The sequence below is a fragment of the Ochlerotatus camptorhynchus genome, unplaced genomic scaffold, assembly GCF_037179485.1.
Source record: "Ochlerotatus camptorhynchus isolate MF236.1 unplaced genomic scaffold, CSIRO-AGI_Acam_v1.1 ptg000574l, whole genome shotgun sequence".
Lineage (NCBI taxonomy): Eukaryota > Metazoa > Arthropoda > Insecta > Diptera > Culicidae > Ochlerotatus > Ochlerotatus camptorhynchus.
In genome coordinates, this window is record NW_027041055.1 from 1,366,827 (window position 1) to 1,511,005 (window position 144,179).

At 39.8% G+C, this 144,179-nt stretch overlaps 5 protein-coding genes across 5 annotated transcripts in view; 2 read left to right on the plus strand and 3 right to left on the minus strand.

The window, feature by feature from the left end:
- Nucleotides 1–2,928: 2,928 nt before the first annotated feature.
- LOC135713611 (atrial natriuretic peptide receptor 1) lies at nucleotides 2,929–70,321 on the minus strand. Its single transcript, XM_065236743.1, has 16 exons — nucleotides 70,278–70,321; nucleotides 60,695–61,141; nucleotides 60,440–60,551; nucleotides 25,406–25,571; nucleotides 19,074–19,151; nucleotides 18,645–18,921; nucleotides 17,640–18,074; nucleotides 6,083–6,203; nucleotides 5,900–6,015; nucleotides 5,732–5,810; nucleotides 5,414–5,534; nucleotides 4,509–5,031; nucleotides 4,125–4,452; nucleotides 3,449–4,062; nucleotides 3,243–3,390; nucleotides 2,929–3,180 (listed from the first exon to the last, which is right to left on the minus strand). The coding sequence occupies exons 2-16, from the start codon at nucleotides 61,047–61,049 to the stop codon at nucleotides 3,105–3,107; spliced, it is 3,549 nt and encodes a 1,182-aa protein (XP_065092815.1). The 5' UTR covers nucleotides 61,050–61,141; nucleotides 70,278–70,321; the 3' UTR covers nucleotides 2,929–3,104.
- Nucleotides 29,000–30,210, plus strand: LOC135713636 (putative nuclease HARBI1). Its single transcript, XM_065236778.1, has 4 exons — nucleotides 29,000–29,112; nucleotides 29,240–29,675; nucleotides 29,733–29,877; nucleotides 29,945–30,210. The coding sequence occupies exons 1-4, from the start codon at nucleotides 29,000–29,002 to the stop codon at nucleotides 30,208–30,210; spliced, it is 960 nt and encodes a 319-aa protein (XP_065092850.1).
- On the minus strand, nucleotides 34,918–36,200 carry LOC135713637 (uncharacterized). The gene is made up of 2 exons (XM_065236779.1): nucleotides 35,560–36,200; nucleotides 34,918–35,499 (listed from the first exon to the last, which is right to left on the minus strand). Exons 1-2 carry the CDS (start codon nucleotides 35,695–35,697, stop codon nucleotides 34,918–34,920), a joined length of 720 nt encoding a protein of 239 aa, XP_065092851.1. The 5' UTR covers nucleotides 35,698–36,200.
- Nucleotides 70,322–99,468: 29,147 nt separating the features above from the next.
- Nucleotides 99,469–100,279, minus strand: LOC135713631 (leptin receptor gene-related protein). The gene is made up of 3 exons (XM_065236773.1): nucleotides 100,186–100,279; nucleotides 99,937–100,114; nucleotides 99,469–99,875 (listed from the first exon to the last, which is right to left on the minus strand). The coding sequence occupies exons 1-3, from the start codon at nucleotides 100,251–100,253 to the stop codon at nucleotides 99,774–99,776; spliced, it is 348 nt and encodes a 115-aa protein (XP_065092845.1). The 5' UTR covers nucleotides 100,254–100,279; the 3' UTR covers nucleotides 99,469–99,773.
- An 8,266-nt stretch (nucleotides 100,280–108,545) lies between these two features.
- Nucleotides 108,546–144,179, plus strand: part of dgt3 (dim gamma-tubulin 3) — a 37,525-nt gene continuing 1,891 nt past the window's right edge. Inside the window, exons 1-6 of the mRNA XM_065236751.1 lie at nucleotides 108,546–108,629; nucleotides 108,692–108,834; nucleotides 108,901–109,267; nucleotides 109,330–109,634; nucleotides 109,698–110,264; nucleotides 110,330–110,507. Coding sequence (XP_065092823.1) covers nucleotides 108,612–108,629; nucleotides 108,692–108,834; nucleotides 108,901–109,267; nucleotides 109,330–109,634; nucleotides 109,698–110,264; nucleotides 110,330–110,507 — 1,578 coding nt within the window. The 5' untranslated portion in view covers nucleotides 108,546–108,611. The remainder of the gene's footprint in view (nucleotides 108,630–108,691; nucleotides 108,835–108,900; nucleotides 109,268–109,329; nucleotides 109,635–109,697; nucleotides 110,265–110,329; nucleotides 110,508–144,179) is intronic.

Below are 144,179 nucleotides of genomic sequence, written 5' to 3' on the forward strand. Positions count from 1 at the left end.
ACATGGATAATGACCAGCCATCTGCAGGTAAAATTCATCTTGAATTATTCATTTCAATCCCAGCCGTACGAAAGCACGTCTATATTGTAGCGAAACAATCCGAGTTTTTCAAATTCACTTGTCATAGCTTACGTGAAGGTGAAGTCGTTGTAGTGGCAGATTTCTCTGAAAACTATTCTTTTGTTTTTTAAAGTGTACAGGGAATTCATTGTAATAATTTGCTGGCAACCGTTCACACTTTTGATGCCTACACTGTACACCAGAATAAAGTTGTACCATTGAACTGCGTCATAATGTCCGATACTCTAGACCACAGCACAACAACATTTCATGCTTTCCAGCGCCATTTCAAATAGTATCTCAAATCCTAGGTATCACAGTTGTCCAAAATCTCGTACTTCTCCGATGGTGCGGTACCCTGGTTTTCCACGAAAGCAAATTTGGGGTGCCCACTCAGTGGCACTACTTTGTTACGGCACATGGCAAAGGACCAAGCGACGGATTGGGATGAAGTTTGAAGAGATTGGAAACGCGAGCTAGTTTACAAGGAGCCACTATTCACACGCCAAAGGAGCTCTATGACTGGGCAATGAAGAATTGCAATACAAACGTTAGATTTGTGTCATCTGAGATCTGTTCCGAAGAAAAACAAATACTGTTCCACCGTTTTGCATCAGCTGCATCTATTCCCAGTATTCGTTAAATAAATGCAGCAGCTCCTTCTGGTATTGATACCATTATTATGAAAACTGTTTCAGGTGCCACAACTGGTTCAGCTTTTAGAGTTGTGGCAACGAAACGTGCAAAGCAAGTGGATTCGAATAATAATGGGAAGAAATCATCACGAAGTGCTAACCTTGAGAAAAAAAAAATAAGTAAATTGTAATTTATGTTTTACATTGTTATAATAAAATGTAAGAAACAAATCGATCAGTGTTCGATACAACATTTTATTGGAATGTCTTAATTTATAATGCAATTCGTTTAGATTATTACTAGTGTAAAGTTTTCAGCCACTAAATAATATTTAAATTTGTCAACACTGCATAAAAACTATTGTTGGTTTTATCATACCTATTTTGTTTCCATCAAGTATTATTTAACAAAGTAAGTCATGAGAATGAATCTTATTACGAGGAAACGTTATAAAAATAACCCTCATAATTTATGACTTTCGTTCATTCAAAATGCAATATCTCAGGAACTACGCAAATTACTTTTTGTCGTTAAGTGTTTCTTATGTAAAAAAGGACGAAGAACACGATGGTGTCCTTAAAATGAAAATTAAACGACATGTATTATGAGAAAAATGCATTTAAAGTTTTCAAACAAAAATAAAAAATATTTGGCAACACTGTACAGAAACAAAAGTTACAGATTTACATTATTTGTCTAATTTCCTTATTAAAACAATACCTAATGCAATTTGTAGCTTTATTTGTTCCGGAGATATGAACAAAAGAAAGTAGTGGTTTCTAAAAAATAATGAAAAATGAAAAATGTGCCCCTTGATCGAGGGGTGCTACGATCAGCATACAACTTTGGAATTTTAGAATTCGAACTTAAATGAACATTCCCTCCAAATTTGGTCAAAATCGGAAAAGGTCAATTTCACTTTTGCAATTTTTTGTGACCACTTGGCGCGGAATGACCCATTTATTACCCTATTCTGTGGCGTGTGGGTGTGGGTTTTCACATATATGTGGCGGCTGACCGTGGCATGGCCTCCTTGGTCGAGCCGAGACGGGACCCTCTATGGTAATTAAGGCCACCGGCCTGAGGGAATCGTCCCTGACGGACGATCGAGGATCATTTACTATTAGGCTTGGAAGCCATATTGACTTCCGAGCCGAGCCGTGTGAGACCGTTTTATTTACGGTACGAGGTCCTGATTGTAGAATAATATTTCCGTCAGGTTGGCTGATAACAATAATTTAAGCCTATTTACCTGAACGGAGGCAGTCCAACAGTTCAGAAACCCCACAAGAGTTTACACTAAATGGCACTGCACTTAAAAATACCAGCCTTTTGCACACGGACGCCTGTTTGTTTGTGGTCAATCTTCCACTGAAAGATGGCCTCTCCAATATATCCAATAATTATCATTCTCCCCCTTTTCGCACAACCATTTTTGTGTGAGAAGCGAGATGTTGTAGAATAGTTTTTTCCCTTCAGTAGCGTTCTTGTTCTTTGCAGCGGCACAAACCCTCTCGCTATTGTGTGTGTCTACTGTTTTAGGTTTAACAAAACGTGAATTTTCCAAACAACAACAACTCATACAAACGAAAATCCACGGACTGTAACCAACTATTTACAATACTTAAATGTGTAAAATTGTATACTTAGGAATTCTGTGCAACTAAATAAATAAATGGAAAAGCGTACTTGTTACAAAGTTTTAGTATGTCATTGTTCAGAATCATCAAACATGTTTATTATGTTGCAAAGTAATGGTGTGCTCCGAGACTGAAAAGTTCGAAAGTACGTTTGATTGAGCTGAATTTCTTCTGAACGTCTATTATGACTCAATTTTATGTCAGAATTGACGCTCGTATATGTCACTCTCAGAGCACCTAAATTTACATCAATTTTTCTAAATGTGTAGTTCTCGCCGAATAAATGCTCAAAATTGCAGTGATGAACTGAAACATAGGGTCATGAGAATCATTTCATGTAAGTCGAGTTGAGCGTCACTTCTGATCACTAGTGTATTGTGGTATTACAGAAGTATGATGATTGACTCGATTTAAATAATGGGCACGTGGTTGCTTAAAAAATAGCACTTTCGCAAAAAATAACAGGTGAATGGATTTCTCAGTATATTATAAATCATCATTCTACATTCAGTCCATTTATTTGTTATCACTTCAGTTTTCGATAGTCGACTACACAAAAATACCGTTCCCTTGATTTGTATGGAATGTAATCATCCATTAGACCTACCAGTTTGAATTAAGAATTGACATTAAATGCGGTAGCTGTCGAGAAGCCTCATAATGTGACATTGAAATGTGAATATGAATATGAATATATGTGTTTCTGTTTGATCATATAAGACACCATGACTAGGTTTTTGTTCTATCATAATAGTTAATTTTCTGCACCTATTTCCCAACCGCTGGAAACAGTATCGGAAATGGAACATCATTGTCGATGTAGTTTTTCATCGGTGTTGGTGGTCTAAAAATAAATCCATCAATAGCCATTATTGCTTCGTCAATAGAAGGTTTTCTCTAGCTTACCTTGGATCAGGTTCCGAGCACTCCAACAACCAGTAGGTCGTAACGATTCCTTTACCCTTCAGTTCAACCTCACCTCGCAGCTCCAGACGAAATGTTCCAAATTTGTCCAGAATTTGTTTGGCTGCCTCTGACACGTGAATCTTTAAAGCTGCAATCAAACAAAGCTTTAGTGAAATCACTACCTTTTACCCTCCTAAGACCCTTACGATGTCCGGTGGATTCCATCCTCGAAGCCGTATTGACCGTATCGCCAAACAAGCAGTAGTGTGGCATTTTCTGTCCAACCACACCGGCACAAACCGGCCCCGAGTGGATTCCAATTCGAATCTTTAGTTGCTGTTCCGGTTTGTGCTTGATAGTGAAGGATTTCACAGCATCCAAAACGGCCAATGACATCAGACCAATTTCCCGGGCGTGATCGTGGCCATTTCGTTCCGGCAGCCCAGAAACCACCATATAGGCATCTCCGATGGTTTCCACCTTGTACACGTCATAAAATTCAATTATCCTATCAAAAGTGCTATAAAGATCGTTCAGGAAATCGACCACTTCCATTGGACGACTTTGCGCACAGAGCGCCGTGAAGCCCACAATGTCACTGAAGTAGATTGTGACACATTCGAACTGCTCCGGTTGAACCATTTCCCCGGCTAGAAGCTGCTGAGCTACCGGTCGTGGCAGTACCTGATACAAAAGTTCTTCAGTGCGTCGTTTTTCCATGCTCAGCTGTTCGGTTTTCTCTTCGACTAAACTCTCCAAGTTGTTGGCATATTGTTCCATACGACGCAGCAGGTCGTCCATCAGGTTCTCGCAGAATCCCCTAGAATGAGGTGAATATTAATACGTACATGCAGTATAAACCGAGACAATGCTGTAATGTACTTCATGATTAGTTTAACAGTGCTCTTGATTTGAATGAAACTGGGCCGATCGTCAGGGCTGTCCGACCAGCACTTTTCCATCAAATCCAACAAGTCCGGAGGACAATCCCGTTGGCCCACAAACGGTCTGAAAGGGGGACTTTCGTGTGCTGCTACCCGATCTGCGATCTGTTGTGGATCCATAAACTGTCTAGCCGTTTCGTAGGGCCCGCCTCGAACCACGATCTCCTCGAGGATTATGGCAAACGAGTAAACGTCTCCCTTCTGCGAAGCCGGAGTTCCAGGAATCACGGTAGTCGGAAGCAATTCAGGTGCCACCCAGAGCAATTCTAAAAGGATCGATTCTTATCAATTGATTAGATTATATCTAGTGAAATTAAATTACTGTTAAAATAGTTCTGATCTCGCACAAATTCCGACGGAGTAGTCAGCGTACGCAATCCAAAATCAGAGATCTTCAGCACAAATCTGCCATCGATCAGACAATTGCATGACCGAAGCTTCCCATGAACCCCAACGTCACTGTTGTGAAGATAGGCCATTCCCTTAACGACATCGTGAATCAGTGACATCCGAAAGTTCCAGTCCAGCTGAATGGCTTCATTTTCCAGCACATCTTTGAGACTACCCTTGGGGCAGTATTCGGTTAGTATTAGGATCGTTGGCCGCGGCAGATCGATGCATGCTCCCACGAAGCGGACTGTGTTTTCATGGCTTACGTCCCGCGCTTGTTTGATTTCCCACAGCAGAGTGGAAGTGATGTAAACTTTCTTCTTGGTGACCTTTTTGATGGCAACTCGCTCTCCTTTGTAGATTCCGATGGTGGTAAACAGTTGCGCCGGGAGCTGGGAGTGACCGCTGGCGATGGAAGCCCGTCCCGAACTGCCGAATTGTTGGAGGGAGAAGTTCTGGAAAATTCAATCAATTGCTGTTTGTTAGGTATTGGACGTTATGGTTTATTGGAATGTTAAGCATGGTAAGTGGTTCATGGTGAAAATCTTTGATGTGATGACAACTTTATCTAACATTGAATGTTAATACAATGGATTCAATATTCCTATCTTGCTGACTGACAGGATACAACAAATTCTATGGGCCTAAACTTGGGTTCCAAATACAGATGATGATTACCTTAAGTTTTCATGACTTTGATGGTATTTTCTATTTGTTTCTTACTCGAAGACTTTAATATCCACACTACTTTCATCACACATCTCATTCGAGATGCAATAAGCCCAAAAGCAACCAACAAACTTTACCCTCAACTCCAACCTTGCCATCTTGACATACTTCATAGTTCAGCTTCTGCAGTCCCATCTTGCTGCCGAAAAGACGTCCAATTTCCAGCAGTACCTCGTCCGGCCGCACCCGCCAGGACATGTTGTTCAGTTCATTATTCAACTTCATCTGCCTGTCACCGTCCGGTTTTGCATGAGTACGGAAGAAAGTGAAAGGGTGAAAGTCATTGAGCAGACGAACGACGATAACGACAACGACGACGACGACGACGACGACTATGGCACGTGCTAGGAACGTGAGGAATTTGCGGCTTACACGGAAACCCCTCCACCCCAAAAACTTTCAGGCATCTTTATTATCATTTCTTACTTGCAAAGAATGTACGTGACGGCGGCACCGAACGCGGAAATGATTCCGAATCCGATCAACCCGTAAATGAGAATCATTTCTGCGAATAGAATCAAATAGAAGTGTATGTAACCTCGATGATGTTTGCTTCTGATAGGGCAAATAAGTCAATGGAATTAGTTTCATTACCGTTTCCCTGGCACGATGGTGAAGTTCCCAGAAAACCACACTTGGGAACATCCGGTGGGGGACCTTCCCGTCCTCCCGGCCAGTGGATCCGCTTGCCTTTGACGGGAGAGTAGGCCCTGTTGGTGATAATGAAAGCAGCGATAATGATGGGTAGTTGGTAGGAGTCCTTTAAAAGCTTTTTACCTATTGCGGCCGTAATAATGGGCTACCACCTCGAAACGACCGGTAATGGGGTCCAAGTCAAGAATAGAATAATCGGCATCACGATCTCCGTTGTCATCGATACGCACGTTTCCGGTGATACCTTTTCAGGATGAACAAAAAACCGTGGATATAATCATTGAAAAAAAGGGTTCACACAATTAAAAAAAAAATATAAAATATCATGTCCGAACACAGATAGGGGAAATGGATGTAATCGGTCTAAATGCCCCTAATTTGGGCCCATACATAAATTCAACAATCGACTAAATTATCAATTGCGACCAAAAATATCCATTAGTATCGTCCCAATGACGCGTTCATCTAGATAAAATTTATAAAAAGCAGATTTTTAGCGATGGGCCCAATCGTAGATCCATAGACCAACATTAGAGCCATTTACCCTATGTAGTTGCAAAACTGTTTGAGAAAATTTACAAAAAGTGGAAGCTTTGAAGAAATGGAAATACCTTTGTAAAATAAATATAGTAATGACCGGTCGATCGACAACACAGGGATTTTTGAACATAGAGAATAACTTTCGAAATGTCACTTTTAACCACGAGTTAAATTTATCTTGGCAAATTGTTCACAGCCTAAGTGGGCCATGGTGGTTTATATTGAGCACAAGCTCATATCTTTTTAATATTGAAAATGTTGCTAAATGTTTGGTTTGATTATTTTGTTTAATATAGGGTAAACGCTCCCATCAACAGCTATAGGAACCTAACGCTTTCAACGTACCACAACTATGGGTTTTAACCCTAGGAGTTAATCAAACTTCATGACGGAGATGTTGAGCAGTTTGGGTATTTTCAAACTGAGATGATTTTCGAACTGATAACACTAGTTTACAAAACAACATAAAAAGTGTGAACTTTAGTGGTTGACCAACGTTTCTAATGCAAAATCCTACGCTAAATTCAATGCCGTGGTCAGAAAAAATTAAAGTAGAGCCATTTTTGAGATATACAAAAATTTTGATTTTTTTGAATTTTGGACAAAAGTACGATTACTAAAATGTCAATATCTTTGGAACTAGTGCACCAATTTCAAATCTTTTTTTTGAAAGTGAAGCTAAATAAATTTTCTATCGTTCACTAGAATATTATGTCTTAATTAAAAAATTTGAAGTCATTTAAAAATTTACAGCATTTTTTTTTATTTTTCCTGCAAATTTTCCATAAAAATCTTGTTTTAATCAACATTTTTAATGGGATAAAAAGATTCAAAAAATCATTCCATAATTTATTCTTAAAGTCCATTAAAAACTGGAGAAAATGAGCCTTTAATGGATGAAATCGGTTGGAAATTGTCGAAGTTATGAAATTTTTTGTAAAATCATGGAAATTGAATGTTCCAAGATTGGCCGTTGTCCCGCTCCTAGGTTTATGCACCACTTCCAGTAAGCCTTTCTGCGGACGTGTACGCATACGGTGCATTTCACTAACACTACCAGCTGCCACGCAAAATTAAATGGGATATTTTTAACAATATAATTTACGCTAGTGTTTGTGAGACCGCTCGGCAACCAACTCAATTTGACAGCTTTCTTTCTTTAACATTGCTTAATACATCATACGACAAAACGTGAATTCAAGTGTACAAATGATCCTCAAAAGTTTTGTTACGCGTGTGGCAACTATATATTTACAAAATCGGTCAATTTCACTGCTTCGTTGCAAACTGCATACAGGCTTTATTTTAAAATTGATCCTGGAGACTTTGACGAACCGTGGATTCCAAAAGTATTATGTAGTTCGTGCAAAACGTGCTTGGCTAGGTGGATGTCAGGCGCAAGGTAAATTGATTTTTTGAATAACTTTCATATAAACAATTTATGTACAGCATGGTAGTGCTTTGTTCTTTCCTGATCGAAATTATCTTACTTCATCTATTTTTGATAAGTGTTAATGTCTTACTTACTAACTCACTTATTTGTTATCTGTCAGTCGCTATTTGTCCTTTGACATGCCCACCATATGGCGTCGACCGTTTTGTCATGCAACGGATTGTTATTTCTGCTTGACAAAAGTTAAGCAACAAGGACGTCACAAAACAGTTGAGTATCCACAAGTGGCTTCTATGACAAAACCTGTTCCACATTCAAGTTCGGTCCCATATCCTGTTTATCCAAAGCGGAAACGAGCGCCCTCTGTTGAATCGACCGTTACAAAAAGTGAGGAGGAATTCAAGGAGGAATGCGAGGAAGACTTCGAGGAGGAATTGGAAAGAAACCCAAAACTGTTTACACAATCCGAATTTAATGATTTGGTGCGAGATCTCGACTTATCGAAGGAGAAATCCGAATTGCTGGCATCACGCTTGAAAGAACACAATATGCTGAGCAAGGAGGTCAAAATTTCTTGTCACAGGAATCGTCACAAGAAATTTGACAAATATTATTCTACAAAGGACAAGGTATGTTTTTGCCATGACGTAAACGGCTTGTTTGAAGAGTTTGGTGAGCCATATGATCCAGCTGAATGGCGTTTATTCATCGATAGCAGCAAGTTGAGCTTGAAAGCCGTTTTACTGCATCAAGGGAATGAGAAACCTTCTATTCCATTAGCTCATGCCGTTAATATGAAGGAAACGTATGAATCAATGGCTCTATTGCTCAATTTGATAAATTACAATCAACACAATTGGAAAATTTGTTCCGATCTTAAAGTGGTTGCCATGTTGACTGGATTGCAACAGGGATACACAAAATATATGTGTTTTTTGTGTAATTGGGACAGTCGAGCTCGTAAGGAACACTACGTCCGAAAAGATTGGCCAAAACGGGATAATTTCACAATTGGTAAAGACAACGTTAAAAATGATCCTCTTGTGGTAAAAGAACGCATAATACTTCCACCACTACATATAAAACTTGGGCTATTCAAAATTTTTGTCAAAGCGTTGCAAAAAGAAGGGCCGGCATTCCAGTACTTGAAATCAGTATTTCCAAATTTATCTGACGCAAAGATAAAGGAAGGTGTATTTGTTGGCCCACAGATCAAAAAACTGCTCAATGATTCCGCATTCAATACAGTTTTGACACCAGATGAGGAAGAAGCGTGGAAATCGTTCCAGCGTGTTGTCACAACCTTTTAAGGAAATTTCAGAAGCCCAAATTATGAGGAAGCCGTCGATGAATTGCTCAAAAATTATGAGAAAATAGGTATAAATCAAAAATATTGTGTTTGTTACATATAATTAATTTCAAATCCTTTTATTTCACTGAACACAGGTGTGAATATGTCTTTGAAGATACATTTCCTACATTCTCACATGGATTTTTCCCGGAAAATCTTGGTGACGAGAGTTATGAGCACGGCGAACGTTTTCACCAACAAATGAAGATGATGGAACGTCGTTACCAAGGGTTTTGGGATGAAGCAATGATGGGTGACTATTGTTGGTTTCTGATTCGAGAAACAAGTTCAAAACATCGAAGACAAAGTCATTCGATTCTCAATCATTTTTAATAAAACCTAAATAAATTTCTTTTGTATCAACTCGGTTTTAAATCCTGATATGCCTTAATCAAATTGATATGTAGAGAAAATAATCTCCCATGAAAACTTTACATGCGATTTGGATGCTTACAACGACACCTAGAAAAGGAACTCTAAAGCTGTTGTATTTCAGCAACATTTTTAAGTGTTTTACAAAAATGCTCATAACTTCGACAATTTCCAACCGATTTCATCCATTAAAGGCTCATTTTCTCCGGTTTTCAATGGACTTTAAGAATAAATTATGGAATGATTTTTTGAATCTTCTTATCCCATTAAAAATGTTGATTAAAACAAGATTTTTATGGAAAATTCGCAGGAAAAATAAAAAAAATGCTGTAAATTTTTAAATCACTTCAAAATTAAATTTTAATTAAGACATAATATTCTAGTGAACGATAGCAAATTTATTTAGCTTCATTTTCATAAAAAAAAGATTCAAAATTGGTGCACTAGTTCCAAAGATATTGACATTTTAGTAATCGTACTTTTGTCCAAAATTCAAAAAATCAAAATTTTTGTATATCTCAAAAATGGCTCTACTTTCATTTTTTTCTGAACACGGCATTGAATTCAGCGTAGGATTTTGCATTGGAAATGATCATCACCTTACCGAGTTCAAAAATGCTGTAAACTAGTGTAATAGAAGATTGGTTTACATGATTGTGATTTATGGCAAATAGCATCCTAACAAATAATTGATATTCTCACGGCGTCTCTAATAGAACATCCCTAATAAGAATTCCATAAGCAAACGATAACCTAAACGATTGAACTATTCCACCAATGGTTTGGATGATACCCTGAACACGTCGTTAAGCAAAATAATCATGATTCACGTTATTCACGTAGGACTACGAGATTATTTTTATACTCAATTTAATAATAATTACAAAATTATTGATTTAAAAATTTGATTCTAAAATAAACAAGCATTCAATTTAATTTATAGTTAGATGAAGATGCCAATTTTTTATGCTTTGAAATAAGGTGATATTCAATATCCTTAATTGAATTCCATTTTCATATTTCGAAATCCAGTTCCTATCCCATTCAAACTTAGGGTCCAAACATGTACAACCAATTTTCTAGCACCTGCTGAATAATGTTTATTTACAGTAACCGAAGTCAAAGTTTGCCAATTAAAATGCGTTTCGTAATACGAACCGGTTTAAAATACTTCAAAGTACGTCATACCATATTATTGTTTTTAGATGTTGCAGAATTATGACAGATACACCCCTCACCATCCCTCTCCAAAGGGGGAGTTTGGTAAAGAGAGATGAAAAAACCGATTTGCACCTTCCTTAAAAGTTGTCCTAGCTCGCTTGTCTAATATCTATATACAATCTTCACACTGCCGTACTCTAACGGAACTATCAACTCTATGCTTTCATCTACTCCATCTATCGTATAAAAATTACCACTACAGTCTGTTATTTGAAATTAGCATCTTCAACTATGTAAATCGTTGACTTCACGTAGAAGTAATACTAAAAACATATAGTCAAAGTATTATGGTACCATTATGATAAGTCTTTGTCCGGCTTTCTTTCGTTGATGTGTGCCATGAAAGCTTCAAAACGTATAACTGATAAATCCATACGTTTCATTAGTATTAACGTATTAGTATTAGTTTCGCAAGTAACGACGGCAGATGAAATAAAAGTTGAAGACAAAAGCAAAGTTCCCGTTACGACGTAATAACTATGAAGAATAAGATGAACTTATCAAAATTTCGATCTAAAGAACCATCATTTCAAAGGCACACTTACTTTCCTGGTAACAGAAGTTTGAACTAAACTGTGCGTGCACCATCCAATAGGTCTTGTACATCTGAACAACTCGGCCAAAGGCAGCAAGTCACTTCATACACTACGTACCACCGGATGAAGAAATTTTCATCTGACCTGACCACCATACAATGGGTCTGTCAACTTTTCCAAAAACAGCAACCATCTATCTAGTTGAGCATTCAAGTTAATGCAAGTAATTATAAGTCAAACTGTATACTCGCACCGCCTGGTTCAGAATTCAGAATTGAGCTTTCCAGTATACAATAGGTTGTGTTTTTTTTTTATATTTTTTTTTGTCAAGGCTCAATTGCTTTAGCTTTGCGGAGCCGTAATTCAATATGTATTAACAATATTTCTTATGACTAAAGCAAGTAGAACGGAGGCCGATCACTCGCGGCCTACTCGAGGTTAAGGGGTTACGCCTACCTGTAAGACCGAAAAAAGCAAAAGCTTGGATTTTTTTTTCTCGAAAACGACGCAACATATTGAAAATCTGTTTTCTGCCGTTTATTGAACACACATTAAATGGTACATTTATCAGTCGATGCTGTAAAAACGAGGTCCTGGTGCCCCGCACGGCTGCTCCCCTTGGACGATGTTCAAAAAAACGCTTTTTGCGGTGCCAACTGCGGTTTGTGATGTAATCATCTGAAAAAAAAAAAAAAAACCATGCCAAATCGTTAAGCATGTGTTAAACTAGTCCTTGATCGTTCGTTTTTTTTTTAATTTTTTTTTGACAAAATGGCGGCCTTGCAAAGTTGAAGTGCCGATTTTTGATCCTTAAAATTTGTCTTTGATCGGCTGTAAAACATCGACATTAAATGATAGACGAAATCCGAACGATCGTGGACAACACAAAAATGTACTGAACAGAAATCAAAACGAATCCAACGAATCGAATGTATACATTTCGAGAAATTTTTGGCACCGGTTTTGAAAATATGATTCCGAGATAATCGCGTTTAAAGTTTCAAGTTGGGCTTAGTCCACTATAAGTGAATATTTTTGTACGTCGCATAACTTTCACAATTTTCATCGGATCAACTTGATTTTTTGAGGAAATATTCTTGACTTTATATACTTTCGATTAGGACAATAAAAAAATCGATTTTTTGAAAGTTTGCAGGTAGGCGTAACCCCTTAAGGACTACAATTTTTAAACAGGTTGGACGTGGACTTGAGAGGAGGTACATGAGGGTGAATTGTCGTTTTAATCTCCGTTATCGTTGCATCGGTGAATAAACGTAGAGGAAGCACTGCGGTGGCGTGAAGTGCTCTGAATCTCGAAAGGTGAAAAGGTGTCAGTTGATCAACATCTTCATCAGCAACATGGGGCACAAAATTTTGCAACCACCAGGAGCACCAGGAGCGCAAAATTGACCCACCAGGAGCTGAGTTCGGACCACTATCCGGTGGTGGCCGAAGTGGGCTCATCCGTCAACCGATTCCAAGCTTCCCGACGCAACTAACATAGTGTCAGCTGGGATCAGTTTCAACACTGTGTCGACTCCACTGTCGACTGCGGAGTCCTTTCGGAGACGCCCGAAGACGTTGACCGGTGTCTGCATTCCATCGAGGAGGAGATATCCCGGGCCAAGGAACAACACGTGCCAGTATCCAGACAGGTGAGCAATACTCTGAACCTTGACAGATCTACCAAAGATCTTAACACCATCCGAAGGCAGTACCAACGCTCTGGTCTGCCTGTCCTTAAGACCAACTGTAATCGCCTTACAAAAACCATCCAAGCCAGGATGGTGGACCTCAGAAACCAGGACTTTGCTAACAGGATCCGCTCTCTCCCAGATTATTCTTAAAAATAAGCCAAGACCTATTCCACCACTGACCCCACTGGATTGTTACGGCAACCCAGTGGTTCATCTGATAACCCCTGAAGAGAAGGCTGGTCAACACTTCGTCAGCTCCCATAATCTCGGACAAAACATCGTCAGCCCTCATGAATCTGAGGTTGCTGAAAATGCAACCAATCTTCATCAGATTCCTAACATTTTTCCAGAGGAATCCGAGATTACGGCTGAAGGCCCCAGGTTTCGACAACATCCTGAATCTGGAACTCAAACACTTGAGTACCAGATTCTACAACCATCTGGCACTGATTTTTAATCAGTGCCTCAGACTTGGCTACTTCCCCTCGTGTTGGAAGTCAGCTAAAGGCATACCCATCCGGAAACCTGGGAAGGATCCGTCCTCTCCTTCAAGTTATCGACCAATCAGCCTTCTCTCAGGGTTATCAAAACTGTTCGAAAAAGCAGTCTACCACCGGCTCCTAACATCTGCTGAACAAAACAACATCTTACTCGTTTGGTTTTCGGAAAGGTCGTTCGACCGTCCACCAGCTGACTCGAGTGACAAACATTCTCAGATGGAACAAATCTGTTTCGAAAACATCTGCCATGGCGTTGTTGGACGTTGAAAAAGCGTTCGACAATGCCTGGCATGATGGCCTGGCGTTCAAAATGCAGCAGTATGGTCTTCCAATCTTCCTAGTGAAGATAATAAACAACTACCTATCGGACAGGACATTCCGAGTCTCTCTGAATAGCATCACATCGGATGCTTTCAACATCAGTGCCGGGGTTCCACAAGCAAGCATCCTTGGCCCCATTCTATTCAACCTGTTCACCTCCGATATACCGGCTCTCCTTGATGGTGGATCGTTGTCTCTGTTCGCAGATGACACATCCATCGTCTACAAGGGTAGGGTCATCGGAGCTCTGACTGCCAAACTTCAGAGAGGCTTGGACGTCCTGTCTGAATATTTCAACAGCTGGAAGATCCGTAAAAAAAATCCCTCCCCTTGGCTAGTTTTTGCACCTTGCTGTTGATGGGCGGGCTTAATTTCATGCTTTATAGTGGAGTGTTGGAGACGGTAGGTTTATGGTCGGCGTTGCTGGCTCATGCCGCGATAGAATGGCGCCATGGGCAGGCAATGGGGATTACTAAGCTTCCCCTCTCTGATAAACCACTGCATGAGAGAACTAAAGATCTAGTCTAGCAGTGATAGTATCACACTTGTTACTCCTTTAATTGAGAGCCGCGTCGTAAAACGCTTACGTATAGGCACTGACGTTGGGTGTGATACTGGCGGGTTTTGCCGCAAATCACTCTTATTTTATTTATTTTTACGCAGATAGATTTATTTGGGTTTGCAAGGGAATTATACCATTGAAATATTTCAGAAAGTGCCCAACGGTGCTCCTTCTATTTGCGTGACAAGCTTTCATTGTTGTTTTCATTGAAGTATTACTCAGGAAACAATGTTAAACATCATTTTTGTACATGGTATTGTAACTAATCTTATATGTGCTTCATTTTGATTTGGGATAAGTGTTTGAACTATGGCTCGGGATTTCCACTGTGGCGTGCTTCTATTGTTATATACCCATACGTATTTTTGTAGTGCGACATAGTGGAAGCGTGTGAGTATAGTTGGAGCATATACCCTATATAATTTAAAAATCAGCTAGGAAACTAACTTCAAAATGAAGCATTTTAGTCACATGAAGGTGTTACCTGGGTCGAACTAAGATATAATAAATAGGTTTAGACTTAAATCAAAAGTACTTGAAACAAGTTTAATTTTAGATTACAAGCACAAGTGCAGGTACTTAATAGAGCATGGGTTATGATTGATTAGGTGAATTAGAGCTTTTAATAATTTATTAAATTAGACTAATGATATATCATAATCATCAAATGAACTTAAATAAGAAACTTCAGAAAGTCTAATGACATTAAGTAGATTAACAAAAGAATAAGGATGCGGGGGGTCCGCTTAGGGAGACAACTAACCTTTAAAGTTGTAGAATAAATCTTCTTATTTAGTCTTGAACTTTAAAAAGAAAACGCAGGCAGACCAATAGCATTAAGCAGATTAACAAGGAGAGGAATAGTTTAGGAAATAAGTAAAAGTAGAGGTATGTGACAATTAATAGCTTTTAAACTTTTGGAGGTATTGTATTCCCCTGAGTTGTTGTACTCGATTACTATATTATTCTCTCAATACGCAAAATCTCTTTTATATGCGGTTGAAGCATTTGAGTTAACTTATTTTTTAGTGTTCAAGTACTTACATTTTTAAACAGCAGTCAATGTTAATCTATGAACTAAACCGTACGTAAAATCGATCTTTCCTTATGTGGTATTGATGCATGTTTAACTTTTCGCAGCTGTCGGAATCAACGCGCCTACGTCTACGGAGCTTACGCAGAAGTGATTCGCAATGCGGTAGAGCTTTTGTAGTATAGAATTTTTTCGGTACGGTCGCGAAATCTTGAAATGATTGCGGTAAAATAACTAAATTGAAACAAAGCTCAACAGTAAAATAAGTAGAATATTTAGGGAGGAAACCAAAATTAATCAACTTGCCAACATAGGCTATCACATTTATTTTGGTGGCACTCTTTAAGTGATAATAAGCTATTTTTTTTTCTACGGTTGTTTCGCGTGGCGTTCACAATTTGCGCGATTTTCGTATCTTACGTAATTTAGATATTTAGCTCTAAACGGTTTTACTGACTCGAGGTCGTTCCTTAAGCGGTGTTGGTACAGGTTAAACCTTTGCCGACTGTCGGATTCAACGCGCCTTCGTCTACGGAGCTTACGCAGAAGTGATACGCAATTCGGTAGAGCTTGTCAAACGCTTTTGAGCTTATGTAGTATAGAATTTGTTCGGTGCGGTCGCGAAATTTTGAAATGATTGATACATGCGGTAAAATGACTTAATTGAAAAACAGCTCAATAGTAAAATAAGTAGATCTAGGGAGGAAATCAAAATTAATCAACTTGCCAACATAGGCTATCACATTTATTTTGGTGGCACTCTTTAAATGATAATAAGCCTTTCACTCGCTTCGGTTGTCTCGCACGGCTTTCGGAATTCGCGCGGTTTTCGTAACTTACATAATTTAGCTATTTCGTTCGAAACGGATTTACTTATTCAATCGGTTTACTACGCGGATGTATCTACGCGCACACGTCACAGCATTTTTTCTATAACTATCTTGAAACAATACATAATAATTCCAGTTTAGACATGAAAAAGTTTATGTTCGAAAAACTTTTTTTCCTTAAAAGTATCCATCTCGCGATTGGTAGTAAACATAATTACCAATTTTGAGACAAAATTTCATTCAAATCAAACATGGTCAGTTTTTTAAATCGGCATTAAATTTTTAAATCAATTTTTTTCAGTGTAGGTCTTGAACAAGTGATAGTTTTTGGAAAAAGTAACTATTTGCACATGGTGGCTTATTTAGTGAATGTTTATAAATCCAGAAAGTTTAATTGAAATCTGAGAGAGAGCTGCCAGCACCGATACGATTTGGCTCGAAATGCGTCATTAGTATCAAATTGCACTAGTGGTGAGTGATTTTTTTCGAATGAGATACAATAGGTCTTGTCATTCAGAACATCTTTACTCAAGACTGCAAACTTCTATCTACTCGTGCTGAAAACGGGTTGAAAATTTCTCAGTAACATTGAATGCTGAGTAAGAGCTTATCCAGTAAAAAATTTGCTTCTTCAGCTAAAAAATTGCTTATTGAGCTTTTAATCAACTCAAATTGTTTGTTGGGAATCCCTCCGAAAGCTTTGAGCCAGAGGTACTCGTGCTCTCATGGACACTAACAAAGTTTGTTTCCATTTTTATTTTCCCAAAAATCATCAAAACTGTGCTGGATTAATGCTTTCTTCCCTGAGTTTACTCTCAACAGTGTTTGAACCCATCCTTCTTCTTCTTTTTGGATTTTTTATATCCCCACTAGACTTTACGCTACCTCTCAACTTAGTATTCTTTGAGCACTTTCACAATTGTTTACTGAGAGCTTCCTAAAGCCTGCGCCAAATTTTTTAATTAGTGTTATTGTTTTCCATCCCGAAAAAATGTTACACCAGACCGGAAATAGAACCCAGCCGTCTCTAGCATAGTCTTGCTTTATAGCTGCGCCTTTACCGACTAAGGTAAGGGAGGACCATTATTTCAAAGACTATTTTTAAGCATTCGTTCCTAGCAAGTATATTGATTCTCTATGCCCAACAATCCATTAACCCCTATAAATAGCTCCGTCTCGTCCTTTGTGAACGAAATAATATCTCTTAACCACCTTGTTTACGCCAGTAAGGTTTCGTTACATCAATAGCATGTTCCCAATATTACTCCATTATTCAGAACTGTCATAAAAATCAACTGCTATTCAGGGAGAGGAAAATACTCACCATCAAAACTTCGGTTCCACATCTTCCGAGTGATTGCCGTCCCGTCTCGAATGTCACCGCCTTCGTTGAGCGTTTCGTTCAGTGCCATACCCAGCAGGTAAACACCATCGAAAAATGCTCCAATGAAAAAGTTTACCTCCTCGTCCTCCACAAAGGTGTAATTGTAATCACGTTTGGCACGAAGTCTCACCTGGTCGGCAAAGTACTGGTACGAGGGGCTGGTCGGTTGCAGCAGCGACACTCTCAGCAGGGCTTCGTACGCTTTCCGTGCAGTGGTATCGTCCTCGTCGCCCAGTTCCCAGTAGTGATCGCCCCAGTAGGAGCTTTGGAAGATTTCCACGTCCAAAAATGTGAACTCGCCCCTCGTCATACCGAGCCGGTGTGCCGATAGCATAAACTTGCGAACCAAACTGCCCCGCACGGATAAGATAATCACTGCCAGAAAGGGAATAAAAATAACGAAAAACAACAACAAACGTTGAACAAGGACCGGAATGAAGCAGACTTTTGCCAAATGAATTAGGGATTTTTCTCTGGTGCCACACAACAAGCCAATCAATTAACCAAGACGAGACAATTAATTATCGTCAATGTGGTGTGGTGCGGCCAACATGTGCTTTTGTCAATTACAGGAAATTGACTGAGATTGATGCAGTGATTTTAGCTGTACATAGCGACAGAATTAATGCATAATGCGTTTGAGTGGACTGTTAATGATGTTATAATATATAAATCAAATTATCTATTTGAATGTTCAGTCATAAATTCTAATATGCAAGGCAGCTGAAAGGCAGATTGATACAGGTATACCCTAAGGGGAAAACTAAATTTCGGTTACAAGCTTATTTTTTTAATTAATCCTCAAAATTAATTAGTATACCGGTCATGGCCACAGCCACAATAAATATTGCTAAAGTTTCGTTCATATCGTAGATAAGTGTCAGGTTGTTGCAGACTGCTACAGTTTCCAGCAGATTGCAGCGCACCTAGCAACGGAACACTCACCTCTGGCGTACATGCTCGCATCACGTAAGTAGTTATCCAGGTCCTCTTCGTCGTTGCCATCCAGATCCCGCACACAGGTCAGCAGGTCCTCTTCCTTGAGTCCGTACTCGAGATTCTTGCCCACCGTCAGTGAAAACAAATCCGATCGATCCAATATCAGAGCAATGTGCCTCCAGCCGAACTGGCGAAAGATGCTGGAAAATACCAGCTTCAGCCGACACTGGCAGTAGGACATCCGAGTCAGCGTTTGATATTTAGACTTGTCCTTGAAAATCCCCTGCGGAAGGAAACGGAAGAGCACAAGTCGAAGAAGGAAAGTTATTTCTCCCCAGACAAGTTGGGCATGCGTCACGTTCTAGATGAATTTTACGTACTCCGGGCATGAGAGGTGAGCTTTAGTTTGCAAATGTTTCATTCAGTCAGACCTACCGTGCTTTCGTTTTTCCATTTATTACTCAGTCGTCCCAGGATTCCGGATGTAACCGAGAGCTCACCTTCCGTCGGGGGCTGAATGCGGTGTTGAATGTTTGTTGAAATAACACGCGGCACATGGGAATTGTAAATGTTTTCGGTTAGTGGTTTTGGCGTGAAATAAGATTTGAAATTGTGTATATAATGATGACCCGGAATTTTATTTTGATTTAAATTTAGAAAGGCATTGGGGATCATACATAGTCAGGGTTCAGCATATATTTGATCAGTTTTTTTTATAACATATAAGCAGTTCTCATTGATGGATGATGCTCCGGGACAGCAGTACAGGAATCTTCTGAATACCGCAGTGTGTGATGCAGTCCACCCACCACTATTTCTTGGTTTCTCCAACCAAATGAGCTGATTTTAGTAAGTAAGTAAGTAAGTAAGTAAGTAAGTAAGTAAGAGTCCAAATAACAAACCGTCCCATCTCCAGCAGTTGCAAGGACGTGGTCAGGACAGTTCTCGATTGTTGTAGATAGTGCTACTTCCATCTAAGAGGTCGAGATCAATCCCAAATCTCGGTCAATACGGTTACGGACGGAGGTGGCAACACTCTCAAAACAATGGTCTAGTACTTGGATCCCTTACGAATTAGTGAAACTTGCTTAATGCGAATGCAAAATGCGCGATTATAAAGATCAACCATATAGGGTTAATGTCCCTCATATCTGCATAAATGATCCTAATATTGAGCCCATACATACATTTTGTAGCGAAGCATTTTTTGAAAATGTTTGACTAGTAGCCAAAAATATCCATTTGTATTGTCCAGCTGGTTCAAATAAAAATTTAAGAACAAGCGATTTTTATCGATGGGCCCAATCTTAAGATCTATAGGCCAACATTAGAGCCATTTCCTCTACTAGTCACCCACAGAAAAGCAGCTCAATTGGTTGGAGGACTGCCGACTAGTGCCGACAAATAACGGTGGGTGGACGCTCGCTATTCGGGGGATTCCTATATTTATATTTTTTATTTCTTTATTAAGGAGACTTTCAGCCCTGGGCTGGTTCGTCTCAGACAGGATTCCTATAATTTTTTTCCTTGATTTGTTTTCCGTCGATCTTGTTTTCCGTGCTGAGCACCAATGCTACCGACGCCAGGGAGGCAGCTCCCACACCTGGACCCTACCTATCAACCCATCATCAACTCATGAACCGGGGACCAACGGCTTTACTTACCCCGAATTACCCATTACCCGAATACCCCATTCCTGCCATAAAACTATTACCCCGAACGGCCCGTTACCCAGAATGACATTACACCAAATGTATTATTACCCCGTATTTCAAAAACATACTCCCAGATGGAGTTTTTTCCTTCTTTATGAATATCTTTATTTAATTTGAATTGTATCTGCTTATTTTCAGTAATGTCTTGTTACTTTCCTTTCAAAATGGCATAGAGTTGAGATGGGTTGTAAGACAATTGCTGAAAGTACAAAAAGTCGGAAAGACATTAAAATGTCGATACAATATTTGATGTACTGAGTGAAGCAATCACATTTAACTTAAATGCAATTTGAGAAATCAAGCTTCAATGCTAAAAGAGAATGTTTCTCTCTTTTAGATCAGGGTTGTTAATCAATAATCGTCGATTACTTCAGCGTTAACGTCTGTATTGGTCAACGGTATAGACGGTTATTGATTAACAACCCTGTTGGAGATGAAACCTTCTTTGATACATGAACAGTTCATTGCTGCATGCTATTGAGCAATTTTACTTTAATACTCGTACGCCATTTCTTTCACCACAATAGATCAAAGTAATGGTCACGGTGGTATTTTGTCCTCAACACAGAAAAAAAGCTTTTTTCTCTCTTGATTTTGCGAAGTAATATATTCACTTCCTCAACTTTGATGCTGGACACTTTACAATGGTTGTCAGTGGAGCAAGGAATAATATATTTGACTCAAGTGTTCATTTTTAATGTAGTTAACGGTTTGCTGTCTCGATATTTGTATGATCGAATTCAAAGAGGAAGTGATTTTTATAGATATAATACTAGAAACGATGAATGAGATGATGAAATAAGAACTAACTAACAAAAACTATTTTATTCGCCACGATGGTAAATTCGTGATTCAATAAGTCTAAAGTCCATTAATGGTTGCTTTACAGTACTTTTATTGAAACTTCAAAGCTACAGCATTAGATGGTAACATTTCTCCAGTTCGAACGAAACTTCCAACCTTCCTCTTGATGAAGCCCATCAGCGCCCGCACAGTGAAAACGAACACGGAATCAGCGAATTTCTTCCATTTTGCCCGCATTTGCTGGATGTCCTTGACTGCCCCGCCACTTCTTCGAAGTCGCTGCTTTAAAATTGACCAGTATTTTGGGGACAAAATCGATCTTGTTGCATACCACTCTAGAACCATATTGGAGTAGTGGCAGCTGGCCAAATCGGGCCAAAAGATGACTTTGCCCCTATGCTTGCGGATGAACGGCAATACACGATTTTTCAGGCATTCTTCGAAGTATACTTGGGATGTCATCGTCAAGGATGTGACGAATGGTGCCGACCACAACTGCAAATCGTTTGCCAAATCATGGCTTTCTTCGCGAACTTGTCGGTAAACACGAACTTGAATCTTCCCGGCACATCCATATGTCCAGTCGTGATGTAAAACTTTTGACCGGGAAGCTGCTTAAAATCGAGTTTGACGTATGTATCGTCATCGATCAAAGTGCAGCCCTTGTGTTTCGTCAAAACACAATCGTACAAGAGCCTGGGCCACGGAATTCTGCTTCATGTGCCGGTTCGGATTTTCACTGACTTTGTACGACTTGTATCCTTCCCTGGTAAGGATGTTCCGCACCGTTTGAAAGTTGGCGTTGTATCTTCTGGCCACATCTCGGATCGAAAGTGTTGTGCAGCTGACAATCCCTGGTTCCAGTTTTTTCGTAGGTTCGCTTCTTCCTTCCCACACTCAGGGTTTCTTTGTTCAAAACCTACAACTCGACAAACTGTTGTTTTCGGCATCTTCAGCACTTTAGTCAGTTTGGAACGGGACCACTCCGGTGTTTGTGCACAATATTTTGTCTTCTTTCGAGTTCCATTTGACGTTATTTCTGAACGTGATCGACTACTTTGTCAAACTTGCACCAGTTGTTCTCAATAGAATTATGAACACTGGCACTTATGACTTATGTCATACTGCTGATGATAGAAAAAAGTGTTGACAAGAGCCAGATCAAGCATAAAATACTCGGCATCTCAGAACACACCCATCAACTAAACCTTACAAGCATTCAAGTTGCCCAATTTTGGCATAACCTAAAAAAACGAGCGCAATCGGATACCAGAGGAGTTTCTAAAGCCATTCAGAAAACACTATCGGAATATTCCTCGAAGGTTCAGAGCCAGGTGTCCGAATCGACCCGCCGGAAAGTTGTTAAACGAGTTAGCTCTAAAGCTAAACCAGCATTGGACCCTATTTGCCTAGATGAATTTGTTATAACCGATGAATTCCAGAATGATGATATTGGGGACCGTCTATTGGCGTTGACGGTGACTCTGTACTCCTATGGTAAAATCCATATGCAAACGTCAGGCGGTGCATGAAACACAGCGGACTTCGTACTTTTCTTTCACTCCATCGAAAATTTCCATAAGAAACTGTCAATCTTTGCTAGAAGAGATGACTTTTCGACGAGATGAATGAGCCTTAATTTTTGAGACTCATGAAAACTTACTTTACTTGGACAGACAAAGTATTGGGTTGCAGATGGTACGTTTGCCACAGTTCCTTGTTTGTTTCGGCAACTCGTCACTGTTCATGGAAGTATCACTCCCTCACATCAGCAGACGGTTCCTCGAGATATTCGCGATCAATTATAAAATTCCGTTAAAAATAGGTGCAGAATTTTTCACCCCATGTTATACTTGCTTTTTAAAGCGGTCAGTACAAAGCTCCACCTTGAAAACCTTATTCATTTATTAAGCGCTTTGAGTGTGTTGGTTTATTTCCTTTAAAATCCGTTATAATTGCTTATCTTTTGACAGATACGCGTATTTCGTCTACTACTTGCAGACTTCATAAGTGCCAAGTACTCAACACCACTGAAGAATCCATCTTTTATCTACGAGTTAAATACTTATCAATAGGTACTAAAAGTCAGCAGGTATCCACTGCCATGTCACAATTTACCTAACCAGGTACCTAAATTTAGTCTCCAACAGAGGCATGCTACAATGTGTGATTTAAGTTAGCATGCTAAAGAGTCTCGAGTATCCGTTTCCTTGATCTCTATTAAGCAATGTTGATGGATTAAGTTTAAATGTTTCTAAACTTTCGGCTACGCCTAGTTTCCAAGAAGATACACTCTACAAGATATTAATGTTATTCTATGTCAAATTTTGTCCCTTTGAAAGATATGTTATGTAACCTTGGATTTAAATTCATAATGAAGTCCATCTCTTTGTTAGCCTTTTTTACTTCTGCGATGTGTTCCTTAAACCTTGTTTCCAAAGTCCTCTTCGTCTCACCAATGTAGATTTTATTGCAATCTGGACATGAGATTTTGCAGACTGCGGCTTTCCCTAAGACTTTTGTTGATCCTAACCGTGACTTCAGCTGATTTGTCCTGCTGCTGAATACTAAATCTAGGCCAAATTTTCTAAACTTCGAAACCAATGGTTTGGAAATGTTTTTTGTCGAAATTCACCGCTACCGGTTTTAAACCCTCAGTTACTGGTGTAAGAGTTGTCGAAATACGCCTGAAATGATCCCTTGTTCTTTTATCCATTACTGCTTGAATTGTTTTTTTCTTGATACCCATTAAGTCTAGCGATTTCAAAAATGTGAGCTATTTCCTTTGATTTGCCTGTATCACTAAGAGGAAGAGTTTGCATCCTGTGAACCATGTGGTGAAAAGCGGCCATTTTGTGTTGATGGGAATGGTTTGAAGTGCTTGGTATTACTCTCTTTGTGTTTGTTGGTTTCCTATAGATTTCGAAATTGAACGAAGACGTTTCCCTGATGATGAGAAGATCTAAGAAGGGGAGTTTACCGTCTCTCTCTTCTTCGTGAGTAAATTTGATGTCCTTGTGAACGTTGCTTATGGCCTCCTTATTCATTTATTTTTTGTTGAAAAATTTGGTTGCTTATTTTAAGATTGGGTTGGTAAAACACAAACATAATACAAAGTTTATGCAACAATGTTTGTTCAATTTTCAATGGAAATAGATTGTATGTATTGAAATTTAATCAAAACATCAAAGGATGAATTACTGGGCCTTAAATATTGTATACTCTGCATACTTTAAGAAATAAGATAGTTATTTTAGAAATTCGGGATAATAATACATTCAGGGTACCGGTTCATTTGGGGTAGTATCATAGAGTCGTATTTTATTGTATTATCACGGGATTTTTTATGAACATCAGAGCACGATGAGCATTTTAACTAATTTTGAAAAAAAAGCTGAATCATCCCTATCAAATTTGTAGCAAGGTTGGACCGGTAATCCGATCAAATGTCAAATACAACAAACGCCAGGATAATGCATTATCGAGATGTCCCAAGTCTCCACCCTCATTGTACCACGTTACTCAACACCATTGTGAGCTGAAAGGAAACCGATTTAGCCCGAAGTCAATCACACTTCACTGCGAGAAAGGACTTTTTAGTCCTCGCAGTCTGTAAATAACACTGACCGTGCTTAACGGACTGAAAAACGTCTCTGTTATCGGTTCATCTATCTTGCTCTTTCCGTGATTGAATCAAGCTTGATTGAGTCCACAAAGTCTGATCCAACAGATGGAATCATTTATTTAAACTTTAGGGTAAGAAAAGAAAATGCTACTGCAGTCGATTTGAGTTGTCCTTCGTCGCTCTTGAAATGCGCACTGATAGTGATGGCATACTGCAGAAATGATAGACCAATAACACGCTCCAGTAATGCGCACGTCGCGTGCTAAACGGTGCGAAATGACAATACCAGCAGAGGCACATTAAAATAACGACAACGATTGCTTTAGCACGCGGCAGAATCACAGCATCCGCCTCTCGCTCTCAACTCAGTGCCATCATCATTGGATGGAATTACGCGCTGAAAGTGCGCTGATCCGTGCTGTTGGTACATTAAATAAATTTGTTTTTATATTGCTCCCATCAGGTTTTGTGTCGTATGAGACTGGCGGATCCTGCCGTTCCTAGCAGGGATAGAGACGCTTTTTATAATGTGCCTTCTTTCGGCCTTCCCATGTATAGAAGCGACTGTTGAATGCCACATTTGCCGTGAGCAAATGTAATCAAGTGTGGTCACCGGTCCTTACCTGATCACCCATTCCGGTGATGATGGGTGTATTCCAGTAGTCGGCCAGTCGTGCCACCGGTTCCAACGCAAAGGCACAGGCAGGTCCGATGAAGGCCACCACGTTGTTCTTGAAGTGCATATCAGCTGCAAGGCCCGGCGATTTGGCTCCCGAGCAGGAAGCGTAACTGTGGAATGGAGAGTCGATTGAATAAAGCAATTATCACACTGGCAGAAATAGGCGGGGCACATTGCATTCGGGGCGTAATCAGGGGCGTAATATGTAAAATTACATGATATTCATTATTATTATTATTATCTCTATTTAGGAGATTTTCAGCCGCAGGCTGGTTAATCTCCGGGCTACATGATATTCAGTAAAAGCTGATCTACTATTACGGGAGGAAACAAAAGTGGGATTATATCAACAGAAGTATTCTCCATTTGGAGACAAACGTTGAGGTGGCTCAAATGAGGTCAATCCTGTAGTTTCAAACGGTTCACCCTAGAATGGTTGTTTGGGGGGTCAAAAAAATCCCCTCAAGATTTGAAGCCATTCGTCCACGGGAGGGTTCCCACAAAGGGCTTGAAGTTTGTATAAGAAAAATCGTAAAACATGTATAAAGGAATGAGACACTTTTACATTTTTGCCTTCAAGTGGTTTTCTACTTGTGAAAAATGAAGAACCTTTGGTGTTTGGAGAACAACTTTGTTCAAGACCGGAAGCAAATCCAAGATAACCCTAAAAAGCTATTAATGTTTGAACTCAACAACACCCGCCTTACTTATGGCGTTTTCTTGGGGCCTCTTCCTGTTGGATGACTCGTTTTCTGACCAATTGACTGATCAAATTGTTGGAAGGAGATTCTTAACTGTCCCAAAGAGATGAATATGCGAATTGCCTATCTATCCATCCATCGTTTTTGGCCCTTCATACAGCGATTCGTTGATGTCAATCAGAGGTTATTAAGCTTGATCAAGTTCAATAATGAGGAGAGCCCACAGCTATCGGAGTAGTTTCCGTGCTACCACTCAGTGTAGACCACTATCATCAACATCATCAACAACAACACCCGCCTTACTTATGGCGAGGGCCTAACGCGATATGCACGGTTTCCTTTTCGACCAGGCATAGGAAACCAGAATAAGATTCGCCCAGCGGTTCCAGTTTTATTCCGAGTTTGGAGACGGCATTCGGTGGGGGCAGAGGTACCAGTCGTCTAGAACAATTTGCTGCTGCAAAACCACAACAACAGGCTTCTATGAATAGTGCTGATTATTAATTTAACAACAGCCACCTACATACAACCTGGTTTTAAATTCTGAGTGTCCATGAGATGGCCTACCGGATGATCCGGTGTAACGGGAGATAGGAGGGTGGCAAAAGAAAGGAACAAAAAAGCCTCCTCTTTTGCGCCAGACAAGTCGAAACCTGCCGCGAAGGAGCGTGCTAAATCTCAAAATCCCGTACCCGGACGAGACCTCTGGGCTAGTCCTTGTCTTTGACCTCCAACCCAAAACCAAACTTCTGAACACCGCGGTACTAAGCAACATCTTATAAAAACAAAATCGGAACAACTTCAGAGTGGATTGGTGTTCTTTGCGAGTTTGCCAATCCAGAGCCTATACTACTGCGACCCGAACCGAATGTACCCTGTAAAACTACCTCTTTGAAGACCACGCTTTCAGCTTTCTAGAAAAGAATCTACAATCTGGTCATGCTACTTCCATTTTATTCTGTTTTTATTTTTTTTTTATGTTGTTATTAACGAAACCCAACTTCCTCTCCTAGCTTTTCTATCTATTCATTGCTGTAGCTTATCGACTAGGGTTAGTAAGTTTTAACAAGTTTCCATTTGCTCAGAATTACTTGCCAATTCTCTTCGCGTGCGCGCATCTCGATACTCCCACGTGGTCCCACGACGCATAACGACAAGTGCACTTGCTGGGTAGTTCAGCTCCTCGCCACTCACCCGCCCTCCGGCGGTAGCGTACATACGTGACGGGTCATGTCCTCGACAACCGTGCGACGTAACGGTAAGGATGTTGGTGAACTTGCTGTCGAGAACACCGGGGACGAATGGTGGTGAGTTTACGCTGACAGGGGAAAAAGCTTCCAAACGTTTGCTGTCACGTCAGCTAATTAGGTTTCGCACCGTCGGGGTTAACCTCAATCTGATGACAGCTTAGTGGTACTGTTTACGTGGACTTAGTTGATTTTTTCTTGGGTAGATTTTCTCGATAATTTTTTAGACTGCAGTGAGATGTAAACCACATGTCTGCATTGTCCACGACCATCATCATTTCACCGCGCTGTTCCTCGACAATGTGCAAGTTAAAATTCGGAAATTTTAGAATTTTTTTTTTTCGAAAATACGACTAAGTGCTTGTAAACAGTACCACTGAACTGTCAAAAAGGTTCAGCCGATTAACACTGAGTTAATTCGTGACGTCACGCTGCAGAACATAATTAGGTACTGCAGCGTGACGTCACGAATGAACTCAGTGTTAATCGGCTGAACCTTTTTGACAGTTCAGTGGTACTGTTTACAAGCACTTAGTCGTTTTTTCGAAAAAACAAATTCTAAAATTTCTGAATTTTAACTTGCACATTGTCGAGGAACAGCGCGGTGAAAGGATGTTGCTCGTGGACAATGCAGAAGTGTGGTTTACATCTCACTGCAGTCTGAAAAATTATCGAGAAAATCTACCCAAGAAAAAAACGACTAAGTCCACGTAAACAGTACCACTGAACTGTCATCAGATTGAGGTTAACCCCGACGGTGCAAAACCTAATACCGTTCCACGTGTCAGTCACGAATTTCACCACGCCGTATGCCTTATCGGCCCAAAAGAACTGACGAACAGTGAAGGTTTCCACGGGGTGTCACTGTGCACGGTTCCGTTAGACTGGTCCTGGGGGTTGCACCTTCGTTTGAAGGGAAATCTGTCGCTACAAATTCGTAGGTTTAACGTGCTGGTGGTCCCATGCGTTTTGGATTTCGTGCAAGTGGTTCCACGTTCAATCGGGCAGGCACGCTGCATCCTATGGGACAGTCAATCCTTTGACAGCAGCTTCTACGACCACTTATTTCCGTAAATATCTTCTCTAGCTTTCACTAAAGTTCGTTGCAAGCTTTACGAACTTACGCACTTACATTTTTTAAATTTTACGCGTGTTATAATTCTCCGCACAATGTTATAGTTTACGTCTACTTTCAGATGAGCACTATCGAACTTGTCTCTATCGTGGTCAAACTCTAAGAGGCAACCTTACAAAAGATTGGGATCTATTCACCTCTATTCTTGTTTACGGCCGTATCCGACATTCGTACGAGCGAACCGATTCGAACGAATTCGAAAAGGGTATTCTTGTTTTCGTTCGAATGTATTCGAATGCGATTCGTATGCGAAAAAGTGTTGCCACATCAACACAAGTGTTCGAAGCAATTCGGAACAGCCAAAACTGTCAAAACAACTAATAATAAACAGCGTTCGATGTGTACAAGATGAATTGTTGTTGAAAAAGTTGAGAAAACAAATTAGATTATCAGGTAAATATGCGTTTAAATCGAAGGGTTCGATGATTTTTAACATCATTTTCTTGTTTTTAGCAATGGATACTGTAATGTTGGCTGTCTTTGCAGAGCAGGAAGAGCTGCGCTCTTTGAGAAGGCATCGGTCTAATTTGCGTAATACTACCGATATTATGGAGCTACCGGATGCAGAGTAAGTAATAAAATAACACTTGTGTACTTATATAACTGCTTACATCTTCTCACTGTGCTACAACAGATTACAACATAGCCACTTACACAACAACAACTGTGTCCTAATGCTTGTAATTTTGTTTTAGATTCATCAAAAACTTCCGGTTGAACAAGGAAGCATTTCTGTACATCCTTGGCGAAATTACTGACGAATTTCCCCCTCAAAGGCAAGGAGCCCTTTCCGTGAAGGAGAAACTCGCAGCTTGTCTTCGTTTCTTTGCCGAAGGCAGCTATCAGCATGGAACCGGAAAAGACTTTGATGTCGCAGTAGCTCAGCCAACTTTTTCAAAGATCCTTTCAGAAATTCTTACTGTTTTCGAGAGGAAAATGTGTCCTCAGTGGATAAACATACGCATGTCAAATGAAGAAATGCGTCGAGCAAAACGATTTTTCTATGAGAAATCTGGTATCCCTGGCGTGATCATGTGTGTTGATGGAACACATATAAAAATTATTCCTCCGAATGTAAACCGCAACCTTTTTTACAACCGGAAAGGATTTTATAGCTTGAATGTTATGATCGTAAGTAACCTTTGTAATATTTATGTTCCTGTATGCTTACAATATGTATTTTTATAGATGTGTGACGACACACAACGAATTCGTTTCGTAGATGCCGGATATCAAGGATCCAATCATGATTCGCATGTGTGGGGGTTAAGCTCGGCTCGAAGATACATGCAGCAGCTGCATAGAAATGGCGACACAAACATTAAAATCTTAGGTAATGCTTGGTCGTTAAAATAAATGGGATACTTAGGGATCGGATTATGTTCTAAATCTTATTTTAGGCGATGCAGGTTACCCATCTGAGCCATGGTTGATAACTCCACACCGAGCACCGGAGGATGGAAGTCCTGAAAGCAACTTCAATAGGTTGCATAGTGTAGGGAGGGGCATAATTGAACGGACCATCGGAGTACTGAAAAATCGTTTCCGATGCATACTAGGTGCCCGGCAATTGCACTATTCGCCATCGAAATCATCGAAGATTATAAATGTGTGTTGTGCATTGCACAATCTTTGTTTGACATATTTGAATGATGATTTGCAATAAAGTTTTCTTCTTTTGAAATTTTGCTCTAATCGAAATACTTCTAAAATTGTGACAGATTTTAAAACAACAGAAATATACCAAATTAGATTCATAGAATCTTTAGCTACGATCTATTTTTGAACCAACATCATCAAAGAAGTTTATAGAAAGATCTTAAATTAATTATAAGAACTTCACAGAAGTTTATAGAAGTTTTTGGAATTTCAGAGAAGTTCAAAGATCATCAGAATTTGAAAATCATTTCCCAAAATTTCAGAGCAGTTCTCAAAACTTAGTTTATTTTTAATTCTCAGAACTTTACAGAAGTTAAAATTTTTTTGTGAAGTTTCACAGCATTTCTGAGAAGTTTAGAGAAGAGAATTGTATAGATTTTCAAATAATATATTACTTTACAAAGGTTCAGGTAAAATCCGAATATTTTATGATTATTTAGATGGGTGATATCTTCAGAAAAGTTTGTCAGGTGGTCAAGCCTCGGGTCAAGCACTATTGATTGATGGAAATAACAATTCGGAATTCTCCTGCCAGGCGGCGCTAGTGAGCAATCAAAGTCAGTATGCTTTGTACAGCTGTATCTGATAATTTAGACGAATGATTTCTTTGGCAAACTTGAACAAGAGGTCAAGGACCATTTGATGGTAGACAGAACAATTCAGATTTCTTAGGCTAGGCGACGCTAGTGAGCATTCATTCAAAGTCAATATGTTTTGTGCTGCTGTATCTCAAGATCGTGATGATATAGGCGAATTATTTCTTCAGCAAAGTTGAACAGGAGGTCGGCGCTAGCACAGAGAACAGACGTCCAAGCTCCGTCAGAAACTTGTGTAAAGATAAGTGGGAACATCGCAGCTACGTGGCGCTAGCATCTCCTGATTTCGTCCATAAATTTTCCACTTTCGGCCAATTTGGCGCTACTGTCGATAAATTTTCTGTTGAAAATTGCCACTCGGCGCTACAAGCACTTAGTGTCTAGTGTAATTTGTGCAACGTCAGTGCCATCATGCTGTCAAAGAAGGGTTTTAAGTGGGGAAGTCGGCGTTGGTGGCGCTTAAGTCGAATAGGAATCTTTACACTAGTTTTTACATAAATTTTGTTCGAGCCTCAATGTCTGTTCTCTGTGGCGCTAGTGAGCATTCAAAGTCAGTATAGTTTTTACTGCTGTATCTCAAGATCCAGATTATTTAGACAGATGATGTCTTCAACAAAGTTTATCAAGTGGCCAAGGACACTTAAATGGTGGAAAGGGCGAATCAGAATTCTCCCGCTAGATGGCGCTAGTGAGCATTCATTCAAAGTCAGTATGTTTCGTGCTGCTATAACTCATGATTCTGATAATATAGACGAATGGTTTATTCAGTACAGTTGATCCCCCAAGGTATGTTGCATTTTTTTTTGATAGTATAGACGAGTGATGCCTGCGGCAAAGTTGATCAGATGGCCAAGGACAGTTGGATGATGGATAGTACATTTCGGAATCCTTCCACTAGGCGGTGCTAGTGAGCATTCAAAGTAAATATGTTTTGTACTAATGTTTATCGAGATTCTGATTAATTAGATGAGTTATGCCTTCCGCAAAGTTGATCAGGAGATCAGGGACTGATGTATGGTGGACAGAACAATTCATAATTCTCCCACTAGGCAGCGCTAGTGAGCATGTGAACCAAAAATGTTTTGTAGTGCTGTATCTAAACATCCTGATTATTTAGACGGATGATGTCTTTGGCAAACTTGATCTGGAGGTCAAGGCTGGTGGGATTTTTAACATAACATTTTGAAATTTTCCAGATAGAGGAAGAGCAGACAAATAAAATATTGTTAGAGTTGGGAGGAAATGCTATGCTGCTACGTGAGGCTATAGTGCGACAATTTATTAGGTAGACAAAGTAATGAAGAGGATGATTGATAGTTCCGTTAGAGTACGGCAGTGTGAAAATTGAACAGAAGTTGAAAATTGAGTGAAGGGCCATTAATGCGACAGTATTCATCAAACGCACACTTTTTACCTAACTCCACACTAGGAAGAGGAGCCTTGCGGTATTTCTGCAATTCCGAATTGTACTGTAAACCATTCAAGAGCCCTTGGCTACCTGATAAACTTTGCCAAAGATATCATTCATCTAAATACTCTGAATCTTGAGAAACAGCAGTACAAAACATGTAAGCTTTAAATGGTTACTAGCTCCACCTAGCGGAAGAATACCGAATTGTTCTGTCCACCATCTTACAGCCCTTGTCATTCTTCTTTATCATCAGGATCTTGACATAAAACTATTGGAATGCTCACTAGCGCCACCTAGCGAGAGAATTCCACCATCCAACAGTCCTTGTCCTCCTGATCAAATTTGCCAAAGAAACTATTCGTCTCAATAATCAGAATATTGAGATACAGTAGCACAAAACATATTGGCTTTCAATGCTCACTAGCACCACCTAGCGGGAGAATTCCGAACCGTCCGCCAATAAATAGTCCTTGAACTGCTGATAAACTTTTCCCAAGAAATCATTCGTCTAAATCAGCAGGATCTTGAGATATTGCAGTACAAAACTCATCGAATTAGAATTCCCACTAGCGCCACCTGGTGAGAGAATTCCGAATTTTTTATTCCACCATCCAGCAGTCCTTGAGTATCTGATCAACTTTGCTCAAGTCATCACCTGTCTAAGTGACCAGGATCTTAGGTGTTATTGAACTAGAATTATTTTTTGCGTCCCAAAATTTCAGAGAAGTTTCGAAAACATTAAGACGATACACTGTGGTTCATTTTTTAAGCAGACGATTTTCTTTAATAATAAAATAAACCGCAGGAATTTAAAATCCGAGCATAGAAAATTGCGAAAAATAAAACAGCGAAAAAAAAGACCCCAGTGTACTTCAATGACGAAGAACTTGGGGGGACGAGGGTTTGTCAACATGACATTCCATGTATTAAGTATGGGGTAATGCGCTACAAAGCGGGTCTTAAAATAATAAAAAAATGCTACGCCATTGAAGAATGCTCCTGTAAAGAACATGAGCATTCAAAAGCAGGAGTAGAGAGTTTCCCAGAAAATCAAAAAGTTTTCAGATTGAAATTCTAGTCAATTATTCCAAATACTTCAGAGCAGTTCACAAACTTCTCCAAAGTTACCAAAAATTAAAATAAGTTCCTAGAACTACATATAACCACAGACAAATAGACATAACACTCGCAAGTTGTTCATCGAACAAGCATTTATCGGTCAATTTGAAAGTATCTTAGTTGGTAGTACCGCCACCTGTGGTGCGCATAGTTAATTTCCTTGCGTTTGACGTTTTCACACTACCGCCATCTGTTCAGCGTACTACCCACCACAGTGTACTCAACAGATGGCGGTTATGTTTTAGCGACGATGTTTTTCAGTGAGAAATATTCAATGTGTTATGTCTGTATGTCCGTGATATAACTTTCGGCAATCCCAGAATTTCCGATATGTTTACCGAAATTTTGACACGTCTACAATAAAGAGGCTGAATTTATAAAGAGACGACATGTCAAAATTGGAACAATCGATTTTCTGTCAGTCATAGGAAAAGTTATTCCAATCGAGCAGAAGACCTGTCAAATGGATAAGATGTCGCCTCTTTACCAAATTCAGTCTCTTTAGTCTACAAATTTTAACTGTCAAACTTCCGACAAGCGAAACTTCAGAAAGAAAACGACAAGTTAACAGAACTTTTGAAAAATCAAAATAGCTTCCGACAGTCTTACAAAACTTTCGATAAATTCACAGATCTTTTGATAAAGCTGCTACAAACTAGATTACGGTTAAAAATCACGATAATACAGACCGAAAAATATTTCGATAAATTCATGAGTAAAACTTACTCCAAGCTTTAAGTGTATAACCTCCATAAATTTGATGAATCTTCCAACAGCTTATAGAACATCCAACAAATTTACAATAATTCCGACAAGTTCATAGATCCTTCGTTAGGTCCACCGAGTTTCCAAGACAAATCTACAGAACTTTCGACAAGTTCAATAACTATTGAAGGATCACTGAGCCGTAGAACTTCATACATCTTCAGTTCTATTTCACTAAAGTATTCCACAGTTTTCTTAAAACAGCGTATTGTTGAAGAGATTAATTTATATATAAAGCGGAAAATAGACCACCTCTCCCAGGGATTTCAGAACCTGTTCCGGGGCCACTATGTGATCCAAGAAATATTCTGATTCCCATATATTTCTAAAAACAACGATATGCAGCTCGATGATTTTCTTTTGAAGTGAAAATTGACCACCTCTCCCAGGGCTTACGGAATCTGTTCCGGGGCCATCACATGACCCTAGTAAGAAACGAAATGAATAAGGTCACGTATCTTGGCAGTCACTGACTGGAATTGGACACGAACTAAACGAAGATGTGGTCTTATTGAGCGCAATTGCAGGGTTTTGGGATCGTTCAAATTACTTTAATATTCGAGAACAAGACCAATGTTGGCAATATTGAGTGCTTTAGACCTGATTGGTGACTTCCAAGTATGGGGCTCTTCAATTATTACGTAAACATTTAAGGGGAGGAAGGTTTGAATTTAAAGCAGTTCGAAATAGTTATAAAATTAGCGGCAATTTGGTTAAGACTTGACGCAATCCAAAATTCCTGAAATGCTTTCTATCATTTTGTATTTCATTGATAGGAAATACATTTATATCATTCTGACATCTTACAAAAGATTAATTGATATTAAATTTGCATGTGCTGAAGTTTCAATGCAAGAATTTTTTTTTTGGTTTTCAATTTTTCTAGATGGATTTTTTCCATTTCCAGGTTGTGTCGCCGTTGTTCCTGAAGTTGTTGGGCTTGAGCTGCTTGGATTTCCGTCATCCGCTTAGAAATTTGCTTGTTGTAGTGAGCCATATCGTCGAGCTTTTTCGCTTGAATTTTCAAAACTCCCAACAAATCTTGGTGGAAATTTTGCTGCTGTTCAACTTGCGTTTCCAGCAATCTCAAACTCCGCTGACCAGGTTGTCTTCGGCGGATGGGCTCTTGTTGAAGTTCAACTTCTGATAATTCGTCGACGGGATCATGGCCCACAAATGAACCATTGGCTACGCCACTGTTATTTTCGTCCGCCGCAGCAGGAGCCCCAAACGCAATAGAATCCTCTATGCCATCTACGGCTGCAGTGAGCCCAGTCAGAGCGACAACCCTTTCTTCAAGCCAGGTCAATTCTACTATCTTGTTGGGGCCGCCCCCTGTAGCTTGCTGCTCTCTTCGATTGTGAGCCAACTTCCGCTTCAAGTTTGACTTCCAGTCAAACCAGACCTAAAATGTTAACATGAAAATTAAGATATGATTGATATTTTTTTTAATTATTTCCTTTACCTTCTTCCATGCAGCAGGATCTTTTTCAGGACCCCCAAGGCTGTTTAAATCTTCAGCTAGATTTTTCCAGAATGCTCCTGTATCAGATCTACTGAAGCCTCTGGCTATATCCGGATGGTCTTCCAGAAGATCCACCATAGTGGAATACTGATTTTTGATGGTGCTTTTGCTTTTCGGTCTTTTCGCCCTAAAAGAAAAACAAATCTATAGTTGATATCACAGTTATCAAGCATCACTTTGTAACTATGTAATCACACAATTCGTTGCAAAACGCAAAAAGGGTGTACTAACATGATATGCAACTACCGTAAAACGGGATATCTTTGATAATAATTTGTAAACATGTTAAAAACTTTTCTTGTTTTTTGCCTGATTGAAAAAGTTCACTCAAGCAATCACTTATGAAATGTATTTCCAATATAGCTATCACAAATCAATGTTATCTTCTTATTGCTTTTAATGTTTTCTGATTACATACTCGTTCAATGTTTTATATTTCTTGAACTAAATTGTTTGAGATTCCCGCATATTTTTCTATATTCATCGAGCATTATCAACGTAACCCCATATCAAAATACTGATATTCGGCCACAACACTAAAAAAAATAGAGCAAATGTAATAATTTTTGTTAAACACATTACTAACGAATGGACTCCAGGAACCTCAGTACTTGTTTAAAAAAGTAAAATTTGAAAAACATTCTTGCATATACTTTCAAAAACTATCAATGTTACCCCGTTTTACGGTACTTTAAATTGGCTTGTAATCCACGCATAGCTAAATGAACGAATTAATCCAAAAAGGCCCCACACTCTGACCCGACTCCGATACACTTTGCTATGGAAAAAAAAAACAGAATACGGAATTTCCAACTAATTAAACACAAATTTCATACTTACATCGTTCCGAAATTGAAAATCGCTGGGAAATTGCGACTTGCGTTGGTTCACAGAACTAAACAATGGATTCGTGCGCGATCCGCAAGTATCGAGTGACGAATGGAAAATCAACAAAACAAACTCATTCGAACGAAAATGGGAATCCCACAATTTGATCGAACGAACGATGTTCGAAACTTCGAATGGTTAGAAATGGTTCGAACGAAAACAGGAATACGAATGGGGGAAACTTTCGAACGTTTCTTATTCGACGAAAACAAGAATAGAGGTGATTATCCCCCTTATGCACGAACGTTTCCTGAAGTCGCTGTGCTAGTGAACGTGGCCTACATCCGTTCTGTCATAGTTCGAAAACCGCCAACTTAGACCCATCTGGTGTTTCATTCCGAATAGGATCAGAGATAGAGAACGTTTTTTGATAAATAGCGAAGGCTAGTTTTATTAACTGTTTAAATAAAAAAAAATATTAATTTTTTTTTTGGAATAGGATTGGAAGAGTGTCTATTTCAACAGCTTAAGGAATCTTGTTTTATTTTTTTATAGAAGTATGTAACCTCGTTACACCTCGTTATGCTTTGAATTTTATCTGAAACTACATGGAATGCAGTAAAATTGTGGTTTTTGATATATCAACTGGTCAACTGGGCTTTGAGTGGTTACCAGATGGCCCACCGAAAAATCCATCGAATTTGGATCAAAGCATGCCTTGATTTTAATCTGAAAGTTTAGAGCATTTCCAGGCCAAATAGCAAAGTAAAAAAATCAGACTCGACCTTCTCCGACTTTCATGAAACTTTGCATAATTACTTTAACTATTCATGTGTTTATTACTTCATGCGTGAAGTTAACGATTTTCATAGTTGGAGATGATTAACGTCAAATATCAGTCTTAAAGTGGACCTTTTATACGATGGATAAGGAGATGAAAGTATAGAATTACTAATTCCGTTATTGTTCGGTAGTGTTAAAATTGTGTATAGAAATTAGAAAGCTAGCAAAGTTTTTTTTTATTCCTTAATTCAAAATATTAGGGAGATTTTTAGCCACGGGCTAGTTCGAGTTGTTCGGAAAGTGTTTGGTAAAGCATCGCACGCGGCTGCAATTTCGACCGGGAAACGAACCCGATCAGACGCCGCCGATGCTCAGTTGGCATCGAAGAAGCTTCTGACGAACAACCGTTACGCCACATTGGAAAATGGCGATGAACCGAAGGTGGAAAGGAAAGAGAAACTTCTGCCGTTCTTCGTGATGGGATTCCCGGACGGCTCGCGGTATACTATAGACTTTTACATTGTTAAGGCCTCCAAATTACCATTCGCTTGTGCACGGAGGGCTAGAAGTTGATGATCGCGGCGATGAAACACTACAAGGCAGTTCAAGCCATGCAGGACAAACTGAAGGTGGAATATTTATCCCACGCCGCTCAAGGTGTTGCAGCGTGGCCTCCCGGACATGGATACCGACACACTGACGATGACTCGTCATGACGGCACTCATAAGTATCGTGATCAGCTGAATCTGGTCCACCTCGAGAAGGATTCAACGTGCATGAAGGATCTACTTAATGTTCGAGCCCTGCAGCACTGCAACAAATATGGCAAAAAACACAACCCCGTCGCTTGCGAGATGATGCAGAAAGCTGATCCCATTTGTGCTAACTGTGGGGCAGCACACCGGGCCATAAACAAGAGCTGCCCGAAACGAGCGGAATTCGTCTCAATCCGCAAAAAGACTTCCATAAGCAACCAACCAGGCCACAGAAGGGTACGGGAAAACAATAGGCAGAACTTCCTTGCTATTGGCAACGGCGTCAGATCCCGGTACTCCCACCACTCCCACTCAACAACCGAATGGCTGCTGCTGCTGCTGCATCAGTTTCGTTAACCGCTGGGGTGCCCAAACTCGTGTTGTCAAACGTATGCGGCATCCACTGCATCCCGCAGTACCTACCCCCTCCGGGACTATCAAGGCGTCACGATGATGCACCACCACCGAACGAAAACACAGAAGCTCTGTTCACTGCGGAGCAACTGATCCCCGTATTCACAAAGCTTGCCAAACGCTTGCGCAGTTGCAAAACCCGTTACGACCATATTTACACTCTAGGCCTTTTTGTCATCGAGTATGGCCTCTGAAGTGTTGAAGCTAGTCAACTGGAACGCTTGCTCGCTCAAGAGCAAGAACATCGAGTTCGTTGAGTTTCTCAATGAACGAAACATCGACATTGCCATCGTTGCGGCTTACTGCCCCAAACAACATCAACATCAGGGACGGGTCGACAGTAAACCTAAGAAGAGATATTATCAAGCAAACACGACTGCGGGATAACTTCATCATCGCTGGCGACCTGAACGCCAAACATCAAGTCTGGGGCTAAAGTCGGTGCAATCAAAATGGCACCATCCTGTACAATAACCTGCAGGAAGCGCAGTACAATATCTTGAGTCCGGACACTCCCACCCGGTTGTGTAGGTCCGGTGCTCACGCCACCATCGATATCTACATCAGTAACATGCGCAACAACATCTCGCAACCTGTCGTCTATCAGAAACTCAGCTCAGACCACTATCCGGTGGTGACTGAAGTGGGTTTCTCAGTCAACAAGTTCCAAGCATCCAATAGGCGGAACAACCAAACGTAAACAATGGCTTTAAACGCAAATTCTTCGAGAATCAAAACACATCCCAGCAATCTAACACCGTCATCTGATAGAGCAAACTTCCTTTATTGAATGGCAATGTTAGTTTGCGTGGGAGTGTTTTAATTCTCAAAAAATTTGGGTTTAAAGCCATTGATTACGTTTGGTTGTTCCGCCTATTTCAATTGTTGGTTTAGATATCATCTGTCTCAAAGAGCAACTCTACCACCCAACTACTCGCCCGGGTTACTAACATCATCAAGCGGAACAAGCAACAATCAATTCGAAACTACCGATTTTAAATTGGCTCACTACTTGACTAGCCTATTGGTCCCAAGCAAACGATTAGCGTATCCCATTCTAGTCGAAATTCTAGTACTACGCATTGTTTGTTTTGATTCGCTATGAAAGTTTGACAGATAAAATGAGGGGTTATTTGATTTTCCTATGTTTCGAGGGGTAAATCGATTTGCTTGGGACCGAAGAGAGTACCAGAGCTGAGCCAAAAAGTTGAGCACGTTATTTCGGGACCTTCTGGTCTTAGACAGAGTTACCTCTATGGAACAAGTCCGTTTCCATTACATCTGCTATGGCGTTGTTGAACGTTGAGAAGGCGTTCGACAATGTCTGGTATGCACTAGTGTACAAGCTGCATCGATACAACTTCTCGATCTTCCTTGTTAAGGTCATCAAAAACTACTTGTCAGGCAGATTATTCCAGGTCTTCTTGAACAATTAACCTTGATACTGGGGTTCCCCAGGGTAGACTCCTTGGTCGTATTCTCTTCAACATCTTCACGTCAGACGTTCCTCCCCTTCCGGGGGTGGTATTTTGTTAATGTTTGCGGATAACACTGCCATCATCTATAAGGGTCGAGTGATCCGTGCTCTGACGAGAAAACTCCAATCACAGACCATACTATAGTTTTCCCGCCCTCCAATTTACCTCGGCTTGTCCCGCCTGGTAACTTAAAAGTCCACCTTGATAATACTCCCATTGAATGGTCAAGTGAAGTCGTCTACCTTGGTTTCACCCTTGATAGCAAGTTTCTGCTCCGTTTCCATGTGGACAACACATCCACCAAGTGCAACATCTTGATTAGGTCGCTCTATCCACTTATCAACAGAAAGTCCACCCTGTCGCTTAAAAACAAGCTTGCAGTCCACAAGCAAATCATCCTCCCCACCATTGAGTACGGAACGTCAATCTGGGAGAGCCGTGCAAAGTACCATCACCTCAAACTCCAAAGTGCAGTACAGACGAGTGCAGTACGCTCATCATCGAAAGGTTGAGAGTCACCTGTTTGAAATAGCACGAGATCATACGCGATCTTACTAATTAGGTTAAATTATTCGTAGTTAGGTAAGTTATAAAATTATTATTTTTCCAATTCAATTAATCATTTTGCTCAACCATTTTCCACAGAGATGGCGCTGTTCCGCTGGTAGGAAGTGATAAAAATCCCCATATAGAAATTGAGAGAAATGCGAATAATTCGCTTCCGGTCCATATTCAGGTCAAAAAAAGTGAACGACAACCTAAAGAAATTAGTCAGGGGCTTTGTCGTTCAGTTTTTTCCAGGAAATTAATGCTCAACAAGCTACAATTAAATAAAAATGATTTTTCCCCATACAATTTTACCTGCTTTACTACCAGTCCCCAGAGAGCCCAAAAAATTCAAATTGGAGAGAGAAATTCTCTCTCACGAGCTTAATATCTCAACATGCCATGTATTTTGTTGACACTCGATTTGTGATTTCCCTTTCACAGATTACAAAATAGAGTACCTGACACTACAAAACATGTCTGGTACCTCTATATATGCATTTGCTTTAACATTTGAAGTCCCTCCTTTTTTACATATTCTGCGCAAAAGATACTTTATGCCCCGCCCCATACATAAAATTCGGCGGGAAATTCTGTGAGGGGTGAGATATTTTGTGTGCAGAATGTTTAAAAAAGGAGGGACTTCGAATAATAATCTAAATGCATATATAGAGGTACCAGACATGTTTTGCACTGCAGTTTCCTCTGTGAACAATTATAGGAAAACAGATTGTGTCTAGTTTCCGATAGATGTCAACGCAAACAACAGCTGTGACATCTGATGGAACATGAATGCAGAAGCTTGACAAAATGATCAATTCAAATGAACCACAAAGGGGTATTCTGTCAACTAGTTGAAAAACGTGAATACGTAAATTAGAATAACAAATTAAACAACTGAAGAGCCGGATAGGATAATCAATTTAAATGTCAAAACAATGTAAAATTATAATTAACAGAAATAAACGTAATCTATCCATCCATATACGGGCTAGTTCATCTCCGAAAAAAAGCGAGCATAGGACAATTTTGAGGAAGGTACGAATCGGGTTGATCATCCCCTTTACTAAACTCCACCGTTGATGAGGGATGGTGAGGGGTGATATCAGCAGCTCTAAATTATGCTGTCTCAAGAACGACGGTGATGAGGCACCTCACAAGTCCCAATCTCTCGACGCGACTAGGACCGCTTGCTTCCGTGTTCAATCAAGAACCAGAAGAGTACCTAACTGGTGCAGCATCTCTTGGACTTGGGATTACAAAGCTAGACGTTCGAAAACTGGCTTTTGACTTGCCGGAACAGAACGGATGCTGCACCCATTCAACAAGTCTACCAAGTCTTGCTTGAGTGACCTGGAAATTTCCCGAATCGAAATACAAAATTATCTTTCCGGAAGACTGAAGCGACCTCAGCTACCCGTGCTAGAGGATTCAATTAGGTATTGGTTTCTGTATTCTACGATTTGTTGGAAGCTGCGCTCACAAATCCTAAATTCTAGTGTTGGATTTTCCTACAAACACCAATGGCGCGTGCTCAAAACGTACAGGAAAACCTTGACAACGAATCGGAAGCCTTAAAGTAAATGCCGGAGTGGAACTGCCAACCGTCTGCTCCATGGGAAGGTCGTGAGGTCCATCAGAAGCAACCAGGTATGTCCGATCGCGATTTGAGTAAAAAGTATGATGCCGCCCGTGGTACAGTGCAGTAAATTCGCTACCGAGAAGACTTACAGGCATACCGCGCCACTCACCGATCACTCAAGCAGAATACCGTAGCTAAAACCCGTGCTCGAAAGCTGTATGACAACCTTCTGACCAAATCCGGTGGGTGCATACTTATGGATGATAAAAGCTTTGTAAACTCGCTTCGAACGAACCAAGGTACAACGTAGCTCCCGTCAATTCAGCTGAAGCCCTGCGGGACTCCTATCAGCGAACGCAGGAAATAGCTGACGAGATATGGAAGAGGTCAATCAGCGTACCCCAAGAGAGAGGAGCCAGCTCAAATGACAGATGCTTTGTTTTGGTTGTCTTCTTCTTCTTCCTTTTTGTTGAAAAAAATGTTGATGGAAAGAATCATTCAAGCGAGGATGCGCGTTTGTCACTCGGTTTGTTGATATAGTTTTGCCGTCGGAGTGTTCAAACTTGTCGTGAACTGTATGTTGTGAGCAAGTATCTTACTGCATATTGCTTAGAGCTATCGGGTTCGTATTAAACGGGTTTGATTTTGTGAATTCTGGTGATTAGGAGGAGGTTAAAAGTGATACACAGCAGGTAAAATGCGTTGTCAAGTGAAACGTTGCGGCCGGAACAAGAAAACCCACCCGGATGTGTTGTTTCACCGGTTTCCAAACGATCCATTGCTTCAAGCACGGTGGGTTGAGTTTTGTAATGTAGGAGCTGATTTTATTGTCACAGATGCAATGAGAGTATGCAACGTACGTAAAGAATACATATGCAAATAATCATGAAACGTGAAAAATTAGAAATGATTTACTGTTTTGCAGATGCATTTTGATGCGATCTGTTATGCTAAGGCTGGCAAAAGCACCAGATTGAGCAAAACTGCAATCCCTACATTGTTTGCTTATTCGATCAATGACGATGACGAGACAAACGACGAAGACGACGGGTACCCAGCGATCCTATCGACATCCTTACCACTCTATTCCTGCCCGTCGCTTCTGGATCACACATACGCTGATTTCAAAGCAATCCCGCCGGATTTTCAATTTGATGACATTGAAAACGCGGATCAAGAAATCATTATCGCCACGGAGAATGCGTCGACAAAGTCAAAAGCAACCAAGATTAAATTGTCTGATTGTTGCAAAACGAAAAAGCAAATCAAAAGCTATGACAGGTACTTATTTATAAGATTTTGTTTCAATAAATATTCTACCCAACGTTATATATTCTAGATATGCAAAAAAAATGAAAAAAAGGGCGATGAAATGGAAGAAAGAAGCGCTTTTGTGGAAGAATAAGTTTTCAATTTTAAAGAGAGAAGTTGATGATGCAAAGAAATTGAAAGAAAAATTTCGACCGGACCAGCTTTCTGTTGTAACAGGGAAGGTGAAACAAGTTAAGAAGTGGTCCAACGAAACTATCACGGAAGGATTGCGAATCAGATTTGCTTGCGGAGCTGGATACGAGCAATTGCTCAAACTACCATATGTAGTACTTCCTAGTGCCCGCACACTGGTACGAAGAATCCAGAACGTACACTTTGACACAGGTTAGTTTAACAGATAAATTAGTGGTTCCCTATAGATTTTCTTCGTCTGGCTTATCGTATCACGAATTTTTTACCAGCTTCAACTGTGTCACTAATTTTGGAAACACCCTGGACCCTGAAACTGAAATGAAATTTTGCTAAACCGCATAATTCAAACCATGATAGAACCTTATCATGAATGGTTAATCATCTAAACTGCAACCTTAACTGCTGAGATTTGAACTTTATGCGAACGATTTGTGGTACCCTATCTGTTATGGTTATGGTTGTATTAAAAATTATCCGCAATTATTACGGAATTGCTACAAATACTCAGTTATCGGTTCTCATTATCTCGAAAATGCGTTTCTTTGATTTTTTAGAGCATTTGACCGTTGATGGAACACACGTCATGCATTTTGTACCCTTGTGGACTCTTTGTTATCATACAACAGTATGGATATGAATTTAAAATTGCAGTTGAGTGCTGGATCCTCTCTGTATTTTTTTTTAGAAATAAAGCACAGTGAAGATTTCCATAATTTCATAAATTTTTTGGTAGATCACACCGCAGAGATCATGCCACTTCTAACATTTTACAGCAACATAAGATTCAAAAGATTTCTTTGACACAGTTGTTAATTATGGGATCCCACGGAACATTTGGCCTTAAACGAATAAAACATGGCGACCCATTCTGAAGCAAAACAAAGCTTGACCTAAAACCCATAAAATGACTTGGAATTAAATTGCTGACTTTATCCAGGCCTCCGGGGAAGTGGACGAAATTCAATAACAACAAACCCCATCATGCGGTACATCAAATGATTCGTATTTCGATTGCGAGCTTATTGGTAGCCATAATAAGTGTCCTGAACCGAGTTGGCCACCCTCAGGTTCATTCCGCCTGCCCCAAGAGAAGTGGCCAGATTTTGACCTCGGAACTTGAACTACTCAAAACGCGTCATAACGTTGCAACATATCGGTTGCTCCTGTGTATCTTTCAGGTTTCCCGGGAAAGAATCCAATATTGGACATAAAATGACATTTGATTTTTTTTTTGCTCATTTGATGGTTAGTTGGAAATACGAAAAGGGTCAGATCACACTGCAGGTGGATTAAGTCAGATTTTTTTTTGTTGAAATTTCTCTAGAAATCCATTAAAAATACAATTATCAATCAACTTTTTAATTTAAAATAATAATAATTATTATGCATTTATACAGCTTGATCTTTGATTATTCAACAGAATTGTGTTCTACAGATTATTTTGATTTATATTAAAATAAGGCATTTCCGAAATGTGGTGTTTCGAAATAATGTTTTCCAGTAGAATTCTATGAAATAAAATGATATGATCAATATCGACTCATAGACCATCGACTCATGGAGAGTTGACTGTATTGTAATTTTACGATTCCAGCAACATTGTTACTGATTGTGAAGCTTCAATTTATGACAAAAAGATCATAATTTAGAAGATTTGTATTGGACCTATGATTGGAATGACATAAGTACGTCGTTTATTAAGATTTTTTGTATTAATGTATCATAACTCTTAGAAATCTACTGGAAAAAAATAATTAAAAATACTGTGTAAGATATACGGGCGTTTAAAACTGACATGTTTTTCAAAACATCGAAAGAGTGGGTCTTACCAACAAAATTAAAAGATTTTTCAAAATGTCGGTCTGAAGTAAGTATATTTTGTTTACTTTGCTCAAAATCCGGGAAGGTGGGTTATTTAGCTGTGCACACTCATGGTGTGGAATGACCCATATGGCGTCGCATGTGCGGTGTGATCTAGAAGTAAAACATAAATGATGGGTCGTCACTGTAGGGGAGAGTAGTCAACACTGAGACAGCAGGAACAGTGAGTCAACGACAATATCATGATCATAGAAGCATCCAAAATTCCTGGTGTTCTGCTTGAAGGTGAAGTATCTAGTGCTACATCTTTGAGTGCAATTTAAGAAAAAATATATTTTCACATTTTGCCAAAATTGCCAAAAATCGTTTTTGACAGGGTCAGACTAAAGTTGTAGCAAAATCGAATGAAGTCAATTTTAACATGAAGTTGTATATCTTATTCAAAATATGTTTTTGCATAGCATCGTATAACTGTAAGCTTCAATAATCAAAGGTGATGAAATTTTGATTATTTGTTTACCAGTACTATTTAAACTATTTAATTATTGTCTTGAAAAAAAAATCCCTGTGGGGAACAGTGAGACAGTCATACTAGTTTCCACATAAGTTTGTATCAGATTTCAATAAATTGTTCCGTAGGAGTCTGACACAGGAAGAAGCAGAGTAATAATCAACCATTTAGAACTTAAAGAAGGAAAAAATAGTCGAAATTATATGATTTTCTAGTGACTTTTATAATTTTCCTGAAAACAAGCTATTATTTATTTATTACATATTGCATATCACAGATAGACTCTAAAGAATGTCTACAATGTGCAAAAACTATTCTATTAAAATTTAAACCACATTAAAACAACTGTCTCACAGAACAATACCCTGTGTCTCACTGTTCCCACCTGGTGGGGAACAGTGAGACAAAAACCTCCCTCTACATTTCGAATTCCATCGCATTCAGATCCTGGTGGAACCGCTTGAATATTTTTACGAATAAACTAGACTTTTGTACAAATCGAATGCAACTTGTTTATAGCTTGCTTGATAAAAATATGAAAAATCGTTGAAAAAAATTGTCTCAGTGTTGACTACTCTCCCCTACTTAAAAAAATAGTTTACTACCTCTGCACTTGATGTGTTAAAGTATTTGAGTATTTCTCTCTATGATCAACAGGTTTTCTACACGAGGTATTAGAAATTCTCAAATTCAAAACAGTCCTAATGAGTTCAAAGGAACTTGATTGTGGAATTGTCTTGGACGAGATGAGTCTCGATGAAGCAAATGAGTTCTGCCTCAACAATCAAAAACATTTCGGAATGACAACGATGCCACCAAGTGACAATCTTGCAACGCATGGCCTTGTTTTTATGCTCGTAGGAATATATTCAAGATGGAAACAGGTGATTGCTTACGAATTTACTGGGAATTCGATTCCACGTGGTTTGTTGAAGGAGGCAGTAGATACTATAATAATAAATGTTGAAGCAATTGGATTAAAAGTTCGATTTGTTACTTCGGACTGTGGAGCGAGCAATAAATCGATGTGGCAAGATTATGGAGTTAGTACTAAAAAAGAAACCGCACTACAAAACTGGGCCACAGTACATCCGGTTGCTAAAGATCGATCTTTGGAGTTCATACCAGATCCTGTGCATCTTTTCAAGAGTATCATAAATGGATGGATTTCAAATGCATTCTTCAAGGTTCCATCTTGGTATGTTCAATTAAAGAATCTGTCGTCTGATATTGTCTCTAGAGAGCATTTACGGGTTCTCGTAACGGAAGAAGTCACCCAGTCAACAAAGATGGTTTACAGGCTCAAGCCAGAGGAGGTTGATTTCCAGTCATTAAAAATATCTAACGTAGATAAAATGAAGGTCAGCAACTCCGAAAGATACTGCAATTACACTGTCGCGGCAGCAATGAACATCATCGCAGATCAAACAAACAATGACGACCTCAAAACAACGGCTGCTTTCCTGGAAGACGTATCTAAATGGTATGATCTGATGACATCTAGATCAACTGAATCGTCTCTGAATCCCAGCAATAAAGACAAATATAAAGATGATGTAGATCACCTTAACATGATAACGAGACTCGTGACAAGTTTGAAGGTAAGCTTAAGGAATCCCAAGTAACCAAAAGTTCTGATAAAGGGTATTTTCTAGGTCAAGCAACTTGGAAGGTAGCTTTGTAGCATTCTAAACAGTTTATTTTCAAATATTTGGTAGGCTGAAGGTCCTAAGAAATACAAATGTTCACTTAAAACTACATTCATGTTCTAGATAGCTCGTATTGCTCTTTTTAGGGTCATAGAAGATATTCTTGATTTCGTAGATTCCTTTTAAAAACACAATTTACACCGTCTTCAGCACAGTTTCTCATTTTCACGCACTACAGTAATGACCCGATTTTGAAAATGTTTTCTCGCTTTGCACACAGCCATTTTAGGTTTTTAAGCAATCTAGTAGCGTAAATTCATAGCTTGAACTTGAGGACCGAGATGAAATATTTTTGTTTATTGGAATCGTGGTTTTGATATGATCAAAAGTTTGAAGCGTGGAGGGGCTGACAAAATCAGGTCATTACTGTAGTACACGACACTGAAGAAATCTGCACATTGTAGACGAAATATGCGTATCTGTCAAGGATAAGGAAAGGTAGTGGAATTAAATGGAACATACTAAACTCTTCTTTCTCTTTATCTCTTCTCATAAAATTTAAATGAGGTTAAACGACGGATGATGCCGCCAACCACACTACCACGAAGTCAAAACATTTCACCACTTTATATTTACTATTCACTTTCATAATTTACTGTCCACTGTTTTTCATTTTTTCACTTCTTCAAGGATATAATTAAAAAAAGATTAAAATCAAAAGAAATCCGTGAAATCATGAGACGCATCGATGATAGTGGCTACTAAAACGACATAAAATCTTGTTGGAACATAATTCGAAACTTCTGAAAATTTTAACGTTATATTTAGAAAAACAGAACCTCTGGTTGCTTGGAATAACGAACGTTTAAGAATAAATGGTTTTGAAATCAACATATTTCATATTTTTCAGGTTGGTGTTGAAGGTCACTGGAAACCGTGGCAATCTACAGTCACTATGGCAACAACGGCTATTGTGAGATTGCAAGAAACACTTCTTGAGGAAGGATATGGTGAAATACGTACATCTGTTTTCACACAAGATTGTGTTGAAAGTCTTTTCGGGGTAGTTAGACTTAAGCAACGTCGCCCTACTCCATTTCAATTCAAAAATCATTTGAGAACTATCACTATATCTCAATATATGCAACCAATAAGGAATTCATCATACGCCACCGATGATCAAGAATACCTTTCTGGATTCATAGATCACCTAAATGCTCCAAAACGAAATGATAGTGATATTAATGATGATTTTTTGGAAGTTGACAATATTAGTATTGTGGATCTTTCAAATACTGATGCATCTACCGTAGCTGAGCGGTATTTAAGTTCTAAAAACAATTCTGAAGCTAATGCTATGTATCATGTTGCTGGATATATCATGGGTAGTATTAGCAGGAACAGTAATGTTTGTGAAACTTGCATAAACCAATGTGTTTTGCCTGTTCCATATGATAAAAAATATGGAAAATATTCATTTCTACTGGGCAGAGCTCGTCAGAAGCCATTCGTTTTTGTTACACGATCCATATTTTATTTTTTTATTTGTATGGAAGAAAGCATCAACCAGCATTTTGAAAATCACCTCCAGTTAACCAAGCATCAATTTTCTTCTCTTGAAAAGTCTTTGAAAGTATTACCTTTGGAAATTCCTGGTTGCCACAATTTAAAAACCAAAATCATCAAAAGGTTTTTAAGATTCAAAGCTAAGTCAAATCGTACGAAGAAATCGCGTAAGCGAAAATATGATAGTCAAAGTATGCTAAATTGAAACAAAAACTTCAAATAAGAATCAAGAGATAACACAATAAATATGTCTTTATTTCACAAATTAACAATTATTTTAGTCAGAAATCTGAAATAGACCACCCACTCCTTCACAGTAGTCGCCAAATACTCAATGTATTGTGCAAAAACATGGTTATTTTTTAGGAGCTCGGAGTAGCAGCGTACGAATACTTGAGCAACATTGTGCATTAGGTACGACTTCTAACTTTTTCGGCATCAAAATGATTGTTGCTTACTCCGATTTTCATACTTCTAATGGATAGACGATAATCAATTTTTAATTACGTAACGATTGTTCACTTCAATCCCTACAAGTTGTCTCTATTTCAATGGAAAATAAATCCTTTGCGTGAAAACTACTAATAACACCCTCTCCCTGCTTCACAATAAGTAACAGAAACGCCGAACGTCCAAAAACATTTGTATTCTGCACCATCATTAACTGTCATTTCAAAAAAACTATCTTGAAAAAAAAACAATACGCAGATTTTTTTCCGATTAACAATACTTCCCCCACTTTATTGAATCAAAATTTCGGTTCGCAGTGACAGATCATGACTGGTTCGCATTGACGTTTACGCGATCGGCTTCAGAGCTAGCTGGCGCCTCTCTCTTGGAGCGTACCCAAGTGGTTTGGTGAAGCGAAAAATTTGAAGAAAGGTGACATGGTCTATGTTGTTGATGGCGACAAGCGAAAGTGTTGGGTACGTGGGATTGTTGAGGAGGCGATAGTTGCCGGAGATGGCAGAGTACGCCAGGCCTGGATTCGTACCAACAGCGGCGTGCTAAAGCGAGCGACAACGAAACTTGCGGTGCTTGAAATAAATGAAGGTGACGCTGGATCGGACGTGACTTCCGGACCAGGTTCACGGGCCGGGGCATGTTGTGGCTTAAACCGCAGGGCACGCAACGCAGTCCCTGCCGCAGAGTGATCAACTGGAATAGTTTGTTCTTTTCAACAACACGACAGACGGTGCACTGACAAGAAGACAGAAGATAGAAAGCAAAACAATAAAATGAACAATCATTTCACAATCGTTACAACGTGGTGGCCGAATTTATAAAGCAAATTTAATTAATTCTATCTTAATTGAGAAAAGTGCTTTGTTTAAAACTACAATATTATTGAAATTATTGCTAATCTAGTAAGTACAAATTAAACCGTTAGTAGATTCTAGTTAAAATAGGATAAATATTTATAAATTAGGTGAGTTCATGACCTGACCTACAGGGTGCGTGACGAATTTTTGCAGTAAATTTCAAATAGTAATTTCTCATGCTTGTGCATCATGATTTAGATATATTTGGCAGCACTGGATAGCTTATACTGTTAGGTGTAAGATTTAAACAATGCAAGCTTGTACAACGCACATCAGTGTCACTTGCAGAGTCGTCTCAAAGCTAATCCTAAGGAATTCTGGCGATATGTGAACGAGCAACGGAAAGAAACGGGATTGCCGTCCAATATGACTGATGGCGTTACTGATGCCAACTCCGTCGCAGATATCGCCAATATGTTTCGCACACAATTCAGCAGCGTTTTTTCAGACGAAGTTCTTGATGCTCAGGAAATTGCTGCTGCCACGAGTAATGTCCCTCGTACGTCGGTGTTTGGTTCTCCATTCACCATCCACAGCGACATGGTGATTTCAGCTGGGAAACAGATGAAAACATCAACAGGATCTGGTCCAGATGGCATTCCCTCATTAGTACTGAAACGTTGCTTAGACACTCTTTCAGAGCCCTTAGCTAAGGTCTTCAACTTGTCAATGACCTCCGGAGTTTTTCCAGAATGTTGGAAGGATTCGTTTGTTTTCCCTGTTCACAAAAAAGGATGCAAGCAGACTGTCGCCAATTACCGCGGAATAGCTGCATTGAGTGCTATCTCCAAACTATTTGAGCTAATTGTCCTGGAAAAGTTGGTTCAAGACTGCTCGTACAGTATTTCTCAGGATCAACACGGCTTCATGCCTAAGCGCTCGACGACGACTAATCTAACTGTTTTTACATCGTTCATTATTCTCTGCAGCTTTCGATAAAGTGAACCATTAAATTACCATCTCTAAATATGACAAAATGGGTGTTCATGGGAGTCTACTTACCTGGCTTCGCTTCTATCTGACTGGCAGATCTATGTCTGTTAAGATCGGTGACTACGCTTCTCCACCCTTCATTGTTACATCTGGTGTTCCTCAAGGCAGCCACCTGGGGCCATTGCTTTTCCTGTTGTATATGAACGACGTGAACTTGATCCTCAAATGCCTTAAACTCTCGTACGCCGACGACATGAAGCTCTACTACGTAATAAAAGGGCCTCAAGACGCTCATTTCCTCCACGAAGAACTTGAAGTCTTTGATGATTGTTGCCGGATAAACAGGATGTCTTTAAATGTGTCCAAGTGCTCGGTCATCTCCTTTGGCCGTAAACGGGCGATGCATTTCCACGATTACACCTTAAGAGGAATAAGCTTGAAACACGAATCGACTGTCAAGGACTTGGGAGTCATGCTCGATAGCAAATTAACGTTCAAGGATCACATTGCTTATGTTGTATCTAAAGCTTCATCGCAGCTAGGATTTTTATTCCGTTTCGCCAAAAGCTTCAAGGACGTGTATTGCCTGAAGTCTTTATACTGTTCCCTGGTTCGACCTATACTGGAATACTCTGCCGTTGTTTGGTCGCCATTCTATCAGAATGCCATCCATAGAATTGAAGCTGTTCAGCGAAAATTTATTCGCTTTGTGTTGCGACACCTTCGTTGGCGCGACTCGCGTAACTTGCCGAGCTATGAAAGTCGCTGTAACCTCATCGACCTGGAGCTCTTGGAAGGAAGGCGTAATGTGGCGAAGGCTTGTTTCGTTGCGGATCTTCTGCAAGGGAACGTCGACTGCTCCACACTTCTCAGTCTTCTTGACATCAACACTCAACGACGGGACCTCCGGCTGCATGCGTCCTTAAACAACCGGCGTTCGAGGACCAACTATGGCGTACACGAACCAATGTTGATTATGTGCCGCGTTTTCAATAGTTGTTATTATGTGTTCGATTTTAATGTGTCCCGCGAGAAAAATAAGCGTAGCTTTAAGAGATGTTTGCGTTAATTTTGTGTTTGAAGCAGTTTTGATGTTTAGATATAGAAAATTGTCATTAGGGTAACTATTTTATCTGTTGACAAGTAGAAATAAATAAATAAATAAATAAACAAACAATGTTGAGTAAACGTAAAGATGTCGAAACAAGAGAGCAATCTGTCAGCCGTTGTCGCTTTGTTGCGCGCCGGAGTATGCATGAAAGAAATAATTCGGTCGGTAAATGTGTCTGAACAGTGTATAATATTAAAAAAGGCTTGGGAAAGTGATAAGACGGAGCACCTGCTCATACTGCTAATAAAGCACAGAAATGGCTTACGGAAAATATTTCGTAAATTTGGGAGGAAGAAATTTGGCCCCCAAGCAGTCCCGATATCAATCCGTTGGCTTATTTTGTATAGGGCGTCGTCCAACGGGATACCAATAGAACCCCTCACACCACACTTAAGTCGCTAAAAGCTAAAATCAAGGCAGTGATGACATCTATGGATCGAAACATTTTAAAACGTGCATACTGCAGTTTCCGGAAGCGTCTAACTACAGTCGTCGAAAGGGAAGGCAATAATTATAATAAATTAAATTGAATAAATTTACTTACAACTTCCATATGTTGCGAAATAAAATAAATCGCACAAAATTCATTGCTAGAATAACTAACTGGTGTATTTTTTCTCAAATATGCCATTTACTGCAAAAATTCGTCACGCACCCTGTTTACGAGGGAATCGAAGCGGTTGCATTGTACGAACATAGCAGAAAGTAATTTTGAAAATCTCGTAAACTCTCATAAAAGACCCTGAAATTTTTAAAAATATCGATATCTAGTTGAATCTTAAACTAATTTATAAATAATATCTTACAAACTACATCTAATCAGAGTTGAAAATTATCTGGGGAGAATCACCCGGGTGCAAGAGATTTCATTCTCTGGGGTGAATCTCTGCTTGTCTCCTCGGAGATTTCTCCTGGCACCACTGGAGAGATTTTTAGACACAGCACGAGAGAGTGAGAATGTTGACAGTTCACTTTTTGTCTGTTTATACACTCACTTCCGTGAGAAAGATAGGAGCGCAAATGCGTTATTGTTTCTCCAAAGATTCAGGCAGAGCTTGACGTGAGTGAGTGAAAACATCAATAAAATGGCTGAAAAACGTATACAAAGACACGGAGCCAGGTTTTGAGCTAGGGAGAGCCGAAAAAAAATTTACTATGGAAAATTTTGCCGAATGCCATTTCACCGAACGCCATTTCACCGAACGCCCTTTGTGTTGCTGAGTTTAGTGCGGTTTGAGAACAGTACCGAAAAAGTGGTTGTGAATGTTGTGCTTTGCAGGGCAAATGAAAAAAAAAAACATTAAAAGTGGTCACGGTATTCAACTTGAAGCGGCATCTCGTCAATATTCATCGGGTGTTCTGGTGTGGCTAGATCGCTGCTCCTCTCTCCATTTTCGCTGCAGCTGCTGACGGCATTCCAAGTGCCTTCTTCTCGACAAATTTCTACGACGACATTCTCCACGTTAAGGACGGGCATCTCCCTTCACAAAACTGCCTCGATCCTTGGACAGTCGAAGACCACATGCTCCGGCGTTTCATCCACGTTGCCACACTCCTAACAGAGGGGTGACATTGCGTGTCCGAACCGATGCAGATACTTCCTGAAGCAGCCGCGGCCAGACAAGAACTGCGTTAGGTGGAATTTGACGTCTCCGTGATTTCTGTTCACCCAGGTCGAAAAAAATCTGTATTAGTCTACGTGGTTAGGTTAGGTTAGGTTATCTTTAATAGTGAGACTTTCAGCCAGAGGCTGTTTCATCTCTTTATTAGTCTACGTGTCCATCTACCGTTCTCTGCCGTGTTCCACTCCTGTTGCCACTTAGCCAACGACTCCGCTCTCACAACTTTCCGTACTCTTCCGGCTTCCCTCCGCCTGTAGCACTTGCTGTCTTCCACTTTGAGGTTATGGCATGCCCCCGACGGTGATATATTCCCGCTGTACCGCTTTACAGTTACTGTCCAATAGAACTTCCGTTTTATGATGGACCATCTGCAGCTTCACTCCTTACATCCAGTTACCAATCATGTTGATCACCTCGGTCGCCAGCACTTCCACCTCTTCCAGCGTCTCGCCTGTTATCGGCAAGACGATGTCGTCCGCAAAGCCAACGATCTCAACTCCTTTGGGCAGCTTCAGCACGCCGTTGTACATCCCGGTCCAGAGCGTTGGACCAAGGATGGAGCCTTGTGGAACTCCCGCTGTGATCCTAATCGATCTCTGTCCCATGTCTGTCTGTCGACTAAACTGAAGCAAATTTCAATAATGGTGCGCTGATGCACTTCCCGTATTCGCATTTCCAAAATGTGTACACCAAATTTTGAAATAATTGACATTAATAGAAAAAGTAACCTTTAAAAAATGTTTTTATGCAACAAACCTAAGAGGAAGAGAAGACAATACGGGGGGCGAAAACGAATCACTTTTCTGTCAAGCGCGAACCAGCTCGTGATTGGCCGATTGGAAATGCGTAAGATAGAGATAGAGATAGAAATAGAGATAAAAGAGTAAGAAGTCAGTTGTCTCCTCTTCCTTTTAGCAACAAACTAACAACCAAAGTCTTCACCGGGGTGATTCTCCCCGGTGAAGCAAACGAACTCTACGGTGCTCCCTAGTGATCACTCATCCGCTCCGGTGTGTTGGACTGGTGGAGGTGCGAGGTCAGAAACTGTATTTGTCTGCGAAGTGGGAGAAGCGATAGAAACTGAAAACAAAATAAAAATCTCGGGTGAGTTTGCTTTTGTCATAGTGCGAGGTGTCGTTTCAACTCATCACTCTGCTTACACTGGGGAGAATGGCATCCCTGCGGACAGGATGCAGCCACTTCACCCCCTGACCAGCACGACGTAAGTGACCATGTCGCTAGTTTATCAAGTAGCTCTTTTTTAAGTGAAACTACAGTCTATTGCCAAAACTTTAACCGTATGCGTAGTGCGTATAAAATATATGAAATTCAAAATAAAATAAGCGGATGCACATATGATATAATAATTGGAACAGAAACTAGTTGGTCTGATAGCATTAATAGCGAAGAGGTCTTTGGTAGTAAATATTGTGTTTTTCGATGTGACCGCGATTTATCATTATCAGGTAAAAAATCAGGTGGTGGTGTACTTATTGCTGTGAATGCTATAATTCAAGCTGAACAAATTGTTAGTGAAAGCCAAAAAGAATTTGAAGATGTGTGGGTTGAAATTTTAATAAACGACGAAGAACATCTTTTCGCTTCTGTCTACTTTCCTCCACACTTTTCCAAAAAACCAGCTTACGAAAAGTTTTTCACTGCTGCAGAACTGAAAATTCAAAGAGAAGATCCAAGAACCAAAATTCATATTTATGGAGATTTTAACCAGAATACTGTTAATTTTATACAGGATAGTGATAATGATTCTCTGTTGTTACCAATTGTAGGAGAAAACGATACTTTGCAATTCATCTTTGATAAAAGCAGCCACTTGGGACTTCATCAAATTAACCATGTTCGTAACCAGCTCAATTCCTATTTGGATCTTATGTTTACTAATTGTACAGAAGATTTTTGTATTGTAGAAGCAGCAGTTCCATTATGGAAGAATGAAAAATTTCATACGGCTATTGAATACTCAGTGTTCACAGACTCGCATCGGTCACGCCCAAGCGTTGTTGATTTTGAATTAGTTTATGATTTTAAAAATGCAAATGTTCCTGAATTTAACAACAGACTGAATAACATAAGTTGGCAAAACCTTTTAAAAGATGAAAACAACATGGACAAGGCTGTTGACATATTTTATACTAACTTATACAATATTATTGAAGAATTCGTTCCTAAAAGACAACAGAGAATAGTGAACAGCACCAAATATCCTGTGTGGTATACACAAGAAATCAGAAATATTAAAAACAGGAAGCAAAAAGCACACAAGGCGTATAAAAAGTTTAAAACGTCACAAAATTTAGAAAAATACGTTAAAATTTGCGGAGTACTTGAGGCAGAAATATCGTCATCATATGAGAATTACAATTCAAGAGTAGAGAACAATATAAAATCAGATCCCAAAACGTTCTTTAACTTCGCGAACGAAAAAATGAAGTCATGTACATTCCCATCACGCATGCAGTTTGAAGAGTGTGATAGCACTGATAGTGTGGATATTTGTAACCTATTTGCTCGTTTTTTCCAAAACACATATAAGAAATCCAGTAATGCTCTCGATTTGAACTATTTTTCTTACCTACATGAAGGGGAAAACGACGTATCAGTTAAAAATATCACTGTTAAAGAAATTTTTATGACTTTTGAAAGTCTCGATGCTGGCAAAGGACCTGGTCCTGATGAAATACCTCCATTTTTATTGAAAAAAATAGCAACAAGTTTTGTTAAACCATTGTTTTGGCTTTACAATTTATCTCTCAAAACAGGTGATTTTCCAAAAATTTGGAAGAAATCATTTTTAGTTCCAATATTTAAATCTGGCAAACGGTCAGATATTAAAAACTATAGAGGTATTGCAATCATGTCATGCATTCCTAAAATGTTTGAAGCAATTGTTAACCAGAAAATATTTAACCAGGTTAAGCATCGCATTTCAAATAATCAACATGGTTTTTTTAAAGGTCGGTCAACGTCTACTAATCTGTTGGAATTTGTAAACTTTTCTATTGAAGCAATGGATAGAGGTAATACCGTTGAAACCTTATACACTGACTTTAGTAAGGCCTTTGACAGAGTAGACATTCCCTTACTTCTTTTTAAATTAAAACGTTTAGGTATGACAAGTACACCTTTAAAATGGATTGGATCATACTTGATAGAAAGAACACAGATGGTCCGCTTTAAAGGAAAAATATCTTCGCCAGTTAATGTTACCTCGGGAGTTCCACAGGGATCTCATTTAGGTCCTTTATTATTTATTTTATTTGTGGATGACGTGAAGTTTGTGATAAATCGTTTAAATGTGCTCATATATGCTGACGATATGAAACTGTACATGGAAATCTTTGACAATTCTGATTTGCTACATTTTAAAAATGAAATTGATGTTTTCTACAACTGGTGCGTTAAAAGTCTGCTGGATATTAATGTTAAAAAATGCAATATTATATCATATTCCAGAAAAAACACTACTCTAGATTTTACATGTACTCTAGGAAACCAGCTGGTTGTAAGGTGCGATAAAATTAGGGACTTAGGAGTAATTCTTGACTCGAAGTTGACATTTGTAGATCATGTGAATACCACAATTCACAAAGCAAATAATATGTTGGGATTCATAAAAAGATTTAGTTATCATTTTAAAGACCCATATACCATCAAAACACTTTATATAGCTTACGTGAGATCAATTCTCGAATACTGCAGTGTGGTTTGGGCTCCATACCATGAAACTTATATAAATCGTATGGAATCAGTTCAAAAACAGTTTTTGTTATTTGCTCTTAGGAAACTAGGCTGGACCTCTTTTCCCCTTCCTTCTTATGAGTCCCGTTGCATGTTGATAAACATTGAAACACTTAAGAAACGAAGAGAAATTTCCATGATTTCCTTTGTCAATGATATTATCTCACAACGCGTAAATTCAGAAAAAATATTAGCAAGATTAAATTTTTACGTACCATCACGCATGTTAAGAACTCGAAATGTATTTCAACTGTCACCTCACAGAACGAATTATAGTAAAAATGGACCAATTAAGAGAATGATGAGAGTGTATAATAATTATTGTGAGCATATAGATCTAACGATGTCTAAAGATACAGTAAGGAGAACACTAACTGCTAGGATTTCATTTCGTTAAGTTTAAAACAATTTTTATTTTTTTAGATATTTGTATATGCAGTCTACATTTGCTGACAATTTCAAATAAAACGTATGTTTTAAAATAGCATGTAAGGCAACAGCACTATTGTAAAACGGTCTACACTGATTGACGACAAATAAATAATAAAATAAATAATAAAAAAAATCCCTACAGCCGACTTCGAACAGCTTCCAGGACCAAAATTTTACAAGGCGAAGGCTCGAGGAGGTGTCCCACACGCAAGAATTTGATCTGGCAGGCCAGAAGACAAAGGTTTTCGTCACTGAGAAAATGATGAACTTCATCCAATCAAATGATGGTCCGGTGACATTTTGGCCGGATCTTACGAGTTGTCACTACAGCCGGCAAGTACAACAATGGTTCAATGACAACGGAGTCCAGTTTGTTCCGAAAACCTTCAATCCGTCCAATTGTCCCCAGTTCAGGCCCATTGAAAACTACTGGGCAATTATGGAGAGGAAACTGAAGGTAAAAGGTACAGTCATCAAAACGGCAGCTCAGATGAAAAAATGGTGGGATAAAATCGTTAAAACAGTGGAAGAGAACGTTGTGTGCCGCTTGATCGGTCGTATTAACGGAAAAGTCCGAGAATTCCTTTGAATCATGATTTTAACGTAAATTACTAATCAGCTACTAGGGGTTCGATAATAGGCCAATTCACCCTAGATCCTATAGTGTTCCGGCTTTTAATTGTTGACTAGTTAATATCTTGATATCCGTGTTTCTGGTTCTGAAACCTTTTACCGTCTATGGGAATTATCGTCCCGGGGTGTGAACTACGTCTAACGAATCTAGAGGGAAAAAACTAACTAATGGTTCACGGTCTTCTATGAGCGAAAGTGATGACACATCCATAAGAGACTGGTCCCATAATTATCCCGAGAGGCGATTAATGACCTAGCGGAACGTATTCAGTGTTGAATTAGGATACGAAATGGTGCGAAAAAGTGTTTGCAGTGTCGGGATTTATTTATACGGTGGTGATGGGGTAATAAAAAGAATTTTCTCCGGAAGCATTCATCGACCGCAAAGCACACACACACACACATCCGACGATACGTTATGATAAGGATGTGACACTTCTGCTTCGTTCTGCTCGAGCTATCACCCGGTCGTCGTGTCAGACTGGCGGCGTTGACTGAGTGGCATTTGATAGAGCGATTTGTTTGAGCTTCTCATAAATGTGTTTGCATTCGTTATGAAGCCGACAAATGATGGAGGAAAGGACGACGTCCCAACTGACGGTCGCACAGGGGACTAGGAGCTTTGAATTGCCCACTTTCCAGGGTGCAGCCAGCGAAAAAGGAATGGACGGAATACAAGTGTCATCATCCGGATTGTAATAGGCCACCGACTATTTGAATATGCTTGATGATTTCCACAAGTCAGCCTCCTTTACTTTCTATTTCAAGGACTAGCCTATCATTTCCGAAATTGAAAGAAATGCAAAATTATACAGCCCAAATCCGAACATGTGATCAAACACAAAAATCCTCTGATCCAACAGTCCCAGTCCCATTTGCCTGTTGAGTGTATGAATTAATATTCAACAACATTCGGATCATTTCCAGGGAACACAAGGGTAACGATATGCTTCAGAAGAATATTATTTGGTTGGTAGACTCCTATAGTGCTTCAGTTACAACACCGTAGCCACTAATTTGCAAAAATGTATTCGTCCCTCAACCATGGTAATAGCAGACAGTTCGTGGCACTAGCATAGTCTGTTGAATATAGTTTGGTTGGCTGACAAGATGATAACGACCCTAGCACGTTTGAGCTCGAACGTGTGAGTGCTTTTTTTCATCTTCGAAGTGGAAAGCACTGTCCTCAATGACCCACCTGTTCCGCGTTGGTCTCGTTGAGACATTAAACCAGGGCACGTTCTCTGGAAAATGCCAGCGATAGTGGAGAAGTTTGAAATTTAAACAACATGGAGAGCCGTTTTGGTTGAGTTTACGATGTTAATATGAGGTAACACTAGGTTAGATGATTTTCACAGTCCGTCTTCTCTATTCGGATTCAGTGTTGGAAAAGTTCACGATATTTCACGAAGTTCACCAAGGGAAAAGTTCGTGAGTCATAGGGAACTTTGATGAACTTTTCCATCACTGTTCGGATTATAGTATACAGAAAACGATAAGTATGCCTATTAAACGGAAACCATAAACGAACGATAAACAAAATGGTAAAATTAAGTCACACCGCGTTAAGCACTTTTCATGGTATTTTTTTGTTTATTTGGTATGGTCCTTACCTTTTTTGAACTTTCCGTAGCTTGGTATTGTGCGTCTTTCCTAAGAAATCATTTATAAAATCTAACGCTAAATCTACGGCTGGCCCACATCGTTCCAAATCAAATGGCGAATCTGCAAATGGACATGTACAAAGATTTGATTACCTTTCGGCCACTGAAGCGAGTAATAAATGAAACAAGTATTAATTAAGCTCATTACACTCCATAATGAAGCAAATCCAACACATACCATGCCAACACACAACGGAAACATACCCAAATGGGACGCCATCAGGACTCCAACGTTGTAGATGGTGTAATTAGCACCTAGGTCCTCATCCTGTGTCTCGATACGGTTTATCCAATCGGCGGACCGTTTGGCATTTCGGTGGCCGCTAGCTCCGCCGGACGAACTGGTTCCTCCCAGCATAATAGCTAGGCTCAGCTCGTCGTCCTCAAAGTACGACACATCGACCGGACGTTCTCGGGCCGATTCACTGAGATTGTTTAGCAGCAGTGTCATATCTGTGTCCTCCGACGCGGTAGTCGGCTTCCCTCTTACACAGAACGAGAAGACACAGTAGTGGCACAACAGTACAATGACCGGGGTGCGGAACGGTTTTCGCTGCATGGTTGCCGGAAGACTCACAAGTATCACTGCCGGGCCGCAAATATCACTGGTATAATTAAGATTTCATTGTTCTTGAGCATTTACGATTCGGTCTGCAAGTGAATGGAAGGCAATGAACGACTACCGACATCGATGTTTTTTAACGATTGCTTAAAAACTTGTTTCTGACTCATTATTCAAATCTAACCCTGAAGGCAGTGGCTGGGAACAGGAGGCAATGCTAATCAGTGTTCAATTGTTGAATAATAAAACATAAATATTGTTATAAAACATATTTGAAATATGTTTGATATTGTTTATATGATTTCAGGAGATTGGTTAATTGTTCTGCTAACTATCCTCATTATTAAAATAAGCTATTATTAGCTTAAAATTCAATCAACTTAAATAATGTTTACAGCGAAATGCTGGTTATTCTATTATCTAAAGACCAGATTAAAGTGGATTCAGTCATAATTGACCGGTAGGACACAAAGAGTTAGATTTGAAGGAGATTTATCGTCAGTATATAATGTAACATCTGGTGTGCCAGAAGGTTCCCATCTTGGACCATTACTGACTATTATATTTGTTAATGATGTAGAGCACATATTGAATATCCTTAATGTCTCAATATATACAAACGACATGAAACTTTTCCTGGAAATTCGTGAAGCGTCTGACCTTGTAGTATTTCAACAAAAAAATTATAACTTTTACACTTGGTGCACAAAAAGTTTATTAAAGCTTAATGTGAAGAAATGTAATTTCATTGCATTTACAATAAAGCAAATTATTAGGCAAGAAAATATAACAATAGGACAAAAAAGAGTTGAAAGGTACAATCAAGTTAGAGATTTAGGTGTTATAATAGATTCTAAATTAAGCTTTGTTGAACATAATATGTAATACAGTCATACCTCGATATGAAGCAACCTCGATATAACGTAACTTCCACCTCGATATAACGTAACTTTTTTTTAAGTCTAACAACATACAGCTCGCCAGCTTTATCTGTATCGAACACCCTAATAGTAGCTCAGCATTACTCAACCATTACGACAAAACGTTCCTTTTCAGGACCACCATAAATTTGTTAAAGAGTATTTTCTGGAAATGTCTCAAGGTCATTAATCGGATAACAGTTCTCATTAGTTTCAATCTAACATACCATGTATTTTTAAGACAACCCACAATTAAAAAAACCAAAGTTGGTCGCGGCATGAAAGTGGTTTGATTTGGACCCAGAGATGGAGATGGATTTTAATTCGTAAACGCCAATCGATTGGAAATTTTTCTACAAATGAGAATAAGACTATCAATTTACAAAAGGTTACTATTGAAAATTGCACGAATGTGCAACTGTTGCGATGGCGATCAAAATTATCACCGATTGCCTGCAAAAAGCGCATTCCTTAACAGGGAATCAAAATGAACGATTCAGATAAAGATAATGGCATTCTCATTTTGGTTACACTCATGATTAGTACAACTCCATAAATCACAATGGACAGTTCTGGAAACGATAATGCGATTATCATTTGTGTAACAGATCATGATCATATGAAAAAGCGATAATCTCAGATCATCATCATCAGCTCTCGTCACTGAAAATTCCCAATTTAAGACAAGGCTAATCAAATACCCTATATGTGTGAATTTTCGCAATGAGGATGACGTATAGATATCGAAAATCGATGTTTGCCGCCATTATGAAATCCAAGATGGTGGCTATCGATTTAAGAAAAACCTGTCGAAAATTGATGTCCGCCACCATTTGGAAATGCAAGATTACCCTGCAATGTGGGTATTTTCGGAACAGGGATAGCATGCAGATGTAGAAAATTAATATCTGCCGCTATTTGGGAATCCAAGATGGCGGCTATTGATTTTAGAAACAACTTTTTCCTACAATGTGGGAATTTTTTAAACCGGGATGACGTGTGGATGTTTAAAATTGATGTCGGCCTCCATGTTGACTAGTGTATTTGTCAGTTCTATTTAAAACCAAAGGTCACCAAATTGATTCCAAAATGGCGGTTGACATCGATTTTCAACATCTACACATTATTCCAGTACCAGAAACACCCATATTGTAGGGTATTTGACAGTTTTTTTTCCCGAAACCAACGGCCGAGATGACGGATTTCGAAATGGCGACCTAAATTGATTTTCAAAATATATGTGTCATCCCGATTCCAAAAATATCCGTATTGTAGGGTATTTGACCTCTAGAACAACTTTTCCAAAGTCAGCAAGTTCCTAGATTTTGAGATACGTTACAAAGTGATTGTTATCATATCAGTAGATTATCGTTTTTGTTGCTGATCATGATGTGTAACACAAATGATAATCCATGATCTTACTGTACACTGATCATGATTCCGTTGACTAGTATTTTTATCGTCGGTAAGCATCGGAAGATAACATTTTCTTGATTCCCTGTTCCTTAATACAGATTTAAAAATCGAATTCCCTCCTGTCTCGCCGAACGGTGTTTACTCAATCAACGTGCGTGGTGAATGGTGGTGTCCGATCGTCATCAGCAGCAGCAGCAGTGCTTTCGGCGCGTGGCGTTTTCCAGTACATAATGAAAGGCTGCCCGCAAGCAGCTAGCTATCAAAGCTGCCCACAAGAGCCCTGGATTCACCGAAGAAAGAAGAAGAAGCCACACCGCTACTGATCGGATTCAGTTGCGCGTCGTGAGCCGCTGTGGGCCATCTATGCCAAGTGCGTCAACCTCGTTCCAAACAACATACAGCACGTTAGCTTCATCAGTGTTGAACACCCTAATAGTAGGTCACCATTACTCAATCATCACGACAAAACGGTCCTTTTCTGGACCGCTATCAATTTGTTAAAAAGCTCCATCTGCAGTGAACAAATAACATTTTTCATATAAGACCACGTAGTCCTACGTCACCATTGCGTACAACCCCATAGGGCTGTCCCTTTTAGTTTTTTGATGTATGTATAGTACAAATAGTGAAAATAGAACAATTGAACAATTAAGAAATTGAACAATTAAGAAATTGAACAATTAAAATATGAATATGTCGCGTACTAATCAGAATCGCGAACGGATGGGATGAATCTATATTCTCTCGCACGAACATCACAAACTAACACTTCTTCCTTGTGTGGCATGTTTCATTAGGCACCTAGATTCGCCTCAATGGACCGGGAATCGAACCCACCGCCTCTGGCTTGGTTATACCGTGCCTTTACTGACTAGGCTTTGAGACCCCGGTAGAAAACTCATCGGTAATATTAAAACAATGCAGCGGTTGTACTAAAAAGTTGATTTACTTTTTTTCCTTCATTTGTTTTCCGTCGATCTTGTTTTCCGTACTGAATACCAGTGCTACCGACGCCAGGAAGCCAGCTCCCACACCTGGACCCTACCTTATTGACCCATCAACTCATGGACCGGGGACCAACGGCTTTACTTCCCTTCGTGATCAGAGATTTTATGCCTCAGAAATACCCCACAGGCACCGACTGGGATTGAAGCCCAGGCGAACACGAAATTAACTTTTTTACCATTGGGTAAAAATCAACCAAATTTTGCACACTTTCTCATTGATGTGTATTGTGTACATGCTGTCAAACTCGAAGTTGTGTTTTTCGATTCAACGAAAATGGAGGTGAACCAACGCGAGTTGAGAGAACAAATTCTTTCCAAACACCTGGAATTTCCTGACCTGTCGCACCGGCAGTTGGGAAAAATGTTGAACATTCACCATTCAACCGTCTCCAGAGTGTTGAAGCGGTTCCAGGAGCGGTTGACGTTGGACCACGGCAAAGAAGCTGGAAGAAAACCGGGACCGGAGAACAAAAAGACGGAGGGAAAGGTGAAGCGGATGATTAAAGCAAATCCCAACGTCTCAAGCCGTGATTTGGCTAAAAAGATCGGCATGTCGCAGAGCTACGTCCAGAATGCAAAGAAGAGAGCTGGGCTACATATATACAAGGTACAGAACTTCCCAAACCGCGATGAGCGGTAACAATCGACGGCTAAAACTCGGGCACGGAAGCTCTACGAGAAGATGCTGACAAAATATGGCTGCTGTGTGATGGACGACGAAACGTATATAAAAGCCGATTTTAAGCAAATTCCGGGGTTGGAGTTTTTCACCGGCAAGAGCAAGCTCGATGTGGACGACAAATTTAAGAAGAAGAAAATGTCGAAGTTCGCCTCCAAATATCTCATTTGGCAGGCCATCTGCTCTTGCGGACTGAGGAGTGAGCCTTTCGTGACAAAGGGCACAGTAAATGGCGAGATCTACAAATCTGAGTGCCTCGAGAAGCGCCTTTTGCCGTTCTTGCAGCAGCACGACGAAGCTCCGCTATTTTGGCCAGATTTGGCATCATGCCACTATTCTAAAAGTGTCCTGGAGTGGTATGAGGCCAATTCTGTCCATTTTGTTCCAAAGGACATGAATCCGCCAAACTGTCCGGAGCTGCGCCCGGTGGAGCAGTACTGGGCAATAATGAAGCGGGAACTTCGGAAGAGCAAGAAGACAGTCAAAGACGAGAAGGACATGTTAAGAAAATGGAAAAAAAAACTGAGAAACTGGTACCGGATGACACTGTAAAGACTTTGATGGAGGGCATCAAGTGAAAATGCGTTCAATTTTACACTCAAGGCTCCATCGATTAACTTTTCTTTTGATTTTTGAAGTAAATATATGTATAAAACTACCCTTAAATTTTGGTTTGATTCTAAACATTATAAGAAAATTGGCATGACATTTTCGGTGTCGCAATAATTTCGTGTTCGCCCTTTAAAAGAACTAAGCACAGAAACAAGTGTACCGACCAATCGCTGTCCTATATCAACCTTCCGTTCGTGCCCTAGGCACCGACTCTAGTACTTTTTTTTTTCATTTTCATATCTTTCATGTTAGCTTTGGGAACTTATCTAATAAAATTGGGGAAAATTTTAGATGACTAGAAAAAAATTAGGTCACATTTGGGTTACGATAAACAATTTTCGATTTAAAAAAAAATATTTTTTTTTTGCTTCGATATAACGTAACTCGATATAACGTAACGTTGCTTTATATCGTGGTACGACTGTAATATTATCTATAAGGCAAGCAACATGCTAGGGTTTATTAAAGGCTTTAATTATCATTTCAATGATCCATATACAATTAAAACATTATGCGTTGCATGCGTGAGGCACCTCCTTGAGTACTGTAGTGTATGAGTTCAATATACTCATAGAAACCGCATTGAATCAGTTCAAAAACAGATTCTATTATTTGCTCTAAGAAAGTAAGGTTGGAAGCTGGGGGTAAGGCAGCTTGCGATCATGAGTAAAATCGGAGTTAATTTTGTGTAAATCTGAGTAATTCGCGTTGCTCAATATCTTATACACATAGCAACCTGAGTGTTATATTGAGACCGATGCTGTCAAGCAAAAAAATGATGAGCACAGAAAACAAGAAACGAATAAGCTATTCGAATTGTAAAACCACACAACTTAAAAGCAGTGTTATGCGTAATATGTTTAGAAATTCAGATATTATCCTAATATTCCAAAAGTGCAAAATATTAAACTGTCGGTCCACTTATGCAGGATTACTTCTGGGAAATGTTTTTCCCCACATAAAAAAACAGGTGAAATAACAATGCTCACTCGCGAAGACATTTTGGCGATCGAACTGCAAATGCGCTTTCGTATAGCACGTGAACGAAACGAAATTCAAGATTTTATGGTGGTTATGCCGAACAGCTAGAGATGTTCTGCTTTACTGGTAGTGACATTTGAGTACAGCAAACGTTAGCAGCCACAGTAAGCAAGAACGGGTTGAGAAGATACATTCCGGCAGAGAATCAAACTGCTGGTGATGAGCATGGAGTACCCAGCCAACAACAATGTGTTAAGACGATAAACCAAGCAAAAGAGCGGACTGAGCTCATCGGTCAACGAAAGCAGCATTATTCGAATTGGTATTGTTTACTAGTTGTAAAATATGTCGTAATATGTACAATAACAAATCTACAACAGTACTGTAGGTTATGAAGAATTGGAAGACATTACGCATTTATTGAACTCGATATCCGTAAAATGTGAAGGAGCTAAAACTATCGCCCTTGTGTCTAGTCCAGTTTGCCATGTATAAAAACAAGCGGAAGGAACTGAAGGTGGTTAAAGAACATGCAAGTAGCTGGCCATTGTACATGTTGCGATACCCAACCGAAAGCGAAACCAAGGAGACGATTCGGCTCATCTGAGCAAAAGGTACCGGCATAAAACAATTACCTGAAGCCTGGGAGTATTCGCCTTTTGGCACGGTTATTTCGGTATCCGTGTCAATTATCGCCAACGAGGGAAGACGCCTGCAAGGCTTCCAAGCAAGGGATAAGCCACCCAGCTCACTGTGCCGAAATTAGATTCGGCACATCCATCGTAGGCATTGTAAATATTTTTTTCCTTGATTTGTTTTCCGTCGATCTTGTTTTCCGTGCTGAGCACCAATGCTGCCAACGCTAGGGAGGCAGCTCCCACATCTGGACCCTACCTAACGACCCATCAACTCATGAACCGGGGACCAACGGTTTTACTTCCCTTACGAAGGATGGCGTGATCAGAGATGTTATGCCTCAGAACATCCCGGTGGTGCCGACTGGGATTGAACCCAGGCCTGCGGGGGTGAGAGGTAATCACGCTTACCACAACACCGCCGGCGCCACTAATCAAATATGCTGTCATACCTTATTTTCTTTGATCAGAAATTCGAGGCTACTTTGATAATTTTGAGTAAATGTGAGTTACTCAAATTTACTCGCTGCAAATATATTTACTCTGAGAACAGCTGTCTTGCCCCTAAGGTTCTAAACCAAAAATGCATAAAAAAATGACTTTACCCTGAACAAGATTCTGAGGCTTAAAAATATTTGATATCCCAGATTGAGGAAAACATTCCAGAGTCTGAACCTCGGACATGAACTTGAAAAAGATTTTGAATAAAAAAAAATCTTTAAATCTCGGAGCTTGAATAAAAGCAACAATATCTTCAACATTTTTTTTTTCAAAATTGAGACAACGATTTCAGATCTTGGTTATCAAAAATGTAAGAGTAATTCCAGAGTTTGAAAAAAAAACTGATTTGGAAGCTTATTTTTTTAATTCAAAGTTTTGATAAAATTGTTTACTAAGAGAACTATAAAAAATTCAAGATCCTGAAAAATTGTAAAATTGTTGAGATCTCTGTCTAGAATAAAATTTGTTTAGCGTTCTAGAACTTTGAAAACAATCATCTTAGAGCTAGAAAAGTTTTCAAAATCGTCGTGATAGAAAACTTTTAGCATCATAAACTTACAAATAATTAAGATAAAGGATTCTGAATCTGCGGTCGTAAAAAAAATTTCAGTCCTGAGCTCAGAACTTTTTTTTTTAATTTGGAAGAAAAAGTGTAACTTTGATTTTTTAACAATACATAAAAAAAAATCAATATTCTTGGATCTAGGATAATTTATGATATCGCCAAAAACCAAGAACCTAAGCTTGAATATTTTCGAGTTTCTTAACATAGATAAAAAAAATATCTCAGATGTTTTTAAAAATTTATCGTTCAGAACGTTACACAATATTTGATTTCTGTTTAAAACAAAAATTATATATTCCAACAGGAATCTATTTACGTAAAATAATTATTTCAGTCCATTAAATTCACTTACAGTATTTTCATTATAATCGTATATGAGAATAGTTTTTTATCATACCAAACTTCATTGGCCTTAAATTTATTTGAATATGTTTAAATATCCAATATTTTAGCAAATTCTTCATCATAAATCAATTATTTTATGAAATTTTAATTCCACCTTACCAATATCAACTTTTTCCATAAGTACGTCAAGCTTTTCCTGAAAGGCAACTCCTCAGATCATTCCATAGAAGACTATTGAATCCCTAAATGTATCCTTACTCTAAAAGAAGGATTTCCTGATTCTATTTTGATGTGCTCTTAGAATCTTCTAACCTATGAAATTGTAATAAAATGTAATCCTTTTAATAATTCATTGGGGAATTTAAAGGGTAACCAAATTATGGCTACTATGTCACACTGCAAAATACAGTGTTACCTACAGAGCAGCTGCTTGATCATGTCATAAATTTACCAATATCTTAAATAATTAATAACTATTTCCTGTCTCGTTTTACATAGAAACGATCTTCAGCAAAGTTGTAGCTGAAAAAATTTTCTATAAGAATAGCTATCGAGTTATTTTGCAGCTCAATATGGAAAAAGACTAGAAGGCAATGAACAAAAAGTTGAGATTTCCCATAGTAATTTACATGTAAACTTCAAATGGTTTGTGCGAAGTCTGTTTCTAACCAAATGAGTTGTAGCTTTTGGAGGCTAATCACGACCCGATTTGAAACCATTTAAGCACTGTGGAGCGAAAAAGTCAAATTTTGCATCAGTCTAGTAACCACCTTAAAAATCAATTATCAGTCATTTTATTAGTGTGTAGATCATTTGAATATCCAAACAGCCTGTGTTTATCTCAGCCCGGCAAATAAAAATTAACTCCGAGCGAAAGAATACAGCCCCCTCTACAACTCGATATTTAATAACTCGATATCGGGTTGTATTGGGTTGTATACTATAGCCAAAATTGATACACCTGTTGAATTCCATTGAATGCAATTGAAGTTTCATGATATAGTAAATCCCTTTTATCGTAAACGAATCATTTTCGGAGCACTTTGCTTTGATCCCCGAAGTTTTGTAAAGTATTATTCCAAGAACAATCATTAATCATGTCAGTGACACCTTATCTCGACTTTTTCCAACACACACACACTGTTACACTGAACCACCTGTTGATTCTATTTTAGCGCACTGAAAAAAATGTCACTTCCGCCAAACTCGTACAGTAACCCTTGCTCCATGCGCAGCATAGGTAGAAGTCCTGTTTCAGAGGAAATCCATCATGTTCATGATCCAGTGAAAACACACGTGCATTAACTCCCTTCCTCGTTATCGCACCTGCTCCACTGAACATACAAAACAGACAACTGCGGTCACAAAGCCCAATCAGTCTACAGATCTCATTCCAGGTAGACGCCCCCCGTTGTCCATCTAGTACATCTAAGCTCAACGATGATTGGTCAGTCACCATGTGCCTTAGAGGTGTGACCGATGTTTTACTGCTGTATATCTATCTCTCCAGGGAGTCACTGTCCCATGAACTCACGTTACTTCACCTCAACTATTTTTAAAGCACCTTAAAGCCGAACTGCTCACTTTCAACGAATAATCACATTCAACAGTTGTCACTGAAAAGTTCAATTCAATCCATCCAACTGTTCGATAATCCTGTGATGCTGCTTCTGATTGCTATAAATTGTATCCTGATTGAGTATCCTTTTGGGTTGTGCACTTATTTTTCCCTTATCTAGCAAACACCACTCTTTCAACGAACAACCGACCACGCGCGACGGCGAACAACAAACGAGTGAAACCTCTGGTGGTTACTGGTGGACTTTTATAGTTGCCACCAGGACAACCAGCCAGATGGGATTCTGCTGGGGATGGAAGCGAGCTGCTGTTGCTGGTGGTGGTGATGGGAAGCAAACATCACAGCAGACGCAACAATTGGCGCACTCGATACGGCTGATTGCTATGTCTGGGAGCGATCCGGACAATGTCAAATGATGTACCTACGAGCAGCAGTGATGCAAATTCGGATGTGTTTATGACTTCTTTAACGATTCATTTTCAGCTGAAATTGATAAACGAAATTACTACATTGTACCAAGCGTCTCCATATCATTCAACAGAGGCGAACCAGCCCAAAGCGAAGAACCTCAAATGAAAACTGACAACATCATTAAATTCCAACTTCAAACTGAAATTTGATGAAATGATAAACATGATTTTGGTAGGATTATATCACTTTAACTTATGTTCCACTGACCAAATACTTAATCTTAAATTTCCTCGAGAGCGTCCTTTTTATAAAGAAATAATTTGGATTTAAAATTAAAAATAACACAGCAAAAAATTAATTTTGGTATCACATCAAACTGGATGCACTGCAATCGTGTCAACAATATGGTGTAATATTACATGCCATAAAGGACAAAATTATCATTAATACAATGCATGAACTGACATTACGCAGCTTTTACTGCATTTGTTTATTTTTGTGGCAATAAAAATTACATAAGATTTTAGACATGATTGAAGTGTATCCTCTTGGATGTAATATTAAAATTTATTTTTTGTTGTGAACGATGAAAGTTTCACAGCACAGCCAATTCAATGAAGAAAACCAAATTCCCTGATATTCCCTGAATATCCAGTAATTAAAAAAAAATCCTGGCGCAGTACCTATCCATTTTTAGCAACACCCAAGAAAGAGTGGTCCAGTTGCTGATTATGCCACCACGTGGAAAATCAAAATCAATGCCTCCAAAACTCAAGCGATCATGTTCCTCCATCGGCAATCGTCCAAACTGAAACCGGCTACATCTTGTACTGTTATCATGGATTTTACAAGGGTTGAGTGGTCCACCGAAGTAACCTACACAGCAAAAAAAATGTAATATCGATCAACGTAATTCAAGCTGATGTATGAAATAATGATGTAATAGCAAAACGCAGATACAATATTACATCAATGGATGTAATTTTGTTCGCAAAATCGATGTACATCGTACAATGTGATATTACACAACCTATGGATTGACCTGGTTGCAGCAGTTTCGATGTAATATTCAACAACTTTTTTTGCTGTGTAGCTCAGGATGTTGTTTGACGAAAAGCTCCTATTTATTCCGCTCGCATGTGGAGAAAACCGTAGTCAAGTGTTCCGCCTTGGTTAGGTGTCTGTATCCGCTGATTTGCCGTAGATCCCACCTCTCAAGGGTAAACAAACTGGCTGTCTACAAACAAATCATAGCACCTTCGATCATCTACGCAGCTCCGGTGTGGGAATCATGTGCACAGACTCACAGGAACTAAATCCAGGTTGCTCAGAATAGAGTGCTGAGGATGGTACTTGATCGTCCTTTCGATACTAGAATAACAAATTTACACGAAGAGGCAGGCATTCCCAAAATAGATTCCAGTATTAATGAAATTAACACTAAATTTGCACAAAAATATATTTTATCAGAACATGCTTTGATAAGCAATTTGTATATAGTAGATTAGGTGTATATTGTAGTTGTAGGTTAGGTGTAGTTGTAAATAGTAGTTATAAGTAGTTTCCATTTTAAATTTAAAACAAACCAATCCCACCAAGGTGGTCATTCTCCAAAACAGGCATGGTTGGACTAGGAACTGTAACTAATAATAATTGAAATTCAAAAGAACTAAAGTTGAAAAAACGAATCACTTGATAAGTAATACATGTAAACCACACAAATACAAGAAATGAAGAGTGGTCCAGTTCAATCTCACATTGAATAAAGCGTTCGACACATTTGATGGAATGCAAAAAAAGAAAGAAACCTCGTGTTGCCAAAAACGGGAAGGCACCGCATTTTTCAAATATTCCCTAATTTTAAATGTGGTAAGCGCCAGGTAAGCAGTTTAAGCAGTATTCGGGATGCTATTATGATTTATAGCAATATGTGGAGGAAAATGCAATCAGCTCGATATACATAAATTTCCAAAACCGTTTGTTTAATCGCTAAAAGTTTTCAGCAAGTTCACGATTCGTTTCTTATCTCAATTTACTCCATGGTACGAGAAAGGGTCCTTGGCATGGGAATTTTCTCACCGTAAGGCCGTTCGCAATGTTGTTGTAAAGTCTGGACCACTTAGAATTTGGACGCCTAAAATTAGGTGTTTCTCGGGATTGATTTGACGTAAGTCAAAATTAAGGTATTTAATGGTACTTTCATAAAAAAAAATTGCAAAATTACTGCCGTTGGATGAACTCGCGGACTTTCTTTGGAATTCCCGCCATCATCTGCCACACACTGGCCTGGTCAACCTCAGCTGCCACTTTTTATAACATCGAGCCATCTGTTTTCTTTAACTTCCGCTTGATAATTGCCGAAACCTTTCGATTGGGTGTAATTGCGGGCAGTTGGGTGGATTGGTATCCTTGTTGACGAAATCCACTGTAGCACCTCCTGGCTGTAGTAGCAGCTTGTCAAACCTGGTCAGAACTTCACTTTTGTGAGCCTTAATGAAAGGTAGTATACATTTCATTAGGCACTCATGCGAGTCCATCGTGTTGTTAGTGATGAAAAGCTTGGTACACAAACTTGAATTTGCTGGGAACATCACCCCGTGCTGTGACCAGATAAAACTTTTGTCCGGGAACCTGCCTGAAATCCAATTTGACATAGGTTTTCGAATTTAACAGACCGGGTTTTCGATGTGGGTGTGCAGGATCAATTTTCTTTTCTCGTATTCCATCTAGTAAGGACAACTTTTTTAATACTGCACGTTTAAGACGAAACGTGTAATTTCAAAACAAATCGCTGTCAAAACATTCCAAATCCAACCACTAGACGCTGTGCTTTAGAATAAATAAAGTGTCTGGATTCTAAGTGGACCACACTTTATTTTATGAGGACTGATGTAATTTGAAACTAGAACAGAATTTTTAATCGAGACAGGGAGTCTTATGAAGGCCAAATCTCAAGTCTCAAGGCCACATTCCAGAGCGTGAGTGGAACTTGGTGATCACGTCAAACTATAATGTCTAAAATTAGCGAACGGCTCCCATACACTCTCCATGCTGAATTGTGAGATAGGTAGTTTCCAATTCAACACATTGTAGTTTCATTTTTATACCTGTGATCTTGACATTTTAACTTAGGGGATGAGTACTTAAGGGGGGTTCAATTTTGATAAATCTTTAGTGGAAATGACACTGATGAAATACGTATCGGTCATAGATACAAAAACTAATTAAGTGGAATTAAATGGAAGATAACCTTTTATTGCTGATTTGCTTAAGCATTCCGCTCACAACCCAATTTCATGACTTTATGAACCCAATGCAGGTCAATTGAATATGCCTAAATAAATGGAATGATAGTATGAACAGTAATGACAGTATAATATATGTAATAATTGCATAAAATGAAATTTTAAATTAATGAGAGTATCTTCCGAGTCCTTGTATTCTGATGCCAACATTTCAGTGAGCATTCTTGCCGTGGCTGTTTTAAGCTAGCTTCTTTTATTAGCCGCCTCTTGCCAATATTTCGCTGGTATTCTATGTGAAAGTATGATCTTCCAACTTTTTGACGTAGGACTACGTCTGTGATTTCTATATGGAAGTACACTTTGTGAAACCGGTTATGGAACATGTAACGAAATTATGAAAGATTTTGAACGTTAATAACTCAGCTGCCCCTGGACCAATTTCAATAATTTTGTTACCAATCGATCAGAAATATTTCTACGCTTCAATGACAAAGCTTCCGACTGTTCATTTTCAACAATAAACTATTGAAGAAGTGGTAAATGTCAAGCATTGTCCAAAAGAGTCGAAATAACTAACTAATCCACCAATTACGTTCATGCATGTGCTGCTTCCCCAACAAATTCACCAAAAAAGTGTTAAGCGTCTTTCTGCTAAAGGCTAAGATTTACCAACTTGTTGAGGTAAGAAGTTTAACGAGAAAAACTTAAAAGAGAAGGAGCCTTATCTGGGTGGACACTGATATTCTGTGGCCTTCCTACCTGTCGCAGGCCGAGACTCTTGCGAGTGCCCAATCATTGAACCGAAGAATATGGGATTGTCCGGTCCGAATTGCTGATCCAGCTGCCTACACGTCATCATCATCTTCCAAAGGCTTTAAGTCTGTACTACCATCGGCCCTTTTCAGGGCCACCAAGATTTTCCAAAAGAGTTAAATTTCTGAACAATTCCCAACTAAAATTCATATCAAAAGGTTCTTTTCAGGGCAATCATAGTTATAGTAAATAGTAAAAACAGAGAGAACCCGCTCAACTTCCTATTCCTTCAAAAAAACACAAGCTCCTGCTGCAGTTAACAAATAACATTTATTATATAAGACCACGTAGTTCTATGTCACCATTGCGTACAACCCCATAGGGCTATCCCTTGTAGTTTTTCTTCTCCGGGATCCTATACTCTAGGGCTTTCCTGATAATCTGTTATAATGGTTCTGTTTTTATGAAAATACAATGATGTTCTATCCTCCCGCTATTATGGCTTTAAGTTGATCCAGAGTGCAGATAGTTGATTACTTGATAACTTGAAACTTCATCGTCTTGATCCAACGAAAATAAAAATTAATAAATCGCAGCTCGATCAAGTCAAATTCATTTGCATTCGAAAAGTTTTGAGCCAAATAGAGAAAATTAAATTTGTTAATACTTTATTACGTTGTTTTTCATTTTAATTCTACTACTTTTGTTTCACTTTTGCTTTCACTATCTACTTTCACTATCACTTTAAAAAACTATAACAGATACGTATTTCGATTACTACTTGCAAACTTCTACAGTGTCTAGTCATAGATTTTTTTTTATTTTTGCAGCGTTTCGACTCTATTATTTAGAAAAAGCAAAAGAAGAAGTAATTCTAAACTACACATTTATTTAATTTTGGCTAGTTGTTAAATTACAACATACTTTAGGTCCGATACATCTGAACTGGCATCACTAGTGTGCATCTTTCAAAATCTCTGGGACAAGCTCTGGGACCTATAGTCGCTATATTTATAGTCTGTCGAATAGAATCTCGGGAACCAATTGAGCTGTCAAATAACGGAAACAATTGAAAATAGCACATCAGATTTTGCGAACAAAATTCGGGAAACCTTTTCTCGTGACTCAAGGCTCGTCTACGTAAACTAATATCATCATCGGGTTGGGGAAAATTTCCCCTATCCGATGATGCTGTTAATTTGCGTTCGGTTGGCGAGGAAGGAACGATCAACGTTTTGTTTTTAAAAGTGGATAGTACCTTTTCAATTGTTGGTCTACAATATATTGAGCATTGCTTGGATGGTTATGCCAATGCCTAGGGAGTTGCAGTATCATTATCCCAGCACTATTTTGCACCATATTGCTGCGAGTGATCTACTATTCTGCTTCATTTCTGAGTGGGTTTGAAACACAAAACACAAATTTCAAGTGTGCTGCAGATAGTGCCGGCAGCTCGACCGAAGTGCCAGTCATCGTGCTGACAGCGCTTGTCTGGGAATTGCGTATATTCGGGAATGTTTGGCAACCCGGTATTTCTGACAGCTTGAATATTTTAGTTCGTAATCGCAGAAAGAACATCGACATCGGTCCAGCAGCAACCAAGGATGAAAGCTATAAGGATGCAAATAACAACGGAAAATATTAGGTAGAAGCCTCGGTAGAAGCAACTACCGTCAGAAGAATCGATGAAGGTTGTATCCCAGGACTATTGAGCATTATATTTCTGCTCTGACAGCTACTTACACACCAAATTTTAATTTTTATTATCAGTAAAACGGTTTGCTGGATCATGATCAGCAACAAAAAAAGCTTTACTGAAAAAAACAGCAAACGATATTTTTACCGAAAAATTCAGCTTACATAAACGGTTTGCTGGATACCCAGTTAAGAGCTGTCAATCTATTAGCGTCATAGTCGCTGGTATCTGCATTCGTACGATTTGTACAAACCACCTATGAGGTGGAGATCAACAAAACTACAAATATATAAAATTATGTTGGTAAGAACACTGGTTATATGAAATTTTAATAAATTATGCATAGAAAAGACCCTGGCGATTTTGTCTTTATTATTTGTGTATTTGTATTATTGCTGAAAAATCAGTGAAAAAATATTGTTGAAATTTTTGCTGATTTTCAGAAAAAATGTTGTCATTTTGACAGAAGTTAGAATTGCTGAAAAATTCAGCATCATTATTTTGCTGGAAAGTTTGCTGATCTTTCATCAAGTCTAAAATCAGCAAAATTCTGCTGAGTTTCAGCGATTTGAATTTGGCTTCTTAGCATCGGTTCGATGAGGTACTACCAACAATCAATACGAAGCTAACGATTTTAAATTGGCTCACTACTTGACTAGCCTATTGGTCCCAAGCTAATCGATTAACGTACCCCATTCTAGTCGAAATTCTAGTACTACACAATGTTTGTTTTGATTAGCTATGAAGTTTGACAGATAAAATGAGGGGTTCGTGGATTTTCCTATGTTTCGAGGGGTGCATCGATTAGCTTGGGACCGAAGATAGTACCAGAGCTGAGCCAAAAAGTTGAGCACGTTTCTTCGGGACCTTCTGGTCTTAGAGTTACCTCTATGGTACTACGGAAATTAAACCATTACGAGCGATTGAGTGAGAAGCATCCATTGCTAAGATAGCAACGCTAGGAAATTTCGTAGGTGTTGATAGCACACCGGTGACATCGATGAAAAAATGTCCCCTCAAAAGTGGTCACTACCTCTTGGGAACTGATCAGACCGCATTCTACCTCTACCTGATCGAGTTTAGCCAACAAATACTTACCAGCCCATTGAGAAGGGACGGGAAGTGGTAACGTAGGTGTGTGAAATTTATTCGGTTCCTCTTAGAATAATAAGAGAGGCCTCCCTTAGCTCAGTCGAAAAAAGGCGCATCTACAAAGCAAGACCATCATTCCAGGTCTAGTCTAGGAATTTTTCGGGTTCTATAATTTCTCGACTTCCCTGGGCCATAGAGTATGATTGTACTTGCCACACAATTATACCAATGCTAAGTTGAGAGCACGCAGTACGGTAATATGCAAGCGGGAATCAAGTCTGCACACCTCAATCTGTGCCGAAGCGGGTCAATCAAGTATCCCATGAGTTTGGCAACCCTGAAGATTTAATTACTTTTGTGATTGTGCAAGAAAACGAAGCCCCAGACAACCAGAATGCACGTATATTTAAAGTTGTTTTCGTGATATACAAACATATGTACAAACCAACAAATCGTATATAATGCAAAGAAATGGCTTATACGTACAAAACTGGAGGCCATATACGTGCAAATTTTAAATTAATTTTAAACGAGTAGATTTAACATCATATACGATTTAATCTGTAATAACAAGTTCAATTTGAAAAGTCTTACGATTTTTTTTTTTTTTTTTTTCCTCTGTTCGGGACATAACACCACTGCGATCAGTAATTTGATCTATTGTAGTATATCCCGTGTCCTTAGTTTAGTGCATGTCGTATTACTCCATCACTATTGAGAAATGATGAAGTATTCGGTTTTGATACAGTTGTCATTCTTGCCTTCATCGCAAGGAATCGATTCTAACTGAAAGGTTCCGCTATTTATACCCTTCGGAGTTGGAACACCCTCCAAAGGCGCGCCCCTTTGTCAGTCAAAATTGGATTCCTTAACAACAAAAACAAGCTATGACACCGATAATGACCATGCATCAGAACCCTAGTCTTAACCACTTCAAACTAGGGAACAACGATTAGAAGATTTGGAATCACATAGATGAAGACTAACTAACTCATTTTTTCTCTTGTTTCAAGAGGTAAAAAGGTAAATGAATCATTAAACAATGACGATGTTCCTTAATAAGTAAAAAAAATCTCCTTAAAATAGATCGGGTTGCTCCTTAAATGATTGATCAAAATGCGTTAAAAATCTTAAAATGTTCAGTAAATATTTAAAGTACGCTCTCTAAAATAGAGAAAACTGTACATTAAGCATTTGAAAATGCTCCTTAGTATGCACCGCTTTGCACCATTTTGAAGTGTAATTGTACCATATATCATCGGAAAAGCTGCTGTAGAAAGGTTAATAAGTACCATGAAATCAGCTGAAATGTTCAGTAAATCATTGTGTGCATTTGTGCATTTTTACTGAACATTTCAGCTGACTTCATGGTTTCTACAGCAGCTTTTCCGATGATATATGGTACAATTACACTTCAAAATGGTGCAAAGCGGTGCATACTAAGGAGCATTTTCAAATGCTTATTGTACAGTTTTCTCTATTTTAGGGAGCGTACTTTAAATATTTACTGAGCATTTTAAGATTTTTAACGTATTTTGATCAATCATTTAAGGAGCAACACGATCTATTTTAAGGAGATTTTTTTTATTTATTAAGGATAATTTCATCTGTTTTATTGAGCAAAAGTAGGGCTGCCGTTTCAAGATCATCCTCGGTCCAGGCAACCCGAGGACTTATCACTATCAACAAGGCAGAAAAAGTAACAAGGACTAAGATGTGTTCCTTTGATTACTGAAAAATCCTGTTCCCCTAGTTTGAAGAAGTTAGGACTAGGAATCGGTGGTAGATCTTACATCCCGTAACGTACCACGAAAAGGTGATCTACCCACGTTACGGGGCCAAGTCAAGTCTTACGATGCAATCCGATTTGATTTGTGATACAGTACGACGAAAAAATGAATCATCGCATATGGGTCGGAAATTTGCATTCTATGCGATTTAACTTAAACATAATGCGATGCATGCCATTCTCATATGCGATTGCGACTTAAACTGTAACAATTTACGATACTGTCTGCACATTGTTATACGACTTCTGGTTGTCTGGGATGATAAAACTAAATGTATGTACGCAGCCTAAAATCACTGCTGCAGCACGGAAATTTCACCAGAATAAGCTAACCAGACCAAATCTGTTCCAAGAAGACTGACTGTAGCCCTGGTGCATGCCGGTTCCTTAGCTATACTCCGTCGGATGGATTCTGGAAAGCTGGATGTGGTTCTTCATCCGTGGCGTTGTCTATGAAAAAGTACAACAACGATATCAACTGCTAGGTGGAGGTGGAACCGTTCAATCGGCTGCAAGCAGAGGACGGCAACATGAAGATTAGGGGGGATTTTGAAAAATAAAAAAATTATCGGTTTCCTCGAGGTGAATAACTTTGAGGTGTCGAATGTGATTCTGTTGTATGCCAAGGGGAAGGTTCAAAGGGGTTAATGATTGGGCTTAGGTTGATGTAACGGAACTGTCACTTTTGACTTCCATCGCTGATTTTTAGCTAACAATCATTAAATCAAGAAATGTAATAACACCATCGTACCTATATATGAGACAATCCTCTATCTATTGTTCATGCCAATTTGAATAATTGAATTGATATTTGAGAGATCTCGACGATGGAAGTCAAAAGTAACAGTTACTTTATATTGAGGTATACCTGTATTGTTAGACGAATAAAACATAAAATAATGAGCGATATTCATAGCCACCGGTAGCTCACCCTGTTTAAGTAATCAGGATTCGTTCAATAAATGTTATGATACCCTAGTGTGCAGTCTTTGACATATTAGATAGGCTTACTACTATCTAATATTTCAAAGACTGCACGCTAGGGTATCATAATATTTATTGAACGAATCCTGATTACTTAAACAGGGTGAGCTACCGGTGGCTATGAATATCGCTCATTCGAGGAGCTTCCACTTCCATTTATTAACGTCCTTTTAAACAAACCACCTTGAGGAGGTGAAGATAGTTCATTCAGGACAGCCAAGTCGTAACCAGACCCAGCCGGTTAGCATCCCCAGGTAGCGATAATCACAGGCTACTTAGAGTTGGCTATAACCTTTTTGCTCTGTCATCGTCATCACGGGCACTACCGATGTATAGACTTTGGTGCTTTGGTGACAACGATGATCCCCCGTTCTTGTTCGCATTACTGACGGCAAATATCACCGCCAGCAACCCCACCAGGCACCGCGTGGAGGTAATAATCGGAGTTCAGGTGCACAGAGGTCGCAAATCGCCGGTCAGGGCAGAACCCAACAACCATTGATAGGCGTTCTTATGCACCTGGTTTACCCGGCTCATTCGAGGAGGATGATTTGTATGACGCCTTGTATTTGGTCACCGTGCCTGTGGAATTGACCCATGTAAACCATGATTTCCGATGACCAATCACGTTGGTTGCAAAAGTGGATGACCCTGAGGGTGATTTAGTTATTGCTATTGCTTTAACAACTCTTGCAGGGAATTGGACGAAGTACTGGCTGCAGAAGAAATCCGAGCAAAGTCCCATAGGTTTGACTTCTAATCCGGGATACGATAGTCTAATCCGACGGATTTATTAAATTCATCCAGAAGCGAAGATCAGCGACTGTCAACAAAGTGCGAAGCCTTAGCAACGTTTGGAAAATATTCAGCAAAAAACAGTGATGTCGTTTTATAATATATTCTGTGCCATTCTTGTCACTTTGTGCCCTAGAGTGCCGTGATGTATTGCGGCACAGTGTGCAGAGTCAATTACCTCTTGTTAATATGCGATATGCAATAAGTTTGAAATGCGAAGAAGAAGAAGTAGAATAATAAAAATCGTGTGCATAAATCTATGATACCCTCAAAGCCTGGTTAGATACTTATCCTATTGTGATGTAAAATGCAACGATCTATCAGCGGCCGGAAAGAATTGGAATGATGATAGTAACTTATATATCATTACGGGATAGGGTTAGGGATGGTTGATTACATTTTTAAATCCATCACGAATTGTTGGAGACCGAATGTAGAGGTTGATGAGTATCGGATTACTGGATAGAAAACTGTGAGATGTTCTGTGTGAGTAGCGGCATGACTAATGTCTGACTGACGACCGAAACTAAACTGCAAATCCTGCCTCTTACTCTGAAGTCATTTAGACCTACATGTCGGATTTAATCCTACATGTGAAATACTGGCTGGACTATGACTTAGTTCCGCTGATAAATGTGATTGTAGGACGTTCCTAAAATATGTTATCAAAGAGCACGTAACGCTACACACAACTTTAATGACAGCTGTTCGGCAGTGCTCTAATTTTATTTAAATATCAATCCAATACCTACGAGAATGTGGCGATGGCGATGGGTGTGCCCAAGCTGTGCCGAATGTATTTTTGGCACACTGTACTGTGTGACCCCTTGCAATAGCTTTCATTTCGTGCAGTGGCATATGTCAGAAAAAATAAGAAGAAGGAGCTTCTTATCTGACAGATGGTAGATGACCAGGGAAAAACGAATCGAAATCTTATTCTGTTATTGTTCGGAGCTGACAAATTTGCTTTACATTGCTTTACATTTGCTTTACATAGAATTCGTAGGTAATTAAAATGGAATGATTGCTCTTGAAATGGATTTACTGTGCAGTTGAAGAAAAGTTATTTTTTAATAAACGAAAGTGTTAATTTTTTTGGAAAATATGGAAAACTTGGAGTCTTCCAGTTCGTTTATTTAATATATGTCTTCATCATTTTCAGTGCAGTGTGATTCCGGCGATTCTGCTTTTCGATCTGAGGCTGGTTTTCCCTTGAGATAAAGTGCAGTTCCGGATGGTATCAGGTGTGTTTCTAAATTTGTAAATCGGATTCCAGTGTAATTACAGACGTTTCCGACACGAAGATACAAGCAATTGCCGCTTCTGTGAGCGGTTCTCCAGTAGATTTTTTTTTGTATATTTATACCAAAACATGCTGATCGATAGGCTTATATATGTGATTTATTCTGATCGACAGTCTCGCAGTGGATCATTGACCACATTGACTGTCCGGATTCATATGGATAGCCCCGAGGAAACTATAGTCGCTATATTCATAGTCTGGCGGATAGAATCCCGGGAACCAATTGAGCTGTCAAATAGCGGAACCATCGAGCAAATGACGACCAACAACAGAAAAGAGCACATCAACTATTGCGAACAAAACTTCGGAAACCCTTTTCTCGTGACTCAAGGCTCGCCTACGCAAACTACCACCAAACTTGGGTTGAGGAAAGTTTTCCCTATCCGAAAGTGCCGGTAATTTGCGTTCGATTGGCGAGGAAAGAATAATCAACGTTTGGTTTATAAAAGTTAATAGTACCTTTTCAATTGTTGGTATAAAATGTATTGAATTGGTTTCGCTTTTTGATAGATCTAAATTCTATCCGTCAGACTATGAATATAGCGACTATAGAGGAAACCTGTAGTAGGAGGCTATTGTAGTTTTTCACCAACACAAATTGATCGATAGCTCGTTTTTTTTAAAGAAATAATTTTTCCACACCCTTGCAATTAGTTATTGATAACATTGACTGTTCCTGCCTCTCAGAGATGACCCCGAAAAATGAGCCATGTCTTCATAGTTATTCTTTAATCGGTCTCGCAGGGGTTTATTGACTACATTGGACTGATCATGTGAAAATGATAATTTGTTTAGTTCGGAATTGTCTGCTGAAAAAAGTTTGATTATAAAGGAATCACAAAGATGGCTCCGGTGGAAGTTGTATTAGGGGACCAAAAAATACAGATCGTTAGCTCTTTTCCATAATTTTATCTCAAGTCTTGAATGGATTACAAATTACTTAAATGGGATTGATTGCAAATTTGTAATAGAATCTTACATATCCCGGTGGAATGGAAAAATTGTGTATCCGTCCATAATCAACATACACATTTTGTTTTTTTTTTTTCAATTCTCGAATTTACGTATTCTCGTCAATCTAAGCAACATCCGCGCTTCTTTTATGTCGTTTTCGTTTTTGCGGTGTAGCTACACCGGTGCTACACTGCCGTACACCGAAATATTTTAGGGTGTAGATATAGAATGCACCTTTGTTCACAAACAAATGATGTTGAGCTGTCAAAGACTCGCGCTTATTCCTGCTTACACTACACCAGTGCTACACCGCAAAAATGAAAACGACATTAGATATTTCTCGACGTAACGCATACGTATGCAGTGTTTGTTTGTTTACATTCATCTGCTGCCTGCTGCTGCCTCCATTCCAATCATTTGAATTGTTCAAACCCGATTTAAAACGCTTTTACAACGCTTAAAACTTATCATGTGAGTGTGACTATTGTCGGCAACCAGTTTTTCTTCAAAATCTGCTGTTCTAATATCGGCAACTCGAAATCAGCTATACAGTTTGTAGTGCGTATGTTTCATTTAAAGAAAAACCTGACAAAATGCGTTTGCTCAGTCATAAAAACCTAATCAGGTTGAAGCTGAAAGACTAAGAAATCGTTTGAATACATTCAGAGAAGTGTTTTGATTAAAAAATGCATTGAAATTACCGTATAAATTTTGGTTCCCAAAAACAGTCAATGGTTGCTGAAGCCGACATTTACCCTGCTCTCTCTCCATCTTACACTCTCAATTTCGATCACCAAAAGTTTTACCGGGTTTTTAACTGATTTTTCAGCCAGTAAAATTTCAAATGGCCGCTACACGTAAGGAATTAATAAAATCGACAAATTTTATTTTTTATTTTTAAATTGGGCTAACTGATAAACCCAACCGAAGCCGAAATAACGTGACTTGGTTTACTTGTTTTCACTATTTTAAACTATTACCGATTAATCGCGTAGTTCAAAAATAGCCAAACAGCAGTAGCGTCAGACTTTCAGATCCAACTAATTTAATTTTAGTCTTGCCTAATCGCTTAATTTTGTTTAACAGAATTACTTAAAAGATGCGAATTTTAAGTCTAAGTGGATGCACTTTTTTTACATACATGCTAAGCTCTCAGAGCAAAAACAAACACTGAATCAAAAACATTTGCAATCTATTAAAATTTACGTTTTATTTACACCTGTACCACAGACAAACAGACATAACACTTCATTGTGCATCTTCGTTCACGCATTTAACGGTTGATTTGAATATTATCAGTTCCGCGAACTACTCGCCGCAGCGCTGGCATCGTATCACTTTGACGTTTCTATACATTACTTTTATGCAATATTGTTTGCGAGTTAGCGAGCAAGCTTGTTTTCCGCGAGAAACCCGAGAGATGTCGTTACTGAGGTCCTATGTTTTGAGATACTATGTTTTCAAGAAAAACTTTTTCAAAGAATTACGTCTGTTTGTCTGTGCCTGTACTAAAATGTTCTGTTCTTCCACAAAGGAGGATCCCTTAAACAGAAAACTTAACTTAACTTCTGTTCATCCAATCAACACTCCACCATAGTGTCATGGATGTTTTCGACTGTACAAAAAAGATTATTATTCGGGAAGCTAGTAAAACTCCACATTTACTCTGCCAACACTGCTCCCAAACACACACATTATTTCTCGACACTGCATGCCAAATTTCAGGAATCCCACCCACTTTGCTACCGATTCGTGCCCTTCCGGAAAAGCACGTCCCATAAACGAGAATTTCGTCGACTAGCCGAATGGTAATATTGCAGTGCTTGTTTGTATATTACTTATTCTTCGAGCCATATCATTATCATTTTCACAATATAACTCCCTGTTCGAGTTGGCGATCATGGGTCACATTATGGGTGTTTGAATTTTGCTTTCGTCATTGATTTGATTTTGGGCCCTTTCCGTCCAATTGCCGTTGCTTCATGGCGATGTACAGTGTGTCTAAAAATTGATCGTACAGCTGTACTTAAATTTGAGAAAAAGGGCTCTACAAGCACATGTTAAAAAGTTACGTCTCTGAATTTGTGACAGGTGACTCAGTATACATTTTTCGATTATTGGCTCAATATTGGGCATAATTTGTTAAGTTTACAAACATTTAGAGCAATTTTTAAAAAAAAATGCCTTTTTCTTGAAAAGCCTTATTTTCTCGAAATAAAATGAACGTAACTTCTTGAAATATTGCTCATTTTTATTCGTAATAAAGATCATTAATATACCACTAATTTGACCACAGTAAATCTAACCAAAATCTTCCAATGAATACCAAAACTATTCACCATGTTACAAAAAATTGTCCTCTAGGGTGTAAAATCAATTTTCAGATACACTGTATCTTGATAATACAACCATTCCAAGCGAATATGGCACATGTTGAATCGTTCCGGCTTTGAAATGAACCGTCAATCATGAGATGTTATGTATCAGAAGTACGGAAATTGTTAGTGAAAACATCCAAACAAAGATATGGCTACCCCATGATGAGGGCAAAGCAGTCAACAATTACACACTTGATTGCACATCAACGCGGCTACAGGCTAGAATGGTCTCTGTTACCGGTCATTTGTAAGGCTATTTGTTGTGCTCTTTTCTTCCCCAACACAACGGTTTCCTTCCGTTGAAGCTTCGACGCCTTTATGAGGAAGAGCAAGCATTTACCAGCCATCTGAACCTGACGAATGCAAAACATTGCTCGTTTGCTTATTTAGGGTTTTCGATCTAATTTCCGTCCTACTAAGCACAACCCGCGCTTTACATCTCTTTTTCGAACGGATATGAACGAAAAATGGAATGATTATACTAAAGATGACTTTCTAAAATTATTTAACATCAGGTACCGATTTGATAAAGAGTCACACATTGTTTAAATATTAATTATAAATCTAACACTGCTTCCTCGCATAAAAAATAATGATAAGAAGCGCCTAACCACCAATTCGGGATATCATCCTAACTTTATGTGGTATTGTCATACCATATATGATATCGTTAGTATACCTACATATGGTACCCGTTTATTAGGGTCTTGATTCCACATTCATCCTACGAGTTTCAATTCCGTCCATACGCATTGAATCGCCATTGGATTTTGTTCGTCCTACGGATGAAGGCAGACAAAATGGATTCGGTAAGAGTGCTTCTTTTGTTTTTGAGAATAATGTATGTAACTATTCATACTATGCACTCAATAGACCTCATGTTTTAGCTTATGAACTAACGCATCTGAGCAGACATATTATTGATGTTTTCTTCCCGATAGAACGGAAATGGGCGCTTATGACGAAGTAGCGCGCTACCCTATTGGTCATTCAGAAAGCTTGGATTTTCCTTCAAGCAGAAGCTCTCTCTATCTCTCTCGTTGAATGGTGGAAATTGGAGTTTGGGGATCCCAAATGGCAACATGCCCTCAGAGAGAAGGAAGATATTCTCCGAGAGAAGAAGTGCTAGGGTTAAGATCTAATTTCCGTCATACTAAATACAACCCTTACCTTATCTCTATTTTTCGGACGGGCTTGAACAACAAAGGAATGTTTCTATCAAAGATGGCTTCTAAAAATATTAACCAAATTTTTAAGATATTGTTAAAAATCTGTTGGGTTCACTTCAACGTAAGGATGAGAGCAGAAAAAAATTAATTCGCTTGCAGTGCTTCTTTTGTTTATAAGAAGAATGGAGGTAAATATTCATATTGTGCGTTCTTATAGAATTTGTTTCGTATACTACCAAAAGTACTACCGTACACGTCAAAATCGTTGATATATTTGATGTTTCTGCTCGATATGACGGAAATGGGCGCTTATGCTGAAGTAATTCTCTACCCCATGCTCAGATTCTCAGCGGTTTCACTCTCTATTATCAGATTCTCTCGATTTCAATGTTCGAAAAATGTATGCTGCAATGCAGAGAGCAGGCACGTGGATTTATCCTGACATGACGTTGTGCTACGTTGAATGAGTGCTGGTTTAAAAAAAGAGGTAAAGCACCATGCGCCCCTATAGAAATGCACAGCATACCTAGGACCTTCAATGCACGTAGGAAATTTCGAGATCACACTGCGAGACACCCAATCGACGTAATTTTTCGCCAATATCAGCCACGTATCGATGAAAGGGTGGTATCTTAAAGCACCGACATCCGGACATGATTCTGGCCGCTTCTAAAAGTTAATTATTAATCTCTACCAAGTTTTAAATAACACATAAATGTTAAGATGACCCTGCAGTATCGTCCATGTTAATCACACGTATTTATTATGTGTGACAAGTATCCACGGCCCATCCAAATTTTAAAAAAAAATTGTATGGGCAATTGTCTACGCAGGGGAGGGGGGCAAGAATCCAAAAAAAAACTCTCTACGTAGTTAATGAACAGCCCCTAATAGGAAGCAATATTAATTAAAAAAAGATTGAGATGTCCGAAATAATGAACCGTCTGTTATTCGGTGCATTTCGGTACTACTTAGATGTAAATGCTGTAAGAAATTTCCGATGTTCTGATATGGACTACTTAATCTTGTCTGCAAAGCACTACAAATTAGGTAGGGTTTTTGATCTAATTAAACGGATTTTAACAATAATTGAAACGTTTTTATCAAAGATGTCTTCAAAATTTATTCCCCTTTCCATAAGTACCGTAGAATTTGATAATGAGCCACACATTGTTGAGATATTTTTAAAAATGTAAAACTGCTTTTTGATTCCAAATTCGTCCTACGAGTTTCAATTCCGTCCAAACGCATTGAAACGCCATTGGATTTTCTTCGTCCTACGGATGAAGGTAGAAGCATAGAGGTAACTCTAAGACCAGAAGGTCCCGAAGAAACGAGCTCAACTTTTTGGCTCAGCTCTGGTACTATCTTTCGGTCCCAAGCTAATTGATTCACCCCTCGAAACATTGGAAAACCCACTAACCCCTCATTTTATCTGTCAAACTTTCATAGCGAATCAAAACAAACATAGTGTAGTACTGGAATTTATACTATAATGGGGTACGTTAGTCAATTTGCTTGGGACCAATAGGTTAGTCAAGTAGTGAGCCAATTTCAAATCGTTAGTTTCGTATTGATTGTTGGTAGAATACCATAGGTAAAAACCTGGGACGGGGGTAGCGATTTCGAGCCAATTGACCACTTTGTCAAGCAGTTTTGGCGTGACTATCTACCAGCGATTTCACAAAACTGGACCTACTTATTTCTATTTTTTTATGAAACGCACAAATTATGGCTACTTTTCTCGAGGTTCTAGAAGAAAAAATCTCAAAATAATATTTTATTTCAAAGTTTGAGTGGTATTAAACGTCATTTCAACAGCTCGAATGAAGTGGTTAATTTGCCATCAAATCCGAACAAGTTTCTGTTTGGTCGATTAGACAGTAGCAATCGTGAAATAAAAAGGACAGAGGGATCAGGCTGGCAGTGCTGCCGGAATCAATGTTGACATCAGGGGCGTTGTTAATTGTTTATATTTGCGTAAGGAAAGCTGAAAAATTGAGTGCTCTGCGTGTTTTAAGCGATGGATATTGTTGTTTGTTTATGGTTGTTTTTATTGTGTTGAGCAAAAATGATGTACAAGCTGGTAAACTGCGGTAGAAATTCCGAATAAAATCCAAATAGAAAAAAATATTTTACATTCCTGGCATCATTCGTCAACTCCGTCAACTTTCCGAAGGGAATTCGGAGTGAGAAGCTCGATTATCAAGTCCCGTCCCGGCACAGAAGAGTGCCTAGGGGGCATTCAATAATTACTTAAGTATTTCGAGGGAGGGGGATTTTCAAATTTATTACGATCTATTATGATGGGGGGAGGGGGGGGGGGTTCATAAAAATCTTACGTAAGAAAAATACTGTTAGTGCAGCTCTCCAAATAACTATTTTAGTATTTCCTAGAATTGCGTTTAATGTTCAACTTGCTGGTCCGTACTTCTGACAGTACGCGCCATTAGAGAGCTGCCGTATCGTATGGATCGTATGGGATAGTGGATAATTGACTTAAGAATGTGGGTATAGCAAAATTTACTATTATTTAAAATAAAACAATACAAGTGTTAAATACATCAATTATATTATTTCGAAAAAAAACGTCGATGTTACTAAAGAACAAAATATATTAATTATAGAAAAATATGATTCTACTAAAAATAGTGGAAAAGGTATCAAAAATCTCTAAGATACCAGTTTTCTCAGCAATTCAAAGGAAATTTAGGTAATATTTTTTTTGTATCTTATAATTTAAAAAAGTTAGATATAAAATACCAATAAATCACATATTTTTACATATTTTATAACCAATTGTTTTAAATAAATTATCTCAAGTTCTATAATATATATTTATGATATGTTAGAATAAATTAACTAATACATATATCCCCATAAAACCTCTTGATCTGGGAAATTCTTTAAGTTTTGTTTGTCTCTTTAAATGGTTGTTTAAATAAAAAAAAAGTGTTGTTTTGATCACAAAAAAGCTGATTCTCTCGGAATGCCGATTAAAAAAAGTTGGTAAGATCTTATAAGGGGGGAGGGGGTATCAAAAAATTCTACTTTGTCTTACAAGGGGAGAAGGGGGTGTCTAAAATGGGTGCACGACGTTAGGCATACGGTCGTTAGGCATACGGACGTTAGGCATACGTACGTTAGGCATACGGACGTTAGGCATAATGTACGATAGGCATAATGGACGTTGGGCATAAAGGACGTTAGGCATAATGGACGTTAGGCATAATCTACCGGATGAATTCCAAAAGGATGATAATGGAGACCGTCTATTGATTGCTGACTTCGGTGACAATAATGAAAGAGCCTTAATTTTTGGAACTCATGAACGACGTCTTGGACAGGCAAAGTATTGGGTTACAGATGGTACATTTGCCACAGTTCCTTGTTTGTTTCGGCAACTCGTCACTGTTCATGGAAGTATCGCTCCCTCACATCAGCAGACGGTTCCGCTAGTTTTCATTCTGATGACAACAAAATCAGAATCGTTGTATCGAAAAGTATGGCAGGAAAGGAAGCAGCAGGTATGTTTTTTTTTGTTATTGAATGAAAAACCACAGAATTAACCATTCTTGATTTCATGAGCTGTTCTTTGGCATCATATTTTATTCGACCTTGGCTGTTTTTTTTTTTGTTATTGAATGAAAAATCACAGAATTCACCATTCTTCATTTCATGAGCTGTTCTTTGAGGAAAACCTTTTCTTCTTTGACTTTTTCAATATGTGTGTAAGAATATATTACAACAAATGTGTGATTTTTTTATTTCTAGATGCGATTGATTTCAAGATATAGTTCAAAACTAAGCTGAGTTTTCATTGTAAGATTACTTAACCACTATCGCTACTAATCATGGATCTAAGTAAATATGTAGATACGTCACTTATGATATGATAAATAATGGATTCCAAACTGTGCTTATTAAATAAACTATGTTTGTTTAACTTGTATCATTTTTTATTCAACGCTAAGCCTAATTTAAACATTGTTTGCAGGTTTACAGGTTAAGCAGGCTTCTAGAGTTGCACAGCAGCAAGGTATTTTATGCCTAACGTCCATTATGCCTAACGTATATTATGCCTAACGTCCATTATGCCTAATGACTTTATGCCTAACGTCCATTATGCCTAACGTCCGTATGCCTAACGTCCGTATGCCTAACGTATTTATGCCTAATGGGGTACACTCGTCTAAAATATTGGAAATCATGCTACGGTAATTATTGAATGGCCCCTAGAACAAAAAGCTGGCCAAATTAAGAAAACAAATTTTAAGTTTTCTATGTTGATTAATTTTTGTTGTTTACTCAAATATTTACTGCACAAAGTGGCAACGGTTGAAAAATGTTAAATGTTGTTTAAAATTTTTGGGAAGTGTTTAAACATTGACATAATTTGAAGCTATGTTTTTTTCAAAACCCTGCTATTTAGTAACAGAAACAATCAATACAAAACTAACAATTTTAAATTGGCTCACTACTTGACTAGCCTATTGGTCCCAAGCAAACGATTAACGTACCCCATTCTAGTCGAAATTCTAGTACTACGCAATGTTTGTTTTGATTCGCTATGAAACTTTGACAGATAAAATGAGGGGTTAGTGTATTTTCCTATGTTTCGAGGGGTGAATCGATTAGCTTGGGACCGAAGAGAGTACCAGAGCTGAGCCAAAAAGTTGAGCACGTTATTTCGGAACCTTCTGGTCTTAGAGTTGCCTCTATGGTAATTGCCCTTACCAGACGTAAACAAAATAACCAATGGTCAATATTTCTCAGAATCTGAATTCCTTGTATTCAATGCCAACTAGTTGTTGGATAATGGTTTCTAGCACAAACGAAGTGACAGACGACTAACTGGCGAAGAAATCCATTAAAATAATGTGGTTCACTGTAATAGAATTTTCTTGGAAGCTTGTGCCATCATCCACCAGATGGGTTAGTTTTTTTGTTTTGATTTGAACAAAGTTGATTTTGTGTACAATGATTCTTTGACAGTGTGCAAAGAGTGCGTATCATTTTGTCATTTTTTTATGCATTTCAGTTTTGAGTAGAGTGAAAGAGATAGAACCAAAACATTCTAATACATTTGGTGAAAATGCTAGTACAATCCAGTAGTAGTGTTGCCATGTGGTACAATCCAGTAGTAGTGGTGTTGCCATGTGGTACACTGAAAAATTGAAATAGCAGGTTAGTCACCAAAGTTTTCGTCACTTCGTTTGTGGTTTCTAGTTTAATGGTTTAGCTTGTTTAAAAGAAGTTTGGTGAAATGTATTTTTGAACTATTTTAAACTTTTTCATTGTAAAAAAAGTGGTAAAATTCTACGTGATTCGATCATATAATCTATGGACGAATGAAACTTCATAAGTAGCAAATAATATCATATTAACAATATAATATTGCAATGGCGACCCGCAAAATATTGCTTCACGCACCATCTAGCGTTGAAAAAGGTCAGCAACAAATCATTCAATTACAATCAAAGGATGCGAATATAGCACTTATTACAAACGTAAGAGTCACATTATTTTCATTAATTACATTGTGTATATTACTTTAAAATTTGTCTGACATGTCACTATTGTCATCAAATAATAAAAAATATGCTGAAATACATTCATTTGAAATATTAAACAAATTTTCATTTGCTTTACCCCTCGTGACGATAAACAAATACATTGGTATCCTTTTTGGCCACAGAGGTGCTTTAATCGCTAAAAATTTGGTTCGCCAGCTAAGCGAAAGAGTGGATCATATTGTTAATATAATATGTTTGTTAGTAGTCTCATAGCCCATCCGGACTCATCCGGGTTGGCGTTTGCGAGCCTTTTGAAATCCGTATGTTCTATAGAACATAGATGTATACAGCAGTTTAGAGTAGAGAGGATTTCCCTAATAAACAAATACCATAAACGAACTGTATCCCGGCTGGGGAAACTATCCCACAAATGGTTTGGATGATACCCCGAACACGTCGTTAAGCTCTCTTTATGGTTATTTCTATTAGGGTTAGCACCGACAAACCGACATGAATGATCATACAAATTACAAAGAAATTTCTGATCAAAGCAAAAAAACTGACATATGCCGCCGTGTGCGTGGAAAATATTTATCCTAGGCGAGGGGGGCGCTGCAGGAAAGATTGTGTTGTGCTGTGGCTAGCTGCTCGCACGCTGAGTAGATGGAAAGAAGATTGATGACGATTCTAAAGATTTCCTGCAAAAAAATGATGCGCGATGCAAGTATATGCGAGAAATGCAAGAAGATTTTTTGAGGATTGATTCGCTAGTGTGAGATTTTTTGAGCATTTAAAATTGAGATTTAGATGTGTCGCCCCCCTCGATCCTAGGCACGAACACGCGCACAAAATTTATGAGTTGGTTCGTGTCTAATCTATTTCGGACAAATTATTTTTATCTAGATAAAACATTTCTATGGTTTTGACAGATGGGATCGCTACACATTTGAATCGGCCGTTATGGATTTTCGATCAAGAGTTAAGTTTAAGTTTCATGTCGGTTTGTCGGTGGATTTAAGGGGGTATTCCCGATCTTTTTTTTTCAAAAAATCAAATTTTTTTTTCACGTTTTTTTGTACTTTAGACTATATACTTTCATCCCCCCAAGCCGTTTTCCGATCAGCGAATTCGGTGTCCAGGCATAGCTGACTAATGGTAAGAACCCCCAAATGGTTTTAACTAAAGTCAAAACTTTAAACGCGTTTTTCTCGAAACCACATTTTTTTTATCGTGCGAAGATTTTTCTCAGAAACTATAAGAGATATTGACTTGAATCTTTGCGCATTTTGTTCCTTATTAAATTCTTTGGAGCTTCTCCCACTTTCAGCCAAAAATATTAACATTTAACATTGTTTGAAGCACCTTAAAGCTGCAAAAAAGCGGGCTAAAAATCGCCTGTTTTTTCATATGGCCGCCATTTTGTTAATTTGCAAGATTTTTTGCTGCCAACGGGAGAAGCTCCAGAGAATCTTATGCAGATTATTAATTTCATCACGAAATCTGTTTCAGATGAAGCCGTTCCAGAGAAAAGTCTTCGCCCGTCCAGGCGTTTGCGGCGAACAGGGGTCTGTTTGCCGCCATTTTGTGACGTCAATAATGTCTTTTTTTATGTCGAAAAAAATTTATTTGTAAACTTTAATGTTCAATAAACAAGAATCCCAAAGAGTTAGGCGCATTACTATTCATTTTCCTTGAAAAAAATTAATTGAAAAACAGGCCGAAAAAAGGCAAAAGATTGGGAATACCCCCTTAATATAAGAGAGGACCCAACAAACAATTTTAGCTGCAGACTAGCTTATACAAGCAAATATTAGCTGTATAAGCCATTTTTTGGCTGTATAAGCTAATCTGCAGCTAAAATTGTTAGTTGGGGAGCGGACTGGCTGATTTTGAGCCAAGCGAACTGTCAAAGCCAGAGACAATCGAGCAGCGCCTATCTTGATTGCATTGGAAGTGTTGCAAGAATAACCTATGCCAAGGCAGTTTGTTTTGAATCCGCTCCTCTCTTGTACTAGATCATCTCTAGTTTAGAGCAAATTTTTATCAAAAAAAAATACTTTTGTGATTTTTCAATTTTACTCAAGATTAATTATGAGTACTATTTACATTGCCTCCATGTCTAATATCACTCAAAACAGCAGTAAATATTGTATGTCAAGTTTTGCCCTACACTCAAAAATATTACAAAACGAATATAGATTAAATTTTATGCATTTTATGGTTTTACAAAATTTACACATTGGTTCGATTAAAATTTTCGTCAAAATTATACTAAGTCCGAATAACGGAGTGGAATTCGATCAGTGTTTACTAAAATGACAGGAATAAGAACATCTGGATTCCCTTCGGAGCTTCGTGCTGGTGAAGGGCTTTGTCCCAGCGGATTTCTACTGCGCCTGTAATCTGCTGGGCAGCATCGAAATTGTAAGAATTTTTTTAAATATTATTAATAAAAAATAAACTTATGAGAAAAGCTTCCTGAGACAATTTTTATTTTCATTTGAAAACAATAATATTTACCATAAATGAAATAAAGAAGCGAAAAATACATTCTCTTGAATAAACCGTATCTATGCATTGTGAGTATATTTCGATTTTATACTATAGTATATGGCACGCATAAACCATTTTGATACTAAGTTTGCATTCTCTCCCTTTATACCGACCTTTGCGTCGGTACGGAGAGTTGCTATTTAGCCTTTTATACTATTTAGATTTCAATATTTTTTTAGTGTAGTTTTTGCTCTGTATCCGATTGAACATAAAGAAATAACGTAACAAGGGCGGCTGAAAAACGGACCCACTGCAGAAAGAAAAGGCAATACGAATAAGAAGTGATTGCTCAAGAAATCAGTGCCAAGGAGTGTGAAAGGTATACGTGGTTATACCATAGAGGTAACTCAAAGACCAGAAGGTCCCGAAGAAACGTGCTCAACTTTTTGGCTCAGCTCTGGTATTCTCTTCGGTCCCAAGCTTATCGATGCACCCCTCGAAACATAAGAAAATCCCTTGGCTAAATTGGTTTATCCACCACTGGCCGCGTTTGATGGTAGAAACTATTAATCAATTGCCAAAGCCCGAAAGAAAGCTATTGTCTATTGTGACTGTACTTTGCACTATAGATTTTATTATTCTACTAAGATGGAATCTACAATATCTATATTTCCACTATCGACATCGATGACTTTCTGAGGCATAGACATCTCTGGTCACGTCTTCCTTCGGAAGGGAAGTAAAGCCGTTGGTCCCGGCCTATGTGTGTTTGAATGGGTGCGATATCCTACGCAGGTGTGGAAGCTGACTTCCTGCACATTCGATTATCGTCAATGGATGGCAATCGATGTCTGTCGGTGATTGGCACTACATTGCGGAACAGAGACCGACGTTAAATAAAGGAAAGAAGGAGACATCGATGACGAGTTGATGTTAAATCAATCCGTTAAGAGATACCTCAATGTAATCTATGGCAGAGCTTCAAAACCTTAGTATTCAAGGCTATGTTCTAAAGACTTATTCTTCTTCTTCTTTCCTTTATTTAACGTCGGTCTCTGTTCAGCAATCTAGTGCCAATCACCGACGGACATCGATTGCCATACATTGACGGAAATCAAATGTGCAGGAAGGCAGCTTCCATACCTGCGTAGGATATCGCACCAGATCGCCCCATTCAACACACATGGGCCGGGACCAACGGCTTTACTTCCCTTCCGAAGGAAAACGTGACCAGAGATTTAGGTCACGTTTTTCACGTCACGTTCCATTAGGGTGAGAAAGCAGTCACGCTTATCACTACACCACCGGCACCGCCATTTTCTAAAGACAGATGATAGAAAGTGTGAATAATCTGATCAAAAATCAGAGGTCTGTCCACGAGGTTTATTCTATTGAGATGAGCATCTAGCGAGTTGGTTGGACATAAGTCTACTCATCACGCGAATGAAGTCACGACTTAAGTCCACGCTCTCGAAGAAACATTAGGAATAATTGAATGTAAGCACCGTCGAAGATTTCCATTGTCCCAATCGGTTTGCCAACTCGAAAGGGTTTTTGGAGGCGAACCAGCCCAAGGCTGAAAGCCTCCCTAATAAAGATAAATTAATTAATTAACTCGAAAGGGTACTCTGACGCACTTAGGCTGTGAACCATTTGCCGAGTTAAATTTAACTCGTGGTTAAAAGTGACATTTCGAAAGTTATTTTCTATGTTCGAAAATCCCCGTGCTGTCGATCGACCGGTTTTCGAGCCACGGTTGTCAAAATTTAACTTCTTGTCTGTCAGAAATAACCATGCTCGGATAGCAGGGTTAATCGATAACTTTTCATCTGTCAAATTTTAACCAAAAGTTAAAATAATCCACCAAATGGTTCAGAGCCTTAGTGGTAAAATTCATCGTGTGAAATTTGCCTATCATAAAATTCGCCTTCCTGCGCGCCCACCTTTGCGAGAGAGTCCGCCTTCTCATTGCCTGGGATTGAGCAATGTGAGGGGACCCATACAAAGGTAATCATATCCAGAACAACATGTGAAAAAGCGCATCAAGCTTTTTGTAAACAAACCTTCTTATGCCCTTTTCTCGCCACCCATATGACACCAACGCAAACCTTTAACATCACCGGGTAGGAAACGGCGCCGGTGGTGTAGTGGTAAGCGTGATTACCTCTCACCCCAGCAGGCCTGGGTTCAATCCCAGTCGGCGCCGCCGGGATGTTCTGAGGCATAACATCTCTGATCACGCCTTCCTTCGGATGGGAAGTAAAGCCGTTGGTCCCCGGTTCATGAGTTGATGGGTCGATAGGTAGGGTCCAGGTGTGGGAGCTGCCTTCCTGGCACGTCGGTAGCATTGGTGCTCAGCACGGAAAACAAGATCGACGGAAAAAACAAACCAAAGGAAAAAAAAAATCAACGGGTAGGAGACACTTTCCCCTTCCCGATGATATTGCTGGTTTGCGTGGGCAACCCTCGGTTGGTGAGAAAAGGGCCTACAAAGGTTTGTTTACAAAAAGCTTGTATGCCCTTCCCACATGTTGTTCTGGATATATGATCTTTCGACCAGCACACTCATCTGCTTCCTTACCTTTGAAAGGAAATAAGATGAGTGCCTACTTGGTTTCATCGACCGAATAGCCTCAATCGAACTGAGACTATCCGAGAAGATGAAGTAATGGTCTGCGGGCATGTTGGAAATCATCCCCAATGCGAAGTTGATTGCTGCCAGCTCAGCAACATAAACGGAACAAGGTTCCTGAATTTTGCGGAAGGCGCTAGAGTTTTCATTGAAGACACCGAAGCCAGTGGATCCACTGAGACGAGACCCGTCTGTAAAATATCTGTTAACGCAATTGACGTGTTGGTACTTTTTCGGTAAAAATACGCGGGATAATAATAGGTCGAAGTTGATCGGGAATCCCACGAGTTGCTTGTTTCATGGTCAGATCATATTCAATTGAGGAACTGCGATTGGTGAAATGAACACGGTTTGGATTGTAACAAGGAAGGCACATATCTGACGATATGAAGTGGTGGTAGATTCTCATAAATCGAGATTGTGTGTTCAGCCCAAGAATTTCTTCAAAATTTTCAATTATAAGTGTGTTCGTCACTCCGCATTTGATTAGTATTCTGAGAGAGAGCTCCCAGAAACGGTTCTGGAGGGGTGTTACTCCTGCCAGAACCTCGAGACTCATGTTATGCGTTGAGTGCATACAGCCGAGAGCAATACGCAGACAACGATATTGAATTCGTTCCAATTTTATTAGGTGACATTTTCTTACCGAGAGAAAGCAGAAAGAGCCTTACTCTAGAACAGAGAGAACTGTTGTTTTTTAAAGCGTTATGAGGTCTCCCGGATGAGCACCCCACCATGTGCCGCAAATTGAACGGAGAAAGTTGATCCTCCATTTTTGCTTCAAATACGTAATATGGGTATTCCAAGTGCACTTTGAATCAAACCAGACCCCAAGGTACTTGAAAGACAATGATTGAGTAATGTTTCAGCCCAAAAGATCAAACTGCATTTGGGCTGGGTACCGCTTTCGATAAACACTACCAGTTCAGTTTTCTGCGGCGAGAATCCGATCCCTAGATTCCTAGCCCAAGACGACAAGGTATCTAAGGAACTTTGCAATGGTCCTTGCAAGTCCACGGCATGTGGACCTCTTACGGAAACCACACCGTCATCTGCAAGTTGTCTTAGCGTGCATTGTTCTGCCAAACAGTTGTCGATATCTGACATAAAAGTTATAAAGAAGCGGGCTGAGACATCAGCCTTGGGGCAGGCCCATGTAGCTAATTCTGGAAGTTGTCAGTTGTCCAAGGGAAAAGTTCATTTGCTTTTCTGACAAGAAATTATTTAAAATTCCAGAAAGTCCACATCTGTGCAGATTGTCTGACAGAATTTCAATGGAAACTGAATCAAAAGCCCCCTTAATGTCCAAGAATACTGAAGCCAATTGCGCCTTGTGCGCAAAGGCCAGTTGAATATCTGTGGAAAGTAGCGCTAGACAATCGTTTGTTCCTTTGCTCTTGCGGAACCCAAACTGTGTATTTGATAGCAAGTTATTTGATTCGACCCAGTGATCGAGTCTCCGAAGGATCATTTTCTGCAACAATTTCCTAATGCACGAAAGCATCGCAATCGGACGGTATGAGTTATGGTCAGACGCTGGTTTGCCAGGTTTTCGAATGGCTATTACTTTGACCTGTCTCAGTTCAGGCGGTATAATTGTTGGTATAATGTTGTTTTCTAGTAAGGAATTGAATAAGTCTATCAAGCGTCTTTTAGCGATATCTGGAAGATTTTTCAGAAGATTGAATTTAATCATATCGCTTCCCGGTGAGGAGTTGTTCGATGAAATAAGAGCCATAGAGAATTCCAGCATTACATTGCCACTCAACTTAGGCAGCACACATTGTGTTTCTTAAAAATCCACGCCTATCAGGTTTTCGCTACTGAAGGTTGGCAGGAAATCGTTCCCTAATATCCCTGTTTGCTGGTGCCAGATTATTGTTTTTGAGGTTCTTTTGAGAGAATAGAATATCTGATTTGATTACACCGTCACAGAGAAAACGTGTTTTCTTTGAATTAAAAAATAATAATCACGCCATTTATTGAATTATTTCGATAGTTTGTTCAGTACACTATGTAATTTAACTGTTCCTAGCATTTATCGCGGAAACTTAATTGCATTCTAATTTAATAAATGATTAACTAAACCAAATAATTACTACGCTCTGTTCAGATTATTTTCTCGAAAAGTAGTTCTTACTTTTAACCCCTAAATAGACACATCACTGCGCAGTAACCCAAATTGATTGACTCTTCTATGCTGTATAAGTTTGGAATTCATACACTGTTGTTCACAGTGATTCGGATTATGATTACATGGCTACTGCCCTTCTACCAGGAATCACCCGATTCGTACCCGAAGAAGTAGCCAAGAATGGTGATGTAGGCGATCGTATTACCAGCCAAAGTGAGATAACATGCTCCCCAGTGAATCTGAAACGAAATTCAAGCGTTGAAAAGCGGCACGAACAGTAATCCACGTCTTAAACCATACCACCAACGACCGAGCGAGGACGATCGGCAACGCAAAGCTGCTGATAACGATTCCAATGGTGGCGAACATGGAATGGGTGATCCGTGACTCATCGTCGTCCGATTGGTTTCTTTTGGCGACCAGCGTCGGGATGGGACATAGGATGTAAAATAATAGCACGAAGAATGGCCACCAGACTCTGCAAAAAGAATGCGTATCACCATTGAAGGATGAATCACTAAATTAAATTAAAGAAAGTCGATAAGTTACTTGTATGTTGGAAGCGCACAGGCCAGGATGATCATAGTCATCCCGATCGAGCCCAGCATGGCCAGCATAACAATTCTGAAAGAGAATTAATTTCGATAAGTTAACAACATGATTGAATGCTGAATTTTAATACTTACACTAGGTTGCCCGAGCATCGTAGAAATCGAAGGACAATGAACAAAAAAGAGAAAATAAGGCATTAGTCAAGGGTATTATTGAAAGGCTTTTTGCCTTTTCATGCATATTCAATCCGAAGAATTTCAAGTCACTATAAAGTATAGTGATCTACAAAATCCTTCGACTAGGCATTTTGCCAAATTTGGGCAATCTTACAGCGAGAATTTAGTAAAAATAATGTTTACCTTTCAATGATTCTGCCATTTTTCCGAGATTTTCTTCACTGTCTGCAAGTTGTTTTGGAGTTTTCTGCTTTGACAACGGATATCGGAGAAAAGAGAGACGCAAACGAACAAAAGAAAAAAAAAATGTCAAAAATATAATCCTCATTGGCCAAAATCGGGCAAGAGATACAAAGCAAAAAAATGTATATGACACGGAGAAAAAATACAACCCAACAATTTGCGTTCTTTTTACTTAATATTGACTTCAGCCTCTCACTTGCATTCCTTATTGTTGTCCAAAAAGGAACGACAGATTTGACCCAACGATATTGGCGTTGACGGCACCGTCGGAAAATCGTCTCTTCTAGAAAAGATTGACAGTTTCTTATGGGATTTTTCGATGGAGTGAAAGGATAGTACACTAATAAAATTCTAAACTTAATGTTTATTTTGTCTGTACACATAATTTTTAAAAGATATTCAAAACATTATGTTTATATGTGTAAACATAATTTTCATAACAAACCCCTTACCTACTATAAGATAACCTATAACACGTATATGCGTGACAAATTTTATTTATATGTGTGCTGCCATAAAAATTATGGTTCGAATCTTATAGATGAAACTTATGTGTTTTCACACATAATGGTTAAGTGATTCAATTCAGTGCACACTATTAATATGGCGTCAAACAATAAGTTTGCACAAATTGTGCTAAATCGTCTCCATCTATCAACAAAACTTGAGCATTCTCAAAGGTAAATAATTATTTATCTCATTTATCTTTAACTACCCGAAAAAAAATAACAACAAAAATACAATAAAAAACAATGTAACAATAAGACGAAAATTATTGTCTTAACAATGATTTATATTGTTACGTCTACAATAAATTTACCTTGATTTATGTTGTACAAAACAGTAAATTTCATGGTAAATGGAAAATTTACAATAAAAAAGGGGGGTTGTTAAGTATCTTAACAATGAAATTTTCGTGATTTCCCCATATAATTTTTTTTCAATAACATTATATATTATTGTTATTTTACTGTTGGTTGGCGAATTTATTGATTAAAAAAATAACAGTGTACTTTAGAGTGTATGTGTTGGCTTGACAGATCTACTTTATCGACTTTAAAAATAAATCGAAAAAATAAAACATCGCCCCGGGGAGGGAAGGGGGTGGTAATGTCTGTTACGGGTGAGTCCTTTTTTTACTGGTTATGGATTGAGATTCGATCCGGAACTTGTGAGAAATGGAAGCCAACTCCCCTGCACTCGATCTCTCTAGGTCACGTCTCCTTGGTGGTTGAACGTCGTTGATAAGTTAATGCATTCAACTGGAGAGAATCGCCCATGAAAATATGCTTCCACCTAAGAGTGATTTCCTGACATCTTCAAGTGGTGGATTTTTTTATTATTATTGTATGATTAGTGACTGCACGGAAAAGGTCTGCATTAAGCGGGATTTAGATGAGGCAGGAGAGTTGAGTTCAACTCAAACCGATCTGGTCGTAGGCGTTCAATTGACTTGGCAACGAATAGAGCCAAACGAACTGTCAAAGCAAGAGCCATACGAGCAGCACCTATCTTGATTACATTGGCAGTGTTGCTGACCCTCTCATAGTCTGCATGCTTCAATCAGATTTATTTTTATTGTTCGTGAAGTAACCCACAATGAAAACACACGAATATTTAATGTAACAACATTTTTTATTGTAATAGAATTGTTCATTATTGTTCGTGATCGAATCATGTTAACAATAAAATAAATGAAAAATACAATAAAAATCATTGTAACAACATTTTATTATGTACATTCATTGTACAGCTAGGTAACAGTTTTGCCGTTTTCGGAAGGGTACAACATTATAACAATCATTTTTATTGTCGACAATAAATATTAATGTTAGAGCATTGTTTCCACTGAAAATTTCACTGTAATTTTTTTTTCGGGTATTTACTATAAAACTATTATTTTCGATTGTTTTCAGTGAAAAAAAAAATCACAGAAACATTAGCCAAAAGGTCCCGTGATGAGCTCGGAGAAGCTTTAAAATCAGAGGAAACCGAAATCTTCCGTCGGATAACTAAATGGCGCAAGGCAAACGTGAGTTAGTGTAATATAAATTATATGTTTGAAATAACTTTTTTTTGTGAATTCTACACTGGGATTCTTCCTGCTGGACGTGTAGGAGGAAGACTTGCAGGAGGATGACGTGCAGGAGGATGACGTGCAGGAGGAGGAAGTGCAGGAGGAGGACGTGCAGGAGGAGGACGCGCAGGAAGAGGACGTCGAGACTAAAGGCGGCGATGTATACGCTAGACCCTCCGATGAGCCCTCCGAGGCACCTTCGACCTCGCCTTCGACATACATCGGAGGACTCAAACCAAATCGCCTTCACGCGGGAATATACAATCCACTGACGTCAGTGACGGTGTAAATTCTTCAGGAAAATAAATAATTTACCAGAGCCTGTATTTTTATTATTTTATTTATATTTTTAGCAATAACATATATGAATTTGATGCGTAAACGTTATTGTATGTACCATGACTTTCATTTGAATTAGACACATAATCTTTATGTTCTACCGAGAAATAAATGTTATAAACCTCACACATAAATTCTATTTACCAAAGCAAATGAAATTCATTTCTTATATGTCATCGAATTTATTGGTGGGAAACCAAATAATTTTTATGTTCTTCAAATATATTTTTTATTTGTGAAGTCTAATTGCAAAAAACTATGTGGTTTCACACATAAAAGGTATATGGAAATTCACCTCGGTGTACGAAGTCCGTCATGTTTCACGCCCAGTCTGGCGTTTGCTTATGGATTTTACCATAGGAGTAAAGAGCTAAAGAGCAATCATGAGTAATTTCAGAGTTGCTTTTGATGTTGATGCACCTCGAGTAACTCACATAGCTCAGTGAGAAAGATCACTGTCATTTGCTTTCCCTCTTTTTGCATCACAGCAACATATGAAGGTGCATCTTCATGCGAAGCCGAAAAGCTGCTGTCAATCAAATCAACAATAAAAAAGCATATTTACAGAACTCAATAACTCAGCGAAACTCGGAGACGCTTAAATTGATTTAATTGATTATCCTGCATTATCTCTAATTAATAATCTTCGTTCAACCCTTACCAACTGTGGACGTGAACGGAACCTATTGCTGCCTAGCAATGGAAATACTCGATCTGTCTGAACAAATACTCAAAATCCACCAAATTACGTACTCCGTACGTACTACAATACGAGGGGGGCGACTCTAATATCTACGATGAAGGAAAAATTGTTTTTTGCTGTGGTTAGCTGCGCGCACGCTGATTAGAAGATTTATGACGATTCTGAAGATTTCTTGCAAAAAAAATGATGCACGATGCAAGTAGATGCGAGAAATTAAAGAAGATTTTTCGAAGATTGATTAGCTAGTGTGAGATTGGTTGAACACGTAGAATTGAGATTTAGATGTGTCGTCCCCCTCGCTACAATACTCGTCGAAGCAATCCCGTTCCCATGGCTTGGCAAACTGCCGCTGGATGAAACTGCAAACCGAGCTCTTAATTACCACTGTGCAGTTCTACCATAGAGGTAACTCTAAGACCACTGGGTCCCGAAGAAAATCATTATTATTTTTGGCTCACTCAGTACCAGAACAACGGTCCCAAGCAGTCCCAAGATATTTCACTCACCCCTGCATGTTCTGCATGAATCCACACACCCCTGATGTTATCTGTCAAACTTTCATAGCGAATCAAAACAAACATAGTGTAGTAATAGAATTTCAACTAGAATAGGGTACGTTAATCGTTTGCTTGGGACCAATAGGCTACTAAAGTGGTGAGCCAATTTAAAATCGTTAGTTTCGTATTGATTGTTGGTTCTACTGACGGTGGACATCCATCCTTCCTCTTTTGGTGCTTCTGCTGTGCCTTCGGGATGATCGTGATACGATCATAGAGGTAACTCTAAAGGTATTAGTACACGAGACAAATATTTGTCTTAATTTGACAGATACATTTAATGTATCTGTCAAATTAAGACAAATATTTGTTTCGTGTACTGATACCTTAAGACTAGAAGGTCCCGAAGAAACGAGCTCAACTTTTTGGCTCAGCTCTGGTACTATCTTCGGTCCCAAGCTAATCGATTCACCCCTCGAAACATAGGAAAATCCACTAACCCGTCATTTTATCTGTCAAACATTCATAGCAAATCAAAACAAACATTGTGCAGTAGTAGAATTTCGACTAGAATGGGGTACGTTAATCGTTTGCTTGGGACCAATAGGCTAGTAAAGTAGTGAGCCAATTTAAAATCGTTGGTTTCGAATTGATTGTTGATACGATCCCGTTTCTGCGATACACCACCGTGATTTTGCTGCGACCGTCGACGGCAGTCTCTGACTGAACATTCCGCGGGGCTAATGGTTTGTAGCGTTGCCGTCGGAGCTGGAATTGGATGTTAATCGGTTGTTGCCCCGCCGGGGAGATATTTTCTAAATCGGAAACTGTAGCGACGGATTTTATTGGAGGGACCACGGTTGGAATATTGCTCACCACGGTATGTTTGATGTGCTGTGATGGAATCTTCACGCTAAAGCTAACTTGCATGGTGCTAACGAGAAGGGTATCCGGGTTAGTTATTACCACTTTCAATGGGACTGCTGTTACTACTACTGGATCAATCAATGCTGATGGGATCGTTCATTATAGGTGAAATTCCAGATGTGTAGAAGAATAGCAGTTTGGAGAGCTTGTTTGATCTGCGATGATGGGACAACTGGGACTGGCTGCTGAGGAAGAAGAACAACTGCTGAAAGCTGGCTGGAACTGTAAGCTCGTGCTGGTAGTAAGCAGGCACCGGCACAGGTTCTTCCATAATATTCAAGCTATTTTAATACCTCAGGATAAACTTGGGCTTATTTTGTTTACAAACAAAACTAAAGTTTAATATGAGAAGCATATTCTTAAAGAGAGTAAACGGAGTAAGCAGAGAAAAAAAAAATCGATGAACGTCGTTTAAATATTGAGGTAAATTGAGTTACTCGCGAGTTACTCACTGCAAAAATGCAACTCAGAGTAAATCTGTCTCACCCATTGCTTTTGAGTAAATTGCATATTCTCAAATTTACGTGAATTAAACTTAATTTTGGGTACAATATACTTAAAGGCCCACGCACATTAGATCTGCGTTGCAGCAAAGTGACAGCTAAATCTATTGTCTAACTGTCAAATTTACGTCAATGCAACGCAAACGGATCTAATGTGGATGGCCTTTAAGAATAGAGCTAATAAAATATAGAGGAAGAATCTAGGGAAGAATAGCGCTGCCGTCGCTGTCGAAACATCTTTTCCTCACATCTAATTAGGGACACAACTGTCAAAGCGAGAAAAAACTATGCAGTTTGACAGTTCTGTACCCGGTATTATCATAGAGGTAACTCTAAGACCACTGGGTCCCGAAGAAAATCATTATTATTTTTGGCTCACTCAGTACCAGAACAACGGTCCCAAGCAGTCCCAAGCTATTTCACTCACCCCTGCATGTTCTGCATGAATCCACACACCCCTGATGTTATCTGTCAAACTTTCATAGCGAATCAAAACAAACATAGTGTAGTAATAGAATTTCAACTAGAATAGGGTACGTTAATCGTTTGCTTGGGACCAATAGGCTACTAAAGTGGTGAGCCAATTTAAAATCGTTAGTTTCGTATTGATTGTTGGTATTATTCAACATCGGAACAAAGGGAACACCAGCGCTATTCTTCCTCTATAGTATATTAGCTCTATTCCTTTAAGAGTAGGTTTTTTTTTGCTGGTGTTAAATGGAAACTACAATAATACGATTTACTCAAATTTGGGTTATTGCACTGAAACCCACAATTGAGAAAAAAATACTTAATTTTGGGTAGTTTTTCATTTCCATGTAGAATCCAAGTGAAATTTATGCGCCACTAGAGGCGGGAAACAGTACTAGTCGATGGTGATAAATTTATGGCAGCCGGTTCAAATTCCAGAGTTTGAATGATAAAAAACAACGGTCCCAAGCAGTCCCAAGCTATTTCACTCACCCCTGCATGTTCTGCATGAATCCACACACCCCTGATGTTATCTGTCAAACTTTCATAGCGAATCAAAACAAACATAGTGTAGTAATAGAATTTCAACTAGAATAGGGTACGTTAATCGTTTGCTTGGGACCAATAGGCTACTAAAGTGGTGAGCCAATTTAAAATCGTTAGTTTCGTATTGATTGTTGGTATTATTCAACATCGGAACAAAGGGAACACCAGCGCTATTCTTCCTCTATAGTATATTAGCTCTATTCCTTTAAGAGTAGGTTTTTTTTTGCTGGTGTTAAATGGAAACTACAATAATACGATTTACTCAAATTTGGGTTATTGCACTGAAACCCACAATTGAGAAAAAAATACTTAATTTTGGGTAGTTTTTCATTTCCATGTAGAATCCAAGTGAAATTTATGCGCCACTAGAGGCGGGAAACAGTACTAGTCGATGGTGATAAATTTATGGCAGCCGGTTCAAATTCCAGAGTTTGAATGATAAATTCAGTGCCAACATTTCAAAGGGGCGTAATTGCATTTGCAAACAATGGTTTAAGTCGTCGATTTCTCGCGAATGAAAGCTCACTCATAAAAATGAATGACACCAGCAGGTAGAGAAATGTTTCCTGTACCAGCTAGCAGTGATAATTTGGAAGGGTTGGCTTTAATTTGCGAGAAATTGACGGCTAAAGCCATTGTTTACAAAAGCAATTACGCCCCTTTGAAATGTTGGCACTGAATTATTGAAAAAAAAAAAAATCAAAATAGTGAGATATGATCATTATTATGGATGATACATATAGGAAATTTGTCGAATAATGTAATGTTATGTTAATTTTCATTGCAATGTCATTGAAAAATAATTAAAATGCGTTTTTTGATGCACCGATATTATTAAGGTTATGATTTGTATGATTGCAGATTCTTATCCCGAAATTGGTGTCCAAGTCAGTCTGCTGGATATACTGGATTATGTTGGGGACTCCATGCTAGCGGATTTAGAGACCATACATTTTCGGAAAAATAAATACATATTTAAATTCTTTTCCACCTGTTTGACGTAGGGCGTTTCATTGTCCGGTGAGGCTTTTCCCGGGGCTAGGATCTGCAGTTTGAACGGCAACTTCAATGCTACAACACACCGCCACCTAGGCTCTTATCCATCGGATTCAATTGGTTTGAGTCCAGAAAGTGGATGTGCGTTGCCGTCTTTTCCGCGATGCGCGTGATGTTTTTGCTCCCGCGACCGTTTATAGACGAGTGGTCCGTCGTCTTTTTTAGTTTTCGCATCGATTTCTAACCGGCACGGCCAGCTGACGTACGTGATGTTTGTTGTGGAGATTGTTGATAACTGACAGTGAGTATGGCAGAGTGCTTAGCGGTCGACCTGAAAACCTCGATAAACTGCAGGTCTTGCTTGACAATTTGTGTGCACGCAGAAGAGATATGTTGGGAATAGAAATAATTGATAGGGTGAATTGGGATAGGTTTGGGAATCATGGATAATCCTGAAGTTTCGTTCCTCCTGGTTTTGGAGCACCTCAGATGTATCAATTTAACAGGAAAAGAAAAAAAAAGTGTTCCGCTTCCTATGTCTCACGGTAAACATTTCTGCTCACAACACTCTTTTTAACGTTCTTTTATTCACCACCAGAGGTTGAATCGATCGCTTAGTTTCTATTAAAAAGGCGTATAGCGAGGCGTATAGTGCCGAGATGAGTAAAAAGGATTACTTTTGGGGACTTTTTCTTACCGTGTTGATTTACAGCATGATTAAATTTTAACCTTTCTTTGCTTAGTAATATTTTTTAGTGTGATTTTGGCCGGTGAGGCTGCTTGCTCTTTTATTCATCGTTGAAACCGACCGTCTCGCGATAGTGGCGCTAGTGTTGATGTAAACAAAAAATTGCCTTTTGACCGTTTGTGCAACTGAAATCGTGCTTCGATGTTGGTGTATTTTGTATAAATCAGAACTGAATTTCATTGCCAATAGTGGAAAATATGGATGATTCAGGAAAGGTGAGCATTGCCATACGTTTGTTAAATGCATTATTAAGTTTATTCTGTTGAAAACCACGCAGAATTTCGAAATCCTAAAGCGAATTACCGGCGTCGAGGTGGGAAGCCTGTGGTTCCTGCATGATGTCTCGTTTAAGGAGTTTTTCGACTGGTTTGGTCAATCCGTGGGTCAGGACAATTTGATTTCGGACAGTTTGTTGAGAGAGTAAGTTTATTGTTCAATTTCGGTTTTTTATTCAGTAATGTGTATGTGAAATTTTCATCCAATTAGTTATGCAGATTTGGAAAACAACGGTCTCGTTTTATCGGAGAAGGAAGTTCTATCAGAGTTGGAAATCCTCAGCAAGGACTATGAACATATTTTGGATTACACAAATACCGATGTTGAGGCTTATGAGGAACAGTTGGAACAGTTGGTCACAATCGAGGAGGAATATGAGAAGCTAATTTGCGAGGCAAAAAACACGGAAAAGGTGCTATCGAAAGAACTTGCCGACTTGGATCTGCAGCTCATCGATGCCATGTTTAATCAAGGAAAAGTTGCGGCAGAATGCGTGGAGAAAGCAAAGTTTGTGGAAGAAATTCAATCCAATACGCAGCAGCAGATTTTTGATATGCATCAGTGCTACGTTCAAGCTGTAAGATTTGTGATGTCTTCGTAGAAAGGAATCCTTTTGAAAGTAACTATATTTTCTTCCAGCAAAACCCTCCACTGTTCGTCTATCAGATGCCAATCGAACAGTTCAACATGAAGTGCGATCAATTTCTCAAGTATCTGGAGATGTACATCCGGAAACATTTTTCCGTGCGCAATTTGGACGATTCGGAACATGAACCAGATCATAACCATAGGGATATAATTGTGCAGCTGGAGAGCATTAAATCTCGACTCGATTTGCAGGAGACTAAACTGACGGATGCTAGCAAAGAATACCATGGATTGAAAAGGATGATGGAGCGTTTTCAAGATCTCAGCTGGCAGCCGATGAAAATAGAAGCTATGAGGTGATTTTTGTTGTGTTTTTAGTTTTGTTGATTTTAGATTCCCAAGTTGCTGTTTAATCGTAGGAAAGTTTGTGCGGAACTGAAAGGTACTAACGAACAAGACACGCTTCGGATTGATGTCCTCAAGCAGGAACTAGAGATGTATATTCGCCAGATGAACGAACATCGAATTGAGCATATTCTCTACGAAAACAGTAAACTCAAACTGAATCGAGCCATTAGTCGCTTGGAGTACATCAAGAAGCTGGCTGGAATTGTATCGAGTGCTCTGATAAACGCCGAACTGTTGTGGATTTTGATGCAGCTGGACCTGGAGAAGATGAAAAACAAATTTGACAACAGTGACGAAATGAATGCAGAAACTCAGCTTTGCTTGAAACGGATCGAAGCAATGAAAGCACTGGAAAGAAATAATGCAGAAGACGAAGCGTACGAGGAGTTTGTGGGCCAGATTGCTTCAGTAATGGATTCGTTGAATTTGAGCCAATCGTCTCCATCCGGGGATCGATCGTTGAGTTTGAAGAACTGCCTGCAGGATTTTGAGGACTTCAAGAAACGAACGTACAAAAATTTGCAGTCCATCGTGAAAGGGAAGTTCTACAAGAATATGGATGAAATAATCGGGGAATTGTAAGTTATTCGAAAGGATGCGATGGTGAGAGTGAAGCTAACTGCTTCTTTTGTCGTTCTGATAGGAATGAAAGTGAAACATTACTGAGGAAATACGTATTCGATGGGCCGGTGAATAAGCCGCAGTTCTTCGATCAGCTGTATCAGGAACGAATGCAACGGTTGAGCTTCGAAATGGAGCAGATCGAGAAGGAGTTGAAGACACTGAAGACTGACTACCAGCAAAATATCAACGAACCAAAGGTGAGGTTTTTTTTTATATTCAATGGGTAAAATTAAAAATAAATTCCCTCGCGATTTTAAAGTTCCCTCCATTTTACAAGCATCGCCCCCTTCCTAAGTCGATGTATTTTGATTTCTTCATTTTTCTGCTGGCCTATTCTGTATCTCGTTCGAAACAAATCAGGCATAACATTTGATAACGGCACAAAAGCATTTGTAAACAAACTTTCTAAGGCCCTTTACACGCGAACCAAAGTACGCCGACGCAAACCAACAAAATCATCGGATAGGGGCAACTATCACCTTTCCGAAACTGGTAGTAGTTTGCGTGGGCGTACTTTGGTTTGCGTGTAAAGGGCCTTAGAAAATTTGTTTACAAATGCTTTTATTGTTGTTTTACATCAACAGGCTGGATGAAGCCCCAATGATTTTAACCTTCTCAACTATGGTAAAAAAAATACATTCAAGCATGGTCATAACATAAAAAAACGTATATCTTATAGTCAATATCTTAACTCCTGCCGGCGAAAAACAGAAGAAAACTTCCGACGAAGCGCATCACGGGAGAGATGAAAGTCGAAAACAGATGTAACTCTGTTGAATGTTCTCTGCAGTCCGCAAATCGCACCGTACGCTCCATAATTTGTGCAACGTAGAGGCAGTCCCAGCATAAGGTTATTACGAAGCGGTCGGGGTTAAACATTCAGGTCAATTTTCCTCAGGATAGCCTCACAATCTGTCCTTCTTTGTAGGATATCGGCCACGGTTAGGGCTCTGCTTGTGTCCCTTCTAGTCCGGAGAAGTTCTAGGTCGATAAGTTGACAACGGCTTTCGTAACTTGGTAATCGAAACGGATCATTCCAAGGCAATCTACGCAACGCAAAACGAAGAAAGCGACGTTGAACAGATTCAATTCTCTCGGCACCGTTGTTGTAGTTTGGGTTTCAAACCGCTGAACAATACTCAAGCGTCGATCGAACAAGCGATATCAGTGAAGTTTTTAGCTATCCTAAAAATGAGCCCTAAAGTTCTTGACGCCTTATCAACAACATATGCAATGTGTTGCTTGAATGAAAGCTGCGAATCCAAGATCACACCCAAGTCTTTCACCTGATTCACGCGTTCGTTTGTCGAGCCAAGCAGGTCATAGCTAAATATTATCGGTTGTTGTTTTCGTGAGAACGTAATAGCGGAGCATTTGGCTGGGTTCACTACCATTCTGTTTAACCTGCACCAACTAGCGAATACATTCAGTTGACGTTGAAGAAAGTGACAGTCAGCAATGGAGCAGATTCGTAGGAAGATTTTGAGGTCATCTGCATATGATAACCGAGGAGCTTCGATGACCAGATCCACGTCGTTGAAGTACAGTATAAAAATTAACGGTCCCATGTGGCTTCCCTGAGGTATACCTGATGTGGCGAGGAAGCTAGCTTTTGTGCCGTTATCAAATGTTATGCCTGAAATTTCCCTTTTTTGTATCGGAAATCCGTTTTGAGTGGAACAGAGAATAGAGTGTGGTGCTTGGTATTGCTTTCAATCAGCGCACCCCTCGTGAGCGAACAGAGAAAAAGAGGAAGGGTCAGAGTTGTAAAACACGTGAGACAATAAAGAGCTCCTTGAGATTGTCGATTAAAAACAACAAGTTTTATTCGTTTTATTTATTCGCGGTCCGCGTTCGCGCCCCACATTATTGACCCCGACGGAGAAGAACCGACTGGATAACGTTTCCATACATTTCTTCAACGAAAAAGGCAAACCCGAACGAAAACGCTGCCGTCGCCGCTGGCGTCGCCGTAAAACTTCCGGACTTTTGGAAGAACGATCCTGTCATATGGTTTGCACAGGCAGAGGCTCAGTTTGCCCTCACGAATGTTCTTAGAGACGATACGAAATTTTATCACATTGTGGCCAAAATGGACCAATCGGTCATTTGCCACGTAACGGACTTAGTGTCGAATCTGCCGGCGGAAAATAAGTACAGTGCGGTGAAGAATCGTTTGATCTCGCGTTTTCAAGTGTCTGCAGAAGGAAGGTTGGAACGTTTGCTGAGTTCCTGCGATTTGGGTGATATGCGGCCAACACATATGCTCGCAAAAATGCAAGAGCTGGCAGCAGGATTAAACGTAACCGATGAGCTCTTGAAAATGTTGTTTCTTCAGAGAATGCCCCCAAACGTTAAAACCATTCTCACCATCAGTGACGGAACTATCGATAAAATGCACTATGCGATGAACTATCGCAGCTGCGTCGATGCCCACTGGAAACAACGATATGAAAGAATTGCGAGGCCAAATCGCGGCTCTCACTACCGAAATTAGGCACATCACGTTCGAGTCGAAATGCAAGCGATTTCGAAATATGCTGGTTTCATCGCAAATTCGGTGGTCGCGCTCTCAAGTGTCGAGACCCGTGCCAGTTTAGTAACCAAAAAAACTAAACTCCCGTTCACCCGAAGTCGCCGTATTTTGATATTCGATCGTACCAGCAACACAAAGTTTCTTATCGACACCGGTTCGGATGTTTCGATTCTCCCTGCTTCAATTCGTGAGCGTTCGAATGGAACAGCACCTTTCGACCTCCACGCTGCAAACGGTTCCAGAATTAAAGTTTACGACAAACGATTTCTCACGGTCGATCTTGGTCTACGTCGGAGATTCAATTGGCGCTTCTTGATTGGTGATGTAGGTGTTGCGATTATTGGAGCAGATTTTCTGGCGTCGTACGGAATCCTCGTCGATCTTAAACACCGACGGTTGATTGACGGACTTACTAAATTATCCTCTATTGGGGGTATAATAGACACAACTGTTCACACCATAACCGTGGTCGCCCTAGATCATCCTTTCCGAGAATTATTGACTGAATTTCGAGAAGTGACGTTGCCAACTACAATTAAAACAACGATCCAGCACGATGTCACCCACTACATTCAAACGAAAGGGCCTCCCATAGCAAGCAAGTGTCGCCGCCTCGCCCCAGACAAACTAGACGCTGCTAAGAAGGAGTTCCAGGTGATGAGTGAGCTGGATATATGCCGTCCGTCTAGCAGCAGTTGGGCTAGTCCTCTCCATTGCGTCCCGAAAAAGAACGGTCAGTGGAGATTCGTCGGTGATTACCGTGCTTTAAATCAGGTAACTGTTCCAGATCGCTATCCCGTACCACATATCCACGACCTGTTGAATACGTTTCAGGGCAAAAGCATTTTCACCACAAGAATCAGATATTCCGAAGACGGCCGTCATAACCCCGTTCGGGCTTTTCGAATTTACGAGGATGCAGTTCGGATTGTGCAACGCCAGCCAAACCTTCCAAAGATTTATGCATCAGGTGTTTGCCGATATGGATTTTGTTGTGGTGTTTGTAGACGACATCTGCATAGCTTCGTCGACGGAGGAGGAACATTATCAGCACGTACGAGCAGTGTTCGAACGACTCCGATCTTACGGACTTGTGATAAATGTTGCCAAGAGCCATTTTGCGGAACGAAGTGTGGAATTTCTTGGTTACCTGGTTAGCAAGGATGGAGTACGTCCACTTCCAAATCGCGTCGATGTCGTCGTCAAATTTCCACTTCCGACGACTGTCAAAGAGCTCCGAAGGTTTCTCGCACTGGTTAACAGTTATAAACGGTTTATTCCTCATGCCACTGACACCCAGATCGAATTACGGAGACTTATCCCAGACAACAGAAAAAACAATTCCAGGAAGCTATCATGGACAGAAACCGCCGAAAAAGCGTTCCAGGAATGTAAAACTTCGTTAGCGGACGCCACATTGCTGCATTTTCCCGATGCTACAAAACCGCTAAGTTTGCTCATCGACGCGTCGAACACAGCAGCAGGTGCGGTTCTCCAGCAGTTAGACGAAGGACGGTGGAAGCCATTAGGCTTTTAGTCCGAAAAATTTTCGCCAGCGCAGCTCAAGTAATCAACGTTTGGTACGGAGCTTACTGCGATGAAAATGTCCGTACAGTACTTTTCGTCACCTACTTGAAGGAAGGAAATTCATTATATTCACCGACCACAAGCCACTCACAACAGCGTTAACTTCAAGTCCAAATTCCAGATTGCCGCACGAAGAACGATATCTATAATATATATCCCAATTCACCAGCGATATCCGCATATCAGCGGGGAATTAAATGTTGTTGCGGATGCACTGTCAACAATCGAAGCAATCAACATTCCTATGGCAATTGATTACGAAACGGTTGCCAAAGACCAACAGGCGGACGTCGAATTGAAGCATCTTCTATTAACATCAAGTTCACTGAAACTGGAACCTCGGAAGACCCCCCTGGCATCTGCACCCTTGTATTGCGACGTTTCACAAAATAAGGTAAGGCCGTACATCCCCTTGCAACATCGCCAGGCAGTGCTGAAACACATCCATGGATTAGCACATCCGGGAATTCGCTCTACTCGTCGATTGGTTGCCGATCGATTTGTTTGGAAAAACATGAATAAGGACATCAAGCAATTTGTTCAGAACTGTTTATCCTGCCAGCTTTCTAAGGTTCATCGACATACGAAAGCACCAATCGAAAAGATTCCCCTACGGGATAGCCGATTTCGTCATGTGCACATGGACCTAGTGGGTCCGCTGCCCCCTTCGAATGGATATCGTTATCTGTTAACAATCATAGACCGTTATTCTCGGTGGCCGGAGGCGATTCCATTACACGATATGACCGCCGAAACAGTGGCTCGCGCATTTGTCGTTACGTGGATTGCACGCTTCGGAATACCTGAGACTGTAACGACAGACCAGGGAAGGCAATTCGAGTCGGACCTTTTTCGTGAGTTATCAAGAGCGATATGATCAAAACATGTTCGAACGACAGCTTACCATCCACAGTCAAATGGTTTGGTGGAGCGATTCCACCGAACACTCAAGGCGTCCATAATGGCAGGGAGTCAAAAACATTGGACTGCTGAACTTCCTATAATCTTGCTTGGACTACGAACGGCTTATCGATCCGATTTCGGATGCTCGGTAGCAGAGTTGCTTTATGGACAGACGCTGCGTATACCCGAAGAATATATTGAGTCAACAGACGAATATTATAATAACGATCGCACTGAATTTGCAAAACAACTGAAATCCACTATGCGCAAATGGAAGCCTGCTGACCCAAACCATCATGTCAAACCGGCTGTATTTGTAAATCACGAACTCCAAAAGTGCAGTCACGTGTTCGTGCCAATAGATGCTGTGAAGAAACCACTTGTGCAACCGTATGAAGGGCCGTACGAAGTAGCTGATCGTCACGAAAAGTTCATATATCTTCGAATAAATGGGAAAGTTCAACGAATCTCAATAGACCGCATCAAACCGGCATTCATCTGCGATCAAGGAATGGATGGTCATCCACAGGACGATAAAAATACGAAAATCACACAATCAGGACACAAAGTTAGGTTCCTGGTGTGACTGGGGGGACTCTGTGGTGCTTGGTATTGCTTTCAATCAGCGCACCCCTCGTGAGCGAACAGAGAAAAAGAGGAAGGATCAGAGTTGTAAAACACGTGAGACAATAACGTGAGATTGTCGATTAAAAACAACAAGTTTTATTCGTTTTATTTATTCGCAGTCCGCGTTCGCGCCCCACAAGAGTAATGGGATATGTATAGCTGCTCGTGTAACTTTGCCAAATCTATGTGGCTTACAGAATAAGGCGAAGAAGCGTGGGAGGCCTTTAGCGAAGGAGGTCTCCAAAAATGGACATCGAAGTCCACTCTTATCTTCCCCAAAAGATAAAAGATATGAACCAGAAGCTCAAGGAGTTCTTTTCTGTTACACATTTTCCATTCGAATTTGAGCAGACCAGTAAGGTCGATTATCGTTTGCAGACGATCTGACAGTTTTTCTGTGCATCCGCTCACTCGCCGACTGCCGTTCTCTCCTAAATCAGATTGACATCTTTGCTGACTGGTGTAGTCTAAACCGACTGGTGGTCAATCCAGCTAAGTGTACAATCATTACTTTCTCAGGCAAGAAACAACTGATTATTTTCAACTACAAACTACTAGGCACGACTATCGAACGGGTGCATTGCGTGAAAGACTTACCTAGGTGTTTTTCTGGACTGAAAGCTGACATACTCTCACCATATATCGTATGCGTCCAGAACTCTTCAAGATTACTAAGAACTTCACAGACATTTACTGCTTGAAATCGCTCTATTGCTCTCTCGTACGATCTACGTTGAAATACTGATCTGCAGTCTGGAGCCCGAACTACAATAATGGGGCCGAGTGAATTTAATCTGTGCAACGACGTTTTCTTCGCTTCCGTAAGCTGCCTTGGAGATATCCACTTCTTCTTTCAAGCTACGAGAATCGCTGCCAATTTATCAATGTCGAGCCCTTACGTATCCAAAGAGATGTTTTCAGAGCTGCAACTTCCACTTCTTCGAACTAATTATACCTTAGGGAGCGCTATTTACGGCTTTCAGCGAGTGTTCAACCGAGTAGCGTCGATGTTCCATTTCCACTTGACACGGAATATGCTTCGCCGAAGATTCTCTGCCTTTTTTGCTGACCGAAGGCGCTTGACGCCCAACAGCTAAGTGTAAAATTTTAGACTTATACATTTTTTGTAACTTGACCATGCTTTCCATGTTATTTTCGTTTGTAACTGTAGTAGGGTAGATGAATCAGTTATGGCTATACCTTCCTATTATGGTGTGTTCCAATTATGGCCTATGGGAATTCCATAGGCCACAACTGGAACACACCATAATAGGAACGTATGGCCATAACTGGTACACCTACCCTTTATGTAGTCTGTATAATTTGTAATTTTTCTTTCTTTCAACGCATCATTGGGACTATTTCTAGTCTGTTGATGCAAACATAACATAACAAAACAAATAAACATCGTAGGTACATGAAACAGTAGGTGAAGCTAAGTTCATGTCAACGTCATAGCAAGTATGGCTTTACAGGTAGAAACTGCCAAACATTACTGGAGAAGAGGACTTTGTTGAAATATGATGGACCGCTCAGTATTTTCAGAAATGTAAGAATTCAACTTAACATTTCTCTTATTATCATTAACTTAATTAAGGGATTATTTGTAGGTACTTGACCGTTTATGCTGAGGTGTTCAAAGCTTGCCTTCAAGAAAACTTAATTTCTGGATATCTTCAGAGTATTGAAGAATTTGCAGGAATTTAAGGATCATTACGAGGATCTTGTTTTGGATCCTATGAAGCTTTAGGTGGTGGCACTTAGCACAACTCTCCCAGATTAGCATACCATACTCAATAGCCGGCAGAATGATCTGCTTTTAGACAGCAAGCTTGTTTTTGAGGGACAGGGTGGACTTCCTGTTTATCAGAGGGTAAAGCGACCTGATCAAGATGTTACACTTGGTGGATGACTTGTCCACATGGGATCGGAATAGCAATTTGCTATCGAGGGTGAGACCAAGGTAGACTACTTCATTCGACCATTCAATATAAGTGATTGTAGTTTACTCGCCAGAGCACGGAGCACTCGACCCTTACATGATGGAGGTGTCATCAGCGAATATTGACCGGATACCATCACCCGGTAGGGGAGGAACGTCTGACGTGAAAATGTTAAATAGGATAGGCCCAAGCAGGCTACCCTGAGGGACCCCTGCATCAACGTTGAACGTATCAGAGGGGACATTGTTGAATGATCTGCCCGACAAGTAGTTTTTGATAATCTTCACGAGGTAGATTGGAAAGTTGTATCGATGCAGCTTGTACACTAGGCCATCATGCCTCAGACATTGTCGAACGCCTTCTCAACGTCCAACAATGCCATGGCAGATGTATTGGAAACGGACTTGTTCCGCTTGATGATGTTAGTAACCCGTGCGAGTTGATGGATGGTAGAGTGGCCTTTCCTAAACCCGAATTGTTCTTTGAGATAGATGTTATTATCAGATGGCTGAGTATCAATTTTTCGAATAGCTTCGAGATGGAGGACAAGAGGCTTATGGGGCGATAGCTTTTGGCACTGGTTGGATCTTCACCAGGCTTGCGTATTGGAATTACTATGGCTAACTTCCAGCATGCAGGGAAATACCCGAGCAAAGGTGGTTAACAAAATGAAAGCAAATCGATATTAAAGTTTGCAGTTCCTATCATAATGAAAACTAATTTTGATTTCAATTGCCGCGACAGAAGTCTGATATCATATTGTGCTTTCATTATGCAGTCAAGACTTGTTAATTAAAAACAACTTAACTTGAAGTTCTGCTGTTAACGTCTTGTTTAAAATTTAATTTAATTTGTAATTTGTTGAACTAACGAGAATTGTTTATTTATTTATTTTTAATTAATTTATTTGATAAGGCTCAACCAAATTAACTTTACAGAGCCGAGGATTCTTGTTCACTATACAATACATCTTAAAACTATAGTCAAAAGGTACAACACAATAAACATTTTATCTTCCGCTGTCCAATAAGCCTCCTCCATCAGAACGGGAGTCGCTTGCAGTGGTTTCATTCTATGGCAGATTCGCCAACGAGGGTCAGAGCGCTTTCATTGTAGCAATGGACGCAAAACGTGGTCAGCACTCACACACTCAACACGAAATGGTTGCTTTCCAAAGTCGACGACGCATCGACCGAAAGAACTGCTGATGAAGAACAATGAGGAGGACCACACAATGGTTGCTGCCGAGTAAACAGACGATCGCGTGACACACATTGAGAGTGGTCTGCTTCTGTCGACAGCCGAGTGAACACTGATTATTGTTTATTTGTTTTGTATAACACATTTTAGGTCGTTCGTGTTTTGCCCTGGGTGAGATTTGAGCTCAAGTCTTTCAGCGTGAGAAGCATGGATGTTAACCATTTATACCAGGCCCGTATTCAGTAAAACAACATAAATGCAAAATTAGTAATCAAATTGATTTAATTGATAGCAGGATTAGTTTTCCGTTTGATTCAACAGGGTAACATTTGGCTGATAATGGATCCCTTCGTGACGTGCACCAGGAACAACTGGTCATAGAAGCTTGTGTTGTGGTTGGAACGCCGGTTCGTCGGGTACACTGCCTCAGGCTTGAGCCCAAGCCGCTCCAGCTCGGATTTCAGTAATCCACGCAAAACCACCTTCAGTGGCTTGCTCGATGGCAGATCATGCGTGAAGAAGTCCACGTTGTTGTCCTTCAGAAAACATCCTATTTGTTTGTACTCCTCCAGACTGGAGCACATGATTTTGGTACCGATGCTGCAAAGCTTGAAGCGAGGCAGCAGCTTGTGTTTTGCCAGTTCGGCTCCCAGCTTGGCAACATCCTTCACCGGCGTAAAAAGCGGGGGCATCCGCTCTCTTCCTGCAATGGGAACGGCGTCACCATCGCCATTTTCTTCCGCGAGCACTGCATACTGGTTGGCTTGCAGTATCCGTTTTCCGGCGTCATCCTGCGACGCGCTGGGCTTGATTAGCACCTTCATTGAAGGGCCCACTGCTGACTAATTGGCACGTTTACGCACCATCTGTTTCGTGTTTGCAAGTTCAAGTAAACTTGCCAGAACGCGAGAAGGTGGTGACACTTCCACCACAAACGAAGTGACAGACGACTAACTGGCGAAGAAATCCATTAAAATAATGTGGTTCACTGTAATAGAATTTTCTTGGAAGCTTGTGCCATCATCCACCAGATGGGTTAGTTTTATTGTTTTGATTTGAACAAAGTTGATTTTGTGTATAATGATTCTTTGACAGTGTGCAAAGAGTGTATAATTTTGTCATTTTTTTATGCATTTCAGTTTTGAGTAGAGTGAAAGAGATAGAACCAAAACATTCTAATGCATTTGGTGAAAATGCTAGTACAATCCAGTAGGGTAGAGCGCTACTTCGTCGTAATTTCCGTTCTATGGATCAGAAAAGATCAATAATATCAATGATTTCACCGTGCACAAATCAATAATAGGTTTGTTCCGATGCGTTAGTTCATTAGCTACAACATAAATCCTGTTAGAGCGAATTGTACAAATATTTACGCTCATTGTTCTCAAAACAAAAGAAGCGCTCCTAGCGAATCCCCTTTTTCTACGTTTATCCGTAGGACGAAGAAAATCTAATGGCGTTTCAATGCGTTAGGACGGAATTGAAACTCGAACGAATTTAGAATCAACAAGCAGTGTTAGATTTTAGACAATATCTCAACAATTTGTGACTATTTATCAAATCCAACGGTACGTATGGAAAGGTGAATAAATTTGCAAGTCATCTTTGACAGAAATGTTCTTTTTTTTGTTTAAACTCGTTCAGAAAAGAGAGGTAAAGCGCGGGTTGTGCTTAGTATGACGGAAATTAGATCAAAAACCCTAGTAGTGTTGCCATGTGGTACAATCCAGTAGTAGTGGTATTGCCATGTGGTACACTGAAAAATTGAAATAGCAGGTTAGTCACCAAAGTTTTCGAGCCGCTCCGTCTGTCACTTCGTTTGTGCTTCCACGGCGCAACCAAGGGGGGAAGATGGCTGTCAAATACGAACAATCGTCGCCTACCTCGCATAACTGGTTCCAAACGTAAACAAGCCATAAGAAACCTACAGCGTTTGTTTACGTTTGGAGCCAGTTTCATACAAGAATGATCAGTAGGCTGATTTGACAGCACGTCCCCCCCCAGGGCGCAACGCGACAGCACAAAACAAAGCAAAATCGAAATGAGAACTCGAACGAAAATACGGACTGAAAAGCTCAACAGTCAAGCAAAACGACGATCATTTGCTCCGTTCCGTGATTTTATACAACGGTGCTCATTTGTAAAAACTATAGCACATCCGAGCAACAGATCATTCATCTATATTTGTTATTTAAATACACCTTTAAACGCAAATAAACATTAGCGTAAAATTGTTACTTGAATAGAGTAGAGCACTAGTTCGTCGTAATCGCCCATTTCCGTTCTATCGATCAGAAAAGATCAATAATATCAACGATTTCACTGTACACAAATCAATAATAGGTTTGTTCCGATGCGTTAGTTCATTAGCAAAATAAATCCTGTTAGAGCGCATTGTATTAATATTTACGCTCATTGTTGTCAAAACAAAAGAAGCGCTCCTAGCGAATCCGCTTTTTCTACGTTTATCCGTAGGACGAAGAAAATCTAATGGCGGCTCAATGCGTTAGGACGGAATTGAAACTCATACAACGAATTTATCAAATCTAACGGTACGTATGGAAAGTTGAATAAATATTGAAGCCATCTTTGCCAGAAATATTCCATTTTTTGTTTAAACTCGTTCAGAAAAGAGAGGTAAAGCGCGGGTTGTGCTTAGTAGGACGGAAATTAGATCAAAAACCCTACAAGCTTTTAATTATATTCAATCGAAAAGCCTACTTATCCTCCGACTTCTCTTCTTACCTCGGTTTTTCTACTCTTCTGTTTTACATATTTTCCACCGCTCTGCTGTGCCTTTTTTTAATCAAAAGGGGGATGAGGGCTCTAACTACCAATTTCTTGAATATTCAACAGCTAGCATTGGTAAAATCATAGTTTAAATGCTTAAAAAAAACTTTAAAAAACTACAAGGGACAGCCCTATGGGGTTGTACGCAATGGTGACCTAGGACTACGTGGTCTTATATAATAAATCTTATTTGTTAACTGCAGCAGAAGCTTGTGTTTTGTGTAGGAATAAGAATTAGAGCGGGGTTCTCTCTGTTTATACTCTTTAGTATGACGAGCTTGACATAGATGGCCCACAGCGACTCACGAAGAGCTACTGATTCCGATCAATAGCGGTGCGCCTTCTTCCTCCTTCTATTGATGCTCATGTGGGCTGTAGCTTGCTGCTAGCAGGCAGCCTTTCGTTGTGTACTGGAGAACAATGTTCAGCACCACGCACCGAAAGCACTGCTGCTGCTGATTATGCTGTCGACGACCGAACACCACTACACATGGTGATTGGAACTGAATCCAATCAGCGGTTGAGGCCAGCCTTGATAGCTAGCTGCTTGCAGGGAGCCTTTCGTTGTATACCGGAGAACACCACCACTCACCACGCGGTGATTGAATAAACACCGTTTGGTGAGACCGGATGGAACTCAACTTTGAAATCTGTGATAGGGAAATCGCTTTTCGCAGGCAATCGGTGATAATTTTAATTATTATAGCAACAGTTGCACATTCGTGCAATTTTCAATAGTGACATTTTGAAAAGTGATAAAGTATTAATTTTAACAGATTCGTAGAAAAAAATCCTTTCGATTGGCGTGTTAAGAATTAAAATCCATCATTGCTGGATCAAAATCAGACCACTTTCATGCCGCGACCAACTTTGGTTTTTGAAATTGCACCCTCAATGTTGCCTTAAAGAACATGGTATGTTAGATTTAAACATTTCTAGATACATAGAGCTGGAATTAGGCGTAACAGCTTTTGTAAACAATGACTTCTCTCGGGTATTTTTAGGAATTCCAGGGCTGGTAGCAGGTCACTTTTTAGTGACTTGGTCACTATTTTGAAGCAAGTCACTAAAAAGTCACTTTTTCCACCAAAAAGTCACTAAAGTCACTATTTCCTTAAAAATAGTCACTAAAGTCAGTTTTTCACTGCTAAAATAGAGTAAAATTTAAAAATATCAACAAAATGTTTAAATTGAGTACTTGGCACTAAGAAAGTCTACAGTAGTTTTAACAAAATAACATATCTGTTAAAAAAATTTAAGAACTTCAAACAAAAAACTTTAAAACACCAGGAAAACTATTGGGAAATGCCTTCAATTTCGATTAAAAATCGGAGAAAATATACCTCCTTTTCCAAAAAATAAATTGTAAACCTTGGAAACTTTCCAAAGGTATTTGTCTGTGATAGATTTTCAAAAGTCTTTATATGATTAAGAACTTTAAAAAATCCTTAGTAAATTTTAAGAGAATTTTATAGGATTCTAGGAATGACACCAAGATATATCAGGGGAGATTACCGTTTAACAAGAGTTCTGAGAAGAATTCTTTGAAGATTGGATGAGGATTCTATGTCAAATTCTAATAAGAATTCAAAATTAGTTCCGAAATTCCAAAAGATTTCTAAAGAGTTCGAAATTAATTTCCGAGAATTTCAATGGAATCGAATTTTGAAAGTTCAATCTCAAAGGAATGCTGAGAAGAGTTTCAAAGTTATTTTGTGATGGTTTTTTGTTTTGAGAATTCCGAGGAAATACTATGGGAATTCTAAGGATAATACGAATTTAATTTCCAACTGAATGCAGGGGAGAAGTCCAAGATTATTCTAAGCAGAATTTTATGAAATTTCTGAGGTTAATTGCATGGAAATTCTAAGGGGAATTCAAATAAATTTAAAATGGATTTATGGAAAGAGCCTTCAGGGAGTTCCTAGAAGAATCAATAAAAAATCGAAAATGATCTACTTTAAATAATCATGTGTTATTACTTCATGCATGAATTTAACGATTTACATAGTCGGAGATGCTTAACGTCAAATATCATACCTAAAGTGCAGATTTTATACGATAGATGAGGAGATTAAATTATAGAGCTGATAGCTCCGTTATAGTGCGGCAGTGTTTAATTGTATATACAAAGTAGAAAGCGAGCAAGGACAATTTTGAGGAAGGTACGAATCGGGTAGTTGTTTACGTCAGATGGCGACTTGAGTGTGAAACAATCGATAGAACTGTTTCCGCACATGGGAGGTACCTGAGCAAATCGGTGATCATCCCTTTTGACAAACATCACGTGTTTGGGAAACATCTCTCACCATCCCTGAGTAACGGATGAGCTTGGTAAAGGAGATGCTCTTTCCGATTCGTACCTTCCTCAAAATTAGCCTTTTTTCGCTTTCTTCTTTCTATGTACAAATTTCACACTGCCATAATATTACGGAACTATCAACTCTTTACTTTCATCTTCTCGTCTCCACCAAATGGTTCAGAGCCTAAGTTACCATATACAATGGTTATTTTCTTAGTATTTCCAAGTCACTATTTGGTCACTATTTCCGTAATTTTAGTCACTAAAGTCACTACTATTATATCGCATCAGATCTACCAGCCCTGGAATTCAAGGCACGTTCACACAAACCAACATTACCGTCGGGTAGGGGAAATATTACCCTACCTGATGGTGATGTTGATTTGCGTGGGCGAGCCTTGATTTTCAAGACATCATCGAAAGAAGCCATTGTTTACGAAATCTGCAACGCCCTTATTCCAGCTCCATCGTGAAATGGGAACTGACATCCGATTAATGACCTTGACAAATGTCCAAAAAACATTTTTTTACAAATTTATGGTGGTCCTAAAAAGGACCGTGGTTGAGTAATGCTGAGCTATTAGGGCGTTAAACACAGATGAGGCTGGTGAGCTGTATGTAGTTTGGAATGAGGGTGACGCGCTTGGCATAGATGGCCCACATCTACTCACGAAGAGCAGCCAGCCTTTCGTTGTGTACGTTAAATCATTTTTTAAATTATAGACACTTTACATCTAATGGTGCATTCATGTTTCTCAACCAGTGATGTCAAAACATCGCTTCTAGCGATCAATGAATACACACACACCTGCTATAAGATTAATTGGCATCATCATAACTAGCAGTGTTGGAAAAGTTCACCAAAACTCACTATGACTCGCAAACTTTTCCCTTGGTGAACTTCGTGAAATATCGCGATCTTTTCCAACGCTGATAACTAGCGATGCAATCTGACTCTTAACACTAATACGCAGAGAGCATTTCGAACAGTGAGTTACCAAGATCTCAAGAGAGCAAGACGATAACAACATCATTGCTGTGTGCACTCACGATACATTACTTATACTACGCAAGTCTTGTTGTGTTCCATAAACAGACTGACGTTAGCTTATGTGATTTTCCTGCAGGAGTAAAGAGTTAAAAAGCCTCCGTCAAGATAAATGTCGCTCTCTTCTCTTTTAAATCAAAATCTGACGTTTGTGTGGATAGTGTCTGCTCGAATTCGCATTCATTGTGATCCGGTATTTTGTGAGAAGTGTTTAAATAAATAAAATGGAAGAAAACAAACCTATCTGAAAAAATTCGGCAACTTTTTGTGTGTGGTGATAACAAGGAGTTTCGTTGTACTGTGGGTGAAAATTGTAGCTAACGTCCGAAATTAGTGGTAATTTCTAACTGACATCGAATACAATGTCCTCAATCTGGGAAAAAAGAATTGCAGATGAGGAAATTGGAAACCCACTGAGGAAGAAACGAATGAAGTACTCAGGGCAACAAGACGAGTCAGCTCCTGTTCGTATAGACCGCCGAAAAGTGGTTGGAGGGTTAGTTAAATTATGTACCCTGCACAATTCCGGAGAACTTTGAGATTAGGGCGTAATTGCTTTTGTAAACAAACACGTCAATCGCCAATTTCTCGCAAATTAAAGCTCAATCTAAAAAATTAACGGCACAAACAGGTAGAGAAATGATTCCTTTATCATTAAGTATGGTTTGTTCGCGATAATAAGTTTCAATTTACGATTAATCGGCGATAGACGTGTTTGTTTACAAAAGCAATTACGTCCAAATCTCAAAGTTCTCCGGAATTGCCCATTCTCGAGCATGGAGTGGGAAGGGCTACGTGATGTTATTGATCCCATTCTCGAAACATTTAAAATCACTATGAATCGTCACAACATAGTGCAGAGATTGGTGATACAAGTGACGCAATGGTTGAGTTAATCAAGGCCGAAGTGGGACATCAACTGCTTTCCTTGAAATTCGACTGTACATCGAAGATGACGAAAAGTGTGCTAGGAGTCAGCGTGCAAATTTATAAGGACCTGAACCTGGTGAGCCGTTCTCTCGGTAAGAAAATCATTATTCAAAAATAAAGATTATTAAATTTGAACATACATTCTCCCTGCAAACTGAGGCTGTGTTTCATTTCGTGATGTTTTACTTAAATTTGGCATATAGAAAATTAATAACGATATTTGATGTTGGTGATCGGTCGATTTTGGATGAGGTGTTTGGCAAAATTGATTTCTCATCTGTCAATCAGTAAGTCATTTTTTTGAAAATTATTCATCTGTCAAATTTAAGTGATGATTCACCAAATGGAACACAGCCTAGGTATCTACAATTTTAAAGATTTCAGTTAGATCAGTTCTACGCAAAGTAATGAAAAAAATATTAGAGCATACTGGATTATTTCACGGACATCGAAAAGTGCGTCGAATCAGAATATGGGTAAATTATTAGCCCAACTATGGGTGAATTCGCTATATTTAGGTCAAATTGTCATAAAAATTCTTCACATGTTGATCATAGCAACCCATATTTGAGTAAATAAATTTACCCATATTATGAGTTTGTTGTCACGCAGAAAACTAATTACCTATTTTTTTATTGGGTATCAAGCTGGAGCTGCGAGACGTTAAAGGCAAACTACTTTAAGTTGTTTACTGTGTTATTGGGTGACATGTAGAAATTGAGTGAAATATACTTAATTTGGGTTGTGTTTCAATTCCGTGTAGGATAATATGAATAATTTACGGGAAAATTATACGAAGATTTTTTTTTATAAGTAAAAATTCAGAAAAATAATAAATCTCAACAGAAATAAGTCTTAATTTTGTTTATAAAATTTGTTTTAATAAATTTTACTGTTAACACATATAAACTAAGTTCTGTTTATGGGTTGTTGTTGCTGAAGATTGGTGAGATTTACGGCATAGAGTTGTGGCAATGGTACTCGGTTACAATAGACAATGCCAGAAATGGAGTGAAGGCAATGGATCTTTTACAAGAGTCACAGATTGACGATGTTTGCGAGCAATTCTTCATTCTCGACGAAGATGATAATAATGACGAAGAAGATCAAATGGACAACGAAGTTTTTGAGACATGCGTTACCTTACCTTACCAATCAGGCTAAGGCCTTGTTGTCCTCTGCTGTCCGAAGAAGTCGTCTCCACTCTACTCGATCCATGGCCACAGTTCGCCAGCCTCGTAGTCTGCGAAGGGTCCGCAGGTCACCTTCTACTTGGTCGATCCACCTTGCCCGCTGCGCGCCTCTTCTTCTTGTTCCTGTTGGGTCGCTTTCTAGAACCATTTTCACTGGGTCGTCGTGCGGCATTCTTACGACGTGCCCAGCCCACCGTAGTCGCCCAATTTTTGCAATGTGGACGATGGATGGTTCTCCCAGCAGCTGGTGCAATTCGTGGTTCATTCGCCTCCTCCACGTTCCGTCATCCATCTGCACTCCACCGTAGATGGTACGCAACACCTTCCGTTCGAAAACACCAAGGGCGCGTTGGTCCTCCACGAGCATAGTCCAGGTCTCGTGGCCGTAAAGGACCACCGGTCTAATCAGCGTCTTGTAGACAGTCAACTTCGTGCGGCGGCGAATTTTATTCGACCGGAGCGTCCTCCGGAGTCCAAAGTAGGCACGATTCCCTGCCATAATGCGTCTTTGAATTTCTCTGCTGGTATCATTTTCGGCGGTCACCAGTGAGCCCAAATACACGAACTCATCGACCACCTCGATTTCGTCACCGTCAATCTGAACTCGGGGTGGGAGGCTAACATTGTCTTCCCTAGAACCTCTTGCTTTCATATATTTTGTCTTTGATGCGTTGATGGCAAGTCCAATCCGTCTAGCTTCAGCCTTCAGTCTGATGTACGTTTCCGCCATCATCTCAAAGTTCCGTGCCATAATGTCAATGTCATCGGCGAAACCAAGGAGCTGGATGGACTTCCTGAATATCGTGCCACTCGTGTCTATCCCAGCTCTTCTGATCACACCTTCTAACGCGATGTTGAACAGCAGACACGAAAGTCCATCACCGTGCCGTAACCCCCTTCGAGATTCAAAGGGACTCGAGAGTGTCCCCGATACTCGAACAACGCACGTCACTCGATCCATCGTCGCCTTGACCAATCGCGTCAGTTTATCCGGAAATCCGTACTCGTGCATAATCTGCCATAGCTGATCTCGATCGATTGTGTCGTATGCGGATTTGAAATCGATGAACAAATGATGTGTGGGCACGTTGTATTCGCGGCATTTCTGCAGAACCTGCCGAATCGCGAAAATTTGGTCCGTGGTAGCGCGGGCACCCATGAATCCCGCCTGGTATTGCCCCACGAACTCTCTTGCATATGGTGACAGACGGCGGCATAGAATTTGGGAGAGTACCTTGTAGGCGGCGCTCAGCAGTGTGATCGCGCGGTAGTTGCAGCAATCCAACTTGTCGCCCTTTTTGTAGATTGGGCATACGACACCTTCCATCCACTCCTCCGGTAATATCTCCTCCTCCCAAATCTTGGCAATTACCCAGTGCAGCGCTCTAGCCAGTGCTTCACCACCGTATTTCAATAGCTCACTTGGTAGTTGATCTACACCAGTTGCTTTGTTGTTCTTCAGCCGACCGATCTCCTCCTCAACTTCTTGAAGATCAGGGGCCGGTAGCCTGTCGTCTTCTGCGCGTGCTCCAAGGTCTGTTGCCGTGCCACCTTCGTTTTCTGCTGCTTCACCGTTGAGGTGCTCGTCATGAGACATGCGTACAAAACTTGAATATAACCAACATTGAATGTGTAAGATGTGTGGCACATACTCTTAAATGATGCTACCAAGAAGTCAGAAGAAGAATTAAAGGCTGTAACAAAGACCGTGAAATCATACCGCAAAATCGAATACCAGCAATTAGTAATGGGAAAGGAACAAAAACCGCACGGGGCCATTTTACCCCAGGGGTGCTTTATGGGCTGTTCTCCCCTACCGATGGTCAGCCCCTATCTGCTGATGCTTGCTTATAGCGAATTTGTTTATTATCCAGGTCCAACCTGGATTGAGTATCAAGTTAGGGTCTGCTTGTTTTCTAGCAAACGACATTTTGATCGTTTGTTTTTTTAACCTGGCACGGGTCGACTTTCGCACTGACAAAAAGTTCGGGTTTGCACTGGGTTGGAACTTGTTCCAACCTGGGAATAAACAAATTCGCTATTGCTCTGTAACCCTTAACTGCCAAATAATGCTACTCATAGAGAGACACTCACTCTCGTCTCGTGCAATAAGCACATGTTGCGATTTGTGGATAAAATGAGCGTAAAGGGTAACTCACTTCTCTGAGCTTGACTCAGTCTAACAATGTACATATTTGTTATCTGTGAGTTGCCTTTGCAATAACGTATTTTCAATGTAGAAGAGGACTAATCGTTTGTCGTAGTTTGTACAGATCGCGATCTGTACAGTTTACGACGAACTGGAAATCGGATCATGCTCGCTTAATTTCCATCACTGCCCTCAACTTTGAAATCTGTGTTAGGGAAATCGCTTTTCGCAGGCAATCGGTGATAATTTTAATTATCATAGCAACAGTTGCACATTCGTGCAATTTTCATTAGTGACATTTTGAAAAAAAAATGATAAAGTCTTAAATACATAATGTTCGGTTCCTTAGTGCAAATAATTTAAAGGGCGATAGAAGATCATATCAGGCATAACATTTGATAACGGCACAAAAGCATTTGTAAACTAACTTTCTAAGGCCCTTTACACGCGAACTAATACCAATTTCGGAAAGGAGATAGTTGCCCCTATCCGATGATGTTATGTCAAATGTCAAATGTTTTTTTCAAATCAAATGTTACGCCTGATATTTGAAGTAAAAAATTATTCTACGCATATGATCAAATCTCAAAGATTACTGAGTTCTTGAACTTTTTCTATTTTGGTCTATGCTATTTAGCACAAAACTATTGCCTCTATTGGACAGCTTGGTAAATTTCATACTTAATAGTGTCATTTCTACTTTAAGTAAGCTGCATTTAGACACATTTTAGGGATAAACTTGTGTTTTCCTACGGGTTTCCCCTTATTATTAACACTCCGAATACGGTGGGTAAAAAACTTTACGCCGACTACGAAGCCTCCGACAAACGTGTAACGGCAAGTTTGCATTGGCACAACTTAGCCATTTCTTAATGAATTTCAAAAATTGTGGTACCTTTAGAATTCCTAGGGTTGAAAATAGAGTCGTCTACTTTTTTTAAAAACCGAAAAGAGTTGTTACACGTTTTTTTGAAAGGTGTGTTTGTAGGGTTTTGCAAGTGGCGCATGATCTGTAATTTAGATTAATGGGCACAAATGTTCACAATTAGCTAGAATACAGTCATGGTTCCTATATATGGATCCTGGAGACAATGGAACGGTCCTCGAAAAATCCGGAACATCCGTAAAAATGTTCAATCCACGATCCTGATCCTAGAGCTCTGCGGTTTTTTTGAAAACATTAGGAACTGTGATATAAACAAATATTTGGGGTCGTGACATAAACATGTACCTGGATGGCCATGGGACCGTCCTCCGGAAGATCCGGAACATCCGTAAAAGTGGACAATCCATGAAACTGATCCTAGAGCTCCGTGTTTTTTTTTAACATTAGGATCTGTGATATAAGAATGAATTTGGGTCATGGACCCAAATGGCCAAGGGACCGTCCTCCGAAAGATCCGGAACATCCGTAAAAGTAGTAAGTCCATGATCCTGATCCTAATGCTCCGCGTTTTTTTATAAACATTGGGAACTGTGATGATAGAAAGAATTTGGGCTTGTGACATAAACATGAACCTGGATGTCCATAGGACTGTCCTCCGGATGATCCGGAACATCCGTAAAAGTGATCAATCCATGAAACTGAACCTAGAGCTCCGAAGTTTAAAAAAAACACAAAGAACTGAGATGATATAATGAATTTGGGGTCGTGACATAAACATGGACCTTGATGGGTATGGGACCGTCCTCCGAAAGATCCGGAACATCCGTGAAAGTGGAAAATTCACGAAACTGATCCTAGAGCTCCGTGGTTTTCTTGAAAACGTTAGGAACTGCAATATTAGAATGAATTTGGGATCGTGACATAAACATGGACCCAGATGGTCATCGGACCGTCCTCCGCAAGATCCGAAAATTCCGTAAAAGTGGTCATTGTATGGAACTGACCCTAAAGCTCCACGGTTTTTTCGAAATCACTTGGAACTGTCATATATAAATTAATTTGCGGTCGTGACATAAACATGTACCTAGAAGGCCATGGGACCATCCTCCGCAAGATCTAGAACATCTTTAAAAATGGTCAATCCTTGAAACTGATCCTAGAGTTCTACGGTTTTTTCGAAAGCATGTGGAACTGCGATATAAGAAAGAATTCAGGGTCATGACATAAACACGTACCGGAGACGAACCAGCCCAGGGCTGAAAGTCTCCTCTATAAAGATAAAAAAAACACGGACCTGGATGCCCATAGGACCGTCCTCCGGAAGATACGGAACATCCGTAAAAGTGATCCGTAAAAGTGATCCGTAAAAGTGATCCAGAGGTTCACAGTGTTTAAAAAGGAACTGCAGAGCTCTAGGATCAGTTTCACAGTATGATAAATTTACGGATGTTCCGGATCTTTTGGAGGACAGTCTCATGGCCATCCGGATCCATGTTTATGTCACGACCCTAAATTCTATCTTTAATTGCAGTTCCAAGAGTTTTCGAAAAAAAAACCACGGTTTTTCACAGTTTCATAGATGATCCACTTTTACGGATGATCAGGATCTTCTGGAGGACGTTACAATGGCCATCCAGGTTCATGTTGATGTCTCGACCCTAAATTCTTTCATATATCACAGTTAGAAGTGTTTTCTACAAAACTGCGGAGCTTTAAAAACAGTATCATGGATGGACCATTTTTACGGATCTTCCGGAGGACTGTCCCATGGTCATTCGGTTCCAATTCATTCTAATATCACAGTTCCACGGTTTTTCGTTCTTGGATCAATTTTATGGCTTGCAATCGGGCTAAGGCCTTGTTGTCTTCTGCTGTCCGAAGAAGCCGTATCCACTCTATTCGATCCATGGCCAGACTTCGCCAGCCTCGTAGTCTGCGAAGGGTCCGCAGGTCGCCTTCTACTTGTTCGATCAACCTTACCCGCTGCGCGCCTCTTCTTCTTGTTCCTGTTGGGGCGCTTTCAAGAACCATTTTCACTGCGTCGTCGTGCGACATTCTTACGACATGCCCAGCCTACCGTAGTCGCGCAATTTTTGCAATGTGAACGATGGATGGTTCTCCCAACAGCTGGTGCAATTCTTGGTTCATTCGCTTCCTTCACGTTCCGTCATCCAAGGGCGCGTTTGTCCTGTAGCTTCAAGAGTCAAGTGGACTGTAAAACCGAAAGGCTCAGCGTTTGCAGAAATAAAGAAAAACACATCCGCGCGCGTGAGCTTCTTAACTAAGACTAATTTATTTCCTTTCTCTTTACATTGGATGAAACTTTAGGGAGGCAACAGTGAAGTTAGGTGTGAAGGCATTAGATATGAAAACACGGTAAAAGTTGGATAGTGGGCAAAACCGATAATTGTTCCGTTGTACATCCTCCCGCCCGTTGAAATGCTGCATTTCAAACTTCCGGAATAGTTTCGGGATTAGCCGCATCTTCTTCATCTAGCGGCAACAAGCACACATTCTTCACCGCTCGTTTGATGATCGAATCCTTCGTCTTCATTGTAACCACTCGCACGTGGCCATCCTTGCCCGGATGCAACTCCGTGATACGCGCAAGACTCCACTGAAGTGGAGGTAGATTATCGTCCACGATCAACACTAATGCTCCAATTTTGAACTTGGTGATCTTGAAATCCCGTTGACGCCGTTGAAGCTCCTGGAGATAATCTGTCGACCAAGTCCGCCAATACTTTTGCCTCAAGTCCTGAAGAACCTGCCATCTAGACAACCTGCCAACCTTGACGTTTTCGTACGATGGTTCTGCCAAAGCCTGAAACTCCCGGCCGATCAAAAAATGTGCCGGAGTAATAGCTGTCATATCGTTTGGGTCGTCCGATGATGGAATCAATGGGCGCGAGTTCAACGTTGCTTCAATTTGCGCCAATGTCGTTGACAATTCTTCATATGAAAGTTTGTGATCGGCCAGAATCGGCCGGAGGTGAAATTTGGCGGATTTCACCCCAGCTTCCCATATCCCTCCGAAGTGCGGACTACGGGGAGGTATAAAAGACCAATCGATGTTTCGCTGAACGCAAAATTCATTCAGCCTCTTCTGATGCATTTCCGTTTCGAACAGCTTGGCAAGCTTCGCAAGTTCGTTATTTGCACCAACGAAGTTGGTGCCATTATCTGAGATAATCTTTGACGGTAGACCCCTTCTGCTCACAAAGCGTTGAAGCGCTGCCAAGAACGCATCGGTTGAAAGACTTGAAACTGCTTCCAAATGTATAGCCCGCGTAGCCATACACACAAAGACGCACACGTACCCTTTGGTCATCACACCTTTCCTAACAGAAACCGCAGCCTTCAGTGTGAACGGACCGGCGAAATCCACTCCGACGTTGGCGAATGGATACGTTGCTTGTACTCTGTATTCTGGCAAATCTCCCATCAACTGCGTCGCTCTCTTCGGGTTTGCTCGATAGCAAGGTGTGCACTTATGGATCACGTTTCGAATAACAGTCTTGGCTCTAAGAGGCCAATATTGTTGCCTCACAACAGCAAGCAATGCACGCTGACCAATATGCATGTTGCTCTTATGGAGATATCGGACAATGGCAATCGTCACTGGATGGTTTGCAGGCAGAAGTAACTGATGTTTACTGCCGTAAGGAATCTGAGCGTTTCTAATCCGTCCTCCCACTCGAAGTATGTCATCCTTCTCATCGATGAAAGGGTTCAAGCATTTCAACGGGTACTTGAAGTCCTTTTCCTCCGTCAACGCTCTTATTTCCTTTTCGAAACCTTCCCGTTGAACTAAACGCACAATTAGCAGCACTGCACGTTTCATCTCATCCGCTGTCAACAACCCTTTGGTAAGTTGCCTTCTTCCACTTCTGATGAAATCCGTAAAACGAATAACGTAGGCCATGGCTCGTTGCATAATCGAAAATCGACTGATATTGTCAAATATTTTCAGTCTGATGCAGATAGTCAAGTTGAGAAGAACGATTCCCCGCACTTCCGGGATAATCTCTTCCGGAACCGGAGGAGGAGTGTCGATTTTGAACTTTACCTGCTTCAAGAATTCTGGCCCTGTCCACCAAATTTCTTGACTCTGCAATTGGTTCGGTTGGACACCTCTTGAAATCAGGTCTGCCGGGTTCGATTTCGACGGAATGTATCGCCAATCATATCCGTTCGTCAGCAATTGGATTTCCTTCACCCGGTTTCCAACGAAAATCTTCAGCGTTTCTGGAGATTTCTTGATCCAACAAAGCGTTATCTGGGAGTCGCTCCACAAAACCACGGATGAAAAGTTTATTTCCATGGCATCTATCAACTTCACAGTGAGACGAGATAGCAGAAGAGCTGCCTGTAATTCTCCTCGCGGTGTCGTAACTTCTTTTTGTGTTCCTTTTTTCTTCGGCAAGATTCTCGATTTACTGCATATCAATTTCATTTCAGCTCTACCGTCATTGAACACCGATCGTGTGTAGAGACAAGCCCCGTATGCAAGATCGGATGCGTCGGAAAATCCGTGTAATTCTACAGCAATACAACCTTGCGTCAGCACGTAACGTGGAATCTCCAATCCGTTCAACTTCTGCAAATTGATCCGAAATTCCGTCCAGAGCACCACCAATTCTTGCGGTAGGATGTCGTCCCAATGAAATTCAAGAAGCCACAGCTCTCTCATAATCAGCTTTGCCGCAGTAAGCACTGGTCCAAGGAAACCCAGCGGGTCAAAGATCTTGGAAATCTCGCTCAAAATTACCCGCTTTGTCAGCTGCACCGACGTTGATGACTCCGGAATATGGAAAGTGAATAAATCACTACTTGGGTCCCACACGATTCCAAGAGTTTTCATCAGACAATTGACAGTCGCATCATCAATCGTCACCAATTTTTCACGCCTTTCTTCGGGAACCATTTCCAACAGTTCCTTCGAATTCGAACACACCTTGTGTATGCCGAACCCACCGTCGTGCAGCATGCTGGTAATCTGCCTCAGTAGCTCCATAGCTTCCTCGAGCGTATTCGCACCAGCAAGCATATCATCGATGTAGAAAGATTTTTTCACAGCCGCCGCTGCAAGGGGGAAACGCTCTTCTTCTTCATTAGCAAGTTGCCTCAGTGCCATCGTAGCCAAGAACGGTGAAGATGCAAGCCCATACGTCACTGTCTTCAACGTATAGACTTTCAGAGGTTTATCACGGTTAATTCTCCAAAAAATTCGCAGAAAATCTTCGTCCATCCAAACCTGCCTGTACATTTTCGGGACATCTGCACTCACAGCGTACTGAAACGTTCGAAATTTCAGGTGAATGGAGACCAAATCGTTCTGTACTGTCGGACCAACCATTTGAGTTTGGTTGATAGACACTCCGGAAGACGATTCCGCTGAACCATCAAATACCACCCGCAGTTTAGTTGTGGTACTAGTTGGCTTCAAAACACAATGATGGGGAACGTAGAAAGCTTCAGTCGAATCTTCGGTCGATGAGGGCGTAATTTCAACCATGTGACCCATTTCTTCATATTCGCTCATAAAAGCAACGTATTGCTCTTTCAGGTTCGGATCCTTATCCAGTCTTCGTTCGACAGCCAAAAATCTTTTCCTGGCCATGCTTTCAGAATCGCCCAACTGCTCCTTCGCCTCGTTGAATGGCAGCCGAACGAAAAATCTTCCGTGGTCATCTCGTCGGTATGTCTCGAGAAAATGAGCGACGCAAGCATCTTCTGAAGAATGCTCTCGAACCGTCGTTTCGTCATAGGAATCGAAATGCCAAAAACGTTCAAGTAACTTACCGATATTATCCTCAGTTACCATCGTACATAGCGAACCACCAACGCCCAGTTGGTTAGTTGGAATCAGACCACTCACAATCCAACCAAGGGATGTCTCCTGCACTGCTGGCAAGTTATCAGCCAAGTTTAACTGACCGTGCTTGATCAACTTGAAGAAAAGACCAGATCCAATCAGAACGTCTATCTGACCGGGAACGTTGAATCCGGGATCGGCAAGCTCGATTTTTTCTGGAATCTTCAACTGGGTTACCTCGAAGCGCTGCATCGGAAGCTCGCCCGTAATCTTTTTGACCACCAGGAACTCCAAAAATGGTGACTCATATTCACTTACTTTTGATTTGATTCTTGCGTGTACCTTGAACTGAATGGCCATCTGATTACCACCAATCCCAAGAATCGTGTAGTTAGCTCGCTTCTGTTTCAATCCGAGTTTCGAAACCAATCCTTCCGTGATAAAGTGCTTATGCGAAGCAGAATCTAGCACTGCTCTGCACTGCATAACTTGCTTTCCCGTTCCGCGAATCAAAGCAAGTGCTGTTGCATGCAGCGTATCTTGATCAGCGTCTACGTTTGAGCAAAGAACTGATCCGTTGTTGACTGGCACCGAAGATGTGCTAGCCGCATTCGCCGTCGAGCTATCTAGCCTAGGAACACCACTTATCTGCTGCGGTGAGGGTTCCACAGACTCAGAATCAGCTGGATGTAGGGACGTATGATGTCGTTTTCCGCACCGTTTACATGAATGTTCTGATTTGCACTTTCCTGTTATATGGCCCCGTTCCAAACAATTGAAACAGGAACCACTCTTCCGAAGGGAAGTGTACCTTTCGCTTAGGCTCACTTTTTTAAACGCATCACACTTCCATATTTCGTGATCACCATTACAGTACGAACACTTTGCACTAGCTTAGCTTAGCTTAGCTTAGTCTGACTGCACGTATCGATAGTTGCACTCCGTGATTGATCTGAACCAGTGAAATTGTACAAAGAATCAACTGAATGGGGCTTGGGAGTAACCTGCCATTCTCAGTGTACATGTTCCAGTGACTCCTACCTTTAAAGATCAATAACGTCACCGGCCACGTCCTTGCAATCAGGTGGGAGAGGGAAGGAATGTTAGTGTGTGACTTTTGTTGTTTTGGGACCGTGTTTACCTCTGCATCCCACAAAAGTCACAGGAAGGAGGTTTTGTTAGTGGGTTAGGTTCGTTGGATCAGGATTCACCTTGATAAGTGATGCGATCTTTTGTTTTGTGTAGTTATTTATAAGTGTTTTCGATTTATACTCTAAACAGCCGGCTGTCTAGAGATGTAGATCATTATTAGATGTGTGTATACCGATTTAAACCAACAATAAGGATACTGTTGGGGCCACTCACAAAGTGTGATGATGGTTTATTTTATTTTATCAATGACCAAAATAATTAATTATAAGCGGTTTGAACCGATTTAAACCAACAGCAAGGATGCTGTTGGGGCCACTCACAAAGTGTGATGGTGGTTTACTTGATTGAATATAAAATAATTATTAGTAGAACCGATTTGACCCGATTTAGACCAACAGCAAGGATACTGTTGGGGCAACTCACAAAGTGTGATGGTGGTTTATTTAGTTCGGAAGAAAATGAATATGTATACTTCTTTTTTTTTATATAATAGAACGAATTTGTACTGATTCAAACCAAAAGCAAGGGTTCTATTGGGGCAACTCACGAAGTGCGATGGTGGTTTATACTATAAGGGCATAAAACAAAATCAAGAGCCATTTCGGTTTCCATAGCTTCCTAGACACTCGGCCGCAAAATAATCTTATCCGACGGAAACGTCTCGATCATCGCGCGATTTACCGTATTGATTCAAATTCCGAACAGTGCGTTAAAATCATCCTTTGAAAAACACATTTTTTACCTAAAATATTGCTGATCCGCTCAGAATGTATTTAAACTCACGACTTATCGTAATATGGACATCCTAAAAGAAAAATTTTCAAAATCCGTCCCATACAAAAACACAAGTGCTCAGAATTTGAGCGTGTTCGTAATATGAATCAGAACGGTACAAACTGTAAAAATACCATTATACAATACATACTGGTATCACGTATGCCCCATTTACATTCACTCATGCATTTTGGGTTCATTCACACTCTTAGTCATAGAATAAAATTCATTCAACGTTCATTCATAATTTTTTTGTTCTGTCTCCACACACACTAATACAGCTTTGTGTTTATTCCTCCTCCAAACCCCCCCCCCCCCCACTCCCACGCCTCATTCATCATTGAGAAAAAAGGCAGCAAGATCTACAAGATATTCCCTGCAATCATCACGTCGTAAAACTACTTACTCCCTCGTTAAAATTTAAGTCGAAATTATATTAAAAAAAAGTGTTTCATTAAGAACAGTGCCCATAATACTCCCAAAACGATCTCTGAGGTATGAAATCCTTAAGGTTCAATTTACTCTGATGCCCCTTGGAAAACTTCAAAAGCAGCCCCTTCCGACGCATTACTTCAGATTGCAAAAAGCTCGCACTATTCGATTCCTTTTGATATTTTACACAAAATGACGCGAGCTTCCTGCAATCCAAAAGAATGCGTCGAAAAAAACTGCTTTCGAACCCTTAAAAAATGCATCAAAGTAAATTGAACCTTAAATATATTATAGATTATGTTAATATAGGTATATTCGCAACGAACCATGTATTTTTAGGTTACAACCATGGATTTTTTGACTGACAATAAGGGCGATTTTTAAATATGTAAATAAATAAAAGAGAGAAAAAAAGAAATAGTACTCCTGTAGATTTTCCGGAAAATCCGCAAAAACACGAGTGACACCCACCCAAACTCGAGCAGAATACCACCCATTCCCGAGCAAATCCACCCTCACAGCTCCCGAGCAAACCGCATCCAAACTCGAGTTGATTATTATTATTATTTTGTCCGATTTTATATTCACCACAAAGCGCTATCAAAAACTACGCTAGGTGGCAGCTCAATATGCGAAACTTTTCATTTCGTGCGGTTGTTGTCATAGGTTCAAAAGGGTACAACCGCTTTCGTCAACCATCTCCCGGGAACAAAAGCTCACACCTGCAAACCGCCGATATCATCAGATAGAGGAATGTTTCCTCTATCAGCTGGCACCGGTAATCTACAGGAGTGAACCTCTATCTGCGAAAAAGCGGCAGCCAAAGTCACTGTCCACAAATATGAGATTGCATGGTTGAGTTGTCTATGTCTGTTAAAAAAATGTGATGGTTATGATAGTAAGGTTTCGCAACGAAAAATGCAGGCGTTAAAATATCAAAGCTTTTTTAGAAAAGCTCTGTCAAGTACATTGAAATATTTCAATAATTCCTTGTGTTATTTTAACGTTACCTACGAATACTGATTTTCTTATTAGAATGAAAAAAGGCTGCGTGGATTGTCCATTTCACAATTAAATATATGTATAAACCCGGTACTTATCCTGATTATCCTCCAAACTGTATTTCTAACTTCCTTTCGGAATCGCCTAGAAATCCAGATCTGCAAGGCAAGCAAACAGCCACTCCAGATTTTGTTATCCTGCAGCTTTCGATTTCAAGCGTTACGATGCAGAAAAAGAGCAAAACACTAGCAAACGCCATTTTATGTTGTTAAATCACCCGAACAAATGTTTACACTTTTTAGGTTTTCTTCATCAGTAGGCAAAACAATGACTCTGGATTATTATTCCTTAAACCATAAACTAGTTTTTACGCTATTTCACGACTATAAAATAGTAGAAAAACACTAGAAAATGACTAAAACTTGAGGAGCCTAATTTATTTAGATTATCAATTCGGCATGGTTGCCAGATCAGTACGAACACTTTGCACTAGTAGTAACAAGGCTGTGCACTTTCGAATCCATCTTTCCCACAGGACGCACTATCTTCACAACCTCCGATGGAGCCTTGCTACTACGGCTGATCTTCTCATACACTTTACACCTTTCTTTGAGAAACTCCATCGTTGATTTATAATCCGCCAGTTCTTTGTCCTTCTGGTTCAACGCCCACGCTTTCTGGGTATCAATGTCGAATTTCTTGGACAGCACATTCAGCAGCATCATCTCGCCCAATCCGTTGACTGGTAACTGTAGGTTTCTAAGAGCATCGACGTTCTTCGAACATGTGTCGATTAGTTTTCGTAGACCGGTCGTGCTCTCCTTCATCATCGCAGGCAAGTTGAACATTGCATCGATATGCTTGTCAACAATGGCCTGCTTGTTCTCGTAGCGCTCACGCAACGTCGCCCAGGCAGCATCGTAGTCATTGTTGTTTATGATGTCCTGGTCGATCACGCCTGCAGCTGCACCAACCAACGAATTTCGCAAATGGTACAACTTTATCGCCGCTGATTCCGTCGGGTAACGAGCCATTACGTTCTCGAACATATTCTTGAACGCAAACCAATTTTCAAAATTGCCGTCAAAAGTAGGCAATGGAGCCTTCAACGGAGGAACGGAGGGCAAGTTGTTCACGGGTTGCACTACTGCCGGCACCATCATGTTTTTTGCTGCAGCATCAATGCGTTTCGTAATCTGCACAAAAAGTCCACTATACAGCTTTTCAAACTCGATGAATCTCATCTCTTCTCCATAACGCACTTCTTCACTGGGGTTTAGGTCGTATATGCGATTTTGTAGGTCGTTGTACTCAGTGTAAGCACTGTCCAACATTTTCATTTGCAGCTGAAGATAATGCATATCTTCCGCGTTTGGATGCTGCAACGCGATCTGGATGCGACGAACTTTTCTGTCCACTGTATCCTTTTTTTTCACCAGTACAGTCATGTCTTCATTCTTCTTTTTTCGCAGCTCTACTTGCTGCTGACGACGTTTCTGTTCACTCACGGGGATAACAGGCTGTGGTTCGTCTTCCTCTCCACTTTCGTTTTCCCTTTCACTCTCGTTTTCCGAGTTCCTCGGATCATCCTTGTCTTTCTTGGGTGAATGCATGATCGGCGCCATTTTGCTTTCAGCAAATCAACTTCACAATGGCGGTCACTCCGAAAATCAATCAAACGAATACGCCGATCCTGTGGCGTTCTTTTCCCGTTCAAAATCTTTTTTCACTTCACGAATTCGCGATTTCCACGCTAGGAAATGCGATCAGTTCAATTTCTTCCGATTAACTACACATCCGGTTCGAAGGACCAAAAAATGTAGCTTCAAGAGTCAAGTGGACTGTAAAACCGAAAGGCTCAGCGTTTGCAGAAATAAAGAAAAACACATCCGCGCGCGTGAGCTTCTTAACTAAGACTAATTTATTTCCTTTCTCTTTACATTGGATGAAACTTTAGGGAGGCAACAGTGAAGTTAGGTGTGAAGGCATTAGATATGAAAACACGGTAAAAGTTGGATAGTGGGCAAAACCGATAATTGTTCCGTTGTACATGTCCTCCACGAGCAAAGTCACGGTCTCGTGGCTGTAGACGATCACCGGTCCAATCAGCGTCTTCTAGATAGTCAACTTCGTGGCGAATTTTATTCGACCGGAGCGTCCTCCGGAGTCCAAAGTAGGTACGATTCCCAGCCATAATGCGTCTTTGAAATTCTCTGCTGGTATAATTTTCGACGGTCACCAGTGAGCCCAAATACACGAACTCATCGACCACCTCGATTTCGTCACCGTCAATCTGAACTCGGGGTGGGAGGCTAACATTGTCTTCCCAGAACCTCTTCCTTTCATGTATTTAGTGTTTAATGCGTTGATGGCAAGTCCAATCCGCCTAGCTTCAGCCTTCAGTCTGATGTACGTTTCCGCCTTCGTCTCAAAGTTCCGTGCCATGATGTCGATGTCATCGGCGAAGCCAAGAAGCTGGATGGACTTCCTGAAAATCGTGTCACTCGTGTTTATCCCTGCTTTTCTGATCATACATTCTAACGCAATGTTGAACAGCAGACACGAAAGTCCATCACCTTGCCGTAACCCCCTTCGAGATTCAAAGGGACTCGAGAGTGTCCCCGATACTCGAACAACGCACATCACTCGATCCATCGTTGCCTTGACCAATCGCGTCAGTTTATCTGGAAATCCGTACTCGTGCATAATCTGCCATAGCTGATCACGATCGATTGTGTCGTGTGCGGATTTGAAATCGATTAACAAATGATGTGTAAGCAAGTTGTATTTGTGGCATTTCTGCAGAACCTGCCGAATCGCGAATATGAACCCATGAATCCCTGCTGGTATTGCCCAAGAAATCTCTTGCAAATAGTGACAGACAGCAGCGTATAATTTGGGAGAGTACCTTGTAAGCGGCGCTCAGCAGTGTGATCGCGCGGTAGTTGCAGCAATCCAACTTGTCGCCCTTTTTGTAGATTGGGCATACAACACCTTGCTTCACTCCTCCGGTAATATCCCCTCCTCCCAAATCTTGGCAATTACCCAGTGCAGCGCTCTAGCCAGTGCTTCACCACCGTATTTAATAACTCACTTGGTTGTTGATCTACACCAGTTGCTTTGTTATTCTTCAGTCGACCGAGCTCCTCCTCAACTTCTTGAAAATCAGGGGCCAGTAGCCTGTCGTCTTCTGCACGTGCTCCAAGGTCTGTTGCCGTGCCACCTTCGTTTTCTGCTGCATCACCGTTGAGGTTCTCGTCATAGTAATGCTTCTACCTCTCAATTTTATGGAGTGACCATTTTACGGATGTTGTTGATCTTCCGGACGACGGTTCCATGGCTATCTATCATGTTTAAGTCACGATCAAAAATTCATTCTTATATCACAGTTCCTAATGTTTTTGGAAAAAAACTGCGGAGCTCTATGATCAGTTGCATTGATTAACCTCTTTTACGGATGTTCTGGACTTACCAGAGGATGGCCCCATGGCCATTTGGGTCCATGTTTATGTCATGACCCCAAAATATTTCTTATATCGCAGTTCCACATGCTTTCGAAAAAAAAAACGTAGAACTCTAGGATCAGTTTCGAGGATTGAACATTTTTAAAGATGTTCTAGATCTTGCGGAGGACGGTCTCATGGCCATCAAGGTCCATGCTTAGGTCACGACCCCAAATTCATTATATCATCTCAGTTCTTAGTGTTTTTTTTTCAAAAACTGCGGAATTTTTCGGATCTTCCGGAGGACGTTCCGATGGCCATCTGGGTCCATGTTTATGTCACGATCCAAAAATCATTCTAATATCACAGTTCCTAACGTTTTCAAGAAAACCACGGAGCTCTAGGATCAGTTTCGTTAATTTTCAACTTTCCCGAATGTTCCGGATCTTTCGGAGGACGGTCCCATGGACATCCAGGTTCATGTTTATGTCACAAGCCTAAATTCTTTCTATCATCACAGTTCTTAATGTTTTCAAGAAAACCACGGATCTCTAGAATCAGGATCGTGGATTACCACTTTTACGGATGTTCTGGATCTTCCGCTGGACGGTTTTATGGACATCCAGGTTCATGTTTATGTCACAAGCCCAAATTCTTTCTATCATAACAGTTCCTAATGTTTATAAAAAAAAAACGCGGAGCTCTAGGATTAGGATCGTGGATTTACCACTTTCACGGATGTTCCGGATCTTCCGCTGGCCATCTTGGCTGGCTGGTCCGATGGCCATCTTGGTCCATGACCCAAATTCATTCTTATATCACAGATCCTAATGTTAAAAAAACGCGTAGCTCTAGAATCAGTTTCATGGATTGATCACTTTTACGGATGTTCCGGATCATCCGGAGGACAGTCTTATGGACATCCAGGTTCATGTTTATGTCACGACCTCAAATATTTGTTTATATCACCGTTCCTAATGTTTTCAAAAAAAACCGCAGAGCTCTAGGATCAGGATCATGGATTGACCATTTTTACGGATGTTCCGGATTTTTCGAGCACCGTTCCATTGTCTCCAGGATCCATATATAGGAACCATGACTGTATTCTAGCTAATTGTGAACATTTGTGCCCATTAATCTAAATTACAGATCTT

Excerpts from the sequence above, each read along its gene's own strand:
- LOC135713611 (XM_065236743.1), bottom strand. The coding sequence starts at position 61,049 with ATGCAGCGAAAACCGTTCCGCACCCCGGTCATTGTACTGTTGTGCCAC. Across the intron at positions 5,811-5,899 it reads ACCATCGTGCCAGGGAAACG|AAATGATTCTCATTTACGGG; the intron begins GTAATGAAACTA and ends TTCTATTCGCAG. Across the intron at positions 4,453-4,508 it reads AGATCAGAACTATTTTAACA|AATTGCTCTGGGTGGCACCT; the intron begins GTAATTTAATTT and ends CGATCCTTTTAG.
- LOC135713631 (XM_065236773.1), bottom strand. The coding sequence starts at position 100,253 with ATGCTGGCCATGCTGGGCTCGATCGGGATGACTATGATCATCCTGGCC. Across the intron at positions 100,115-100,185 it reads TGTGCGCTTCCAACATACAA|AGTCTGGTGGCCATTCTTCG; the intron begins GTAACTTATCGA and ends TTCTTTTTGCAG. Across the intron at positions 99,876-99,936 it reads TCCTCGCTCGGTCGTTGGTG|ATTCACTGGGGAGCATGTTA; the intron begins GTATGGTTTAAG and ends ATTTCGTTTCAG.
- LOC135713636 (XM_065236778.1), top strand. The coding sequence starts at position 29,000 with ATGGATACTGTAATGTTGGCTGTCTTTGCAGAGCAGGAAGAGCTGCGC. Across the intron at positions 29,676-29,732 it reads ATAGCTTGAATGTTATGATC|ATGTGTGACGACACACAACG; the intron begins GTAAGTAACCTT and ends GTATTTTTATAG. Across the intron at positions 29,878-29,944 it reads CACAAACATTAAAATCTTAG|GCGATGCAGGTTACCCATCT; the intron begins GTAATGCTTGGT and ends ATCTTATTTTAG.
- LOC135713637 (XM_065236779.1), bottom strand. The coding sequence starts at position 35,697 with ATGGTGGATCTTCTGGAAGACCATCCGGATATAGCCAGAGGCTTCAGT. Across the intron at positions 35,500-35,559 it reads ATCCTGCTGCATGGAAGAAG|GTCTGGTTTGACTGGAAGTC; the intron begins GTAAAGGAAATA and ends TTAACATTTTAG.